The 144179-nt window shown below is 37.5% G+C and overlaps 9 protein-coding genes, 2 non-coding genes and 1 pseudogene across 16 annotated transcripts; 10 read left to right on the forward strand and 2 right to left on the reverse strand.

The window, feature by feature from the left end:
• The first annotated feature begins 27186 nt into the window (after positions 1-27186).
• Positions 27187-31176, forward strand: LOC137711051 (uncharacterized). Its single transcript, XM_068450250.1, has 5 exons — positions 27187-27419; positions 27774-30063; positions 30151-30211; positions 30297-30520; positions 30858-31176. The coding sequence occupies exons 2-5, from the start codon at positions 27797-27799 to the stop codon at positions 30910-30912; spliced, it is 2607 nt and encodes an 868-aa protein (XP_068306351.1). The 5' UTR covers positions 27187-27419; positions 27774-27796; the 3' UTR covers positions 30913-31176.
• A 3691-nt stretch (positions 31177-34867) lies between these two features.
• Positions 34868-38488, forward strand: LOC137711154 (protein trichome birefringence-like 23). Its single transcript, XM_068450362.1, has 3 exons — positions 34868-35454; positions 35829-36103; positions 37299-38488. Exons 1-3 carry the CDS (start codon positions 35112-35114, stop codon positions 38070-38072), a joined length of 1392 nt encoding a protein of 463 aa, XP_068306463.1. The 5' UTR covers positions 34868-35111; the 3' UTR covers positions 38073-38488.
• A 1201-nt stretch (positions 38489-39689) lies between these two features.
• LOC137710974 (high mobility group B protein 6-like) lies at positions 39690-42307 on the forward strand. The gene is made up of 7 exons (XM_068450155.1): positions 39690-40200; positions 40643-40750; positions 40836-41213; positions 41291-41527; positions 41629-41726; positions 41851-41935; positions 42025-42307. Exons 1-7 carry the CDS (start codon positions 39727-39729, stop codon positions 42130-42132), a joined length of 1488 nt encoding a protein of 495 aa, XP_068306256.1. The 5' UTR covers positions 39690-39726; the 3' UTR covers positions 42133-42307.
• Positions 42308-45939: 3632 nt separating this feature from the next.
• LOC137711265 (probable GABA transporter 2) lies at positions 45940-50770 on the forward strand. Its single transcript, XM_068450498.1, has 7 exons — positions 45940-46200; positions 46292-46522; positions 46892-46989; positions 48730-48916; positions 49414-49544; positions 49797-50033; positions 50136-50770. The coding sequence occupies exons 1-7, from the start codon at positions 46116-46118 to the stop codon at positions 50523-50525; spliced, it is 1359 nt and encodes a 452-aa protein (XP_068306599.1). The 5' UTR covers positions 45940-46115; the 3' UTR covers positions 50526-50770.
• LOC137711794 (small nucleolar RNA Z102/R77) lies at positions 47998-48086 on the reverse strand. The gene has a single exon (XR_011065139.1). It is a non-coding gene; the product is annotated as a small nucleolar RNA Z102/R77 (small nucleolar RNA).
• LOC137711793 (small nucleolar RNA Z102/R77) lies at positions 48230-48316 on the reverse strand. The gene has a single exon (XR_011065138.1). It is a non-coding gene; the product is annotated as a small nucleolar RNA Z102/R77 (small nucleolar RNA).
• Positions 50771-54785: 4015 nt separating the features above from the next.
• Positions 54786-55865, forward strand: LOC137711266 (uncharacterized). The gene has a single exon (XM_068450499.1). It carries the CDS (start codon positions 54886-54888, stop codon positions 55837-55839), a length of 954 nt encoding a protein of 317 aa, XP_068306600.1. The 5' UTR covers positions 54786-54885; the 3' UTR covers positions 55840-55865.
• A 22458-nt stretch (positions 55866-78323) lies between these two features.
• LOC137710543 (hydroquinone glucosyltransferase-like) lies at positions 78324-89382 on the forward strand. Of its 6 annotated transcripts, XM_068449596.1 has the most exons (17): positions 78324-78377; positions 78802-78862; positions 79593-79654; positions 79763-79846; positions 80609-80723; positions 80816-80944; positions 82164-82228; positions 82380-82424; positions 82822-82886; positions 83247-83550; positions 83696-83755; positions 83941-84077; positions 84313-84382; positions 84971-85427; positions 85521-85565; positions 85885-85964; positions 86274-89382. In XM_068449596.1, the coding sequence occupies exon 17, from the start codon at positions 87797-87799 to the stop codon at positions 89273-89275; it is 1479 nt and encodes a 492-aa protein (XP_068305697.1). In that variant the 5' UTR covers positions 78324-78377; positions 78802-78862; positions 79593-79654; positions 79763-79846; positions 80609-80723; positions 80816-80944; positions 82164-82228; positions 82380-82424; positions 82822-82886; positions 83247-83550; positions 83696-83755; positions 83941-84077; positions 84313-84382; positions 84971-85427; positions 85521-85565; positions 85885-85964; positions 86274-87796; the 3' UTR covers positions 89276-89382. The 6 variants fall into 6 exon arrangements, with proteins under 6 accessions (XP_068305697.1, XP_068305702.1, XP_068305700.1 ...); XM_068449601.1 differs by lacking the exons at positions 79593-79654; positions 80609-80723; positions 80816-80944 and having other exon boundaries at positions 84971-85070; positions 85296-85366; positions 85885-85935; XM_068449599.1 differs by lacking the exons at positions 79593-79654; positions 80609-80723; positions 80816-80944 and having other exon boundaries at positions 84971-85070; positions 85367-85427; positions 85885-85935.
• Positions 89383-94008: 4626 nt separating this feature from the next.
• On the forward strand, positions 94009-95647 carry LOC137711582 (hydroquinone glucosyltransferase-like). Its single transcript, XM_068450834.1, has one exon. The coding sequence runs from the start codon at positions 94075-94077 to the stop codon at positions 95533-95535; it is 1461 nt and encodes a 486-aa protein (XP_068306935.1). The 5' UTR covers positions 94009-94074; the 3' UTR covers positions 95536-95647.
• A 21455-nt stretch (positions 95648-117102) lies between these two features.
• On the forward strand, positions 117103-118660 carry LOC137710091 (hydroquinone glucosyltransferase-like; annotated as a pseudogene).
• A 1901-nt stretch (positions 118661-120561) lies between these two features.
• Positions 120562-123970, forward strand: LOC137711160 (protein SEH1-like). Its single transcript, XM_068450368.1, has 8 exons — positions 120562-120833; positions 120985-121099; positions 121301-121401; positions 121638-121715; positions 122150-122305; positions 122522-122634; positions 122944-123070; positions 123249-123970. The coding sequence occupies exons 1-8, from the start codon at positions 120675-120677 to the stop codon at positions 123378-123380; spliced, it is 981 nt and encodes a 326-aa protein (XP_068306469.1). The 5' UTR covers positions 120562-120674; the 3' UTR covers positions 123381-123970.
• A 362-nt stretch (positions 123971-124332) lies between these two features.
• On the forward strand, positions 124333-126099 carry LOC137711636 (NADPH HC-toxin reductase 1-like). The gene is made up of 5 exons (XM_068450890.1): positions 124333-124481; positions 124596-124765; positions 124915-125127; positions 125238-125617; positions 125723-126099. Exons 1-5 carry the CDS (start codon positions 124364-124366, stop codon positions 125874-125876), a joined length of 1035 nt encoding a protein of 344 aa, XP_068306991.1. The 5' UTR covers positions 124333-124363; the 3' UTR covers positions 125877-126099.
• The last annotated feature ends 18080 nt before the right edge of the window (positions 126100-144179 follow it).

Here is a 144179-nt window from a genome sequence, read left to right on the forward strand (position 1 = left end):
CAAAAATTGGATATAACAGCCCTAAGTGACGGATTATGCAATACACCGGTATATGGCAGAAATATTAGTTAGTTAAAAACTTAGGACATATTTTAGGACATACCTTTTTTTAGGGATGAGTAGGATATGCTTTCAGAGTTAATCATGTTAAGATAAATATAGCAGTTAGAAAGTGCATAGTAATGTCGTGATTACCTATGTGAGTGTAATAGGCTAAAATTTAAGACTTCGACTCATTTGGAACCAAAAATTGGCGTTGATAGTTTTTTCATCATTTCTTAAAAGTTGTATATTCTGATCTAATTTTATGCAGTTAATTAGAATACTAACCGTCACTTAGTACTACAATCTTTTCACTTAGCATATTTAGACTTAATCCACTCTCCTATCCCTATTTTTCCAATTCCTTAATGTAAATAATATCGTTTGTTAAAAAAAAAAATTAGAATAGTAACCGAATCGTATCGTGTTTGTGTTTGCTTTGACATGTATGGTATGCGAAATTTAAAACTTGAACAGGAAAACTCAAAAACTAACAAAAAAAAAGTAACAGAAAACTACGCGTTAAAGCACCATTGATGTTGATAGTACCACGATCATTTGGCAAATTAGAATGGGAAATGATTACGTATATATTCCTCATCTTCCTTTCACATTCCAAAAGCTATACCTCATTTGATCACATACTAGTTGATCATTATTCCCGCACACTAGATAGATTTAAAGAAAATTTTGTTTTGTTCTGAAATTGACAATATATGTGCAATAGAAAATAAAGTAAATAAGACATAATATTTACGAGGTTCGGCAAATATATCTACGTATTCGGGACAACATTAGTATTTTTCTCTTATTATAAAAAATAATAGGAGTACAAAGATAACTCTTATTATATTTCTATCTTCACTCTAGCCTTCCTTTTCTCTTTTTTTTTTTTCTTTTCTCTCCTCTCTTTCTTATCTTACTTCCGTGTTTGTTTTCTTCCGCATGTGTCTCTTTGAGAGCTATTGTGTTCCTTTATATAATTGAAAACAAGTGGGATGTGTTTCTCCATCAAGCCACTTCTTTTGAAAATTTGTGAATGTATGGGGTCATCTACTCAAATCATATAATGGAAGGAAGACACGTGGGCGTCCATATATACAACATATTTAAATTTATCTTTGTTTATTGTAATCTTATAGGTTTGTATTTTGGGGTTTTATTTCCTTTCACTTTTGGACTACTTATGATTTGCAAGTTTGCAATGCTCTTCCAATGGCGGTTTTAATGTGTTCATTTGTGTATTTACGTTGACGGCCATAATATACCTATGAATATGATCACCCTTTGAAGCAGAAGCAGCAGCAGCAGATCCAAGTTCTACGAATCTAACTTTGCCACGAGCAAAATCCAGAACGACAATATTAGAGCAATATTTGAAGTAAATGCCACGATCCCAATCACCTACAGACCCAAGATGAACACCAAGGAAACAAAAAGGAGTCTGCCATCTTCATGTCTATGCAGTTTTCTTTTTCTCGCACTAACTTATCATAACTTTTCATCACCCGTATGTCAACTATGTATCTTCAGCAAAAACTGAACCAACTTCAACAATGACCATACAACCTCTCACATTAACCAAGTGAAGATTACGACGGCTTAACTTTGGAAATTTGGAAATTAGGGTTGAGGAGTCCATTCAAACCTTTCCTTTTTCAAGTTAAGAGAAAGTATCTAGTTTTTTAATTCAATTTCAAGACTATCATCATCAGAAGAATCATGAAAGAGATCTTGTGGGAGCAAGAACTAGCATTGTAGCCCATACCATACCACTCATATTTGCAGTTTGGAGGTTCATCAAATTCACTTGGTGGGAGTTTTAAACTTCTCCTATTAGAGGATTGACTAGGACGACTTGGCCTCCTAATGATCTTGCTTTTTGAAGCAAAGCAAGCCGTAGGAAGAAAACGTGAGATTGTAGTGGCCAGTTCTAATGAAGGTTGGAAGGTCGAAGGCAAGTTCATTCTTGCCTATATGATGATCATACAACAATGGTAAGGTGATTAACGTAGACCTGGTGAGAACTATGAGCCGAGGAGGCGGTGTCAGCTTCTTTAGATCTTCATCATCAATAGTAGAAAGAGATGGGCGTGACAAGGCTACGAAAGGTCTTAGTATTAACATATGATACTATATTACTGAGAAAAGAGAATTGAGCAGAGAAGATGAGGCAAAAGGGAAACTTAGAGAGTACGAAAGCTCGTATTGTATTGATCTTTTGTTACCGTACAAATGAGAGGGAAAATCCCTTTTATACAAAGCTAAAACCGCCTAGCTTATCTTACAAGCTAATACAATGTGGACATGGCATAATGCTGACATGGCATTCCTTATTCAACATCCTCCCTCAATCTGTACTGGGATTTCCCAGTTGAAGTGGCATGGCAGAAGGCTGGAATGAAGTGGGGTGTTGTAAATTTGATACACCAAAGGCACAAGGGAAACATGTTTCATCATGTATAACACTTCTAGAAATGACAACCTTTGCACTGACCATGTTATAACAAATAGCACCTTTATAACCAAGACAATATCCCAAGAAAACACACTAAATAGACCTTGGTTGAAGTTTATGAGTATTATAAGTTCTAAGATACGGATAAATGGCAGAACCAAATACTCTCAGAGATGTAAGATTAAGTTTCAAATGGAGATTTCATCTTTAAGTTCTTAGTTGGCATTCTATTAAGAAAACAGAAGGTGCCACTGCATAATACCAAGACTTGAGAGGAAGTGTAGCAGCATTTAACAAAGTAAAAGTTGTCTCTACAACATGTTTATGCTTCCTTTTCCACTAAACCATTATGTTGGGGTGTGTAAGGACAGAGGATAAAAGGTAGAATTAGATTAATGACTTTTATCTTGGTACTAAATTGATTCTCAACATAAGCACAAAATCTCACAAATACACCAAAAACTTCTGATTTATTTATTAAAGGGTAAATCCATACAAATCTTGTGGCCTCATCTACAAATGACACATAGTATCTAAATCCATCAATTGCTACAACTAGAGAAAGACCGCAAATATCAGTATGGACCTTATAAAATGGTATATCAACTCTATCTAACTTTTCAGAAAAGGCTAGCCTTCTCATTTTTCCAGTAATACAATGAGAACAAGCATGAGTAATTACATCACTAGAACTTGACACGCTAAAGTCTTTCAACATTGCTTCCAAAATTTCATTTGAAGGGTGCCCAAATTTGTGATGCCAGAGAGAAGGCTTAACAACTTTGCCTAATAATGCAGAAGAAGAAAGTACACGTGAAGTAAGCAAAGAAGGAAACACATGCATAAGAATCCTAAACAATTCATTGTTGCTACTCTTTCCGTTGTACAGAACCACCTATGTTGCCTTGTCCTGCACAAAAAATTGTATGTCATCACATATAAACCAACTGTTATTAACCTTGCACAGTTTTTTCACAGAAAGAAGATTTACAGTTAATATAGGAACATGTAATATATTTTTAAGATGAAGAGTGTGAGAAGGAGTCTTGATAGTTCTAGTGCCAACATGTTGAACATTCAATTCTTCACCATTTTCAACTATAATCTTCTTATCACCAGTGTATGGAAATGTTGATTTTAAGAGAGTGATGTCAGGGCTCATATGGTGAGAAACCCCAATGTCAATAATCCAAGACTCACCCTCATAAGAGGTTTGATTAGTTAATGCTTGCATAGAAGAAGGCACAAAATTCCCTTGATCAGCAGAAATGTCTTGAGAACAAATTGAAGAAGTAGCTTGATTGAACACAGAAGGTGCAGGTTGAAAACCAGAATACAACTCTATAGGAAATGGAGACACTCCTTTAAGACCAAAACCACCGATAACATGACATTGGCAAAGGAATTTGGATGCTGAAATTGAGAAGAGAGGTCCTGAAAGGCATAGTGAACAGTGATAGAAGAAGGGTGAGGAGCTCCTTGATAGGCATAATTACCCATATATCTGCAATCAATAGCAATGTGTCCCCTCTTTCCACAAATTTGACATTCTTGAACAACTTGACCACCACCAGATCTGAATAGACAAGTAACAGCATTATGGCATTTCCTAGAGCAAATCTGACATTGATGAATGATTTCTTGTCTATGAAAAGTATTACCAACCCAAAATTGACCATTTATGTTACCATTAAACCGAGGTTTATAACCGCCATTACCTTTGCCCTTATAGCAATTATTATTCCCAAAAGTTCTATTACCTTGACCATTGAAATTGGTAGTATTTGATGGACCAAAATTTTTCCCATAAGATGAGTAACCAAGAAAAAGAGAATTCTGAAGAAAATCATTTGGCTGAGACACACCATTGGACTGAGAAAAACCATTAGGTGCAGATCTAGGAGCAACAAACCCATAACCAAAATTATGAGGAAATGACATAGCGCCAACCGAAGAAGTAAGAGGTCCAGGCATTGAACTGGAAATAAAAAATGACCAGGCATATAACTTGAGGAAGAAATGCTTGGATTGCCTACATTAGTGTACATAGCAGCCATACTTTGCACAAGAAAATGCATTCTATTTTTAATAGTCTTTTCTGCACCTAACAATTGTATGTAAAATTCTTTCAAGCTAATAGGTGTCTCTCTAGCAAGAATAATTGTTTTAATCATTTCAAAGTCAACTGGAAGACCACTTAATGTTGCAATCATTACATCATGATCTGAAATTGCTTCACCAGCAGTAGTGAGTTTATCTTTAAGAACTTTTAGTCTCAACAATTACTTATCAACAGTATCTCCACCCCTTTGTATTGTATGTAACATAGTTTTCAAATGATTAACATTGGCATTGGAAACGGACATATATCTATCTTGCAAAGCAATACAGATATCATGAGCTATTTTACAATCAACGACATGTTCAATTGCATCATCACTTAGTGTAGTTAAGAGAAGACTAAGTAGGTCCATATTAGTTTTAACCCACACCTTATAGGCATTATTAATCTCTTTAGTAACCCCCATGTCAGGAGTAAGAACATATTTGGGCAGACAGATAGAATCCCTAGTAACATGGTCCAAAAGATCATGACCATGAAACATCGAACAAAATTGAAAATTTCATTTGATGAAATTATGATCATTCAGTTTTATAGTCAACATTCCCAAGAGACTATCCAATTTCACAGAATCAGACATGGTTACTCAACTTAACATTGCAAGAATAGACCCAAACGAGAAAATCGAATCACAAAATAACCTAGATGCAAAATTCTTCAAGAATCACTCCAAATATCATAAGATATAACTACAAATCTCAGATCTTGACAAATATACTGGTAATTGACCTTAATTCATCAAGAAAGTGTTTGAATTGGCATTGGCCTTCTCAAAGACCACATTGAACAGAGAACAAACAATTCAACAGTTATAGACAATCTTTATGGAATCAGCCTTCATTCTATACAATCACAAGAGTCTAACAAAGTAGAAAAGCATACAGATCCCAAAAAAAAAAAAAAAAAAAAAAAAACCCCCCAAATTCCAAAATTCTTGAAGAAATTGAACTAAATACACAAATACAATCACACCTGATATGAAGCGAAGCAACAGAAATTCATGTCAAGAATCACAGTGCAAGCAAGACTGGCTCCATGATACCATATTAACATATGATCCTATACTATTGAGAAGAGAGATTGAGCAGAAGAAAGATGTGGGGAAAAGGAAACTTAGAGAGTACGAAAGCTTGTATTGTATTGATCTTTTGTTAACCGTACAAATGAGAGGGAAAATCCCTTTTATACAAAGATATTTTAAAACCGCCTAGCTTATCTTACAAGCTAATACAATGTTGACATAGCTTTCCTTATCCAACACTTAGAAACGTGATGGCAAGAAAACAATTTTCTTGTGGGCAGTCTCGAAAGGATGTTGAGGAGAATGTCAACGGGGAGGTCCATCAGCTGCGTTGTGCTCTTATTGTTGTACTGCGTCATCCTCTTGGTCTGTTGCGGCATCTCCGTAGTGCATTGCTTCACTTTTTTGGTCTGCTCTGCTGTGGCGGCATTTCTTGACTCTTGGTACCTTCTTAATCAAACAAAAACAAATATCACAATCTTCTTCCAAAATCAACTTTTGTTCAACCTTTCAATCAAAAAATAAAATAAAATTTTGAGGAAGTTGATTACATATAAGTCGATCTGTAGAAACTGAAGCTCATGTGTATGTTTGTTTTAAGTGAGATGAACGGAATTGGCCAAGTAGTTAACTACAACACCAAGAAAATAATGCAATATCCCAAGGTCCTTAATGTCAAACTCAAAGCCCAAAGTTTGTATGAAAGTAAGCAAACGTCAACATAAAGAAGTAAATCATCATATGAGACTTGTCTGGATAAATAAACATAGAAGCATCCGCTTGACTTTGAATAAAACCAGCATGTAACCGGAAGGAACTAAACATTTGAAACCATGCACGAGAAGCCTATTTAAGGCCATAGATTGCCTTGTGAAGTTTGCATACATGGTGGGGCCTGCTAGGATCAACAAAATCGGGGGGTTGCTTCATGTACTTCAGAAAGGAAACCATGCATAAAGAAAGGCATTTTTAATATCAAGTTGATGGATGGCCCAACCAAAATAGATGGATATACTAAACAGTATGAATGGTAGTCGATTTCACCACAAGATAAAAGTGTCAAAAAAGTCAATTCAGGTTGTCGGTGAAAACCTTTGGCAACCAAGTTGGACACTCAATTCTACCATCGGAGCGACGCTTCAACTTAAAATCCCAATGCATTATTAGGGGAAGCAGGTACCAAAGACCAAGTGCCTTGTTTAATAAGAGCATTGATTTCATCAAACGTCGCTTGCTTCCACTCAGGATAATGGAAAGCTGGGTATAACACGTATGTTCAACATCGCTGGAAACAATAATGGCAAACGCATGAGGAACTGGATACTGAACTGAAAAATTAGAGTGGATTTTGGGCTTGAAGATGCTTGATTTGGACCAAGTATGAACTGGGATGGTGTTTGCAGAGGGTGGCACATAAGGTAGGGTTGGAAAAAAATCCCAAAAATCCCGAACCATACCGAAAAAATCTCAATCTCGAACCAAAAAAGTTCCTCACCAAAAATCCCCAAATTTTTGGTACCAATCCTTATCGGTACGGGAATTGGTCTTACTACCTTTTTCTTTTTTTATTCTTTCTTTGTCTGCCATCTTCACTAACCATTCCTTTCCTTTTCTTTTTTTATTTCTTGATAGCATTATCATCTTCACACTCCCACTGACAGCCATCATCTCTCTCTCCCTCCAGCGACTACTTCAAATGCAGAAGCAATCCCAAGGCCTCCAAATCCTTTCTCAATCTTCAAAAACAGCCAAACCCACAGCCTGCTCTTCCCAAAACACCACACCCATCGCAGCCTTCGTATGAGGAACCCAATCGTTCTTCCAAGGCTTCAGATCCAGAAAGCTTCACGAATTTAGGACTCGGAAACAACCACACATTGATGTCATGGCATCAGAATTCTAAGAAGCAGTGTCATCGCTGCAAAGCAAAGTAACCCTTCGATGGCAATTTCGTTTGCTAAAACATGGAAAAGCTCACACATCAACGAGGATGGGTAACTGATTCTGTTCGATGCACGTCGCAAAGCTCTCAGACTTCCGAAGGCAGCAAAGACAAACCCATGAATGAGAGGGATGGAGATAGGGGTGGGGAGGTCAACGAATCTGGGACGAGGTGTGTCTGTGTGGGCTGGCAGGGGAGTGGGAGGTCGATGAATCCTTAACCATGCCAAAATCCCAAAAAAAGTCAGGAATCTCGAAATTTCGGTTTGGTTTTGGTTTTCGAAACCCTGTCATGAAAAGGATCGGTTCGGGATTTAAGATCCCATTTTCGATTCAGGATCCCATATCGAACAAGCCCTAACAAGAGGTGCAATTAGTGCTAGAGACGGGACAGGTACAACATACTTAGTGGCGACAACATCATGTGACTTGGTGACAAAACCATGTGGCTTGGTATGGGCAACATTAAGTAGGGATTCCTCAACAAGTGCAATGGGTTCAGTTGATGCTGGTGAAGACAAATTGCTAAGTGGTAGTACATGAGACAAAGGGCTAAACGGCAGGGTTGTGGCAAGTCAAGGAGAAATTGTTGTTGTTTGTTAAATCATAGGTCATGGGCAGAAAAACTGGAATGGCGTCAGCTGTACGTGATAAGCTTTTGGTAGTGGATGAGCAATGTGAAAAGAATAACTCATCTTTATGAAATACAACATGACGAGACGTGTAGAGACGACTCGTGGGAGGATGAAAGCACCAGTAGCCAAGATAGTGATCTTTGTAACCAACAAAAACACAAGCAAAGGAACGAAATTCCAATTTATTAAAAACAAAATCACCAAAAGAGGGATGACAAGTACAACCAAAGGTCTTAAGAAATGAATAATTCGGATGCTGCTGAAACAATGCATAGTAAGGAGAATTCCACTAAAGAACTAAAATAGGTAACCGATTAATAAGTAAACTGCTGTATAAAAAGCTTTAACCCATAAGTTGTGGGGAAAATTAGCCATATGAAGAAGGGTACGTCCCAAGTCAGCAATATGGCAGTGCTTGCGCTCTACCAACCCATTTTGTTGAGGTGCATGCAGACATGAAAAACGATGCATGATCGCTTTTGCTAGCACAAAATTGTTTGAATGCTAAGTTGTCATATTCTCCCCCAGATCACTTTGGAATTGTTTGATGGGTATAGAAAATTCATTAGCAACATATGCCACAAAGGTAGAAAAATGGTTAAAGACCGTGGATTTATGACGCATAGGAAAGATAAAAAAATAGCGAGTAAAATCATTAGTAAATAATACATAATAACAGAAACCAAATACAGAAAAAGCAGGAGACATCTTAACATCGGACTGAATTTAATTAAAGGGCACAAAAGTACAACTGTCACTAGAAGAAAACGGAATATGCCAAGATTTAGCTAAGGCACAATCACTATAATTATTAAGTGATAAGCTAAATTGGAGCTTAACAAAGAACAGGAGGCTAAGGTGCTAAGCACTTTATTTGATGGATGCCTGAGACGACGATGCCAAAGGGATAATGATGCAAACACAAAAGCAAAAGTTGTCATGGAATCGGAGAGAAAGGTGGACACTAAGGTAAGAAGCACAGGATATAGACCAACTTTATATTGGCCCTAAAAAAGAATAGCATTAGATTCCAACGTACAAATGACATATCCCCATGGAAAGAAGTAATGCTAACAAGATTATCACGTGTAAATTAGGCAACAGACAAAAAGTAACTGTGTAAGAATGAACACGAAGGACATCAGAAAGACGAAACACTAATGAATCAGAAGAAAATGGAAGATTACCAGAGTGAGTGATTGGAATAGAATCATCATTACCAATAACAACCCCATTTGTCGAGGTAAAAGTAGTCGTGGGAGCGAGAGATTGAGCATCATAAGTCATGTCATTAGTGGCCCTTGAATCCAAATACCAATTAGGGTCCAGAACACGCACAAGATGTAATCCAACAAAGCTAGGAGAATTTTCAATAGAGCGGGTGTGTTGAGGACAGCGAGAGACAATATGACCATATTGACACAGTTGCAACATTGAAGAGAAGGTTGATGGTTGTGCTGGTTGGGGTGAAAGTGTTGTTGTCGGACTCGTTGCTGTGGTGGCTGATTGAACCACTGCCCAGGGCCACGGGGTTGTGAAGAAGAATGAGTTGTGGAAATAGCGGTGGAAGGCAGCTGAGTAAGAGAGTAGTTGAGCGTTTGCTAAGCATCAAAGGCCAAGACACGAGAACATAACTCTAAAAATGAGGGCAGAATGGAGGATTGAAGAATGGCAATGACAAGCATCATGTAGTCAGGCTTAATATGGTGAAGTGTAAAAGTGATGAGATCAGAATTAGAGATAAGATCGTTAATTGCAGCAAGCTAATCAGCCAAGCTCTTGACATGGAAGAGGTATTCAGGAATCGTCTTCGACCTTTTTTTTTTTTTAACAGAAAGAAGGAAACTTCAACTAAGCAACACTGGCAACGGATTGTTGAGAAAAATTGGTGTGAAGACAGTCCAAATATCCTTAGAAATCTGAAGACCACGACTTAAGAAAGCACTGGTTCGGTAAAGGTACCATGTAAGAAACTAACAATGTATTTATCATGTGCAAACCAAGTGAGATAATCCAAAGCTTTAGAGGCAGTAAAGTGATGGTGAGAGCAGGGCAAAGGATATGAGAGCCATCAACAAAATGCCAGAGATTTTGGCCAACAAGGTAAGGACAGACTTGACTTTCCCACACAAGGTAATTGTTATCACTGAGCTTGGAAGAAACAAGAGTGGGAAAGTTGGAAAAGTAACCAAAAATTGACCTTATATTGGCTTATAACTACCCAATTAAATTTATGATAATTATAACAAAAGATTGATATCAAAGTACTAATATACTCCCAATAACTAAAAACATAAAATGATTAGAAAGTGAAGTTGCTCATGATTCTCTTTTGGCAGAGGATTCCTGCATTGAAGTTGTTTATAGAATGCGTTGGCTTTGCTACCACAATTATACTTAATTATAAGAAAACCCAGGTAATGTTTCAAAAAAGTAGCTTTCTGTGATGCATATATTCCAAGTTTTATGTCATTATTGAAGGGTATTACAGAAGAAATCATGTTAATTAGGTGGCTTTGGTTCACGAATTTCATACTGATTGTGGTTTCTCATATCTACTTTCCCATCTTCCTGGGCTTTTCGGTAAGCATGCTGATAAAAAGGAAAAGATGTTTCCACGATTTTATCAATACCTTCGCATATTAGCTTTCTTCACATAAATGGCAGCCTCTTCATCACCTTTAATACCTTTGCCGCCGACGTTATTTTTGCCACGGGTTCAACTCACCGAGGGAAAATTTCTAATCATTTTATATTTTTAGTCATTAAGGTATGTTAGTACTTTCATATTAATTTTTTATTATAATTATCATAAATTTAAAAGGGTGGCTATAACTTTATATGAAGTCAAAATTTTAGTTAATTTTCCAGATTTCCTAACAAGAGTAGTAGGGACCATTTCCAACCCTTGGGTTAAAACCTAAAATTTTTAACCCAAAAAATTTAGGTTTTGTTGTAGGCCTATTTGATTGAACGATCTTTAGGGTTTAGAGAAAGAGGGGGCCGGCAACAATTAGAAAGAGGAGAGAGTGATTTAATTGTGATGTGTGTTTGTATCACCCCATTGTGCCTTTATTTATAGTAGTAAGATAGGTCAAAACTTTTCCTTTTAGGATTACAACATTTAATAGGTAATCAACTCCTAATAGAAATATAAGATACTTTATCATATATACTAGGATTTACACAATCACATTCTTATTCTAAATATGACTGCAACACTCCCCCTTGAGTGTGTAAATACTCAACAAACCATTGCATTAGATCTTCAGCAGATAAGGTAGAATAGTTGATGAAGTCATTGGCATAACGGGAGAACGCGAGTCTCGAATTCAAGAAAGTATGCATTTGTAGTAAAACTCACAAAACCTTGCTATGGTAAAACCAAAGGGCATAGAGAAAACCCATAGACTAAGGAGAAAAGTGAGAAGTATGCAAAATGTCTAAAACAAACGTCAAACAGGACAAAAGTAGTGAACTCAACGGAGTATGATCATCCTAGGATGGGTGCCTCATTAAAATCTCGTTAGTTAGCAAAAACCCAGTGGGAAAAATACTCTTAATCATAGGAAAAAGTGTACATTAAGATCAAGTGAGTATGCTTCTAGATACTCCCCCTGAGTTAGACATAACTTCTAAATAAGAGAACTACAAGTGATTCAACTCAGATAATCTAAGCATACCGATTCCTTAGACGAGCTTCTAAAAAGTAAACTTGGACAATGACTTAGTGAAGAGAACGGCTAGGTTGTCCTGGGAATGGATTTGCTTGACTTCAATGTTCTAATGCTGCAGCTGCTGGTGTAAGTAAAAAAACTTTGGCGCGATGTGCTTAGTGTTGTCTCCCTTGATGTATCCCTTCTTTAACTGTTCGATACATGCTGCATTGTCTTCAAAGATCGTTACAGGAAGGTCAACGACAAGACCACTAGTGCTTCGAATATGTTCCGTAACTTCTCTCAGCCAAAAGCATTCACGCGATGCTTCATGTAGGGCGAGAATCTCATCATGGTTCGACAAAGTCGCAACTAGCGTTTGATTGGTAAACCTCCAAGATATAGCGGTGTCACCAACGATAAAGACATAGCCCATTTGAGAACGTGCCCTATGTGGGTCAGACAAATATCCAACATCTGTGTAACCAACAAGGCGAGAATTAATCTGAGGACCATAGGGGTGGCAACACTCGAAGATTCATAGGTATAAAACAAGCCCAAATTCATCGTACCGTTGAGGTAACGGAAAATGTCTTTAACATCATTCCAGTGCCTGCATGTGGGCGCATTGCTGTGTCTTGCCAAAAGATTAACAGCGAATGAGATGTCGGGTCTAGTGCATTGACCCAACTACAATAAAGCCCCAATTGCACTTAGGTAAGGAACTTCGGGTTCCAAAATCTCTTCATCATCCTCTTTTGGACGGAAGGGATCTCGTTTTGCATCTAGAGTTCGAACGACCATGGGTGTACTCAAAGGTTTTACTTTATCCTCATTAAAACATCGCAACACATTTTCGGTGTAGTTCGATTGATATACTAGATTCCATCCGAACAATGCTCGATCTCCAGGCCGAGACAATATCGAGTTTTCCCAAGATCTTTCATCTCAAATTCTGATTTCAAGTGTGCATTCCTCAAGCTTTGCGGGAGTCTCGATGAGGTTCATGTCATCGACATAAACTGCAACGATTACAAATCCATAATGTGACTTCTTTATGAATACGCATGGGCATAATTCATTATTCATATAACCCTGACTTGTCAAATATTCACTCAAACGGTTATACCAAATCCACTCAAATTGTTTCAATCCATAGAATAACCTCCACAACCTATTTGAGAGAGTGTTCCGTGGTCTAGAACTATTTGAACCAGTAAATGGAAGTCCTTCTGGAACTTTCATGTATATTTCCATATCTAGATCCCCATAAAGATACGCAGTTACCACGTCCATAAGCTGCATATTCAGTTTTTCGAAAACTACCAAACTAATTAGGTAGTAGAATGTTATAACATCTATTACGGGGGAATACATCTCCTCGTAATCTATCCCAAGACGCTAAGAGAAGCCACACTACGAGGCTTGCTTTGTATCGCACTATTTCATTCTTCACATTACGCTTCCTCACGAAAACCCACTTGTAGCCAACAGGCTTCACGCGTGGTGGTGTAGGAACAATAGGTCCACACACTTTACGTTTCGCGAGCGAATCGAGTTCGACCTGGATTGCTTGGTTCCAGTTTGACTAATCATTTCTATGTCGGCATTCATCAATGGAATGTGGTTCAATGTCATAGCTAAGCATGATGTCAATAGCTACTAAGTACGCAAACGCATCGTCGATGATCATTTTATTCCTATTCCAAACCTCATCCAATACTGCGTAATGGACCGAAATCTCACGATTCTCGGAAGGCCGGTATGTTTCATCTGAAGCATCACCGTAATCTAGAATAACCTCATACGTTGGAACAGATGAGTAAGCGATGGTTGGATCAAACTAGGGTCACTAGTTAGTGCCATTTTCCTTTTCTAGGGTTGTGAATCCTTTGAACCAAGGGGTCTACCATGCTTCAGGGTCAGAGCAGATGATTAGCTAGCTGTCAATGTACCTTGCCACGTGGAAGGTGCGGCCTCCCCACCTTCGGGGACGGTCCGGCCTTCCTAGACGGGTTGTGAACGTACGCAGGGTATCCTTGCAGGTGCATTTGCATCTAGTATATGTGATCTTTTCACCTTTACTGGATCATTAAAAGCATCCGGCATGTTTTGAGCAATGCTCTGAAGATCTATAATTCGTCGTACCTTAGTTTCAGACTGCATAGTACGGGGATGTAAATGAGACATATTGGGAGCATACCACGACAATTCGCGATGTTCTACAGGAACGTTAACATACTTATCTCCCCCTAACGACGGGAATACTGTCTCATCAAAGTGACAATCCGCAAAACGTGCGGTAAAGAGATCTCCTGTCAAGGGTTCTAAGTAGCGAACAATTGATGGCGAATCATAATCGACATAGATTCCCATTTTTCTCTGAGGACCCATTTTGGTACGTAGTGGGGGTGTTATTGGCATATAAATGGTGCACCCAAACACCCGTAAATGTGACACGTCAGGCTCATATTCAGTGACCAACTGTAACAGTGAATGTAGTTGAGTAGCGATGAGCCTCAGGTGGACCAACATAGCTGTGTGCAAGATTGCATAGCCTCAGGCAAATACCGACAGTTTGGTTCTCATAACCAAAGTCCGAACTATCAATTGAAGGCACTTTATGAAAGCCATGCCGTTTTAGGTGTGAACATGGGGTACAGAATGTTCCACATAAATCCTTACTGACATGCAATAATCGTCAAAAGTCTATGACTTAAACTTTCCAGCATTATCTAGTCGTATCGACTTAATCAGATAATCAGGGTGGTGAGCCCTTAGCTTAATGATTTGAGCTAGGAGTTTAGCAAACGCAACGTTGCATGTGGACAATAGGAAAACATGTGACCATCGTGTCGATGCATCAACCAACACCATAAAGTATCTAAATGGTCCGCATGTTGGTTGGATAAGTCCATAAATGTCCCCTTGAACCCTTTGAAGAAACTTAGAGGGGTCATGAATGATCTTTGTATGTGAGGGTTAATTATTCAACTTCCCTTAAGAATACGCTTTGCATGGCAGAAGTCCAACGTAGGGAGGTAACCAATGCCCATAAGATGATTTGAGGATACGGCACATCATGTCACGTCGAGGATGTCCCAAACGATCATGTCAAAGCAACAAAGTGTCCTGGAACTCAGGCATAGGGTCCGCCACACTGTGGGCTTCTATGCCGCGAATGGTTATGATGTCAACCCACTCGGCAGACGTTTCAACTTCTTGTGAATACGCTTCTGGCTATATTCGTATGAAGTGATACAAAGAAATTCAAAACCTTTATCTTCAGTAGTTTCAATATGATATTGATTATCTCGAATATCTCTAAAACTCAGCAACGTTCTTCCAAAACATGGAGAATAGAGTGACTCCTTAATGATTAAGATAGTACCATTGGACAACATGATACGGGCATTTTCGTATCATTTAATCAGGTTGGATGGGCCTGAGAGAGTTGTCAAATAAACTTTATTGGGTATTAAGTTAGTAAAATAGTGTCATTCACGCAAGATGGTGTGCGTGGTTGCACTATCTGCCAAACAGCTAACTTCCCCACTATACATACCTAGAAATAAATTGATTGAATTGGTCACATGCATAAATATAAGTCCATTCATTCAATTAAGCAATTCGAGAAAATAATATCCATTCAAAATAACAATCCATAATTCAAAACAAACCAAAACCAAACAAATTATTCCAAATACTTAGAAAAATTGTTCAAAATTAAACCATAAACCTAGAAAAATAGGGGGGAAGGGCATGCCACTAGGGGTAAACACCCTAAAAACATGTCTAATTTATTCATCCATAAGAGTTGAAGCCTCCTAAAAATCCGATATCTCCATTGATGTAATAGCATGTTCTAGATGATCCAAATATGTAAAGTTAGACTCACGACGGGAATGATACTAAGCAGGCTGAATGAGAGCTTTGCCCTTATTCTTGAAGTTTAGGGCCTTAAGGGTAAGTGATGGACGTTGATCGGTCACATTTCCTCTCTTAGGTGCTACACTCTATTGACCTTGGGCCCGTGGTTAGGCTTGCCGTCCATTGCCACGACCACGACGGTTCTTTCGTCATTTGTGGCTACAAGAATTGGTCGCATCCGCTTCAAAAGATGGCTCTGCTTTTTAGCGAGAAGTAAAACAGAGATCAAATTCGAAAACTTGGTGAATTTATGTGCCCTATATTATTGCTGCAGGACAATATTGGTGGCATAGAAGGTCAAATTGGTCTTTTCCAAAAGATTTGATTCGATTAGTTCCACTTTGAAGAATTTCAATGGTGAATGGATTCTACAAACTTTAGAGTTGTATTCATTCATGGATTTAAAGTCTTGGAAGCGAAGGTGTTGCTAGTCGTGTCTTTCTAGTGATCGAAGCAGTCGTCTAGAGTAAGTTGGAGGGTACGTGGGTCCTCCTTAGCAAGGTATTCGGTCTGCAGTGCATCATGGATGTGTTTTCGAATGAAGATCATTGCAGTAACCTTCTGAGCTTCTTCAACAGGTTTGTTGTCGATAGATGCCTCAATGGTGGCTCTAATACCCTTTGCAGTCAGATGGAGCTTCACATCTTGAACCCACTTTAGATAGTTTCTTCCGAAGACTTCTAGATCGGAGAAATTGAGCTTGTTCAAGTTTGACATGTCCCTAAAATGGAGTGGGGAAATGTGATTAGTCATATTGTAAGCCATAGACATATATCGTAGAACATACAGGTTCTATAGACATGTATTGGTTTAATTTATGCATGAAAACTATAGGTTTCATGTGGTATGTTTTGAATGAAAACTTCAAGTTTCAAAGGAACTAAATTTGAAACTACAGGTTCAATTTAGTTTTTATGAACAATTAGTTCATAAGCAAAGGTTCCTGCAAGAAACACAGAATGCAATATACTAATTTAAATATAGTGGGTTTAAGTTTCTTCAGGAACTTAAGTGTGAGAGCTTCGTTACTACGAAAGTATGTCAATAGATCAAAGTATAAAAATAAATTATTCAATCGTTAATGTCCAAAAGTGATCTTTAGGTAAATAATTTTGGATTCATTATCAGATTAATAGACTACAGGTCACTTTTAATTAGTTCAATAAATCGGGACCAAACAAGGTTGATCGTAGAAGCAAAATAAGACTAAAACAATAGCATTGGGTCGAAAATACCATAGCCCAAAAATTTGGGCTGAGTGCTGTAAGCAAAAGAGCTTAGGTTGGGTACAGCTACAAAAGCAACCCTCGAGGTGGTCTTTAGGCCACGACCCAAGTCTGGGAGCCCAGTAGCAACAACTACTAGCATTTGGGCCAGGGAGTTGGGCGCAGGAGTGGGCCTAGCAAAATGCTAGCCTGAGGTTTGCATGGAGAGCCTAACCGAGGTTAGGTCCAGGTTGGGGCAAACTTCAACCCAACAGACAAAGTTACGGGGAATGAGCCGGGGTGCGTGACAATTGGCTACGAGTTGCTATAGGCAGGCTCAAACCATAGGACAACGGGCCAAGAAAAGGCTGCAGGTTTTCTTGGATGGGTTTAAGGGAATTCAGGCCCTAGAGATCTAAGCAGGTCAAAGGCCTAGGTTGTCTAGGTCAGTGTGGCAAACCCAAAGGGTGCTGCCATATGGTCCACTTGTTTGGGCTTCAGGCTAGCGATGGTCCATGGTGTCACAGTGGGTGTTGTGGTGGTGGTACCGCATAATGCCCAAGAATTAAAAAAAAAAATTTCCGACATAGGTAGGGTTTTACAAACCCTAGATTTGCTTCTAATTTATTTTATATGCATTGACTCACAAATTCCACATAGTAAATATAATTGCGTAATGCATGAAACAAATATATATTGACAAATATATGAACATATACAATATATATATATATATATATATATATATATATATCGTAAGGAAAATATAAACATAGAGGGGTTCATGCATCATGGGGAATGTTTTCATGCTTCGTGGACGTTTCAAATATCTTCTTTTATTTTAAGCGTACTTAATTAGCAGAAAACAAATATAAGCCTTTGAATTTTGCGGATGATAGCCTCCTTCTACGATTCGTTAATTTCTCAACTTCTGGCAAGAGCGTGCTGATAACGTGTTGTAGGCCTATTTGATTGAACGATCTTTAGGGTTTAGAGAGAGAGAGGGGGCTAGCGGAGATTAGAGAGAGGAGAGAGTGATTTAATTTTGAGGTGTGTTTGTATCACCCCATTGTGCCTTTATTTATAGTAGTAGGATAGGTAAAAACCTTTCCCTTTAGGATTACAACATTTAATAGGTAATCAACTCCTAATAGGAATATAAGATACACTCTCATATCTACTAGAATTGACACAATCACATTCATATTCTAAATATAACTGTAACATGTTTTAACCCAGAAACAGTTTTTATTCTCGAAATGAATGAATTTAGGATAATTTTTTTTCTTAGAATAACTTAAATAAAAAAAAAAAATTATGTGGACAATCCTAATTTAATTTTATGAAAATTTTAACCCAAAAAATATTTAGATTCCGATAAATATTAAAAAAATCTCTAAATTGACACTATGAAATTCGTGAAACACTATGAAAGAATATGAAACATAAAATAAATTTTTTTAACTACTTTTGCCGTTGGATTTAAATTTGGACGGTTACTTCTTCTTTTTTTTACCATTGAATTTGGTCATATTAGATTTTAGCCGTTGGATTCAATAAATTTATAAATATAAAATTAAAAAAAAGTACATATTTATGGTGGGCCAGCTCTACTAACTCAGGGGGAATCCTGAGCTAAATTTGCCCCAAGGGTTGTAGCGTTGAGGTAAGTTTAGAACTTAAAATTTGAGTTGTACTCCAAAGGTTGAAGTAGGTGTAAGTGTGAGGAAATGAGATGAAAGAGTAGACGCGATTTGAAAAAGACAAAAGATGAAAAATTAGAATGGAAAACCTGATACTTTCATATCATTGATAACACAATTGCATGGCTATTTATACAAGTAAAGATATAACCGTTGGGCAAGCTTTTGGTTACGTAACCGAAACTATACAATGAATTACATAATTACATTCTAATAACATCATAACATCAAAGCCATTCGATCACCCGTAATTGGCATTAGAATTGGCATTAGCTCCTCTTGAATGTGGGGATTCCTCAACTACCTCGGAACGTGGGGATTAACTTCTCTTTCTTATTCATCTACTCCCCAATCTCTTGTTTATATCTCCACCCAATGCCAAGCTTCTGGTTATGATTGTGGTGGGTACGTACTCGTCCTTATTGTCATCAAATTAGCTAGGCAAGTAATTTAATACTTTGCAGAAAACTTAATTACTTGCACATGTTAAAATTATGTAACACATAACAGCAAATTCGGCTACCCAACATCGTCTTGCCACATGTACCAATCACGTATCTAACTAGTATGTACTAGCCTTGTTTAAATCTCCATAGGTTGGCCTCAAAACAGAACAACCCAAATTAAGTTTTCTATGTGATGAAGAAGAAAGAGAAACAACAAGAAGAAGGTGCTAAAGTTTGGGACTGTGGGAGTCCATTGTATGATTCTTATGAGTTGGCTTCAGTTGGTCATATTCTTGAGCGGTACACAACACCGGCGCCGGTGCTGCCATTTCTCTCTACTAGTGAATCTAGTGAGGAGGACCGCATCGTAAAGACAAAACCAAAATGGTCTAGTTTGTGGAGGTGGAAGATGATCAAGAAGGAGAACGATGGTGATCAAAAGAAAGTGAAAAAGTTGACCGGATTTTATAGTGTTTTTCGAACGTTGGGTTTACGCTCATAAGAAACGTAATATTATAGGAATGAATTTCTGTATATATTCATACGACCAGGGCTACATATTTATACACAGTTTACATCTCAAAGTCCTACTCTATTGCCTACAATTATGCATAGACAGATATAAGAAAGGAAACAAATAACTAATTTGCCAATTACAATATTTGATACTTATTCTGTGGGATTCTTTCCTCTAACACTCCCCCTCAAGTTGGAGTGTATGTTAATGACACCCAACTTGCTGAGTAGAACTTCAAATTGTGTCGAACTCAACGGCTTAGTGAATAAGTCAGCAGGCTGGTCTGTAGTTCGAATGTAGGCCGTGCGCACTAGTCCCCTTTGAACCTTTTCACGTATTAAATGACAATCGATCTCTATGTGTTTTGTTCGTTCATGGAATACGGGATTCGAAGCTATATGCATAGCTGCTTGGTTATCACAAAACAACGTAACTGCTTGCTTGTGAGCTACTCCCAAGTCCTTCAATATGTTTTTCAACCACGTAATCTCACAACAAGTAGTGGCCATAGATCGATATTCCGCTTCCGCGCTTGATCGGGACACAGTGCTTTGCTTCTTTGTCTTCCAAGAAACTGGTGCTTGACCAAGTAAAATGCAATAGCCAGTTATTGATCTCCTTGTATCTTTACATCGTGCCCAATCAGCATCACAGAATGCTTGGAGCTCTAGTGAACCTGTAGAGGGTAGGAGAATCCCTTGTCCAGGTGCTTGCTTGATATATTTGAGCACTTTGTGAGCAGCTTCAAGATGTGGCTGCCTTGGTTTGTCCATGAATTGGCTGAGCACATGCACAGCGTAGACTAGATCAGGCCTTGTAATGGTAAGATAAATCAAACGACCCACAAGTCGTCGATAAGGAGACGGGTCCGTAAGCAGCTCCCCATTCGTCTGTGTGAGTGACAAGTTGTGTTCAATGGGAAACCGTGAGGGTTTAGCACCCAGAAAACCTGCATCTTCCAAAATTTCCAAAGCATATTTTCTCTGACACAGTGTAATCCCTTTCTTTGATCGCGCCACCTCTATTCCTAGGAAGTATTTGAGTTGACCCATGTCTTTCAACTTGAAGTGATTTGCAAGGAATTGCTTGGTATCTGAGATATCATTCAAATTGTTTCCTGCCAAGATTACATCATCAACATAAACCAACAATGCCATAAAGCTACCTGGACGGTTTCGAAAGAACAGTGAGTAGTCGGACCATGATTGATGAAACCCTGCAGTTTTAAGAGCACTGGATAACTTGATAAACCATTGACGTGAAGCCTGTTTTAAGCCATAAATGGATTTATGTAACTTGCATACTCGAGTCTCCCCCTTTCGTTCGAAACCGGGAGGAATAGACATATAGACTTCCTCATAGAGATCACCATGCAGGAAGGCATTATTAACGTCAAGTTGATGTAAATGCCAGCCTTGAAGTGCAGCAACACTGAGGAGCACACGGACAGTGGTGAGCTTAGCCACCGGAGCAAAAGTTTCCCGATAATCAACCCCTTCCACTTGACTGTAACCCTTCGCAACCAAACGAGCCTTGTATCGTTCGATGGTACCATCAGATCGCAGCTTAATTTTGTAGACCCATTTGCAGCCAATAGGTCGTTTATGTGGTGGTAAAGGAACAAGACTCCATGTGCGGTTAGCCTGGAGAGCTTGAATTTCCTGATGCATGGCTGCACGCCATTTAGGATCTTGAACTGTGTGGTGGAAACTGGAGGGTTCTTTGAGAAGGGTGAGTTGGGTGGTGAATATCTTATGAGAAGAAGAAAGACGATCATAGGATAAAGAATGAGCAAGGGAGTGAACAGTACCTGACGAGGAGACCACGTTCGTTGAAGAAGCTGGGACAGTCCGTGAGGGGAGGGCTGCCTCGACATGAAAGTCCTGTAAAAATGTTGGTGGTTTGGTGGTGCGGGTAAGATGACGAGATGGAGGCGGTGGTGAGGAGAGTCCCGGCGAAGTGGTCAAGGTGAGCGTTGGAGGTGGTGGGGTGGCCTGAGATGGAGGCACTGTGGGCATGGGAGATGCGGTGGATTCGGGATTTGGGGTAAACGTAGGATTGGCATGAGAAGGTGACGGGGGAGGAGTGGTAGGGTTGGAATGGGAAAAGGTATCCATATCAAAGGTGAAGGATGAGGAAGTAGAAGGAGGAAGAAGCAAAGGTGCAGTGGATGGAGTGGTAGGTTGAATGGGAAAGTGATCCTCAAAAAAAAGAACATCACGAGAGACAAATGTCTTTTGGAGTGTGAGATCAAACACACGGTACCCTTTTTGCCCATGTGGATAGCCAAGGAAGATACAACGGGTCGCACGAGGATCAAATTTGGTAGGTCTTGTGGCATGGGTGGATGCGAAACACAAACAACCGAAGACGCGTAAATGTGAGTAGGTTGGCTCTTTGTGGAATAATGTTTCGAAGGGTGTTTTGCCATGAAGAAGAGGAGTTGGGGTGCGATTAATAAGGTAAACAGAGGTGAGTATGGCTTCCCCCCAAAAACGTTTTGGAAGACCAGCTTGGAAGAGGAGAGCACGGGCAACATTTAGTAAATGTCTATGTTTGCGTTCAACAACACCATTTTGCTGGGGTGTGTTGACACAACTGGACTGATGGAGGATCCCTTTGGTGGCAAAAAATTGGTTAAGATTGAATTCTAACCCATTATCACTACGGACAACCTTAACGTTGGTATCAAACTGATTTTCAACCATGTGAATAAAGTTAACTAGAAGTTCCCTTGTATCAGATTTATGTTTCATCAAATAAACCCAGGTGCTCCTAGAATGATCATCAACTATAGTGAGAAAATATTTTGCACCAGAAAGTGAAGGTACTTGATAACCTCCCCAAATGTCAATGTGTATCAAATCAAAACATGCATTACTTGAAATGGAACTGAGGGAAAAGGGTAATCGAGTTTGTTTGGCCAAAGGGCAAATTAAACACTTGTCTACATCACAAGACTTATTTTTGAGAAATGGAAATAGCATGGATACTTTGTTGGAAGGGTGTCCAAGACGTTGATGCCAAAGACTGGGAGGTAGGGTTCGAACAGAATTACATGTTCCTTTCTTTGCTTTGTCGAGATAGTAAAGTCCCTCCTTCTCAGTTCCTGTCCCAATCATCTTCCCCGATCGTAGGTCCTGTATCACACAAAATTGTCTGAGAAAAATGGTGATATAGAAGGAATCATATGCTAATTTACTAATGGAAATTAAATTTAATCGGAAAGGTGGTACACACAGGACATTATCAAGGGTGAAGTTGGGAGAAAAGACAACGGTGCCAATATGAGTGACTTTAGCCAATGAACCATTTGGTAACTCGACAGTATGGTTTTCAACCATCTTGGAGTGAGTAAGAAGATCAGGATCACATACAATATGGTCAGTAGCTCCACTATCCAAGATCCAAACATTTTTCCTGCCATTGTGATTAAAAGTAAAAGCTGTACCTGAAAGCTCTTCATGAGTGGAAGTATTACCCACGTGATTAGCCATAGAGACTTTGTTCTTTCGCAGCATGCTCAAAATCTGCTTGCATTCTTCTTGAGAGAAAGGAAAATTAGAGGCAGCGTCTTTCTGGTCAGGTACAGAAGAAGCAACGTGATTTCCTTTGGAGCGATGTTGTTCTCCTTCCACAGCAGCTTTCCTCTTGCGGCAAAAATCAAACGTATGCCCTTTCCAGCCACAGAAGGTACATTTGAGGTGTGCACGACAATCTTTTGTACTGTGATTTGTTTTGTGACATTTGTCACACTTGCTTCCACCGTCTCCTGGATTAGGATCACGTCGTGCGTTCTTCACAGCAAAGACAGCTGCTTCTAGTTGTGGTGAAGCCTTTCCATTCGAGACCTCTGCTTGTTTTTCATGGCGAAGAACTAGGGAATATGCCTTGTTTACAGTTGGTAGGGGATCCAACAGAAGTGTATTGCTGCGAACCGTACTGTACGACTCATTTAGACCCATGAGAAACTTCATTGTTTTCTGAGTCTCTACGTAAGAATGGATTTCTTTGGTTGTTCCACAGCTGCATGTAGGAATGGAACAAAGCACATCACGCTCATCCCAGAGACTCTTCAGTTTAGTGAAGTAGGAACTTACAGTCATGCTCCCTTGTACGCAATCATGAATTTCGTTTTCGACATGGAAGAGTTGAACAATGTTTATATGAGAAAAACGTTCTTGCAAATCTAACCACATTTGTCGTGCGTCCTTGCAATTGATGACGCTTCCAGCGATGTCTTTTGACATGGATCCCAATAACCATGTTTTGACCAAGTTGTTGCAGCGATTCCATTGTTGTAGCTTTTCGACTTGATCTTCTGGTGGTTGCGTAACTGATCCATCAACAAGACCAAATTTGTTTTTAACTGTGAGAGCCATGCACATGGTTTGAACCCATGTGTTGTAGTTGTCTTCCACCAAGGGCTGTGGCACAAGAATTGCGCCAGGTTGGTCCGAATGATGGAGGTATAGAGGATGATGAGGATTCTCCCATTTGGGATTCGAAGTCATGCCTGAGTTGGTTGACTTCTCTTCTGTGTGGTCTCCCATGGCGCTGCGTAGGCTAGGGTTTTTGGTTTGTGTTTTGTGTAGGCTAGGGCTTTAGTTTGTGTTTCGCTGATTGCCCAGGTCAATGCTCTGGTGCCATCATAAGAAACGTAATATTATAGGAATGAATTTCTGTATATATTCATACGACCAGGGCTACATATTTATACACAGTTTACATCTCAAAGTCCTACTCTATTGCCTACAATTATGCATAGACAGATATAAGAAAGGAAACAAATAACTAATTTGCCAATTACAATATTTGATACTTATTCTGTGGGATTCTTTCCTCTAACATACGCAGGAAGAGAGAGATACAGCAGTGAAGGGTAAGATACATAGAAAGAGAGGTCTCTATCTGTATAACTTCACCTTTTTAAGTTCATGTCCATTTATCTACAACATATTGAAAATTATAAATCAAATTATCGACAATATATTATCGATCACATATAGAAGACATACTTGCACTTTTTTAACTGCACTAGAGAAAAAATATACATATTCCTGAGCAATTATTATGTGTAGCCTTATTGTGAAGACTTGTTTTCTTTGATTTTATTTATAAGCGTGTATACAATATATACAGATACATATAAGATGTTTTATGAAATCAAATTAATTTTGGGATTTAAACATTCCTAACTTAAGGAGATGGGGAGATATGAGCGGGACTAAAATCTTCTCTTAACACTTATATCAATGAAGGCTAATTTGCAAGCTTGCATATCCATTTCCAGCTTGAGAAAGTTTATTGATCAAGGAATTGGTCAATTATTTTTTTAAGCTTTCATATGTCGTCGTTGTCAAATACCTAAGACGAAAATAGTTTATTGTGTAAAATGTCAAATGACAAAATTTAACAGGTATCTGAAAAGTGTGACTTGTTTTGTAATTTTTTTTACAAGATGATATTTTATTTTGAACTCTCTAACATGCGAGGAGAGAGTTACTCGAACTTATATCTAATTAGAAAAGTTAACTAGGCTAGAGCAAGCTCATTCATACCTAGCTATACAAGATCCAAAAAAGGTTGGTAAGGAGCTATTGTTCTCGTTCTACACTAGGTCATCCGAGTCGTCCAATATATGCCGACATGTGTGTGTGCTTTGCCTAGAATTTTCGAAGATGGGATGTCGCATTCTCAGGCTTTCTCAGAGAACAAGAACATAGTTACACAAAAGAAAGTGATGTCAGCACATCATTTCTTTTCTTGTACGTCTATATTTATTTTTGTCTCTTGATTCTTGTTTGATTTACTCAATCTAAACGAAATAAATATAGTTAGGTATGCAAAATAGAAAATGAATGTGTGAAAATCACTCGTCTTTCGAAAACGAGTGTGTCAACATCACTTCCATGTACACAAATACATCTGTACGTATACCGATACATGTGTACATATATTAATATGTGCACAAATAATACCAAAGTTCTCTTCTAGCGCTAGTGGTTTGCGCTTTTTGCCTTTTCATGCATGAGCTGGGGTAGTCTTGCTGTGGTTCTGCTTTACTATTGTTTAATTTTTGCAAATTTATAAACCGATTACACAGATAAATTTACACAAAAACATGCAACCCGTTTCAAACTCATAATCTTTTGAAGGTAGGAAACAATCCTTTCCACTAAAACAAACTTTTTTTTTGTTCACCAACCTAGAATATTTCAGTTTTATAGAACAAATTTGATAATTAAAAATAATAAAGAAAATACAGCATTAAAAAATAAAGGCCTCCGTCTAAATTTTACACAGGACTGACCTTGCAAAACATTGGGAGAGTTTTGTACCAATTATCTCTTATATGGAATGAAAAGGTGCAAAGGGTATGAGTAAGAATCAATATAACTAGCGATAGTATTTTTCTTTTTTGAACAAACAATATTATCTATACTAAGAGGAAGGGGGTTGAGTTTACTCTCACAATGGACTAGCAATAATATGACGAGAATCGAACTAAACAATAGTATTTTTATCCCAACGAAGAAAGATATGCTGCTAATTTTGGTTTTAAAAAAAAAAATTCTCTTTACCTACGTCTTTAGTCAACGCTGACCAATCCAAATTGGCAAATGAGGTGCTGCACATCACACTCATAGAGACTAAGAATTTATGTGGACCACATTGATGGAGACTACGAACTAACCAAAATTAAATGCTTGTAACTACTTAAGCCACAAATCAATCATAAAAATATTAGAAAGTTAAATATAACATTGTGTTCAGAATGTAAATTATGCAAGTTGTAGAATAGATATTTCGATATATGACGAATATCGTTGAACATACAATTAAATGTCTGCTAAAACAGATATTCTTCTTTAACATTAATTAATTCATTACGTATCGAAAAAAATGAAACAATTTAACGAGAACCACTTAAACTATTGGAAAGTAGATAATCCTTTTTGAAAGTTCCAGACACACAATCAAACCAAAAGTGCGGATTGACTTTTTCAAGCCAGCGTTTTTTTTAACGCGGGAGTGACGTTCTCCAACTTTTCTCCAACTATACACAAAAGTAGTACTACTACACGTACTCACTCTGACTCAGTTTCCCGGAAAACTATCGGGAATCGGGACCCAAATTTGCAAGTTTCGTATATAGTCCTCCCTACCCTTTCAAACTATTGCAGCATAAGGATATTGCTGATGAAGATCAAAGGGATTGGATTGCATCACAGCGTAGTTCGAAAATGTAAATGCATCAAAGTGTTCTTAGTTTGAATGTTTGAAACTTAAAAGCTATTTTTAATAGACGGCTAAGACTAAAACATTTAAACGATGTAGAGTGTGTCATCTGTCTAATTTGTTATGGTTTTAAGTTGTTGCGAACGTGAGCTCTCTCACACGAGTGAGGCATGTGAACTTCCGACCGTTATTTCTTGTCCTATTCGATTCACCACAGCATATGTGTGTGTGTGTGAATCCGTTTGCTTCTGTAATCGAATCCAAGAGAAATACAAACTTTACAAAGAGAGCAACGTACTCTCCAAGCTAACGCCACCGACAAAACCTCTCAATTTACAGAAAACAACACAAACTATTATCTCCAATTTTTATTTTTTTCCGAGAAAATGTCAACTGTAATTATTTTTTGAAAAGCAGGAGGAAAATGTGCAAGTTTCAGAAGCCTCCGTGTTCTCTCGAGTCCCAAAAGCCAAGTCCAAAGTCCTTGTTGATAGCTTTCGGGTAAATTAAGGTTTATGGATTCCTAAGCAAACCTGAATTGAGTTTTGTTGGTTTTCTGGTTTCTGGGTTTTCGTTTTCGATGCTTAATGATGTCTGAAAGGGCCTAAAGTTCAGTACTTGACTCTGTTTTTATCCTTTCCATGTTGTTTGGTTGCTGAGAAAATAAAATGAAAAGGAAAGAAATTTCAATTGACTTTTGGAAATCTGAATTGTTTATTGTTGTTTCAACTCTTACGTTGTTATGATACCAGGTTTTCATCTTTTTGTCTAGTTCTTGTTGGTTATGTTTATGGTCTGTGAGAATTTTAAGGTTCTAATTTTTTGTGACTGTGGGATTTGAATTATTGTTTCCAGAGGCATTGGATTTGAGGAGAGTGATGGATTTAAAGGGAGGTAGAGGAAAAGAGAGAGTTTTCGGAAAAAGAAATGATGAGTCGATTAGTGGTAGTTCATCAAGAACAGACAGCAAAAAGGTTATGGTTGATAATTATGGTAATAATGTTAGGGAAGGGGTTAAGGGTTTAAGATTTGAGCAAAGAGGTGCAGCTATAGAAACCGAGTTTGTTGAAAAACATACTCGATTTTTGCAGTTCCCTACTGATAATTGGATCTCTGGAGATGAGATTGAAATGAACGTGAGTAGGTGTATGTCTGTAGTTTCTAGTGTAGAAGATATTTCGGCCCCCTTAATGAATTTTGCTGGGTCAGTGAGATCAAGGGAAAGTATGGACCAGTTTCGAGGTGTAGAAAGAGATCGGTTTGATGGGTTTTACGTGAGCCCTATGGTCGGGGCTCAGCGTGGAAGACTGCCAACTTCTGCTTATCCTGACGAGGGGCCTTCAACCTACGAGGTAGACTCTTTTGATGGTACGAGTGAAGTTGAAAATTTAGAGCAGAGTCGAGTGGAGCTTCTGAGGACGTTGGATGAGCTGAAGGAGAAACTGAGCAGATCTTATGATGTGGCAGATAAACCAAGGGAACCGGTTCCTATGGAGAGGAGTAGAAGGCCGCCTGATCCTTATGGTGACCTGATAACTTGTACTCTTTCGATGCAGCCTTACGCTGTGGACGAGCAGATGACAAGACCCCCTTACTTCAACTATAGCCATGGACCTGTAACTTTTACGGATCATCATAATATGGTTATGCAGCAGAAGAACTTCTATCCTTCTCAAAGGCATCCATGGAATGTGATTCCAGAAAATGAGGATCCGTCTCAGCAACAAATGAAACGGAGGCCTCCCCATCATCCACTCCAATACCCAAGACCACCACCTAGCGAAAAATTTATGGGACGGCGCATGCAATTCAATGCAAATCCACATGAAAACGCTTCTCACTCACCCGCTTGCTCTTGTTCAGGCTGCTACAACCCAAATTGGGTAGCTACACCCCAAGTCCCGCTTGATGATTTTGGAAATCGAAGGGCTCCAAAAGCTCCGATTAATTTGAATTCCAACCACCATGTCAATCCTGTTATGTTTCTGCCACATGATTATAATCCACGACATGCTAGTCCTCCTCCATTGCACATAAGGTGGCAAAGTGATTCAGAACCAAGAACCGCTATGGCAATCAATAGGCGTGGACGAATCTTCCATCCTGTAGCAGGTGGTGCCCCATTCATCACATGCTTTTGGTGCTTTGAAATACTGAAACTGCCGAGAAAACTTGAGAATACGAATAAGAATCAGTCAAAACTGCAGTGTGGTTCCTGTTCAACTGTTATCTCACTTGAAATCAAGAACAAAAAGCTCTTTACTTCTAAAGATTCCAAGCAACAATCTTCTGAGGTTGGTCAAAGTTCTAATGAGGCATTAAAAGGCAGCGTTTTAAGTCTTCATGGTAGTCCGAATGCAGGTGACACCAAATCCCCCTGTGATGATTTAGATCATTCTGATCAAACCTTGCCATTCATTGACACCGAAGACAATTTACCGACAGAAGATCAGAAGCTGGACATGGATGAATCTGAGAAGAGGCGAGGTCCTACTTCGACATCTTCCATCCCTTCCAAGGAGGAGGGGGAGGAGGAGATATCAGATTGTGTGATCGCTCGGCTGGACATGGATGAATCTGTGAAAAGGCAAGGTCTTACTTTGACATCTTCCCTCCCTTCCAAGGAGGGGGAGGAGACATCAGATTGTGTGATCGCAAATACAGACGTTTCTGGCTCTGCTGAGTTGCCAACAAAAGAGTCCTTTTCTCCAAAGCGTCCAGGTTCACCTCTCTGGGAGCAGCCTGGTAGTTCTAAACATACAGTAAGCAGAGCCGAGAAGGGAAATGACAGTGACTGCAAGAACCAAGACAAGGCACTCTTTAGAAAGATCGCTTCTCGACAGAATTCTGTGAAAGATAGTTCAGTGGAAACCAATGTGGATGTTTCTTACAATGAATATCTTAATACCAACATTTCTAAAGACTCTGCAGAGGGAAGAAAAGAACAAGATCCCCCCAAAATCGGCACGGGTGCAGATTCCTTATTGGTGGGTCTCATAAAAAAGAGCTCTAAAGATGTCTCAAAATCTAACCAAGGTGTGGAGAAAACAAGGCCTACTGTTTTTATTAACGGGCAACCTATTCCGGATCATGTTGTTAGGAAAGCTGAAATGCTCGCTGGCCCGATTCGACCTGGAGATTATTGGTAAGTCTGCATGTCGCCTCCCAAGTTTTAGTGTATGACATGTAAATTCCTTCTAGCTGAAAAAGTAACTTGTTTCGTATTAACTAGGTATGATTTCAGAGCCGGATTCTGGGGTGTGATGGGCCAAGCTTGCCGCGGCATAATTCCTGTGAGAACAATAAACTTTTGATTTGTAAATATTCTTGTACACGGTTCATGTGGACTTATAATAAAGCATTCGTTTCGTTTTGCAGCCTTTTATTGAAGAATTCAATTACCCCATTCCACCAAATTGTGCTGCTGGCAATACCAGTGTCTATGTAAACGGGAGAGAGCTACATCAGAGAGATTTGGACCTGCTTGCAGGGAGAGGATTACCAACTACAAGAGAGAAATTTTATATCGTCGAAATGTCTGGGAGAGTGGTGGATGAGGACTCAGGGGAAGATTTAAAAAGCCTCGGCAAACTTGCCCCCAAGTAAGTCCTTGTGCTTATATAAGTTTGATTACAGTGGCATGTTGATTACCGTCTTCTTGTTAAGATCCTACGTAAAGAAAATTGCTCGATCGATATCAAACAACTTTGCTTGATCCTTATTTGGCTATTACCCTGCGTCTGCAAGTGTAAACTAAGATTACTGTCATTTTCTTGCTTTGCATTTGTTAATTTCTTTTCATTTATGATAACCACCATTTGGTAATATATCCACCTTCATAATTAAAGATGTTTATGTATCAGCTTGTCTGATGGCTTATCATTTATTAATTTGCATTCGTGTTGATTCATTCATGATCGTTGACGTTTTATTGGACAGAATTGAGAAGGCAAAGCGCGGATTTGGCATGAAGGTCCCCAGAATGGTTGTGTGAATATTCACTGTCGTAGTTTCGATTTTCGCGATTTAAATCTTGTATGCTTCGAGTCTTTAAAGATGATAATGACGGATCAATCACCGTTTAAATTCTTGGCGTGTTCTTGGATCCTATGTGTTTGTTAGTTGTTCATACGTTTGCATCTCTGCGAGTGTAGGTGATATGTACATTGTCTCATCCAGTTGTGTTCGAGGCTGGATAGATTTTATCATGCTGTATTTGTACAGTATAGTTCTTCTGTATTATCGACGAGCTTGTTCATACATTTGGATTTCGCTTTGTTGATCCTCGTTGTCCCGGCGAGATTCCTGCTACATCATACACTGCAAGGTACAGAACACATTGCACTGATGTGAACCAATGTTTGTCAAGCTTCTACCAAGTAGATTTCAAATTTTCATGTGTAAATAAGCCTCCGATATATGTACTGGTTTCTGATTCTGTAAAAGTAAGGGTGGCTTTTTTGTAAAAGTAAAAAAAGATTAAGAGGGAAATTTTGGATCAGATTGAAATCAAATCCTACCTTCTAGTGACTAGTTGCAATCTGATGCCCTGACATGCTAATACTCCCAAGATGTCGGCAGAAGGCACGTCATTGATATGTTATAGACTGTCTTAGTTTCATTTTTTGTTAACAACGAGGTTGTTATGACATTCTCCTTATCGTTATGTATTCGTATATTATATACGTACATATGTATTTTTTTAAACTACTTTCACTTGCTGTACACGTCGTCACAATTCATTAAATTGCACTTTTTTGTACTCCAACGTATGATCCACATGTTATAAATGTATGCATACTTTTCATTTTTAATACACGTTATTTAGTCATATTTTTAATAATACACATGAAATTCACGTATTTTATACGTATTTTTAACATATTATTGAAAAACAAAAATAAGTAAATATTAAAATTTAAGAAAAAGTTCTAATCTTTCAAAGTATCATTTTTACAAAGTTGCTAAATAATGCACGTACGTATTTTCACATAATATACCCGTTTCGTATTTTACTATGATTCTCATTAGTGTTTGTTTTATTCAAGTCAACCAAATATTAAACACATCTTAAAAATGCTATATTCTGTTGACTAAGCATGAGACCGGACAGATCTTATAAGATGATCGTAAGATAATCATAATAATAGTTATAAAAAAGGGAAGATGAATAATAATTGCTATTTAAACTTTTTTAAACAAATGATACTATCTACACTAAAAGGATGGGTTTAGCCTCAAAATGGGCTAACATTAATATGATTCAAATTCGCCTTTGGTGAGAATTGAGCCTAAAAACTCTCACTTATATCATCTCCATCCCTTGGGAATAAAACTTAAAAATTTAAGCCACAAAATTTTAAGCAATAACTTAGAAACGGCTTTTCTCCTCCAATGGTTATTGTCACATCCCGGCCCGGGCCCCCACCACATCCCGGGTCCGCTCCACCACTGTAGCACGATATTGTCCGCTTTGGGCTTACCATTCCCTCACGGTTTTGTTTTTGGGAACTCACGAGCAACTTCCCAGTGGGTCACCCATCATGGGATTGCTCTAGCCCCCTTCTCACTTAACTTCGGAGTTCCTACGGAACCCGAAGCCAGTGAGCTCCCAAAAGGCCTCGTGCTAGGTAGGGATGAGAATATACATTTAAGGATCACCCCCTGGGCGATGTGGGATGTCACAATCCACCCCCCTTAGGGGCCCGACGTCCTCGTCGGCACACCACGGCCAGGGTTAGGCTCTGATACCAAATTGTCACATCCTGGTCCGGGCCCGCTCCACCACCGTAGCACGATATTGTCCGCTTTGGGCTTACCATTCCCTCACGGTTTTGTTTTTGGGAACTCACGAGCAACTTCCCAGTGGGTCACCCATCATGGGATTGCTCTAGCCCCCTTCTCGCTTAACTTCAGAGTTCCTATGGAACCCGAAGTCAGTGAGCTCCCAAAAGGCCTCATGCTAGGTAGAGATGAGAATATACATTTAAGGATCACCCCCTGGGCGATGTGGGATATCACAGTTATGGCTTAAAATTTTAGTCTGAGATTACTAAATAATGATTTTAGCTTTTTTTTAATAACTTTTTTGAAAAATAAAATTTATGTAGATTATTCTAATTTTATTTTTATGAACAATTTTACTTAAAAATATTTAAATTCTAATAAATAATTAAAAATCATACAAATACATAGGTATTTATAAAGTTTTAAGTGGAATTTGATTTAAATCATTTCTTTAAATTATTTTAGACGTTAGATTTAATTTTAGGCCGTCAAATCTTTTATTTTACTGTTACATTTTATTTCATTTGATCACAAATGTTGGATTATAAGTAAAAAAAAACAAAAAATGGTTTTGAAATATGACAGTTTATGGGTCCAGAATAATTTAAGCCAAACTTAATTTCTGAGGAGAATTTAGCCCAAAGATATATTTTTTCCCAAATGCTTATTTTAGCCCTATGATTGGAGATGTTTGGAGGAGGTTTAAAGTTTATATTTTAAGCTTTATTCTATGGCTCGGAGATGGTCTTACAAATGAAGAGAAAAATCATTAAATCGTAATATTAAGTGACCATGCTACTTGAACTAGATATTCTATTTAAAAACCCTAAGTAATTGAGGGAAGCAAACGTATCATATGCTATTTTGTGGTCGAATCCAAATCGAAGTGGCATTACTCACCAGTACATGAATTTGACAAATATGCTGAATCTTTATTCGGTTGGTAAGGTGAATATAAATCGAAAAATATATTAAGTTAGGTTGGTTGATCAAAATAATATACTCTTTTTTTATATTCAAGTTTTAATATCTTTAATAAAAATTGGAGCAATTTAAAAATCGTCATATAAAATAAACTATAGTTCAAATTTAATAAACATAACAATGCAATTTCAACCCTTCATCTTCTAAAATGTTTCTTTAATAAAAGCTTGTATTACTATTACCTAATTAGTTGATCAAGTAAGCCTTAAATAGGATCAAAGAGGTTGGTGGAGTGATTCTTTCAAATACATGATTTTTGAAGATTTAATGATATTAAACAACAATTCAAAATCAATATTATCAAAAAAGAAAACAACTATTAACACACACACATTCTCCTTTGCGAGAGATTTTTTACCGTGTTGGGTGCACAACCTGGTTAACAAGTGTAATATATAATTGGTTGGAAATTTGAAAAAAAAAACATTTCAATTAGGATAAACATTTCAATATCAACATTTAATGGAAAATTTAACAGATTAACTAAGATTGTACAAAATTGAAATGAAATAATAAGTAATGTATGAGCTTGAAATATTTTAAAAATTTTGTATAAGGTTGCAATTGACAACAAACTTGAGCATGCAAAATGTAATTTACCCTACCAGTTAATTGTATTATAAAATTAATGTACCAAACCGTGTTATTGGCACATTAAAAAATTTCTCGAACTCTAAATCACTGGAATTGTAATTGGGACAGTTGTCGGTGAGTAACTCTCTGCTATTAATGTGTAAATTACAAACTGACGATGGATCAGCTTTTTTCTATTGTGAAATATATTAAAGTGATTTATTCTTCTGGAAAGAAGAATCTAATCAGTTTCTTCATAATTTTTAGCACAAGTATTGTCTGACCTCTCGTATCCTCTTGTTTGTGTAATTACGGTTAAACCAAGTTAATATTTTATATTTCTATTCATTTTTATCTTATTATCTTTATAAAAAATAATATTAAATATTGACGTAGCTTAACCATGACCACACAAAAGGTACCAGAAGTAGAAAGACAGATAATCCTTGTCCTAATTTTTAATCTTCTTTTTAATGAAAATTAAACTTGTAATTACCAGCCACTTTTCGTGCTCTCCAGTCTCCAATCATGAATCACTTTATTAAATTCATTAAAAATAATTAATTACTGGCTTTACTCACTTTATCTTCAATCCCATTGCTGCATTCTACGATTAACTTGTGCATGATTAACAACTAACAGGCATCCACAGCAGCCAAAAGCCAAAAAACACACCAGAAGAAAACCCTCTTCGATCCAAAATCCAATCTAACATCTCAAAAGTTTTGATCTTTTTATATAATCCCAATCAAACAAGTAATTATTTTTCTGGGTTTTAATCCTTTTAGCTCAACATCCACTACATTCAGAGATCTAGAGGGAGAGAGCAAGAAGCAAGCAGTGAAGGCAATGAAGCTGAAATGGATGCACTGGTTTAATCACAAGCACAAGCATTTGGTGGTGAAGTTTGGAGTTGCAATCCTTCTGATGGGTCTAGCTTTTCGTCTCTTTCTCTCCACCTCCAATGAGTTTTTGCCTAAAACAGAAGCCCCTTTTCCTGAGGAAACTGAGGATTTAGAACAGCCAATCTCTGTGGAATTTCCACAAAACGAAGATCAGGATGAGATGCCTTTTCCCAGAAAAGAAGCCCAGAAAGAAACCCATTTTCCCGAGAATACTGTGGATTCAGAGCAGCCAATTTCGAGGCAAGTTCCAGGAGATGGAGATCAGGACCAGATACCTCCACCAAATGGTATTACTTAATTCTCTTTAATGGGCTGTTGTTGTTTTCCTATTTTTGTATTGTATGTATGAGAAATTTAGTTTGGAGTGAACTGCTGTTGTTGGAAAGTCTTGCTCTGTGATTGATAGTTTAGGTTACTAAGATCTGCAGTTGGGAAATTGGACTTATGCTCCAATATGTTGGGAATTGTGGATGATTTTCGGTATAGTTTATGGCTTTCCATATCATTTCAATGTTTTGTTGTACTGCTGGTTGTTCTGATACTATTAGTTGAAAGATCCTTTTACTCTTCGTGGAATCTCTCATTTCAGATAGTAAATTCGATTGCAATTGCATTAAGTGAGTTAGTTTTCAATGGAGATAAAGTTTGTGCGCTTGTGCAGGAAAGTGCGATCTTTTCTCTGGGGATTGGATTCCGAGTACTTCGGGTTCAGCTTACAATGAGAGCTGCCCCACAATTGAAAATCCTCAAAATTGCATAAGAAATGGGCGGCCTGATACAGGGTTTCTATACTGGAAGTGGAAGCCACGATATTGTGAAATCCCAAAATTTGATCCAGGGAGATTTCTTGAAATGATGAGGAACAAAGCATGGGCGTTGATTGGTGATTCGATATCTCGCAACCATGTCCAGTCGCTGCTGTGCATGCTCTCCAAGGTATGTATTTGAATTCATAACTCACATATAAATGTTGGCTTTGCACAAATGAACAGAATATTTAGTATTAAAACATAAAAAAGAAAATAATCCTTCATATGCTTCGGTTGGATAGATGCGTTGGAGTTGAGTTCCTTAGATACGTAATAACTAATTTTTTTCATTGATGGATGAGAAGGTGTTTAAAAGAGGAAAGGTAAAAGTGCTTATGGGGCATCCTGCCTCCCGAGAAGGTTGAAGGGATAGAGGAGGAACCTTTCTTTTGAGGAATAGGTTGGAAAGGCTCTACCACCCTGGCCAGAAACTAAGAAAGAGGTCGGTCAGAAAGGGCCCTTAGGTACTCGATATTTAGGATATCCTAATTGCTAAAGTCTCCATTTGTCCTAGAAGCTTAACATGTTAGGATGTGGAGAATGTGTTTAATTCTCAGTCAGATACTTCCCTAGCCACCCTTCCTATTTTCGAGTGATACATTTTCATGGTTCGTCTGCCTCTTCTACTGAACTTGAATCAGTTTTCATCTTTGAACTGTAAAGTCAGTTAGTTTATCACAGATCAAGATAAATAACTTTTGATGATAACAAACCTTTTAGTTTCCAGTAATGTGATCCCCTTGAGAACTTTTTGGACTAATTGTAGAAAGTTTCAATAACTTGTGAATAACTTCTTTAAGCATTTTTGCTAGTGTTTGCTCTTGTCTGTTGTTCTTAGTTCGCTAGAGCTTCCGTAATATTTTGGTTTTGCACCTTTCCCAGCTTACCCACTTTATAGCTGCACCAGTCATTGTGCCTTAATTTGGTTTGAGCAACCCCACAACATGAAGCATAGAAGGAAATATAACTATATACAGATATAGGGTCATGGTATACAAATATATGCCGTGAAATTGTTTTATCTAGAAAAGTTAATTGAGGTGGTATAAAGTTGTTTCCCCATCGTCTATCCATGTCTGTACGCGCACACCTGCACATATAAAGTTACCACTATAGCTGTAAAATGACAAGTGTGGATTTGTTTTTTACTTTTGTCTCTGGAATTTTGGTCCATAGTTCATCTGTTTACAACATGCCATCTTTAATATTTGAGATTCTGGGTCGATGGAACAAATGATTGATTATTAGACTGTTTGTTTAAGCCTAGAACTTGACTTCTTTGAAGAGGTTGTTTAAAATTTGATTGAAACGTTGTCCTTCAGGTTGAACGAGCCGTTCAAGTGTACCATGACAAGGATTACAGGTCCAGAAGATGGCACTTCCCCTCTTACAATTTTAGTGTCTCAGTTATTTGGTCCCCATTCCTTGTCCAAGCTGCTATTTTTGAAGACTTTGATGGTGTGGCATCATCGGAAGTTGAGCTGCATCTTGACAAGCTTGATAAGAAGTGGGTGGATCAGTACCACGGTTGGGACTACATGATAATTTCAACAGGGAAATGGTTTCTCAAAAGTGCTATCTACTACGAGGGCAATGAAGTTCTGGGATGCCATTACTGTCCTAAAAGGAATCTGACAGAGTTGGGGTTTGATTTCTCTTATCGCAAAGCCTTAAGATTTGTGATGAACTTTATAGTAAAGTCAGATTACAAGGGCACAATATTTTTCAGAACGTCCACGCCTGATCATTTTGAGGGTGGGGAGTGGAATACTGGGGGAAACTGCAAGAAAACGGCCCCAGCTAAAGAAGGTGAGGTTGAAGTGAAGGAGGTAAATAAGATTCTGCGTGGCATTGAACTAGAAGAATTTCCGAAGGCAGCTGCAGAAGCTTCTAAACATGGGGTGAATCTCAAACTCCTTGACCTATTCCAACTTTCTTTGTTGAGACCTGATGGACATCCAGGTCCATATAGACAGTATCATCCATTTGAACAAGGCAGAAACGCGAAGGTTCAGACTGATTGTTTGCATTGGTGCTTACCAGGACCTATGGAATCTTGGAACGATATATTAATGGAGATGATAGTAAATGGATGAGAAAATCAGCCTACTTCGCTGCTGGAATTCTTTTTTTTTTTTTTTTCCCCTTCTAGATTATGAGAGAGCATATAATGGATCCTGGTAAAGTTTCTTGCAGAAGTTTCTGATGAATCGTAAATTCCTTCTCTGCCTTGTCTATACAACAAATTTTCATTCGTCTCTGGTGAACCGGTTCATCTTCGCCACAACTGAATCTTTACCGGCGTCTACTGGCCTGTGATTTAGATCCTTATCTGTAGTTGCAAAGAAAAGAACACTGCAAAATGATCATGATGTTGTGTTAACCGCACTGTCAACAAGAATTCGACTCTCGCGGCATCGCCTTCCCATCCATCGAGCAGAACTGCAACTGTGTCATTATTGTATGCTATAAGCTTATAACTTTGTAATCTTGACTCAAAATCTGTTTTTTATTTTATTTTATTTTTTTTCCGAATTTCATTTAATTTGTTATTTCCCAAAAATAAATAAAATCATGTTACTTTATGTGCTGTTAAGTGTGAAAAATGATACAAATTTTTTTATGCAAAGCTTGCATAATATCCAAATTGATTTGTTCCCATCGATCCAAATACGTTCCTCAGCGGGAACAATTACAAACATTGTTCAATACTACTCCTGTGGAGATGTCAAATTTTACGTGAATTTGATGGTAGGAAGGAGGTTCAACCTATATGCTAATTCTATGTGAATTGGCATATGAATTTTTTGCGGTCAAATTTGATATGTGAAAACGGGCATTAAGGATTGGAGGAAGAGAAAATCAAAATATTGAAATTTTATTTTGGTTGATTTCTTTTTAAAAATGAATCCTACATATAATTTTATTTTTATTTATTTATTTTTTATTTTTTTGGTCAAAGAGATCAATAATGAATCCTAAATATATCATTTATAACAATAAAAACATATGGGTTGGAGGAAGAAAAAAATCTAATATTGTCATGTTAGTCATCAAATTAATATTAGTGCAATATTATATGCCCTAATCTAAATTCACTTGTATGTTGCATTAAGGTGTAATGTTTTTTATGATACTTGCATATTATATTCGTGAATTGTGAATTTGACACTGCTGCCTACATTAAAGCATAATCTTTTTAGATTGACAATATGTCATTTAAATAATTTTATTCTAAAACTAAAACTAATACATTGAAGGGTAATATTTTCGATTTGATACTTGCATATTATATTAATGGACTGTGAATTTGACACCGTATGCTACACAAGTTCTTCTAACCAATAATTCGGATTGACATTCTGTCGTTCAAAGAATTACCGTGAAACTAAAACCAATACAATCACGAATGCATATAGTAGACTTATCCAAAAAAATCATTTGAAAACCTTATTGAAGAAGTAAATTTGAACAAAAACAATCCAAAATTGAAAAGTAAAATCCATCTATGGTAAAGAAAACAAATTGTAATCTCTATATGGTAAGGGCTTGTACCCATCTTCTACCAACGGTCAAGGCTCATTACCGGACGTCAAACAATAATTCAATCTCGAAAGTTAATTTGAATTTGAAAAAACTTACCGTTGGGCCGCCCCCTCTTTATATACAACCTCTCTCTCCCCCCATACAACCACTAAATTTCAAATTCAAAATCCTCCGGCCTCCTCTCTCTCTCTCTCTCTCTGTGCCATGGCTGACACTGCAATCGCCGAAATGCCCAACAGGAAGCCAAGGGCCAGCCGAAGGGCACTCAAGGACAAAAACCCATCTGGAAATGCAGCCAATATCCTCGCAGGAAAGGTCTCGGACGCCGCTCCGAGCCCGATCCAAACACCATCGGACTCCAACCCAGTGAAGGAGAACCACGAGAGCCTCTCTCAGACTCGCACCTCCCCCAAGAAGTCGGGCAAAGCTACGGCTTCTAAGAAACAGGCCAATCAGAAGAAGACCCAACCGTCGTCATTCGAGAAAGAACTCGAAGAAATGCAAGAGAAGCTGCACGCGATGAAGCTCGAAAAGGAGAAAACCGAGGAGCTCCTGAAGGAGAAGGATGAGATGTTGAAGACCAAGGAGGAAGATCTTGCTATGAAGGGCCGAGAGCAAGACAAGCTTCAGATGGAGTTGAAGAAGCTGCAGAAGCTCAAGGAGTTCAAACCCACCATGGTCTGTTTCCTTGATCCCTTTTATTTTCTTCATTTGCGTCCTTATTTCTGCATGCGTATTATCCTCTGTTTGGATGCTGAGAAAATACATTATGGATCTGAAGTTTGGTTGGGTGATTATTAATTTTGGGTTCTTAAATTTGTTTGGTTACTTGTTAATTGTAAAAAAAAAAAATAAAGGAAAAAATCCCTGAGCGTTCTTGACTTATATGTTCTTAGGGTTTCTGTTCTCGATCGCCTTTCCTGGAATTTGTTTTGTTGCATTGGCTTGATGATTAGGGTTCACATGAAATTTGGTTGATGATTTGGGATTTTTATGCTTTTTGGTTACTGGTAAATTGCCCAAAAACGGGTTTGTAATTTTTTATTTCTTGGGTGTTTGATCGAAGCGATTCGATGATTTTGAAATGGGGTTGACATAATGGTTACTTATTTTTCATCAGGCATTCCCAATTGCTCAATCAGTGCAAGACAAGAAAAAGAAGGGTTGCCCTGAGAAGAAAATGCCAGCTCCTGCTTACATCTTATGGTGCAAAGATCAATGGGCTGAGGTAAGTTACAGATTAGAACGCTACGGTTGTTCGGAGATATACGTGAGAAACAATTTCTGACTCTGCTTTTGTGGTTTTGATGCAGATCAAGAAGGAGAACCCTGAAGCAGATTTTAAGGAAGTCTCGAACATTTTGGGGGCCAAGTGGAAGAACGTCAGTGCTGAAGAGAAGAAGCCTTACGAAGAGAGGTACCAGGCCGAGAAGGAAGCTTACCTGAAAGTGACTACGAAAGAGAAGCGCGAGGTGGAAGCAATGCATCTCTTGGAGGAGGAGAACAAGCAGAAGACAGCTATGGAGTTGCTTGAACAATACCTACAGTTCAAGCAAGAAGCTGAAATGGAGAACAAGAAAACCAAGAAGGAAAAGGATCCATTGAAACCCAAGCATCCAATGTCGGCATTTTTTCTGTTCACAAACGACAGGCGACCAGCTCTGGCTGCAGAGAACAAAACTGTCACTGAGGTATTTGAAAATCACCATCCCCACATGAAAAGCCTCATAGCATATTTTAATTTGTCAATTTTGGGACTATTTCGTAGGTTGCAAAGATCACGGGTGAAGAATGGAAAAACATGACGGAGGAACAAAAATTGCCTTATGAGGAGATGGCTAGGAAGAACAAGGAGAAGTATATGCAAGAGATGGAGGTTTACAAGCAGAATAAGGAAGAGGAAGCTTCCAATCTCAAAAAGGAAGAGGAAGAGCTGATGAAACTGCAAAAGCATGAAGCCCTGCAGCTTCTCAAGAAGAAGGAGAAGACTGAAAACATAATCAAGGTTTGCTTACTACTAAGCAAGCTGTGGTCTCCATTATTTTACTGATTTTGTTGCTGTTGTATTATTAGTTGGTTGCTAATCAAGTTGTAACGGATTAACAGAAAACGAAGGAGGAGCAGAAGAAGAAGAAGAAGGAAGAAATGAAGAATGTTGACCCCAACAAGCCCAAGAAGCCTGCATCCTCTTACCTCTTGTTCAGGTAACGTTCCTCGTTAAATGCTGTAGTCTTGTAATGTCTTATACATGAAACCCTGTAAAGGGCAAAATCGGGGTCACGCGATGAGAAATAAAAACTGATTTCGGTTTTGTTTTGAATAATGCAGCAAGGAAGCAAGAAAGGCTCTGTTGGAGGAGAGACCAGGGACTAACAGCACCACCATTACTGCAATGATTTCACTGAAATGGAAGGTACGGGATTGAATTTGGGTTCGGAAGTCGCGTTTGGTAAATTAATTAAAACTGATCCTATTTTTTGTTTCACTTGTTGGGTTATATAGGAAATGAAGGAAGAAGAGAAAAAGGTTTGGAATGAGAAGGCAGCTGAAGCAATGGAAGCATACAAGAAGGAGGTAGAGGAATATAACAAAAGTGCCTCTGTTAATTGATGATGATCAGACGGTGTTCAAATGTTGGTGAACCATTTGTAGGAGTTTCATGCCCATCACTTTGATGGCTAATTTGACTTTTTTCTTTCTTTCTTTTTAGTGTCAACTTTGATGTCAGCCTTAGCATTTGCTAACTATGAATGAAAGATTTGAATGATTCAAATTCAAGAGTAAACCTGATCTGATTATTGAACAAATGTTTTCCTTGACTTCACTAAACTTCATATAATCACTTCAAACAATGCCCTACAAATCAGTTGGATTGTAGGTACCGATCACATCCAAGTCTTTGCTTGCTTGCTGTGCACAACTTCATACAATCAATTCTCTGGTGGCGGCAGAAATTGGTCACCAGTTGCATAACCACCGCAGACATTACATGGCTCTAAAACTTGATATGAGCAAGGCCTACTACCGAGTGGAATGGGGTTTTCTCCGGTGAATGATGGAAAAAACATGGCTTTGCCCAGGTTTGAATTAATTTGGTGATGAACTGCGTCATGTTGGTCTCCTATTCCTTTTTAATTAATGGTGCACAGACGGCCATAGGCCTAATATTTTGCCTCCATTTCCAACCGAGAGCCCTGTCACATGGCTCGTTTTAGCCCTGTCACAAAAAACCGTCTTCAACTGAGGGCTAAAGAGCCATAGGGCCAATATTTTACCTCCATTTCCAACCGAGAGCCCTGTCACATGGCTCGTTTTAGCCCTGTCACAAAAAACCGTCTCCAACTGAGGGCTAAAGAGTCATAGGGCCAAACATATTATTATTTAAAAACTACAACTTAAATTCAAATCCAACGGCTAAGTAACGTCAGCTATGGATTTGAATTTTTTTTTTTGGGCTATAAATAGGGCGGAATTGTTGTAGGAATGGCTTAGGTATTGCTTAAAAATAATTTTTTTTTTTTTTAATTTCATAAACCAGGGCATAATTTAAAATTTTTAATGATTTAGGAATGGCTTAGGTGTTTATGAAAGGCTTAGGAAAAATAAAAATAAAAATAAGGGAATTTTTAAATTTCATAAACAAAAATTTGGCCAAAAAGATTAAAAAAAACAAAAAACATTTGAATCCAACGGTAACTAGCTGTTGAATTTCAAATTTTGGCAATCATTCCTGTCGGTTATACCTGACAGGAATAAGTACTATTACTGTCAGTTATATCCGACAGGTTTAATCAAAATTTTGGCCTAGCTAGGGGCTGGCTGGCTAGTTGGATGGACCAGCTGATTGGCCCTTTGGCCTTTTCAGATTTTGTGGGACCCACAAGCCCTTTGGCCTAGTCCTCGATTGGAGACGATTTCCGGACAATTTTCAGCCCCTGAACCCTTCGGTTGGAGATGGCCTAAGTTTGTAGATTTTTGTAAAGTAAATGACATAGAAGTTGATGATTGGATTATTGCTTAAGTGTTAATAAACATGCTTATTCCTATTGGTGACACATCATTTAGTTTGCAAAATTTGTTTCCAAATTTAGTTTCTCTGGCATTACCCCACTTTATTTCTTATGAACTAGATGAGGGTAATTTATGATTGGTTGTCTCAACTAATAGGATTGAAGGACATATTTGCCATCAAATCTTAACATAGATTTAACGGAAGGAAATTACAATTGAATCATATTGCTAACGGAAATTACAATTGAATCTGTATTGCTAACGGACTGGACCATAAGGTCATGAATAACAATTTTTTCAACCACATGGACCGGATTAAAACCAGGGTCACACCACAGCGATCATGAAAATGATTTGGCCTTAATTTTTAGGCATAAAAGATTATTCTAGTTTAAATTGATTTGTTTCATAATTTGTCTTTTTATCTACATGGACAAATTTAATTGCCACATAGCAAAAATGTAGGCTGAATTTACCACATCATCCTATAATGGAAAATTTAACGTATTTTTAAAATTGATGTATGACATTGGTATAAAATCTTGAGCCCTTGTATAAAATTGACAAAAATTAAAAGACATGTATGACTTTGAAATTAGACGAAAATTTGAGGGGGCAAAATGAAGTTTACCAAGATTTGGTCCTCGACTATGTTGCAAACTAATTGGAAAGACCAAAACACCCCTTAAGAGCATCCCAATGGAGGTTTTATATTTCATGAGGCTACTACGTTTTAAGCTCTCCTGAGAAATTTCATGTCCAATGAGTTGGAAAATGGGGCTAGATCCACCACTTGGACTAGCAACTTCATTTCTTAAGTAGCATAAAATTAGGCTACATCTAGCCCCAAAAAACTGTGGGTCTCACGAGAAAAGTAGCAACTCATGTGAACTAAATTCTATCACTCTCATTCCACTTGCAAATACACTTATACTCTCATTTAATTCTTTTTCCTTACATATTTTTGTTCCAAAGATCCTGCTACATTTTGTTTGTATATTCTATCACTCTCATTCCTTACACTTATACTCTCATTTAATTCTATCACTCTCATTCCACTTCAAATACACTTATACTCTCATTTAATTCTTTTTCCTTACATATTTTTGTTCCAAAGATCCTGCTACATTTTGTTTGTATATTTAATGCTTAAGACATAAAATGATATAAGCTATTCTACTAAAAGGCTCACTTTTATTAATAAAAAAAAATTAGATTTCCCCTTTAAAACTCATTTTTCTTTGCCTTTAACAAACCATATATATTTTTTCCTGACTTAAACCTGTTTATTGGGTTTTAACAAAAAAAAAAAAAAAAATTATTTTGATTTATGACTCAGATTATAAAATTTTATCGTCCTAAAATGCCCCTTATTATGTGATAAAACATTTGGTTGTGTTTGTTTGTAATTTACTGCAATTAGGCCAATTAATGATTGATTTAAATTCCATGAGAATTAAATTTTCAAATTGATTTAACGTTCATGGGCATTCGTGTGTGAAATTTTTAAATAATTTTTTTTTCAAAATTGTAAGATACTAATTTACCAATTGGTATGCTAGGTAAATTGTTGTGTTGCAAGTGAAAATCAAATTATTTCAGAAGTCAAAGTAGGGGTTTGTATCTTTCAACGGATGACATTGAGATAAGAGAATATAATTTGGGGTGTGCTATCCACACACCCCTTTTTACATCTCACACACCCTTGTTAATTTATGTCTGTTGATATTCTTCAATTCATCCGATCCGAGGGTTAAAAACCAAAAAGGTGTGGAAGAAGTAAAAAGGGATGTGTGGATATCACACTCCTATAATTTAATGAACGGTTCATAAGTGATAAAATTTAATTTTGTCATAATTTGAACTTTTTTAGATTTAAAGGTTCATAAAAAAATTAAGATAACATGTTTAAAAATCAACTTAAAAAAAGGTAACACAAAAAAAAATTATTACGTAATCAAATTACTACATAAATAGCCCCATATAGAGCCCGAAAGAAATAGCCTCTTATTGTGAGATTTTTTTTTTTTTTTTTTGAATAAACGATTCTATGTATACTAAGGGAGAGATGAGAGTTTAGCCTCACAATGATCTAGTAATAATGTGGTTCAAATTTATCTTTGGCAGGAATCGAATCGACATCTCACTTACAAATGAAGAAAAATATCATCTATAGAGATTCTTTTATAAAGCCCTAAAGATTTCTGGGAACTCTAAAATGGACTATATCGACTACTTTTTTCAGCCCTATATAGAGCCTCCCATTGGAAATGCTCTAACAATACCTCGGCTGAAGGAGAAACAAGGGGCAATTCTGTAAAATAACCGGTGAGGGGTTTCAGTTTGACTGTTTGAGAATAACTTAATAAGTTAAAGACAGCGTCAAGGTTTCCCTCGGGTGGCAAAAGGTCTCCCCCGCGCATTTTAGCGTAGTGGATACGCGCAACCAGCTACTTCCAAGTTCCAACAACTCCGCTAGCCTACGCCGCCCCTGCCCACATTAAATCGTCCCTTAACCTGCACACCCCCTGCCGCATCTCCTCCTCCTCCTCCTCCTCTCTCTGCGGTTCTCGAATCAAACGATGACGGGGCCTCCCGATCCCGAACCCCTCCTCGGAGCCCGCCGCGAAAACGACGCCGGCGCTGTCTTCGTCCTCCAATCCAAAGGTCAAACGCCAGCCCTCCCCACCACCCGTTTAATCAACTGTATTTTTGAAATTCCGATTTGTATATTTACTTGGTGTGTATGCAAATACAGGGCAGTGGTGGCATGCGGGGTTCCATCTGACGACGTCGATAGTGGGACCCACAATACTGACGCTGCCGTACGCGTTCAGAGGGCTGGGGTGGGGGCCGGGGTTCCTGTGCCTGACCATCATGGGCCTGGTCACCTTCTACTCTTACTACCTCATGTCGAAGGTGCTCGACTACTGCGAGAAGGAGGGTCGCCGCCACATCCGATTCCGTGAACTCGCCGCCGACGTCTTAGGTAACTACTCTACTTATGCGTCAAGACGACGTCGTAGCTTGTTATTTACATTTTGCTTCCCTGACGAGGCAGCAGAGTCGTGTTCACATCGCTGAGATCGTTTTTCGTGATTTGGGAATGTTAGCTTTGATTTTTGCATGCACATAGTGTCTCAGACTAATAATACAGTGTCGCGTGGAAACTTACACATGGTTTGTTAGGGATGCCACAGTGACGATGTATCTATGGCATGTAGGTATTTGTTGGGTTTGCTAATTTTTAGTCCTAGTGCTAAACAAGTTGCATTTTATTAAGCACTTGTATATAAGGAGTCTTGGATTATGAACTAATTAAGTGTGGGATTTTGGCTTTTTGCTTTTTTTCTTATAGGGTCAGGATGGATGTATTATTTCGTCATATTCATTCAAACGGCTATAAACACTGGGGTTGGAATAGGAGCAATTTTGCTTTCTGGGGAATGCCTTAAGGTATATATTGCATCATCATTATCATCACTTCACTTCAACGCATGCAATAATGTGTTGGCTTATCACCGAAATATATTAGTTTATCTATAAGAGAAGTGATTTCTGCACACTCGTTTTCTCCCTTTGCACAACTTTGGATCGAATAAATCAGAAGGGAATCAAGGGACTAAAATAAACTTGGTCTACAGAAGGAGAAAAAACAGTGCGTCGAAATCATTTCCCTGTCTTAAAGGGTAATGCTGTTTTTTTGTTTCTTTGTTTTGTTTTTTGATTTTATGTTTAGTGGGGTGTATGATGACTGATGAGTACGGCATGCATTTTTGCTCATGTATTAAAAAGAATGATATTAATAGGTGAATTACTCAACTTTTAGACATTTGTTCAGTGGAAGCTATTAGCTTCCCACATGCTTCAGCTGCCTTTGGTTTGTAAAGAGTTGTGGCAGTTGCTTCACAAATTATAATTGGTAAAATTTATAGGCAACAAATTAGTCATCTCTTAATTCCCAAAATCTTATCTCTACGCTGACATTTCTTTTTTTCGTTGAACATCCATATCTGCGTAGGAGATTAAGATTAGTAAACTCTTCAGCGACCAAGATTTTCATAATCTTCATTCTTCACCCACAGTTAGGAAGGTCTAAAAATGCATTCACAAGACCCACATTCAATTAGCTTCACAGCAATCAATTGGTCACATTCCTTAATATCTATGCACACCTAGCTGCATTGATCAAATCAGTACCTTGACCTTGATTTGAAATCGGGCGAAAATTTGTATTTAGATTCATTTGGATGTGCCCAATTAAGAACATAGCTGAAGCATTTTTTGGATCATGACTTTGGTTGTGACCGAAAGATCACAGGTTCGAGTCATGGAAATAGTCTCATTGCAAAGCAAGGGTAAGGCTGCGTACAATAGACGTCCCCCTCTGATCCTCGAAAAGTAGGGAGCCTTGTTGGCTTGCGGTCATCCTTTACCTTTTGTCAATATGAATTTATGTTCAGAGAATGATCAGAAAGAGCTAGTGCATGGATATGCCATCACAACGGCTACCAAACCATTAGGGAAGCATAATCCAAATCATCAACTTATTCTTAATCCTATAGTTCTTTTCAATTCTCATACAGTTGGAAAGGAAAGTAGTTGGGTTTGAAAGAACAAAAGTATAAGGGTAATTGAAAATTTGGATAAAACTTAATTTGATCAAGCAAATAGCACATTGTTGTGTTTTTCGGCAGAATGATCAGATAGAGCTAATACATAATTTTGCCATCATCACCACTTTCAAACCAATAGGGATACGAATCTAAGTCTCATCTCAATCTCCCAGTTTCACATCAAAACCACACACAACATAAAAACGAAAAACGATTAACAGAAAAGCACTTGCTTGTTGTAGCCTTAAGGAAGCTGAAGCAGTCTTCTGTAGGCGCAAAGCAAGTTGATCACATTTGCATGTTGAGCTGGTTCAGCACCAACAAACCAGTTACTACTGACATTTTCTAAACCAAAAAGAAAAGAATTTTCATATTGAACTTCGATGGAACAATGTCATATGGATCAATGAATATTTGCATGCTTTCATTGTAAGTGCTAATAAAAAACTTAAATTACGTTTTATTCAGAAACTGTTTTCTATGGTAGATGTGTTGGTTTTACTCTTTTTCAGCATTACAGTGCAGTAGTTAGATTCTATTAACCTTGCAATGTCTTATTGTCAACTTGTTTTATTGTAAGATTATGTATTCAGAGCTTTCTCCGAATGGATCTCTGAAATTGTACCACTTCATAGCCATGGTTACCGTGGTAATGATAGTCATCTCTCAGCTTCCAACTTTCCACTCCCTCAGGCACATCAACTTTGTTTCGCTGCTTCTCAGCTTGGGCTACTCATTCCTGGTGGTCGGTGCTTGTATTTATGCAGGTACTTCATCCTTCAACATCTCTTCAACGTACTCATTTATATTTTGCTTTCATGCGTTACTTATACAAAGAAATTGTATAAATGTATCTTTCTGGCCATCTTTCATGCAGCTTGTGCTTTTTCCCTAGTTCAAAATTTCATTATGTTCGCTAGGAAAAAAAAAGGAGTTAATAACTTGATTCTTCTGGAGGAGTTAAGAGCAACAATTTTTTTCTCTGCACCAAAACTTGCATTGGTCATTAACAATTCTCATCCCTCATGAGTCCTAATTTGGCATGCAGTGTGGATTTGTATGACATGCATGTGCATAAGTGGACTTTTATTGTTAAAATGGAATTATAACAATCAAGATGTTTAATCTTCAGTAAGCAATGACGGATTTTTGTCAACAAGGGGCCACATAACCTATTCAGTTATTCGATCTATCATGAAATTTGTTTATCTATTATAGAAAAGAAAGTTCTAATTGTGTGGTAAACGTCTCTTTTTTCCTCTAGGTACCTCTAAGAACGCTCCTGCACGGGACTATTCCTTAGAATCTTCCACTTCAACAAGGCTCTTCAATGCCTTCACTTCCATCTCCATATTTGCTGCTATTTTCGGGAATGGAATACTACCTGAAATACAAGTAAATACTGCATCTTTAGATCTTTTTATCGGTTTTAGAATTCCAAGCTTCAAATGCTAGTTTGCACAACTGTGATGTCATCTGGTAGCCTCCTTGGAAACACGGATGTGAATTTCTAGTTTTGTTTTGCGAATATCAATTTCCACCTAGTTTCAGTGTCAAAATGTGAACATAAATGACAATGCCGAACAATCTCTTGCTTGGCTTATGCTTCTTCGTAAAATTTTATCGTATGCCAATGGATCGATGCAGGCAACCTTGGCGCCACCAGCTACCGGAAAGATGGTGAAGGGTCTTGTGATGTGTTACACAGTAATTTTCATTACTTTCTATTCGACAGCAGTGTCCGGATACTGGGTGTTTGGGAACAAATCTAGTTCAAATATTCTCAATAGCCTAATGCCTGATGAGGGACCTTCTCTCGCTCCTACTTGGGTTCTTGGACTTACTGTGATCTTTGTACTCCTTCAGCTTCTTGCCATTGGCCTGGTAAGCTCACAGCTTACTCTTGCCCTTTTAAGAAAATTGAGATTTTAATTTCCTAGGCTGTATAAATTTGTATTGAGTTTGTCTTTCTCTGATATGGTGCAGGTTTATTCTCAAGTTGCTTATGAGATCATGGAACAGAAATCAGCAGATGTCAAACAAGGAATGTTCTCAAAAAGGAATCTCATTCCCCGAATAATTCTTCGGTCGCTGTACATGGTACTCTGCGGATTTTTCGCAGCAATGCTTCCATTTTTCGGCGACATAAGCGGCGTGGTTGGAGCTGTCGGCTTCATCCCATTAGATTTCATCCTCCCAATGCTTCTCTACAACAAAACCTACAAGCCTGCAAAATCATCATTCAATTACTGGATGAACATATCCATAATCATCGTCTTCACAGGTGCAGGACTTTTGGGCACATTCTCCTCTGTAAGGAAACTGGTTCTTGATGCCAGCAAATTTAAGCTGTTTAGTGATGATGTGGTTGATTAAGCTCTCAAATCAAACCGCCATTGCCCGGCCCCGGCCCTGAAGAAGCTGTATCATTAATAGAATTATGATAGGCTCATCGTTTGATTTTTATGATAGTCTTCACGTGATTGTAGTATTAGAGCATAAATCATTATTACACCTAGTTTTGTTCATATTAGAATATCTCTACATGAACTCGTGTATCAACATATGTTGATGAGCACTTGATGTGATATGTTTATTTATGCGAGATTATGTGATATCAATCATTATGTGTTTATTTACGCAATATTGAAACATATGGCATTCTTGGAATATTGCATGTTACGGTAAGTATTTTCATACTGTACATAATATGTAACTGTATTTGTTTTACGATGATGGGTTATTACGTTTTCAAAAAGGTTTATATATTTAGTCCCACTTACCTTGTTTTTCATCCTTCCAGGTTTTAGTAGCAAAGCTTTTGTGTCGACGAAGATTCTTGGCAAAAGTTGGTATAGGAGAGTACCTTCAGTGGTATAATTCTCATTCTAGTTTTACTGTACTTTACTTATACTCTGACATCACGTGTGAAATGAGTTCATTCTCGCTCACAAGCGCACTCTTACATTTAGGCATTTTTAGATATAAATTTACTCACATTTCTACATAACTACATTTTATGGCTTTGTCACCTTTCTGGTGTTAGCTAGCACAGCTCAATTTGGAATCCAAGTGGACATTCCGGGTCGGGATGTGTTAACTTGAAGACGAGAGGGAATAGGGAGACACCGGTCTTCCCATATTTTCACACAATCGCCCCTACCAATTTGCCAACAGGATCCCCTGTTTATGATAGTCCTGCCTCTATACACACTCTTCCCAAAAAAAGGAGTTCCCATCTTTTGTAACCACATCCAGGAAAGAACATTGGCGATGGTACTTGGCTTTTAGGACCCGTGCGACAATGGATGATAACAACCTGACTTGTTAATGGTTTGATTTGAAATTTGTTATTTTTGTGCCGGGTTAACGAGTCGCCTAATGTATAAACCTAGCAAATAGGTCGTGCTCTCATCGTTTTTATGTCAAATCCGTTATCTTAATGGGATGACTCGATAATGATTCGACTCGTAACAGATTATTAATAGATGATCCGATAACGACCCAACGTGTTAATAAGTTAACCCAAAACCTATTACTTTCATATCTTTTATCGTCGAGTTAATACATCGTGCTAACAATTATTTGATATTATGTGCATATATATGTTGCATAAAATTAAATTACATATTTTTGTCATAAATATGTCTTTTTTGATTTTTGCTTTCTAAGGATCTTCCCCGTTAGGGTTTGTCATTTATGTTCTATTTCAGACATGATTTTTTTTTTTTTTTTTTTTTTTTTTTTTTGGAATCTTCAAATATGATTTATTTGTCCCATTTGTTCTGCAATGAAAATTGGTTTATATTGGAAAAGATATGGTACTAAACTTCCACTTTTAAATTATACTAAATTCTTGGAGTATCTCCAAGCTTTCTCTCCCTTCATTTCCCCAATTATCTTTTTTTTTTCCGTCACTATATCATCTCCCTTGATATTTTTTTTCTTCCGATTCTCTCCTCCTGTCTCATTCTCTCTCTCTCTCTCTCTCTCTCTCTTTCTCTCTTTCTCTCTCTCTCTCTCTCAGGATAATCTCATTGCTTCGTCACTTCACCCTTTTCTGTTCGGCAGTGTCAAAACATTTGGTAAATTTTTATTTAAAAGTACTTTAAATGTGTATAATGACCAAAAAGATATGATGCTAAACTTCCACTTAAAATTATATATGCTAAATTTTAGAGCATCTCCAAACTCTCTCTCTTCAATTCCCAAATTTTCTTTGTTTTTTTCCGTCACTCTATCATCTCTCCCTTTATTTTTTCCATCCGATTCTCTCATCCTTTCTCATTCTCTCTCTCTCCCTCTCCCTCTCTCTCTCTCTCTCTCTCTCTCTCTCTCTCTCTCTCTCTCAGAGTCGAGAGAATCTCTTGCTCCGTTACTTCACCTTTTTTCGTCTGCCACTCCGCCCTCCGTCGTTTGTCACTCTACCACTGCGCCCTTCGCCATCTGCCACTTTGCTACTCCGCCGTTAGATCCACCACCACCGGTCCACCATGGTATCATATCGACCTTCACACAAGTCCATTGTATAGCATACAAAACCTACCATCATCGTTTCATCATTGAAATCTACAGTAGATAAACAGTGGGACAATGTCTTCGAATAATAGATGAATAGTTGGGGCTGGCCGTGGTTGGGGGGTCAGGCGTGGTCGCTAAAGTGTGGTCGGGGGTGGAAGACGGTTTCGTTTGATATGGTGGACTAGTGGAGGTGGCGGGCATTGGACAACGTAGTGAGGGTAAAGATTGTCTTTTTATTTAAAAAAAATTGCGGGTATTATTGAATTTTAGAAAGTTGTTTAAATGGTATATTATTCACTCCGCTTCTGATAAAAACATTGATTTGAGAAGCATGGTATGCCTTGCTTATACTTTTTTATTGATAACTAGTGATTGGCCCCGTAGGGCAGTGTCTTCGAATAATGGATGAATGGTTGGGGGTGGCCGTGGTTTGGTGGCTGGAGGTTACGTGTGGTCGCTAAAGTGTTGTCGGGGGTGGAGGACGGTTGCGTTTGATATAGTGGACTAGTGGAGGTGGAGGACATTGGACAATGTAGTGAAGGTAAAGATTGTTTTTATATTTGTAAAAATGTGAGGGTATTATTGAATTTTAGAAAGTTTTATTAAATGATACTATTCATTCCGTCTTTTTTACGGAAAAAAAAAAAAAAAACTATTTTGAAAAGTATGGTAGACTTTGCTTTTTATTTTCTATTGCTAGAGGGAACGCAGTTTTTGACAAAGAAAAAAAAAACTATTTTTTTGGATGCCTAAATTAAAAAGTTTTTAAATAAGAGTAATGCTATGTAGATTAAATTTGTAAATTTAATTTAATTTTGGCAACTCCAAACTTGACCTTCCAGATACATTCCCCAATCGATTAATTTAAGACTTTATGCATCAACTGTATGGGAAATATCTATACTGATATTAAAAATGGCATATGATGCACAATCGATTAGTTTAAGACTTTATGGATCAACCGTATGGGAAATATCTGTACTGATATTAAAAATGGGATATGATGCACAATGTGATCACGTCATGGGTACATAATTTTCTTGCTGTAATTTTGTAGTTGGTCAAACTTTATGTTGTAATTAAAAAATATTAATGCGCATAAGTGTTTGCACGCAAAAGTATTCATCTCGATGTTCCAAGCTTGATTTTTCCCTCGCTCACCATCACTTGTATCCAATACATGTATATTTTTTTTGTTTTTAACATGTAACCCAATTTACCAACAACAAATATCCCTCTTTCTTCATTTTTCTTTTTTTCTTTTTAGATTGGACAAACATATCGTGTTTGTGTCATACTCGTTATTTTAACAGATCATGTTGTATCAAATCAATTATCTTAACAAGTTCTTAATAATAACCAGACTCATTAACAGGTTGTCATGGAACCTGTTATTTGCGTGTAGAGTTAATGTGTCATGCAAGAAATTGTCATGCATAATGTCTAAACCTAACAAACAGATCACGTTCGTGTTGTTCTTGTTTCATATCCATGATTTTAATGGGTAATTCTGTAACAACTTGACTCATTAACGAGTTCTTAATAAGTGATTCGATAACGAACTAACTCATTAACGAGTTGATCCGAAGCCTATCATATATAGTCTCTCTGTTTTGCTTGCTTTCTAAGAATCCTTCCCCGTTAAGGTTTTGTGTTCTAATTGGTTTATATTGGAAAAAATAAACAGCGGTACATGCATCGGCTTTTACTTTAAGCAAGTCGAAACAACTTTTTTTTTTTTTTTTAATTATCTTTAATTTCCCTTCGTTTTCTGTTTCTTGTTTCCCACATTTTGGTCATGAATGATAATTAATATAATCACGATCATAATACTAATGATATCATAAAGACTGCAATTATGAAATACAGAAAAGTCAAAGGCCAACTCAGTCTCTCCATTTCAATGATCCGAGGGCTGAATAAATTGGAAGCTTAATTGGAAAGGTTGCACACGGCAAAGGCAGAAAAGTAATGGTCCATGTGTTAAGACCGTGAAGATTGCAATTTGCAAGCAGCTACCCTCCTCTCCCTCTTACTTACATGTCACCATAAAACTCATAACCAACGCGTTTGATCCTTCACCAACCATTTTCAAAACCCCAAATAATTACACATATAAAACCCATCTCTCAAACCTTCTCCAACTTACCACCACCACCTCTTGCTTCTCTCTACTTTTCTCTCTAGATCTGTCTTTGTGATCGATTACGAAGTTATGGAGGTCGGCGCGTGTAGCTCAAGCGGTAAAGAGCATTTATCATCAACCCCACGTCAAAAATCAGATCAAGAGTTCGGCTCTTGTTATGCCCTTCTAAAGAGAGCTGATGAAGAGCACAAAGTAACAATTCAATCTGAAGCAACGGAAGTTGGAGGAGCTTATAGCGTGAGTGCTAAACAGAATTTGTCCTCAAACCGGCACCGTCGCTCACAACAAGAGTTTGGCTCTCGTCCTGCCCCTCAACTGAATCAAAAGAGAGTTGATGATCAAGGGCATAAAGCAATAAACCAATCTAAAGTAATGGACGGAGGAGGAGCTTATAGCATTGGTGCTAAAGAGCACTTATCCTCCAACCCACGTCGACGCTCACAGCAAGAGTTTGACTTTCGTCCTGCTCTTCATTTAAATCAGAAGAAAGTTCAAGACCCCAAAGCAAATGAATCCAAAGTTGTAGCAGCGAATAAGCCTAAGCTTGTGTGGGATTGTGGAAGCTCACTATACGACTCGTTCGAGCTCGACTCGTTCAAACGCCAACTCGACTCGGCCATATCATGCAGAACCATGTCAATGCCTCATCTGTCCGACCGCCGAGCTCCTCCTCCTCCGCCACAACCAGCCACCACAGCCTACACCAAGAAACCCTCATCAAATAAGCTCTCCCGTTCGATTCAAAAGCTCCTGCGCTCTGTGTTCAAGCCTAATAATAAACCAAGTAATAATAACAATTCTGGTGTCGTTCTTAGAATCCAAGATCATCAGCAAGCAAATATCAAGGATGGATTTTACGCTGTCTACGATACAACAGGTGCACTTACGACAATTCCAGAAGTGGTTCCTCACGAGTTTGATTTCGGTGGCCTCTCCCCCGAGATTGGGACGTTGATCAGAAGAACTGGATCGGAGCGATTTACAGCTTCAAGTACTGCTAGTATTGGTATTTCATATGCTTAATTAATTTATATTTTTATTAAATATAGCTGTAGAATATGAATTAGAATATGAATAATACGAATTTTTACACACACACACACACACACACACACACATATATATATATATATATATAGGGAAGTGTTATTGGTACTTCAAAAATTTCATTCTACACTCCTCACAAGTGTATTTTTCTTTCCTAATATAGAAAATTTGGAGTATAAAATGAGATTTTTGGAGTACTAATAATAATTCTTATATATATATATATATCCTATGTGTGTGTCGGTATGTAATACGTTTTTACCTTTTTATGTATATAGTATGTTATAGACTATTTTTTAAATTAATTTTACAAATCATGTGATGTATCGCTAGGAAATAAGCACCTTAATTAATACTTAAATCCAATCATCAACAATCACGTCATATGTTTGCAAAATTTGATCTAAATAATTGGTTTCCCTAACATTACTCTTTTTGATATAATATAGTAATTTTTTTTCATGGATATGTATGCATGTATGTGTGTGTGTATATATATATATATAGTATATTGGTTCATTAGTTTGGTTCATTAATTTGGTTCTCATGTTAATATATAGTGTGCTTAGATCCATGCTATTATTTATCATATCGCTTAGGGGTTTAGCAACTTTGACGATTTCATTAATGGTTACCATAATCTGGTCAACATGTGTGGCTTGGTCAATTAACTCTCTCAAACTTTTATTTGAGTGTTATAATTAGCCTGTTTCGTGATAAAATTAATTGAAAGAATATCCTCTTTGAATCTATTTTGTGAGGATCTTTTAGCCGTTCATCGTATATCGTGCGATTAGTTTTCATCTGGTATTATTTATGTTTAATTTTAAATAAAAAAATCAAATGATTTATGACCGCACAATGCGTAATAAATAGTTAAGATGTGAGAATCCTAGAATCCCACAATTTGGATTCGGATGGAATCCAAATCCAAATTAATTTACATCTTATAATATATAAGAGTGACAACACGGTAGATATTACTGAAAGCAAATATATATATATGTGTGTGTGTGTGAATTCATGAATTAGTTGGTGATACCCCATAAATATTTGTTCAACTTTTAGATTTTTGTTCAACCTAAACCCTAAACTTTTAGGTTGCGCATTCTTAACTTTGGAGGAGGATTCTCTACCCTCCTATTCTCATCCCCTTCCATTCTCTCATCTCACACGTTACTTTTTGTTTTATTAGCTATATAAAAAAAATCAATATAAGATGTTAATGTGGCTTAACCGTGACCGTTCAAATTGGAAGACAATCTTTCTATTCGTTTGTAATAAATTTAGCCTTCGAAAAGAAAAAACAAAAAAAAAAAATCCTCCTCCCTTAACTTTTGCTTTTGTACAGTAGCTATTTTCTTAAATTGATGACACAACTTCGAATAATCCGGGTTTGGTCTGCTTGTTAATTTAGTAACGTTCATATTTTAACAATATAACATACTTTAGCTTGTTAATTTAGTCCGGCTTTGGTTTCTAAGATCCTGCAATGAAGCTGCTTAATTAGGGTATTGCTTCTACATCTAGAAACTGAATGTGCCATTATTCTTGGGTCAAAAGGGCTGTACATTCTAGTTTAAAATAATGCTCATTATTGCTAATCTAGCATTAGTGCAAGGGAACTTTGACGAAAAGCTTCCGATACTGTTTACTTTAACGAAAAATCATATTTTTACACTAAAAAGTCAATCATGGTACTATTCACTTTACTCTTTATTTTGTCCTTATTGTTAAAACTTAAAGTTTTCAAGTTTTTTTTTTTATTAGTTTTCATTTAGTACAATGGAGAATGAATTGTATAAAATGGGTTCACTCTCATCATAATGTCTTGATCTAATAATTAAATTATGTATAAATTTCTCTATGTGTAGCATTGCATTATAATCAAAGACTTCACAACACATAGAACTATTTCATGCAAGTTGCTTCCCACTTCCATGACACCACAAGGATGCATGGTTTGAAAAGGACAAAAATGGTATACGCACATAATCCATGAGACTAGGTATATTGGAAATTGACGATATAGAGATTAGAGATGGGCAACGTTTAAGGTGTGAGGGTAACTGTAGTTATTTACTCATAATCATTTAAATTTTTACCCATATAATCATTCACGCGTTGGGTAATTGAATAAATGGGTATAAGATAACCGTTTATAAATGGTTAACCGTACCCATAACCGCTTACTCATTTAATCGTAACCGCATAGCCATTTATTCATTTACCTGTTTTTAACCCATTTACCCATTTTTTACCATTTACCCTTTTTTTTCATCCGTTTACTCTTTTTTTAATAAGTTGAATAAAAAATAAATTTGTCATAATTTTCTTTTTCTGACAGTTAAACGCTGTTACAGAAACATTGAACATGCATTTCTGTATTTCAATTTTTAAGTACTCATACCATTCCAAAAATTAAAATAATAATTTACCGAAGATACTTTTAGCTGTTATCAATGAAAGTAATATAATATAATATTTTCATCATGTCTAACAGACCAATCACTAGTTAAACCTGGTTCTTTTTCTTTGTCGTTAATAGAGGATATGTTCCAAAATGTGAACATAAAGATGAAGCACCAATACTGGAGCCCGATGCTAGCCTAGTTTTCCAATGGTTAGGGACAGCTTTCACCTCCCGACAAAATTTTTTTTTTCCTTTAACTACTACCAGACAACTGAGGTTCATTTTCTCTTCCTACCACGGTCATCATCCAAGCTTGATTCACTTTGGTCCAAATCCGGATCAAGATTAATTGGTTCATTATTTTGGTTCTTGCTTTGAGTCTCTATCTTTTTTTTTTTTTTTTGAACAAACAATATTACTGCATTAAGGAGGGTAAGTTTAATTTCACAATTAGCTAGTAATAATGTGGTTCAAATTCGTTTTCGAATCTCTATCTTACTAACTACTGCAAACAACCACACATTAACCAAACGATATAAGCAAATCATATTTGGTCACAATGTGTATTATGGGGAGGATTTCGGAAGAAACTTGTCCAAATGTTGGCTGAGTAAAAACCTCAGTTTTTCAGATTTCCAGGTAAATCTGGAATTACAACTTATTTTTGACTGCTGCTAAACTTGAGCTTTCCACATATAACTCTCGGTTGAAATATATGGAAGCTGAAATATGCGAGCCCTCACAGTTTTTTATAAAAAAAAACTTTTGTATATTTACTTATTTTGTGAACCGATTGTTCTTGAAGAGATGAGAATAGATAGGGTAATCGAGGAGAGAGAGCGGCGATGGGACTCTGGAAGAGGAAAAAAAGTTTTTAAAGTTTTTCGTTTTTATTTTTTTAATTTTTTAAATATTAAAATAAACTGTTAAATGGATAATTGTTTGTAACGGTGGGTAATACTAGGTCTGGCAAACGGATCTTATCTGTTGTGTTCGTGTCGTTTTCGTGTAACATATGTTATCTTAACGGATCGTGTGGGTAAAGTGACCCAACCCGTTATGACCCGTTAAGAAAAATATATTTGTTTTCTTAAATTTGCACATACTACACATTGCCACATAAATATTACTTCAAAACATTAAAACACATTTGTCGTTTAAGTACTATATCTACACTCGAAAATAAGAGCCTAATAAACAAATATTCATACACTACAAGTCTATTCCAAAATATTAAATGTGCAAGGATATGCAAAATGAAAAAGTTTTTGTTTTCAAGGTTGTGAAGCCTTTCTCAAAAGTTTAAACCTTGCAAATGGAACTCAAAGCTTGCATATTATTCCTTTTACAAAATCCTTAATTTTTACCGATCATCATGACACAAGATTTTGTGGTATCCACTAATGTAAATATTTTAAAGTGAAGATCGAATTCATTCATTGTATTCATATAGGGTCAAGGAGTGTAGCTGTAAAAAAATCATCAAAATCGAAGTTAAAATAATCAAGGTCATGGTCAAACAACTGATGGCTGCTAAACTTGGAAAAACTACTTAAAGAAGCTCATGAAAGAAGGCAAAGTTGACAGATACTTGGATAAGTTAACTGCGCAGCCTAGAAAGAACGCAAACGCCGACGAAGAGCCGCTAACTAAGACGATTCATATTAATGGCATATTCGTCGAATCCGAGCACTTAGGAGCCACCAATAATTCTAAGAAGAGGAAAATCTAGCATGCCCTACTGGTCTCACAAGTTCAAGCAGTTAACACCCAATCCTAGACCCATCATTGGTTTCACCGAGTAGGATGCTGAAGGTGTCGTTTTCCCACATGGCGACGCACTGGTGGTATCTGTCCAATTAGCCCATGTCATAGTCAGCAAAATGATGGTTGACAATGGAAGTGTAGTCAACCTGCTTCAGCTCTCAGTAGTTCAGAAGATGAGCCGGAAAGCATAATAGTACGTCGAGCAGAGGTACTCACCAGATTCAACGAACAAACCTCGACTATCATCGGCAACATCACACTTGATGTGAGAACACCGCCAGTTGTCTCAAAGTAGACGTTCACGATAGTAAGCGACCCGTCTCCCTACAATGGGATTCTAAGGCGACCTTGGTTGATAAAGCTGGATGTTGTCACCTTCGTCAAGTGTCAAAAATTCGATTCCACATCCTTGGAAGAGGAGTCGGAGAAATCAAGTCCAACCAGGCCACATCTCGACAATGTACTGTGTAAGTACTGAAGGAATCAAGGAAGAAGACCTTTACCCCTGTAGAGGCCACCAAGGTCCAAAGGGACGACGAAGTTGCCAAATAGCAATTATAGCAAACGGATCAAGAAGATGGGGTCCAAATCAACATGCCAGCAGACAAGATAAGATGGAAACTTGAAGAGTACGCCGAAGACATCATTCTTGATCCCCAGCAGCTGGAGAAAACTGCTAGAATAGGTTCATGTTTGAGCCCGAAGGAAAATGAGAAACTTATGGTTTTGACCCCAAGATAGCTTGCCACAAACTGCACGTCAACCTCGCTGCCAAACCGATAATCCAAAAGAGAAGACATTTCGCACCCGAGCGAGTGGTAATCATTGAAGTGAAAATTGACAAGTTGTTGGAGGCCGGATTCATAGAAAAGGTAGCACACTCAACATGGCTCACCAACGTTATGCTAGTAATAAAGAAAGAGAAGAGCAAATGAAAGGTTTACGTATATTACACCGACTTCAACAAAGCATGCCCGAAAGATCCTTATCCAGTTCCATGAATCGATCTACTAGTAGATTCAACTTCTGGGAACTAGCTACTCAGTTTCTTGGACGCATACTCCAGTTACAACTAAATAGCCATGTATGAGCCCGATAAGAAGAAAACCGCATTCGTGATCGAGTGAGGCATCTACTACAACAAGGTCATGCCCTTTGGCCTCAAGAATGCGAGAGCCACTTACCAAAGTTTGGTAAACATGATGTTCAAAAAGCAAATTAGAGTAACCATGGAGGTCTATGTCAATGACATCATAGTGAAGGGCAAACAGCGATCATACCACATTGACAACTTGGCGGAAACTTTCGACATCCTTAAAAAGTAAAAGATGAAGCTCAATCCCGCCAAATGCACATTTGGAACATCTTCAGGCAGATTTTTAGGGTACCTAGTAACCCAACGAGGAATCGAAGCACATCCCAAGCAAATTCGAGCAATCCTAAAAATGAAATCTCTAACTACCTTGAATGAAATTCAAAGCTTGATCGGACGAGCAGCCGCCATTAACCATTTTTTCTCGAGGTCTACTGGTTGATGCAAGCTTTTCTCATAGCAATCAAGAGGGTACAATGAGACAAATGGGATGACGAGTGCGGAAGAGCATTCCAAGACCTGAAGAAGTATCTCACATCGCCTTCCTTACTATCCAAAGCAGCGGAAGACTTATACATCTACTTGGTAGTCTTAGAAGTAGCAGTGAGCTTTGCCCTCACACAAAAAGAGTTGGGGGCCTAATTACCGGTATTCTACACTTCTAAAGCTCTTCTTGATTCGAAAACTAAATATCCGAAGATCGAGAAATTAATTTTGGCGCTAGTTGTTGCGGCTCAGAAGCTCTGACTGTATTTTCAAGCTCATAAAGTCGTCGTCATGACTCAGTATCATCTACGATCAATCCTACATGGTCCAGACGCTTCTCAATAAGTGATGAAGTAGGCATTAGAACTTGGCCAATACGATTTAGTTTTTTCACCTTGCACGACAATAAAGGCCCAAGCCTTGGTAGACTTCATAGCAGAATTCACGCTTAGCCTAAGCGACGTAATAGAACGGCCCAATGATGCCCCGGAGGCAACCGAGCCCACCCTAGTCGTGCCTGCTCTGCACAATGGAGACTTCTGGCATTTGCATGTCGATAGCGCATCTAACTACAAGAGCTCAGGAGCAAGCGTGATCCTTGTCACCTCATATGGTTCAATGCTTGAGTAGGCGATCACTCTAGGTTTCAAAGTATCCAACAATGAAACAAAGTATGAGGCCCTACTAGCAGGCCTCTGAATGGCGAAAAACTTGGCAGTGAAAAAGCTTGCAATTCATTATGATTCCCAGCTAAATCACCAGCTAGACTACTAAGGAGTACACGGTAAAACATCCAAAGATGGCGCAATACCTAGAGAAGGTAGAAAAACAACTTGAAGCATTTCAGACTTACACCCTTACTTAAGTTTCGCGGGCAGATAACATTCACGCAAACGCATTAGTCGGCTTAGGCTCCGCTATTGATCACCGACTCAAACGCTCTATTCCTGTGGAGTATCTAGACAAGCCAAGCATAGAGGTAGAGCCACCAAGCGAGGTGTCATAGGTTAATACAACTCCAAAATGGCAAAGTCTTATTATAGACTACCTAGTCAATGGCACACTCCTTATGGAAATATTAGATTCTGGAAAGCTTTAAACAAAGGCAGCACGCTACTACATGTGGAGCGGCATTCTCGTCTGAAGATCCTTCACTGGACCACATCTCTGCTGCCTAACGCCTTCTGACAACCTCAAGGTTCTGAGTTCAATCCACGAAAGTGTTTGTGGAAATCACTCCGGAGGCCAATACTTAGCACAAAAGGCTCTTAACGCAGGCTATTATTGGTCTACCATGCATCAAAACGCTAAGGAATTAGTACAAAAGTGTAACAGCTACCAACGCTATAAGTCGGTACCAGCACTGCCTGTCAGCGAACTACACCCGCAGACGAGGTCTTGGCCGTTCATGCAGTAGGCAATCGACTTGGTAGGGCCAATGTCGTCCGCTACTAAGGTTAGAGGCATAATGATCATGGCAACTAACTATTTCACCAAGTATATGGAAGTGGAGCCTATGACAACCACAATACAGACAAACATATAGCTCTTCATATGGAGGAACATCATTTGTCGATTTGGCATTCCTCAATTTATCGTCACCGACAATGGTCCGCAATTCATGGGCAAAGATTTGACAAAGTTCTTCCAAAAATATGGCATCAAGCAACACATGTACACGCCAAGGTATCTCCAAGGTAATAGACAAGCCGAAGCATCCAACAACACGATCTTCGGTTACCTCAAAAAGTCCCTCTCCGACAAGAAGGGAAAATAGCCAGACAAACTTCTTGGATGTCTATAGGCGTATCGTACAACCAAATGACGAGTAACCGATGAGACTCTTTTCTCTTTGGCATTTGGTTCGGAAGCAATCATTCTTCCCAATGTCATCATGCCAAGTATCAGCACTTTACTACTAAGCATCGACAAGAATGGAAAAGAGATGACCACAAGCTTAGATCTAACAAATGAGAAACGCGAGAAGGTCACCACCCGCATCGCAGCCTACTTGTAGCAGCTCTTCTCCAGCTACAACAAAAGGGCTAAGATCCAGCAGTTCCAGCCTGGATATCTAGTCCTAAGGAAAGCCTTCATCACTTCCTAGAGAGAAGGCTCCATAAAAATGGAGCCCATCTGGGAAGGTTCGTACAAGATCAGCAGAGTAGGCGGCAAGGGTAGCTACACTCTTGCCACCATGAACTACAAAGAAATTGAAAAACAGTGAAATGTCTACAATCTAAGAAAGTACCACGCATGACATCCCGCTACATTAGAGCCCGAAGACTAAAGCGGCTAAATGGGCACTACCTCGCGAGCCAAGGACTATCCACTTATTATTTAGTTTTTATTTTACAGCTAAGTTTTCGTTCATTTCACTCGTTTTTCAATGAGCAATTCAGAAGTAATTTGCAACTTGGCTCAACTGCATGCTTACAACAACTTATCACTCTTGCACTTTAAAAGAAGATTGTGCACTTCTTAGAAACTCATCGCAGGAACTACTCCCTCATAGGGACCAACCATGCTCTCTAGTGCAATAGGGTAAACTAATTCCCCGACACCCACATGGGTCTGCTCTCCAATACGGGAGGATAAACTTTACACTCCAAATATCTAGACGTGGATGAGTCAGGCTGCTTTAGTATAACTAGGTGCACGATGGCTTGCGCAGGGATTCCTAGAAGTAACCATAATGGCCTTTTTCAAGGCATAGCTAACTAAAGGATTTTGAATCTCTTAGCTTAATCCATGGGGAACCTGGCCTCAGAGACGGAGAATGCACATTATGCAGCATGCCCTATGGACGACTGTTCTGGAACCCTAAAGCTGATACAGAGTGAACTAAGGTAGCCTAAGGTTTCCAGAAGATTGCCTACGGCTTGCCCTTCGAGCAATAAGCCGCGCTAAACTTATACAACCGCAAGTTTCTATGAAAGGTTAAACAAGTTAACGCGCACATACGAAGCTTCATCCATTGCCGACATGTTACACAGTCAATAAACTTCATTTTGCCAAAGTGCGGAATGATCTATACTAATTCCTAAAGTGTTGTGATACTTGCTATGCAACCCATGTAATTGGTTACATAAAGTAAGTTGTGATGATGGCCACACAACTCAAAGGAATGAAGAAAGCCAAGGTTAATAGCCAAGTGGTCACACATACTCGTCTGCTTCTGTAAGTAAGGCGTTCGGCTATCGACCCTATGGCTAACAACTTTGCAAAAGTTCTACACTAACACTCACAGCCGCATAAGCTACGTGGGCCTGTTTGCTTATAAACAAGTAGCACACCTACCGTTGGTCTAGAAGTCAAAGGTTGGTCATGAACAAAAGAAGTGAAAGAAGTTAATTAAATTTTCTAGCAAATTTGATAAACAACTAGCAAAGGCTGAAAGAGTTCAAGCAAAACAAAAAACAACAAGGAAAACAAAGAAAATCCTAAAGACTACCTAGAAAACTACTCTTCAGCAGCTTTGACATCCCACGACTACTCAACCGCCACACTTTCAGTAGCCGAGAGGCTCTCAGTAGCGGCATCATCCGGCGCTTCACCTTCTACTGGCCTTGCCACGGCACCAATTTCTCCGACTACGTCACCAATGAAAGCCTCGAAAGTAAAGGCGAGCAAGTCTTCCAGAGAAATGTAGAAGGTCTCGAAGTTTTTCCTAGCAAACTCAAAGTCATACGGCCTCCTAATGAGATAGTTTACAAGCCCAGCTTATAGAAATCGGCTTGACTCTGAACAAGCGAAGTCTCGAGCCCAGCCATCTCACCTTTCAGCTGTTTGTTCTCCTTGAGCAGGCCAACACGGACGCGCTGCAGCTTATCCACTTCTTTCTTCAGAGTATCGTTGATCTTCAGTGCACCATGTAGTTTCAACACTTGAGGTTCAAGCCTATCAATGACCTTGTTGAAGTGGATCACTTGGTTATAAGCAACAATTAGCTCTTCATCCTTTACAGAAGCAACGAAACGAAGCTTAGAGACAACACGTTCAAGATCTTGAATCTGAGGTATGTAACATCAAATCTCATTCTCTACACTTTCATACTTAACTTGGATCGCATTAAACCTAGTCTTCAAATCAACAATCTCTTGGCGAGCAGTCTCAAGCTGTAGAGAAGTGGTGGCAAAGATGTTAAACCCTTCAAAGCAATAAGCTCAGACTCTAACCTCTTGATCTTCTCAGCCAAAGAGTAAGCTTCGGCTGCCATAGTCATTGCCACCCCTTTGGCAGCCTTGATATCTTCTTGGTCAATGAGCATAGACTTGGGTGCCAGAATCATCGTTTTTTGCATCATAGCAAGTAGAGCAGTCATCCTATATTTAGTCGTATGCTTCGCGCAGACAACCCCTTTAACGCTACCTACAAACTTAGCACACACGTCCGTGTCTTCAAGCAGATTTGGTTTCAAAAGTGCACAAATCTCAGTAGCCTCCCCAAAAACAGGCTTGGTGGATTTCTCACAACTGTCAACACAAGCAGTCCCTTCTTTCTCAGCAAGTGAATCAGTTTCAGCAGCTAGAGAAGTAGTTTTTGGCGCCGCTCTAGCAGCAAAGTCCACCTTATCACTTTTCATAGTAGCAAGTCTCTCCAAAAGTGAACCAGACTTAACCCATGACGGACGTTTTGGCATAAATTTCAGCACTGGGGCACAACGGATCCTCTACGATGAGCAATCTTGTCAGCAATTGTACTAGCCACCTTTGTCACTGCAGGCATCATTGTTTCAGATCTAGCAGCCTTAATCTTTCTTCCCCTTGGAAGAAGTCAAGTCAATCACATGCTTTTCTGTAGCAGACGGATCCTCACGAGTAGCGAAAGAAGTCTTCGGTTTTTTTTCAACCGACATCTCTTGAGCAGGTTGGGAAGATCATTTTTTTACACCTTCATTCGCAGCAGGTTCCATAATGGCAATCGGACGAGCCAACATCTCTGCCTTGATTCGCTTTATCTCTTCTTTCAGGGCAGCCCACCTTTTTCTCGGTGAAGAGGACTAAGCAACCAACACCACTCAAGATACTCATAAGGGATACTTAGTGCAACATGCTCCTTCTTCATATCTAGAGAAGTCTTGGGAGTTGAATTGAATTCCAAATCTACAAGAGCAGAGGAGGACAATCAATAAATCAGAAAGCAGCTCAGCAAAAGTATAAAGCAGCCTACTTATCGGAGATGAAAACCCTCGAAACACGCAGCTTGAAGGAAGAATCAGACTCTCACTCTCCACTTATCTCCAAAGTCTCCTTAGCCCAGTCATGATCTCCCTCACTAGAATGATCAAAGAGCCTATGACGGGATCACAGCTGCCCGACTCCCTCGATATGGCCAATGTCAAAGAGGTACCAGAATTCGTTGACAATTAGATCCAGTCAAAGATTGAGAAACCCCACCATCACACGGGTCGCATTTGGAGAACATTGAGCGGGGGCACACTTCATGAAACAAAGCACTTCTTGGAAGAAACATGGCATGGGAAAAGTAAATCCCAACACAAAGTAGTAAGGGTGAAATTTGATAGCTCGCTGAGCCCTACTACATGGCTCATGACAGCTACCTTCCTTGATACGCTTCACGCGCATCCTTGACGAAATGGCATGCTTATATACCTTAAGGAAGTCTCTAAACGAGTCATCGGAGCTAATCTTGAAATGAGCAGCTTAGAAGTAGCCCACCTTACTCAACGACCTGCATTGACGATACAATGGCTGCACACCATAGTCACTCTTATGGCTTGAGGAAGACATTCTTAATGAAATTTTACAAAGATGCGAGGAAAAATTTGTTAGATGGCTGCACAAAAAAAATAAAAAAAAAAGTTGGTGTGCCAGGCCCCACGACCCAAGCCGCAGAAGCCCAGCAACCGCGCCAGGCTCCATAGCTTGGCCTAATTCCCTCTCGGCCCGCAGGCCTCAAGACCCAAATCGACTGGAGAGAACTGGCGCCCTCACGCCTCCCTCTCTCTGACACTCTTTCGCATGGGCCGAAGCCCAAGTCCATCTCACCAACTTGGCCCATGCCAGGTCTGGCCTAGCACTCAAGCGCTTATCAGCTCGGCCCGAGCCGAGCCGCACCTGGCCCAACTAGCCACCGCCGCACCAAGCCAACAGCAGCCATGTCGTGGCCCTCTCCAACCAATTTTTCACACATCCTCGACCCTCATCGAGCTAAATTTCAAGCTCTGTTGCTCCCAAAAATTACGAAGATGAGGAAAAATTAATTTTTTCTTACCTTGGTGTGGCATGAAGATGAAGAAAGCAATGAAAGATGGTCCTTTGCATGGGCAAGTGTAAAAGATTGCTAGGGAAGGGGAAACAAATATCATCTAGCTTTCTCTCTCTTGTAGAGTAGAATAAATTCCTCTCTGAAGTTGATTTAATAATCTACTTAAGGTAGACTTACATAGACTTTAGAAGTAATTTATTTCTTTTTCCTAGAATGATCTAATTTCCAATTAAAGAGGGAATCTACATCAAAATAGGAAACAATCATATGTTTCCTAAAACAAGAAGATCTCTACACCTGCTGCCTTTTCCTACGAGCAGCCCAACAGGTGTGGGGGCATTTGTGGAGGCAAAAATAATAAAGAAAATTATGGAGGCGACACATGGATTTTTGGGTTAAAATGACAAAATTACCCTTAAGGCACACCGGGATTCCCACACGCATGCAACGAACAATAATAGCTCAATCAAGGTCAAAGGTGATCAAAATTGTATTTATTCAAAACCTTCTCATCACTCCTCGTCAAATCATCACCCACAAGCTAACTCCCGATTATTCTTTTCAAATTAATTGATTAATTACCAAATTGATTGCAAGATATTATTTGACATAATATCTTGCAATCAAGGTCAAAATTCTACTATAAGTGGCCGGTCCCTATTTCTCCAAATAGGGCCGGCCACACCCTATATATAGCCTTTCATTTCTCCAAAAACTTAAGTCTAATTCTGTCCCAAAAATTCTGTAAATTCTTTCTCTCAAATTCTAACTTTGGCATTAGAGATTCTTCGGCCAAAGCCCCTCCCATTCATCTTGGGCACGTGAAGCTCTTAACCTTAATCTTAGATGTTATTATTTTGCAGGTGCATTTTCATCAAAGAAGAAGAATGTGAAAATTTGCATCTACACATGTCATTCAATTTATGATTGTCTAAAACAATACCGTTATAAACCTACTAGATGATACGAGATATAGGTATTAATGAGTGAGTGATACTTGTAATGTTGTTTCCAGGCGGCCGGATTAACATTGCTAGCTCGGTCAATTATGATACAAACAACTATGTATGATTGTAGCCTACTAGAATCAAAACTCAAAAATAAGACTCGACCTAGTCTAATTTTTTTTCACAATATTAATGATTTATAATTGATTGGTCACGGGTGATGGACCCCAAAATAAAGAAAGATAATGCAAGCAATTTAGTGAGTTTAATGGAGTGGGCCTAGCGGGCTTCCATGTTTTTAAAAATGTCGATTTTATGTACAAGGTCATTCGTGACACCACCTCTATGGTCGTGGATGTTGTGGCCCTTTGGCAGATTAATTTTGCATAACACTTTCAAATTTAATTTTGATTTGGGTGCACTTTTTAGTTTGGAGCAATGTTTTTCTTTGAAGAGGATGCGGTGGAGGTGGAGGTTTGCTTTTTGCTGCTTGAGATTAGAGTTCATTTATTTATTTTTTAGAATTGTTGCCTATCGGCCTAAGTTTCTGTCGGTCTCCCTTTATGTATTGGGTTGTAGATATGATTTTGCTTAAGTTTGTCTACTCTATTATGTTTTGCTTTGTTTATGTAAGATTTTTTTGTTTTGTTTGAATTTAGTCCCACCTATCACAAATTGTAATATTCCATTCCATTAATGATATTTTACTTTCAACAAAAAATAATAATAATCAAATCTTGTGACCAGGTGAATAAATAAGCTATAATTTGCCCAAGTACTCACTTACAAAATTTCAAATTTTGGTCTATTCTTTTATAAGAAACATTTGAATTCATGACATACCCTATTAGGGTAAAAGTTTTAACTAGTTAAAAAATTGAGCTATAAGTTTTGTGCCAAGACTACAAATGGTTTATGGGTTTTGGTTTTAGTTTTCATTATGTGTGCATTTACTTATATATTTTTTCTACATCTCTCCGACGATCATTCGTTCACTTTTTTTTCATCCTTCATTTTTTGTACATATTTTTCTCTACGATCAGGACCGGCCCAAGCCCATTGCAGCTAGATGACCGGCCCAAAAAAATTGGGAGAACCAAAATTGTCAGAATGGTATATTCATATATGTTTTTATTAAAGTATAAACTTTTATTTGAATATTATATTCAACGTGTTACGTGATAAAATTAATTTACCTCTTATAATATATAAGAGTGACAACACGGTAGATATTACTGAAATCAAATATATATATATATGAATGCATACACGCGAATAAGTTGGTGAAACCACACAAATATTTGTTCAACTTCTAGATTTTTGTTCAACCTAAACCCTAAGCTTTTAGGTTGCGCACTCTTAACTTTTGCTTTTGTACAATAGCTATTTTCTTAAATTGATGACATAACTTCGAATAATACGGGTTTGGTCTGCTTGTTAATTTAGTAACGTTCATATTTTAACAATATAATATACTTTAGCTTGTTAATTTAGTCCGGCTTTGGTTTCTAAGATCCTGCAATGAAGCTGCTTAATTAAGGTATTGCTTCTACATCTAGAAACTGAATGTGACGCCACTTAGTACTATGGTCTAGTGGTATTCCTCTTCATTTGTAAGTGAGATGTCTTAGATGCGATTCTTGCCAAAGGAAAATTTGAACCACATAATTGTTAGCCCATTGTGAGGCTAAGCCCACCCCTCTCCCCCCTTAGAGTAGATAATATCGTTTACTAAAAAAAAAGAAACTAAATGTGCCATTATTCTTGGTCAAAAGGGCTGTACATTCTGGTTTAAAATAATACTCATTGTTGCTAAACTAGCATCAGGACCATGAAGAATGAATTGTATAGAACGGATTCATTGTCATCATAACGTCTTGATCTAGTAATCAAATTATGTATAAATTTTTCTATGTAGCATTGCATTATAATCCAAAACGTCACAAGACGGAGAACTGATTTCATGCAAGTTGCTCCCCACGTCCATGACACCACTAGAATGCATGGTTTTAAAAGGACAAAAAAGGGTATGCGTACATAATCCATGAGATTTTACAGATAGGACTAATATAATATTGGAAATTGACGTAATAGAGGTTAGGAATGGACAACGGTTATGGCAGACGGGTAACTGCAGTTATTTATCCATAATTGTTTAAGTTTTTACCCGCATAATCGTTTACTTATTAGGTAATTGCATAAACGGGTATGGAATAGCCCTTTGTAAATGGTTAACTGTACCCATAACGCTTACCCGTTTAACCATAGCCGTATACCCGTTTATCCATTTACATGTTGTTAACTGTTTACCCGTTTACCGGTTTTTACAAGTTGAAAATTAAAAAATAAACCTTTTCGTAATTTTTTTTTCTGACAATTAAATGCCGTTATAAGAACATTTAATACGCATTTCCGTATTTCAATCTTTTAATCTCATACCATTCTGAAAATTAAAATAACAAATCACTAAAGATATTTTTAACTGTTATCAATAAACGTAATATAATATAATATTTGTATTTAACAGACTCATCACTGTTATACTTGGACTCTTCTTCTTTGTCGTCATTAGAGGACATGTTCTAAAATGTGAACATAAAGATGACGTTTTATAGTGGAGCTCAAGGCCAACCTAGTTTTCCAATGGTGTTACAGACAACTTTCTCCTCCCCACAAAACTTTTTTTTTCCTTCAAATACTGCCAGACAATTGAGGTTATTTTTCTCTTTCTACCAGAGTCATCATCCAAGCTTGATTCACATTGGTCCAAATCTTGATCAAGATTAATTGGTTCATTATTTTGGTTCTTGCTTTGAGTTTCTATCTTTTTTTATTTTTATTTTTATTTTTTAAATAAACGATACTATCTACACTAAAAGGAAGGAGAGTGAGTTTAGCCTCACAATTGGTTAGCAATAGTGAGGTTCAAATTCATGTTTGAGTCTCCATCTTACTAACTACTACAAACAACCAGACATTAACCAAACGATATAAGCAAATCATCGTTGGTCACAGTGTGTATTATGGGGGGGATTGGGGAAGAACCTTGTCCAAATGTTGGCTGATTTAAAACCTCAGTTTTTCAGATTTCCAGGTAAATCTGGAATTACAACTTAGTGTTTAACATCTCACAGTTGAAATACGTGGAAGCTGAAATATGCAAGGCGGGTGCGGCCATCTTGCCCTCACAGTTTTGGATTAAATAATAATAATAATAAATAAAATTGTATATTTACTTATTTTGTGTTTCTGTGTGGGTTAATATTTCTACTTTTAGTTGATAAATATCAATTCATAATTTACTGTTGATATATGATTTAGTAGTGAATTTTCAAGGTTGGAAAGGATTACGATCTGAAGAAATAAACATGATGTATTTATTAGCTTATTACTTCGAAGTTGGAAATTAGTTACAATCATACTAAGAGAGGACGTACTTTCTATGAATAACGTGAAGAAAACAAGTATCTGTGTGTGATCGTAAAGTTACTCCGCAACACTTGTAACGTATTCTTTCATCGAAATTTATATGTCTATACATATTCTTATTAAGCTAACGAAGGTCAATGATTTTGGTGAGAGGTGCCATCGTCAACGATTAAGAGTGGGTAATGAACTGATTGTTTTATGGAGATGAGAGATATGTGGATCCAAATTTTCATCACCTCTTCCTTTGACGAAAATGCACCTGCAAAATAATAACAAATTCAATTAAGGTCAAAAGCCTCACGCGCCAATTATGAATGGGGGGGGTGGTTTGGCCGAAGAATCTTTGATGCCAAAGTTAGAATTATGAAAAGAATATATTTAAGAATTTGTGGGTAGCAAAATGGCTTAGTAGTGGGATAAGAGGAGTATTTATAGGAGGGTGACAAGCCCTTAGGGTGAGGAGTGGCCGGCCTTTTATGGTGTATTTGGGTGTTAATAGCAAGATATTATGTGAAATAATATCTTGCAATTAACATGTCAATTATTCCTAATTTAAATAGGAAGTTTTGGGAGTTACCTCTTGAATAAAATCAATAAAGGATTGATGAGGAGTGATGAGAGGAATATGAAATAAATTCCATATTGATCACCTTTGACTCTTCCTTGATTGAGCCGTTATTGTCCGTTGCATGCGCATGAGAATTCTGGTGTGCCTTGAGGGTAATCTCTTCCTTCTTGTCCAAAAATCCACTTGTCACCTCCACGATTTTTGGCATTATTGTTTGCTCCAAAAATGCCCCCACACCTGCTGGGTTGCTCAAAGGAAAGGGTAGTAGGTGTAGAGATCTCCAACTTTAGTGCAGATTCCCGCTAGGACTTGAAATTAGATCTTCTAGGAAAATAAAATAAATCGCCACCAAAACCTACTTAAGTCTACCTTAAGTAGGAGATTAAATCAACTTCGGAAGACAATTATTTATCCTTACAAGAAAGAGAGAAAGCTAGATGATATTTGTTCCCCTCCCCTAGCATTCTTCTTCGTTTGCATGTGCAAAAAACTGTCTTGTGTTGACTTCGTCCTACCTTGTCCTACCTACACACTAGCCGTCCTACAACCGTCAAGCCGTCCTACAACCGTCCTACCTTGTCCTACCTACACACTAGGACGGCTACCTTGTCCTACCTACACACTTGTATCATGTATATATATCCTTGTAATCTTGTAGAGAAACATAATGAGAAAAAAAGCATTCTCTTCCATTTTTCCACATTCACGTATCAATAACAAATATATTTTTTAGCCTACATACCTTTTTCTACATGGTATACAGAGCAGGTTTATAACCCTAGCCCTAATTTTTTTTCGGCAGCTTTCTCTGCCATTCCCATGGCTGACTCTTCTTCTTCCGATGCTGTTTTTTCCCTTCATCATTCCGACCACCCGAATCTTGTCCTTGTATCCAAGAAGTTGAATGGTGATAACTACACATCCTGGGCCCGTGGCATGCAGCTTTCCTTGAGTGCCAAGAATAAACTTGGTTTCATCACTGGCGATATCCAAGAACCTTCTTCCTCCGACGACCCTGATGCTCACGCGGCTTGGCGTCGTTGCAATGACATGATTCTCTCTTGGCTTCTGCATTCCTTGGAACCTGACCTTCAAGAATCTGTGTTTTTTTCCACCTCTGTCCAAGATGTATGGGATGATCTTCGCGAACGCTTCTCTCAGAGTAATGCTCCACGCATCTTCCAACTCAACCGGGAACTTGCTACAATTTCTCAAGGTTCTTCTTCTATCTCCGCCTATTTTACTCGCCTGAAAGCTCTCTGGGATGAGCTTGCTTCTTATAATGATGGCTGCACGTGCTCTTGCACCGCCAAGCATGACCGTCAACAACTCATGCAATTTTTAATGGGCCTCAACGAATCCTTTACTGCTGTTCGTGACCAGATTCTTTTAATGAATCCCCTTCCCATTGTTCGTCAGGCCTGTTCCTCGATGTCTCAAGCTGAAAAACAACGCTCCCTGGGCGTCCTCCGCTCTGTCGATCAACCTGCTGCCATGGCTGTTCGTGGCCCGTCCCGTCCCTCCTCTGCTCGTCCTCCCCTCCACTGCACCTACTGCAATTTTGATTATCATACTCGAGACACCTGCCATAAACTTCATGGCTATCCCGTTGGCCATCCCCTCCATGGCCAACCGTGGCGACCACCGCGTCGTGCCACTACTTCCAGTTCTTCCCGCAGCCATGCACCTTCCAGTCCTCCCCGGCAGCCACGGTTTTCTGCTTCCCGGCCCCATAATTTCACCTAGGCCCATCACGTGCAAGGCACCCAGGCCCCCGCCTCCTCTTCTACTCCAGCGACCCACCAAATGCACGGGGCCCAGCCCACTTTGCATGACTTGCAGCTTGCCATGCCTGACCTCTCTGCCGAGCAGCACTCCCGTGTTCTAGCTGCTCTACGTGACACCACCACCCCTCCTCAGGCCAATGCCCTGCTCACTGCTGATTTTGCCCAAGGTTTGTTACCTGTCACCTCTCGTCATGGTCAATGGATTCTTGACAGTGGTGCTACGGATCATATTACTTCTTCCGCTTCATGTTTGGTTAATCGTTCTCCTTCACATTTGCCGCCTGTTTCTTTGCCTAGTGGTGCTTCCACTCCCATTACTTTTACCGGCACTCTTCCTTTAAATTCATCAGTTACTTTGAAGGATGTTTTATGTGTCCCTAATTTCCGAGTGGACCTTGTATCGGTTGGTAAACTTACAGATGGATTATCATGTTCCATAACCTTCTTTCCTTCTTGGTGTGTTTTGCAGGACTTGGTTTCGAAGGCGATGATTGGTGTGGGTAAGCGACGTGGCGATCTGTATTACCTTGTGGCCCTTACCTCTTCTCTCCCCACCCGTCAACCTCTCTGCAACATCATTACCATCCCCTCCTCCCTCTGGCATAGGCGTCTTGGTCACCCATCCTCCACTCGTTTGCAAGCTTTAGCATCTAGCTCTCTTAATTGTACTTTTGATTCTAGTCATATTTGTGATGTTTGTCCGTTGGCAAAACAAACTCGTCAACCTTTTCTTTTGAGTTCAATTTCATCAACTTTCCTTTTTGCTTTAATTCATTGTGATATTTGGGGCCCGAATCGTCAATCTTCTCTTTCTGGTGCTCATTATTTCTTAACCATTGTGGATGATTTTTCTCGCTTTACGTGGGTCTTCCTCATGAAACATAAATCCGACACTCAACAATTAATTAAGGATTTTTTTGCTTATGTCACTACCCAATTCCGCACTACCATCCAATGCATTCGTACTGACAATGGTGGTGAATTTTTATCTCTTCGTAGTTTTTTCTCTGATCATGGGGTGCTTTTACAAACTTCTTGTGTTTATACCCCCCAACAAAATGGCGTTGTTGAAAGAAAACATCGTCATCTTCTTGAAACCGCTCGCGCCCTTCGTTTTCAATCCCATCTTCCTATCAAGTTTTGGGGGGAATGTGTTCTTACCGCTACTTATCTCATCAATCGTCTCCCTACCCGTCTTCTCCATCATAAATCCCCATTTGAGGTTCTCTTTTCGAAAACTCCATCTTATGACCACTTCCGCGTCTTTGGTTCTCTGGCATATGCCATCTCTGTCACTCCCATCACCAAATTTTCCCCTCGGGCTCATCGTTGCATTTTTCTCGGTTATCCTCATGGACAAAAGGCCTATACCCTTTACGATCTCGACAATCATCGCATTTTCACTAATCGAGACGTCATCTTTCACGAAACTACTTTCCCTTATGCCGTTTCTCACCCTCCTATCCCATCCTCTTCGCCTACCCTACCCATCCCACCCCTCTGGACTTTACATATAACCCACCCCTTCCTGCCCCGACGCCTCACCCTCCTCCACCTTTGACCCTTTTACCCACGGACATCCCTACCCCCCCCCCCCCCCCACTACCTACCAATCCTCCCCTTCCCCGCACCTTTTCCCGTGCCCATAAACCTCCATCCTATTTAAAAGACTACGTTTGCTCGCAGGTGATTCTGCCATCCCACCCATCTTCGACTTCGCAACCCGGTTCTACACAAGGTATGCGATATCCACTTTGTAATTTTCTCTCTTATCACCGTTACTCTCCCAGGCATTTTTCTTACATTAACTCTGTCAGTCGGACTGTGGAGCCTTCCTCCTTTGCCGAGGTTGCCACTGACCCCAATTGGCAACGTGCTATGATTGAGGAGCTTCAAGCTTTACATGCTAATGGTACTTGGACTTTAACTTCCTTGCCCCCTGGCAAAATTCCCATTAGTTGTAAGTGGGTGTACAAACTCAAGCACAATTCCGACGGCTCTATTGACCGCTACAAAGCTCGTTTGGTTGCTAAAGGCTTCACTCAGGCTGAAGGTATTGATTATCATGACACTTTTTCTCCTACTGCTAAGATGATTACGGTGCGTTGTCTTCTTGTTCTTGCTGCTAGTCAGTCTTGGTCTCTTCATCAGCTTGATGTTAATAATGCTTTCTTACATGAAGAAATCTATATGTCTTCTCCTCCTGGTCTTCGGCGACAAGGGGAGAATCTTGTGTGTCACCTTCACAAGTCACTTTATGGTCTTAAGCAGGCTTCTCGCCAATGGTTTGCCAAATTCACTAGTGCCATCAATTCTGCCGGTTTTCAACAATCCAAAGCTGACTATTCATTGTTCACTAAAAAGTTTGGTATTTCTTTCACAGCTTTGCTCATTTATATGGATGATATTGTGATTACAGGCAATGATGCTAGTGCCATTAATTCTCTGAAGTCTTTTCTCCGTAATCATTTTCGGATAAAAGACCTTGGTGATTTAAAATATTTTTTGGGTATTGAGGTTTCTCGTTCCAAACAAGGGATTTATATTTCTCAACGCAAGTATGCATTAGAGATTCTCAAGGACTATGGTTTTTTGGGAGCACGACCCATTGCTTTTCCTATGGATGACACAAAATTATCTGATAAAGGAGAACTTCTCAAGGATCCTGAAAAGTATTGACGATTAGTAGGTCGGTTAATATATCTCACTATCACTCGGCCGGATATCACCTATTCTGTGCATGTTCTAAGCCGTTTTATGCACGAGCCAAGGATATCTCATATGGATGCTGCGCTTCGTATTGTTCGTTATTTGAAGGCTACTCCAGGTCAAGGTTTATTATTTCGTTCTGACAACCAGACCAAGTTAACTGCGTTTTGTGATTCTGATTGGGCAGGTTGCCCTATCACTCGCCGTTCGACTACTGGGTATTGTGTATTCTTGGACGGTTCTTTGATTTCTTGGCGGACGAAACGACAGAAAACCGTTTCGCTCTCTTCAGCAGAGGCGAAATATAGGGCCATGGCAGGTGCTTGTTGCGAGATAGTTTGGCTTCGTTTTTTGTTGAAGGATTTGAACATTCCTTTGGATAGTCCTTCCATTTTATTTTGTGATAATCAAGCAGCGTTACATATAGCTGCCAATCCTGTTTTTCATGAACGAACTCGTCACATTGAGATGGATTGTCACTTTATACGAGATAAGATTGTAGATGGCACAATAGAGACCAAGCATGTGGGTACGGCACAACAGTTGGCAGACTTGTTTACCAAACCTCTTGGGAAAGAAAAGTTTTCGGGTATGTTACGCAAGTTGGGAGTTCTTGACATCCACTCTCCAACTTGAGGGGGAGTGTTAGACAAATAAGGAATATGGTTGGAGTCCTTGTGTAATTGTATATAATATTATTATTGGAAGAATAAGCCGTCCTACAGCCGTCAAGCCGTCCTACAGCCGTCCTACCTTGTCCTACCTACACACTAGCCGTCCTACAGCCGTCAAGCCGTCCTACCTTGTCCTACCTACACACTAGGACGGCTACCTTGTCCTCTACAGCCGTCCTACCTTGTCCTACCTACACACTAGGACGGCTACCTTGTCCTACCTACACACTTGTATCATGTATATATATCCTTGTAATCTTGTAGAGAAACATAATGAGAAAAAAAGCATTCTCTTCCATTTTTCCACATTCACGTATCAATAACAAATATATTTTTTAGCCTACATACTTTTTTCTACACGAATTCTGTCCCGATTTGAAGAAAATTCTTCAAGCAGCTTTGAATTCACGGTAAGTCCTCTCGCCCTCTCTAGAATTTTGTTTGCGATTCTCCATTATTAACACCCGGTTTCTTGCTTGAAATCAATCCTGTGACTTTATTAGCTTTTTTACCCTATTTTGTATCTTTAGGCTGATTTTGTGGGTCTTGGTCGGTGCTTTGGGTCTTGGTGAATTTCTAGCATGTTTATGCACGCAGTTTTTGTTATAATGTATGGATTGTGTTTTGTTCAGTTTTAAATGTCAGAAGCTTTAAATTTTTTTGGGTTCAATTTTAAATGGGTTGTTATCAACCATTGAATTGCTTTCGGAGTTCTCATTTGATAAGAGAGATTTTTTGGTGGGGGGGGGGGGTAGGTTCTTTTAGGTTAAACTTTTGATCCATGGGATTTTTAGTTAGGTTGTGTCCACCCTAATTCAAGCTTTCTATCTTCAGATCACCAGCAATAATCTCATCAAGGTCCCAGGACGAATCACGAGAATTCACTGCCGAATTGGTACGTACTTATGCTTTTGCAAAAAGCCCTTTTCTTGCCATTTTTCTGTTTTAGAATTGGGACCAAAATGATTATGAGTGATTTTGAAAAACACTGAGATAGAAAAAATGGGTATTCAAACATATAATTTTCAGTCAAATGAAATAGTTGGTACCACAAGCTTTTAAGTAGGGAGGGATGTTTGATTATATAATATTGCATAAGAAAACGATCCAAGTTGAAGTTAACCAAATATATGGTGCAACAAGTGTTTGTTTCATCAGTCTTCATCACACTAATCAAATGAGCCTGAGGTGTTGATTTTCACAGTAACTACTGACTTTTTAGTATGTTCCGGATTATTTTATAGTGTTAATTACTTTTTACATTTTTGAGGTTCGGAGTGATTTTAAAGTGTTAATTACTTTTTTGTTAATGTGTATGAAACAATATTTATCCTATTTGTTTGCCATGTAAATATCTCTCTAGTTTGAACTTCGTATTCTTTTTTGCCTGTACATAGACCAGCACTTCAATTTTTTGTATCCAAATGCTGGTTGCGCTTGAAGGATGGTTCCAAGTTTTAAAATCCAACACATGTCTGTAATATTTTTCGTCTGTATGTAAATAAACAATTTTTAGCCTTTTGTATCTGCATTCTACAACTTAAAGATTTTGTTTTAAGCCTTTTGCAACCTCTCTATTCTCCATGCTGTTAATATTTGATCGTGCCATTTCTACATCCTATCAGCATGGTGTTAAGTATAGTTTCCCAGCTGCAATTGTTTTGAATTGGCGTTTAACGAAGCTGTTGTAAGGCCTCTTTTCTTGATGTGTCTCTTTTTTCCTTTATTATTCTTTTTTTGATTTCTGATTTACAGATAAATTTTATGTCTAAATTCTCATTTTGCCATGCCACAGATCTTGTCTTCGTAATCAAATGTTTCATATTACTGCCTGATTTTGTTCTTCTTCACTTTCAAGAACCACCGCTGTTTATTGAAGGTATATAATCCGTTCAACCATTTAGTATTCAATGTATCAAATATTTTGCGTTGTTAATTTTCTGTTACTTTCGTTGGTATCTCTCCTTTCTTCCTAATTTTTTTCCCTTTTTTATCCGCTTCTTTTTTGCTTTTGTTCAACCCATTGTCCTCAATTTGTAATCTTTCATTGGATAAATTTGATCAACCCATCTATTCTCAAGTGATATCTTTCATTTTAAACTATGTTAACCACTTTGATCTTAAAGGTGTTTAGTGATAACCTGAACATATTATTTTTGTTTTCTTCACATTGGAACCAAACTCAATTGGTGGTAAAAACGTATAAAACCTTGAACTACACCATGAATCCAATGTTAGTCATTAATTAATTACAAAAGTAACTTCACCGTGGGCTACAATCATATCCAGCATTGTTCCGTGATTGTTACCAGCCTTTAGAACCAAATTTAGCATCAATATGTTTTACTTCTCCGTCTCAATCTTAACCATTAGCAGTTACAATTTTGTATTAATCACCGTCATCTTTTGCCTACCTTATTGTATGTGAAACGATTATATTTATGCTCATTATTATTCATTGGAAACTGTTTTTGTATCTGTCCATATCCAATCATTAGTCTTTTTTTAATGGAATTTGTTGTTTGGTCATTGCTCTAATTCGTTTTGATGATTTTGGTTTCCAAAATAGCTACTTGGATTGCCCGTGATTTGTTTTCATCGCGTAATCCCCCCATTTCGTCCATATTATGGATTGCGATAGGTATTTATCAGAGAAGTGTGTGGAGGATAACAGCTGAGCTACCAGATCCTTATCCCTATAAATCTCCCTCAATAGGCTTTGCCAATAAGACTTACTACCCAAATGTTGATAAAATGTCAGTACTCACTATCATAAACTCCTACTATTCTAAATTGTGTGGCACTATTAATTGAACCAAATTCTAATTACATCACCCTGTGTTTCCAGATCTTACAAGCATATTTAAAGTGTTCTTGCCACAAGTTCTGCTATATCCCAATCCCTTTGACCCTTTAAACAGAGAGGTTACAACTTTAGTGATGAGTTACCGAGTTGTTTATCAACAAAGAGTTAAGGGTATTGATTGTTTTTTACATTTGTGTCTCCCTGTCATCATACATCTGTTTTCCGTTGTTTTTCGCTGAACTTTGAACTTTAGTGTATTCATGTCAGGATTAGTGCTAATTAGAACATAGATTGTTCAACTACAATCTTTTGAGTAGTCTTAACCCTTTTGTTGCATTATATTGCTACTCTTACTCCTGCACATGTTGACTTAAGTATGTTTGAGTTGAAAACCTTTGCATTCTGTTACATTTAAGAAGTTAACTTAAGTTGATAAAAACACAATGGTTATCAAACGAGACCTTAATTTCTGCATAAATGAGTTTTAATATGGTCTTGGGATTTTCAAAGTAATATTAACTAGAATTAAACAGGGTGCTAAATGGTCGAGAACACATTAAACCACTATGAGAAAGTGAGGTGCCATGTGTTATAGATACTAGCTTAGTTTTCTCCATTTGGTTAATCATACTCTCACAATCCTGCTCCATTCAGTCTGTTAATTGGAATGGTGGTAGTATCTAAGTCATTTTTGACAAATTACTACAACTATCATGCTCCATATGATTAAAAGAAGGCACCAAAGGTGTATTTTGATGCTGGCAACAACTGTTTTACCAAAAATTGCACTCTCTATTACAATTCTTACTTTGTTAGTCTATCAAAAGCTTATAAAAATCGCTGTCAAGTATCTTCATTAATATGTAGTCTAAACACGCATTTCTACTGCAATTAATTAAGTTGGCACTACCTTATGATAATCCTGCTTCACTGAACTCAGCTGTTATTTAATGATTTCTTTATTTCCAAACGGCATCTGATGAGGTACTTTCACTGAAATTCTTTCCAGTGAAGTCATATTCAGGAAATGGGTCTACCTACTGAACCGTATGAGTGGTACATTGACTTGCTGCACTTTGGGACCATCAAACATTGTGGTTTTGGTTTAGGATTCGAACGGATGATTTTATTTGCTACCAGCATTGACCACATTAGAGATGTTATTCCTTTCCCTAGACATCCAGGAAGAACAGATCTTTGAATTAGTCCATAGATAGCTACTAGGAAAGACAAATAGGAAAAAATCACAATCGTTACTTTATAGATATACAGAGATTTTAATCATTCAATTTATGCTATTTTTTTTTTTAATTTCAATTTATATCAGCTTTTTAACTTTTATTAGGAGCTTATATGGTTATTCCTGTGTTTTTTTTTTTTTTTTTTGCAGAATTACAAAGAAGGATTACAAAAAATCACCTAATGCTTTGGAAAATCCCTTGGTGATTCTATTTGGTAAGCTTTAAAAAGCCTCCTTTTCTATTCTTGGTTATTTTCCCCTTAATATGCATTTGTCATGTATGTACGTTTGATACAAATCTGTCTTCTTATTAGTTTACTGTCATCTGTGAGGATTGTTTTTTACTACTTCCGTAATGTTTTGCAGTTACATAGATGACAGATTTCATATCACCTACCTGCCTCCAACTATGTAAGCCAATGTTCTTCTTTTCATTTAAAATGACCTACAACGACTTCAATTGTTTTTCTTCTTTGTTGTCATAAAGATTCAATTCAATGTCTTTCATTCAATTGATCGTTTCACTTTCTATACTTTCATCTGTTTAGTTGCTGGAAAAATCTTGGCAAACAAAAGAACTCAATTTCAGTGCTATTGTTGTGATGAATACTTATTTTAACAAACTTATCAAATTTTGGATACTTTATGAATTTAAGATCTTCAGTTTTAGTATTTTTTATGAAATTGTAATGAATTTGCAAATTTGTCAACTATATCTTACATTCATGGTTCCATATTCACCTTTACCCATAACTATTGAATTTTGTCTCTTGACCGGATGAATTTTTATAGTTTCCACAATCTACAGTTGCAATGCTTTTGATGGATAAAGCACAGAGGACCCAGCTACTCTTATACAGCTTCTTTAGCATCGTAAGTTAAAATTCCATATCATTTTTTGGCTTCACAGATTTCATTATGTTAATAGCATACCACTTATGTGATACCAATTGTTATCTTAGCAGTTTTTAACAATTGGTAAAATACGCATAAATGTGTGCATGTTTGAATTATACATACGAAACTTTCACATATTACAGTATTTTATTATAGCTTTGAAACATATTTTTCCATATTGTTTCTAATCCCGCAGCAATGCACGGGCACTATTTCTAGTATATACTAAAAGAGAAAAACAACTGAAATACTGTTCATAGGCAGTGTATTTCCGAAAATGCCCTCACTTTAATGGTGTAATTTCAATGTTGTCTTGACCATCCACTTTGAATCTAGGTCGTCCATTTTTTTAGACACTCTGCTCGGTCCGTCCATTAAAGGACTGAAAAAGCCGGGCCTTTCCATTTGCTTCCAGTACGTTCCATTTGCTTCCGGTACGTTCTTCTGTCCCAACCGCTCCCAAGTCCCAACACGTTGCCTCTACGCACCCGTCCCGCTGCTGCTCTCTTCCTTTTGCTTCCAATACGTTCTTCCAACCCAGCCCCAATTCTCTCTCGACAGTTTTCCAGGAAGCACAACGTGAATCCCATCCCGGTTCTCCCGATTCGAAGAAAAATCTTCAACTAGCTTTGATTTCAGGGTAACTCCTCTCTCTTTAGAATTTTGTTTGGGATAATCTTTTTCTCTCTGTTCCGCTGAATCTCTATGGCCTCTGATTGAATCTTTTTTGTTAATCATCTTCCAAAATGCCACCGCTACTCCCGTGCACGTGTTGACCATCGCAGAAAGGGTGTCCCATCGGTCTAAATAAGAGTGGGTTGAGGGCAGTTTGCAGAGTGACAGAGGTGTGTCTAGGGTTTCTCTCCCCTTCCTCTTCTTCTTTTCCATCAAAACCCTAATATTTCCATCATCACCGCCTACACCACCGACACACCGTCCCTCCACCGCCTCTGCGCCCAAACCAATGTCCAAATGCACTCTCTTGCTTTGTTTTTGGAATTCGTTTTTAAATTTGATATTTTTTTTGCAGCTGTTGGACAGAGGTCGCATGAAAAGTTCTCTTCTGGGAGTTTTGGAGGAGTTGGGGAGGAAGTACAAAGTCTTCAGTAGCTGAGATTCAAAGCTGCTTCGCTTTCTTTCTCAAGTGTTTCGTCAAGGAAGAAGATGGTCAGTGAGTTCTTGATTTAATCATCAACTGGAGTATTGTGGTCTGAATTCTTTCTTATTAAATTCAGCTGGTATTTTACCCATATTAAGATCTGTATGTGCATCATTTGTTTTTGAGGTCTCTAATCCCAAAGTCTTTTTGGTCAAATCCTTTCAGTGAATTAGCATGTCAAATCACGTTTGTTGATCTTTTTTCAAAAGCATATTCACTGAGTACACTACCTGCATAATACAGGCTTATATAATACAAGCTTAGGAAGATATCAGTATTTATGTTTGGGAATGAGCTTCCTGCCAAAACAGAGGTAATTGTCTTATATCTTCTTCTCTCTTTGTGTTTATATTTATTTTTCCTGAGTTGTGTTCAAATATGACAAACAAGAACCACAAAGTTAGCAATGAATATTCAGCGATCCATTAGTGGTTGAAGAATTAATTGGCCGTATATCTTGGATTTGTAGCGTTTTCGTTTCGGAAACATGTGAGACTCTATGCTTTATGTATATCTATGTAATTTTATATCCCTTATATATTTATGGTACAAAATATTAGGTCACTTACAATTTAATTCTATTCATCGTTGTCGTGTCTTTTCAGGGTAAACGGTTAATATTGAAGTCTATTAATGCTGCAATTTAATTCTATTCAATAACACTTCTAGTTATTTCTGCTCAAATTTTGGTATCTGGAAACGCTTTTAGCCTTGCCGAAGCATTCCCAGACACTCTTTTAAGTTGATCAATCATTTGTTTTGTTCAACATGGCACGTTACTCTTTAATATTTATGTGTATTTATTATAAATTGAATCAATTGATTAGGATGAGAACTTCAGTTTTGAGTTTTGTTCTACAAGGACCCTGGTTGGTCATTTATATGTGTGTGAATTTTGTAGTGAAATTAAGGAGAGGATTAAGAAGACCAAGTAAAGAAGAGGCGTGGTTATGCAATCTATGACTGCAGCTGTGACAAAGCTTTTCATAATGGTCAGGATGGTAAAGGTTTAAAAATGTCTTATTTTATTCACATGTGTATTCTTTTTCATGTGCGTAAGCAAATGTACATGCATATGCATGGTGTGTGTGTGTGTTTCTTCTTTGCTTTACTTTTATTTTTATTGATATTTGGTCAGTATTAAATTGAAATTGATATTTTAGACTTCACTCATTTTCGTAACCCAACATGTGAAGGGTTAATTCTATTTTTAATTCTATTTTTAGGTTGAAGGAAAATACGGTGTATAATCTTGGGAGTGCTTTCGATTCTACTCTCATCTCTAATATGAATATAGGTTACAACCGTGCCCTGTGATCCAAAAGCTAAAATCACACCCTCTCAATCTGAACTTCATCGTAAATTTACTCTCTTTCCCTCTTAAATGTTTCTTAGGGATTCTCTGTTTTGATTTTTATCATCCAATTTGTTTAATTTATTGTTAATTTCAGGGTACTACCAGTTTTGTGCTGACTTTGATTCCACACTTCAGAAAGGTATACCTCTAATTTATGATAAATTTTGCCAATTTGCTTCTCTTGATTTGGAAGGGTGTGACTCCAATTACTTTGTTTTCCAAAGCCATCTTAGCATCCCCAATTGTCGAACAAAAGCTAATCCAATTGCTAATCTTAGCATCTGCATCACCAATTCACCATTATCTTTTGATTTTGAGTGCCTTTATCGAATAGAGGGCAACTACACAGTTTTATATCTTCGATATACAAATATCAACGCTGATTTCTTTTGTTTACTAAATACATGCATAATCTGTCGTTCGTTTGAACTTTGATTTAAGTCAAACTTGTAATACAGGTACTGGGACGTTGTTTGGAACAAAGTTGGAGGTGACGATGTGGTGGAAAAGTAAGTCCTCTTACTTTCCTCTCTACCTAGCATACTACATAATCTTTCCAACTTTGTCTAGAATTATATCCACAACTCAATTACTGGCTCTACAAGGACTGAATATAGAGTAATGGTTTAATAATGATTTTAGAATGGTAAATGATTGCAGAAGCAACATGGAATTCAATAGTTGATATTTTGGCTATAATTACTTGATTGAGAGCTTAATCTTCTTTTGGTATTTGTTTGATTTTCTTTTGTTGGCTGTGTTTTGTAGCTCATCAGAAACGGTAAGCAAATGAAAGCTATAACCAAAGACTTATTTATTTTTTCCAAATGGTTTTCATTTGTTATAGGTAAACGTAAATGAAAGTTGAAGTAAGCGTAAATGGCAAGGGTTTTGGCCTCAACTGGAACTTGTAACGAGTGTAACTATACTGGGACATGTAATGAGAAGAAATGTTTTAAGTAGTTGTGGGGAAGCTTATAAACATGTTTACTTCTGGCCTATGCTTACTCTTAAGGTAATTGACAAACTGGTTAATTACACACGAAGCTAAAAGCTTTTGGCCAACTAACCTTATCTTAATGCTTTAATACGCCTGCTTTGTTTCCAATCCTGCTTAAAATTGACGAATGACTATTCTTGAAGAGTTGTATTGGACAGAACAGCTATTCTTGAAGAGTTTTATTTCTCATGGACATTTTTTTTTCCGTGATAACATAGTTCACAAGGCTTTTAACCTGTTATTATGATTACTATTAACAATTATTCTTAGAGAGAGACGACTAAACCAACCAGTGCATTTTCAAGGAGTACTAGAACATCATTTTTGGAATTAGATAACAATGTTTGCTGTAATTTTGGTAAGGAATCAGTTGACAATGTGGGGATCATGGATTTTGGATTTGACGTTCTCTGAAATTAGCCAAGGAGTGGAAATTTTGATTGGTTTGATTGGTAATTTAGTAATGTTCTTTAAATTCTATAATTATGAGAGAAACATAGATCATTGTATTATATATTTTGAACTATCTTTGTATGTTTATCAATTTATTTTTTATGGTTTTCAGTTTCCTAAATGAAGTTTGATATGTATGAAATTTGACAATTTATCTTCTTTTGCATTTGAACTGCAAGTTAGTTTATGCTAAATGCTGTTTAATAATTTAGAGAAAAGGTTTCAATTGATTGTCATACAATGCAGTTGCAAATTTGATGATTTAGAATTAGCTTATCCATCTTCCATATGATTTCTAATCCCGCTGCAACTCACGGACAACAATTTCTAGTATCTAACTAAAATAACACAGAAAATTTGCGCGATGGGGGCACTATTTTCTCTTCCATAGGCCCCTCAGAATTAGAATAATGGACATGCCAACAACAATGAGTTTATGAGGGTATAATAGCTATGCAGCCTATGTCTGTAGGACTAGTAGTGATAGAAGTCACAAAAATGACTTTTCCCAGTTCCCATCTTTTCAAAAGAAGTTTAAAAGTCACTTTACCAAACAAAAAATATATAAAGCACAAAAGAAACGCACAAATTAAAAAAAAATTTAAACGTAAGTAGACAAAAATAAAAGTAAAATTTTTTGCAAAGCTCTCTGTTGTTGGACTTGTGACACTTACCTGCAAGTCTGCAACACAACAAAAATCTCACCTCACGGTCCACAATTTACTTCCAATTCATTTTTCATCACACCAAAACCTTTGCCTTGCGCACCTACTACTATGGCATTAGACACCCGAGGCCACTTGTGACACTTCCCTGCAAGTCTGCAACACAAAACAAAAATCTCACCTCACGGTCCACAATTTACTTCCAATTAATTTTTCATCACACCAAAACCTTTGCCTTGCGCACCTACTACTATGGCATTAGACACCCGAGGCCATAGCAGCGGCAGCAGCCACCACCACCCCCACAAATTGCTCAAGCCACCCCATGTAGCCATTGTCCCAACCCCGGGCATAGGTCACCTCACTCCCCTCATCGAGTTAGCCAAACGACTCGTTGTCCATCACAACTTCTCCATCACGTTCATCATCCCCAACGACGGGTCGCTTTTGACACCCCAAAAGAAGGTCCTGGAAGTCCTCAGTTCTCTTTCCATTTCTTACGTCTTCCTCCCTCCGGTGAGCTTCGATGATCTCCCTGATGACACCATGATCGAGACCAAGATGGGTCTCACCTTGACTCGGTCCCTCTCGGCTCTCCGGGACTCAGTAAGGGTACTAAATGAGTCAACTCGGCTAGTGTCACTTATTGTTGATGTTTTTGGTGTGGACGCTTTTGATGTCGCCGTTGAATTCCAAGTGTCTCCTTATATGTTTTTCCTCAATAGTGCTATGGGGTTGTTGCTTGTATTTCATATGCCACACCTTCATGAGACAACTTCTTGTGAGTATAGGGACATGCCTGAACCGGTCCAATTCCCTGGTTGTGTGCCACTTCATGGTCGAGATTTCCCGGATCCGCTTCAAGATAGGACCAACCCGGGCTACAAAGCTGTGATTCACATGTGCAAGAAGTATGGTTCGGTTGCCGGGATCATGGTCAATAGTTTTGTGGATTTGGAACCGGGTGCTTTTAAGGCTCTCAAGGATCAAGGGAGAGGTATTCCATCGGTTTATCCGGTTGGACCGATGATAAAAACCGGTTCAATAGATGGGATCGATGGGAATGAGTGTTTGAGGTGGCTTGATAAGCAGCCCAATGGGTCAGTTTTATTTGTTTCATTTGGGAGCGGTGGGACTTTCTCACAAGAGCAACTGAATGAGTTGGCCTTGGGTCTTGAATTGAGTGGGCATAGATTTATTTGGGTAGTCAAGAGTCCAAACGAGACGGTTAAAAATGCTTCTTATTTTAGTGTCAAAGGCGAAGAAAACCCGCTTGGGTTTCTACCAAACGGGTTTTTGGAGAGAACCAAAGATGTGGGTCTAGTTGTGCCGACATGGGCCCCACAGGTCGAAGTGCTGAATCACAGGTCAACGGGCGGGTTTTTGACCCATTGCGGGTGGAACTCGATACTAGAGAGCATCGTGCATGGTGTGCCTCTGATTGCCTGGCCGCTCTATGCAGAGCAAAAGATGAATAAGGTGATACTAGTTGATGGTTTGAAAGTTGCATTGGGGATCAAAGAGAATAAGAAGGGCATAGTGGAGAGCCAAGATGTTGCTAATTATGTTAGGGACCTAATTGAAGGAGATGAAGGAAAATTGCTAAGGGAGAAGATGAAAGAGTACAAAGAGGCAGCCAAATTGGTTTTGGCAGAAACAGGGTCCTCTACCAAATCACTTGCTGAGGTTGCTCAAATATGGAAGGGATTCAACTCAACAACTAATTTGTAAACTAATTTATCAATTACTGCTTCCTAAGTGATCAGTGACAATAATATATATTTGTGTGTGTGTTGTTTCCTTGGCTTTTATCTTGAATGATATCTTCTTTTAATTTGTTAACGTTACTTATGATTTTTTTGGTTGAGTATGATTTTAATTTGAAATCACTAACTATTTTTAGCTTTTGACTGTGTGTTGATTTCAGCTGGATCAAATCGAAAATACATAGTTCTAGTTCCAACCGAAAAATTTTTGGAAATGAATATTGATAGGGATTTTGCCACCTGTAAAAGTAGGGATAAAAACACTTAAAAATACTTGCAAGAGAACAAGGTAGTTGTAGTGTAAACGGCTCAAGCAAGGTCGTTTTCAACAGGGATTGAATGAATAATTTATGTTTAAAACCAACTCTTAATTAATTATTGAAAACAAAGTTTAGAAAATGTTGATTTTATGACCTAAAATATTAAAAACGAATTTAATTAAAAATAATTAAATAAATTGGGAAAGTAAAGAAAACAAAAGAAAATAGTTTTGAAAATAAATTTGAGCACTAGGGTTCTACCGTCACCTTAACAATTTTACATAGTTCTTTCAATTACTTATGCATTACACATCCATATTTTGAAGGTTAGGTTTTCCTAAAGTATGCCCTACTTGGAACCTCCAACATAGAACATATATCTAACATGTAATCCGTCTGTGATGTCTAGATCGAATGTGAACATGCAAGACTCATTAAGTTTTGTGAAAACCTTTTGAAAAACTATAAACCCTTAAGACGTGTCGTCCATCCTAAGAAGTTACACATTAACCACAAGAAGCCTTAGTCAATTTCAGGGACAGCCCTCCGCCAAAATTGCATCAAATTACTTTTCTAAATATTCTAATGGTGGCCAATCATTAAGACAAATAGATAGTTTAAAGCACAGTGATTAACAATCCAAAACTTGCATGCATAAATTCATAAAAAAATGAAAAAAAACTACATATTCTTGCTAAGGCTTGTAGCCTCGCCCTAGCAAACGAAATTAGTTACTAACAACCATAAAACAAAATATTATTAAGAACATAGATAGAAAACACCTTGAAAATAAACTTGAATTGTCAAAGCTCTCTAAAGCCAAAGTATTGCGTTCTCCCCCCAATGTTGCGTAATGAACCCTAATGGCTAACAAGCCTTATTTGCACTAATACAAAATAAAACCCTAAAAAGTCTTAGAGTAAAACCAGGAAACATAGTTAAATAATAAAATAGAAAATAAAAGGTTTCCTATTTGAACTAGAATTCGGAGTTCTCAGAAAATCACACTTTTGACTGACCAAATCAACTCCGATTTGGTCCCAAAAGGTCTCTTTTGAAATCTGAAGACGTCCCCTACAAATCCTCAGGAGGAATATTTCTCAAAATATGTCATCTTGACCTCGAAAATACCCAAAACGTCTAGAAACGTCAATCTGGAAAAGTTGCGTGCTGGGCCTTAATTTCATCGCCACGGTCAAACGACTTGGTAGAAAAATCTGGAATTTCGACACAACCATCTTGAAAGGTACATGAACATCCTCCAATTGGAATCATTCAAAATTCATCTGTTTGATCACTTTTTGCTGCAGAGGAAGTCGAATGTCTTACATTGAAAATATATAACAAAGTATCAAAATTCTACCAAAATAACCAATAAATTAATACTAAGATTAGGGTAAAATATATGGTATAATATGGACTCATCAAATATGAGTACGTAACTTAAGAGGAAAGTCAACTTTGTAACATTTACTAAACAATAGTTATGGAAGAATTTGAAGAAAGGTATATATACCAAAGAAATGAAGTTTTTAACCCAAAAAAAAAAAGTACATAAAAAGATACAGTATTCTCCAAAACAGGAAATTATTTGGATATTTTTCAAATTTGTACTTAATTAAGTTATGCATATATATAATTAAAAGTTGGGGCCCCCTGGAGATGGGGCTCATTTGGCACTCCTCCAAAGTAGGCACTGGCATGGTGGGAACATTTACTGAGTTATAATATGATTTAAAAAAGAGTGTTGATAGATCCACTCCGTTGTTTTATTTTCCCACCCACGTTATAATCTCACCCACTATAAAAGTTTAAAATTTTGAAATCCTATTTTTCCACCCACCATGATTCCTAAAATAATCTTCACCATAGTTCCATTGTTCTGTTTTCACAACCAAGAGGACAAAATAGATGATTGGATGGAACCTAATCTAATAAAACAAATTTTTTGCAAAAATTTTCTATATCCAAATTCCAAAAATTTCTGAAAATTTCCGAATGCACTACAATGAGATGCCTTGAAAATTGGATGGGACCTAATCTATAAAACAAACCCAAAATTTGCAATCACCATGATCGTACTCCAATATTAGACGATATCATTTGCATAGAATAATATGCAGAGTAATCAAACCCTAATTAGGTAAATTCAAGCTTATTTGAATTGTTTTTGGGGGAAAAATGGCCACCATAGTCGGGATTTCAAATTCAAAGAATAAAGGAATTTCAATTTAGAGAGTGCAAAATTTCAATTCCTCTACATTTCAGTTCATTTGCAGAAGATAGCCAGAATTTATGAGGGCAGGTGCGAACGAACTCCAAAGAAAAATTCTAGATTCGAAGAGAGTGAGATGGGATGCGCTAGATTCAAAGAGAGAGAGATTCACGGCGTTGGTCAAATGCCATAAAAAACAATTCTATGACGCCTAAAAAGTGTCATCATGTGCATGGCGTTTATTAGGGACAAAGAGAGAGAACTTATGTACTAAAATGTTAAACATGGGACGAGAGAGAGAGACGGCGACGGTTGGTGGAGAAGCCATAGCAGTCGATGTAGAAGGCGATAAGGGATAAACCAAAGAGAGAAGCACGAAGGAGAGAGAAACATAATAGGGGTTGAAAATTCTTTTTCTAGAAGATTAAACATGTTATTATTTTTATTTTATTAAAAGGTGGGTGGGAAAATAGGACAATGAGGTGGGATTAGTAGCACTCTTTAAAAAATTATATGGATTTTATAGTGAGGGAATACTATATTACGGAAAGCAATATTGTAACATCCCACATCGCCCAGGGGAGTGATCCTTAAATGTATATTCACATCCCTACCTAGCACGAGGCCTTTTGGGAGCTCACTGGCTTCGGGTTCCGTAGGAACTCCGAAGTTAAGCGAGAAGGGGGCTAGAGCAATCCCATGATGGGTGACCCACTGGGAAGTTGCTCGTGAGTTCCCAAAAACAAAACCGTGAGGGAATGGTAAGCCCAAAGCTGACAATATCGTGCTATGGTGGTGGAGCGAGCCCGGGAAGTGATCTGTCCCGGGCAGGGATGTGACAAATATTTTAGTATATCCTTTTGTTTTACTTACATTTTTTGTTTTGTGTTCCTTCAAAATTTAGTAGTTGAATTCTATCATGACGAGGGATCATTGGCGGATTTTGACACCTACTTCTGACAATGTAGATAGTTTATTTCTTGTTAATTGTGTAATATCCATCCTACCCAGGATGAGATTATTCTTACTTTTGTTGCACTTTTTTTCACGCTCTAACATTGCTTGATTTTGTAGTAAGGGTTCTTTCTACACTGTGCACTCTTACTCCTAGATTGAATTGGTTTTAATTTACTAGTACTTTTTACACTAGTTGCATATTATGACCTTTAACTTTCAGGTGTTAACTAACATACTCATCATATGTTGATATATGTTAATATCCGTATGTCATGACTTGTTACGAAACGACATGCGCACAAAATTCTCCACGAAATATCTAACTAAAATAACTGAGAAAATTTGCGCGATGGGGGCGCTATTTTCTCTTCCATAGGCCCCTCAGAGTTAGAATAATGGACATGCCAACAACTGAGTTTATGAGGATATAATAACCATGTAGCCTCCGTCTGTACGACTAGTAGTGATGTCGAACTAGAGAGGGAAGAAACTTCGGATTTGGATCCTCGCTGAATCCTTTCACTGAGGATCTTAGGGATCAACGCATGTAGACTGTTGATAAAATATCGTGTGGCCATAATTTTTTTCCTTTTTTATATTTTCACGCAAAACGATATTATTTTACTTTTAAAAATATAAAAAATATTTAATTATGGTCGTACGATTTTTAATCAACGGTCTACGTACGTTAATCCTTAAAATCTTTACGGAGGAGATCCGGTGAGATCCAAATCCAGAAACTCCAAGCACGTAGTTGTCAAAAGAAGAAAATTAAAGTCACAAAAATGACTTTTCCCAGTTCCCATCTTTTCAAAAGAAGTTTAATAGTCAGTTTGCCAAACAAAAAATATATAAAAAAACAAAACAAACGCCCAAATTAAAAAAATTTAAACGCAAATAGACAAAAATAAAAGTAAAAATTTTTGCAAAACTCTCTGTTGTTGGACCTGTGACACTTACCTGCAAGTCTGCAACACAAAACAAAAATCTCACCTCACGGTCCACATTTTATTTTTTTATTTTAAAAAACGATTTCATTTTCTTTGGTAGTGCGGGAAATTGGATTATATCTTACAATAAACTAGTAATGATATATTTTAAATTTTTTTTTTATCGATAATCAAACTTATAACTCTTCAATTACAAATAAATAAGAAAATACCACTACAGTATTAAGTTGCCACAGTTCACACTCCATTGAAAATTCTACACCACAAAACCAACTCACAGCAGCGATGTCGTTTATTTTCTATTCTCTTCTTTAAATACCCTTTCTTTGCTTCCAATTCATTTTTCATCACACCAAAACCTTTGACTTGCGCACCTACTACAATGGCATTAGACACCCAAGGCCATAGCGGCGGCAGCAGCCACCACCACAAACTGCTCACGCCACCCCATGTAGCCATTGTCCCAACCCCGGGCATAGGTCACCTCACTCCCCTCATCGAGTTAGCCAAACGATTCGTCGTCCATCACAACTTCTCCGTCACGTTCATCATCCCGAACGACGGGTCGCTTTTGACACCCCAAAGGAAGGTCCTCGAAGCCCTCAGTTCTCTTTCCATTTCTTACGTCTTCCTCCCTCCGGTGAGCTTCGACGACCTCCCTGATGACGCCATGATCGAGACCAAGATCGGTCTCACCTTGACTCGGTCCCTCTCGGCTCTCCGGGACTCAGTAAGGGTACTAAACGAGTCAACTCGGCTAGTGTCACTTATTGTTGATATTTTTGGTGTGGACGCTTTTGATGTCGCCGTTGAATTCCAAGTGTCCCCTTATATGTTTTTCCCCAGTAGCGCTATGGGGTTGTTGCTTATATTGCATATGCCACACCTTCATGAGACCACTTCTTGTGAGTATAGGGACATGCCTGAACCGGTCCAACTCCCTGGCTGTGTGCCACTTCATGGTCGAGATTTCTCGGATCCACTTCAGGATAGGACCAACCCGGCCTACAAAGCTGTGATTCACATGTGCAAGAAGTATGGTTCGGCTGCCGGGATCATGGTCAATAGCTTTGTGGATTTGGAACCGGGTGCTTTTAAGGCTCTCAAGGATCAAGGGAGAGGTATTCCACCGGTTTATCCGGTTGGACCGGTGGTAAAAACCGGTTCAATAGATGGGATCGATGGGAATGAGTGTTTGAGGTGGCTTGATAAGCAGCCCAATGGGTCAGTTTTATTTGTTTCATTTGGGAGCGGTGGGACTTTCTCACAAGAGCAACTGAATGAGTTGGCCTTGGGTCTTGAATTGAGTGGGCATAGATTTATTTGGGTAGTCAAGAGTCCAAACGAGACGGTTAAAAATGCTTCTTTTTTTAGTGTCGAAGGCGAAGAAAACCAACTTGGGTTTCTACCAAACGGGTTTTTGGAGAGAACCAAAGATGTGGGTCTAGTTGTGCCGACGTGGGCCCCACAGGTCGAAGTGTTGAATCACAGGTCAACAGGCGGGTTTTTGACCCATTGCGGGTGGAACTCGACACTCGAGAGCATCATGCATGGTGTGCCTTTGATTGCTTGGCCGCTCTATGCAGAGCAAAAGATGAATAAGTTGCTACTAGTTGATGGTTTGAAAGTTGCAATGGGGGTCAAAGAGAATAAGAAGGGCATAGTGGAGAGCCAAGATGTTGCTAATTATATTAGGGACCTAATTGAAGGAGATGAAGGAAAATTGCTAAGGAAGAAGATGGAAGAGTATAAAGAGGCAGCCAAATTGGTTTTGGCAAAAGAAGGGTCGTCTACCAAGTCACTTGCTGAGGTTGCTCAAATATGGAAGGGACTGAAGAACTAATTAATAACCTAATTTGTCAATTATTGCTGTCTAATTGACCAGTAATATTGTGTTATTTCTTTTGCTTATATCTTAAATGATATCTTTTTTACTGTATTCATGTTACTTATGATTTTTCTGGTCGAGTATGATTTTAATTTGAAGACCCTACTAGTTTTCGCTCATGAATAAGTCTGATTTTCGGTTGAATCAAATCGAAAATACATGTTTCTAGTTCCATCCAAAAAGTTTTGGAATTAATAAAAATTCCAATTCAAAATTATAGGAGTTGTATAGCTCAAATTATTCCAAGATAACAAGTATTATATCTCCTCTCTGTACATAAGAGTTATACTAGTAGGTAGGGTTTAGGGCTTACGTAACACAGAATTGTCCACTCGTGAAGAAAAACTTGCGAGAGAGAATCTCCACTAACTAGATTCATCAATGGTTAAATACAAGCCACCATGGGTTTGAAATATCTCAACACAGTATGTCTAATAAATTTTTCAAATTAAATTTGCAAACTAAATAATATGATTGTAAATGATTAAATTATTAATTAAATATCGATTAACATGCTTGTTTCTTATCTAATAACACCAGTAGAATGCATGTATTCAATAAGGGACATGAAAGTTAAAATTACCAAATAAAATTATACAAAACTCGTGAAATTTTATGCAAGGGTGGTGATGTTGGAACTTTGAAAAAGTCTGCATGCTTGGAAGAGCACAAGATAAGATTTTTTTTAGTATCATTAATATATAGTTTTCTTTAGTCTTTATAGAATTGTAGTTTAATAGTCACGATATGAGATACACGTCGAAATGCATCCATCAAATGTATTTCTAGAAGGTCAAAGATGCACATGATGGTAATTGGCAAACCCATTTCATGCAGGTTGTTCTCCTCTAGAACACTATTCGTGGCACATCTAGCTCTCTAGGACCATTTCCAACCTATGGGCTAAAACTTAAAATTTTTAGCCCATAAAATTTAGGTTTTAACCCATAAATAGTTTTTCTGCTTCAACCCTTCTGGTCTAAATTTTTTAACCTGAGATTATTAAAGAATAAATTTAGGCTAATTTTTTTATTTTAAAGTAATTTAAAAAAAAAATTTATGTACACTATCATAATTTAATTTTATGAACATTTTAACTTAAAAATATTTAAATTCCAATAATATTGAAAAATCACTAAATTTTGAGTTAAATAATTTTTTTAATTATTTTAGCCGTTAGATTTAAATTTGGGCCGTTAGATCTTTGTTTTACCATTAGATTTGATTATATTTGATCTTAACCGTTGGATTCAATAAATCATGGGAGACATGCCTATGTGGATGAGATCTCGCTGATGGTGACCACACATGGGCTAAATCCTGGGAGAAATTTGACTTTTATTTGACTTTTAGCTTTTATTCCACACATTTAGGTAAGCCTTTTATATTTTTGACGATGACCTGTTATTATATGCACCATACGAGTTACTCTCCCACTTCCCATTACACCCATGACAAAATGAGTAAATGAGCTGTAACTGTAGTTGGGTAGCTTAAGTAATGAATACATCAAACAAAATTACAGCTTTGCATTATTAATTTGTTAGTTGAAGTCTTTACTTAGATGCTTAAACGTTCATTGGATTGAGGCTGGCAGATGCTTTACATTTTCTGTGTGTGTGTGTGTGTGTGTATCCTCACTTCTCCTTCTGTATATGTTCTTGTAGCTTGCAATTTTTTATTTCTGGTCGGTTCGTAAGCTTTCCAGCTGTGAATAAACATTTTTTTTCCGTCTCTTTTCTAGTGATCTGTTGTTCTTCTAATTAGTTCTTTCTCTGTAACTAAACAAGCCTCCCTCTATTTGAAAGCTCATCTCTCTCTCTCTCTCTCTCTCTCTCTCTCTCTCTCTCTCTCTCTCTCTCTCTCTCACACACACACACACACACACACACAGAGGCTATTCTTCGCTGAATCTCTCTTCCTCATCACCCACTATCCTGTTAGCATAAACATTAACCAAAATAATGTAATATGAATCTCAGCAATTAAAACACAAAGCAGAATTCATAATTGTTTGCACGGAGAAGAAAACCTACATGTAGATAAGGTTCTAAAAAACGCTAGACGCTAGTCGGGCGGTGGGTTGGGCCTAACGCCTAGGTAGCTAGGCGGGGGCCTAGGTGGACTAGGCGGATTTAAGTAAATCTATTGTATTTCGTGTAAATAAGTGTCAATTTATACTTAAAATATATATAATTTCATCATAAACTAAAAAATAGAATGACATATATTATGAAGTATTGAACAATAATAAAGATATGGGAAGCAAACATATAATATGTGCTTATTTAAGTGTTAAACAAGTTTCTTATTGACTTGTTTAAACACTAGTGAAGGTTCTTGAAATATAGTTAAAGTTTTGATCTCTATATATAAATCTTCCAAATAATTACACAATATATTATTTAATAGTGGAGTGGGTAATTGTTTTTATTATAATTTATAACTTATAAGCCCAAGTAGTAATTATATAATATATTATTTAATAGTGAAGTGGTAATTGTTATTATTATAATTTATAACTTGTGGAAATTAATCAGATAAGATAAGGGGAGTTGGTAGTGGAAATCAATCAGATAAGGGGAGTTTGGTTTTGAAGCCTTGGAAATCGGGAGGCTTTTACTTTGAGGTGTCCAGTTTCCTCTTCCAGTCTTCCTCCACTCCTTCGATTGCTTCGCCTATTTCTCCATCGTCTTCTCCGCCTAATTCCCCATTTTCTTGCCCTGCAAAGTTTCCCAAAACCTAGTATAGCACATCAATGATCCTCGAAAACGTTACTGGCTCCGGCGAAGAAATCCGAAGAGTCCAGGTCAAGTGTTTTTTTTTTTTTTTTTTCCAGCAATTGCACCGTTATTCCTTTTACTGGTCTCTCTCTCACTTTCTCTTCCCTTATGCTCTCTCGCTATCTTTCTCTCTCTTTCAGATTTTATGTTGTCGCCCTCCTCTTCTACGCTGTGTAGTGAAACACTGATGTGTAATTTTTTGACAGAACCACCTAGTTCGCCGCCGAGACCGCCTAGCCTGCCTAGTCGGCTGCCTAGACACCGTCTAATACCCTTGCCAATTTATTGAACGTTTTTGGAAAAATCGAAGCGGCGGTCTGACGCCCAGCGCCTAGACGACCGCCTTGACAGCATTATAGAACACTGCCTGCAGATGAACTCGAAGAAGCAGCCATGTCCAAAGTTTGTAGCAAACAACTAGTGAACTTTATCCTCTCTCCACTAATCAATTTGCTCCAACTACAATAGGCCTTAGTTCAATTATAGAGCGTAAACTGTGAGAGTAGAGAGCGTAAACTGTGAGAGTAGAGGCCACTATATATAACATAATCCTAGCCAAGTTCTAAGGATTTCCCTATTAAAATCTACACAGAAAACTGATTCTCTTCAAATAGTAGTTTAATTCCTTTGTTCTTTAACCATTTTAGAACAATATGGATTACAAATCCATTCCTAACAAGACTTCCTATTCAATCTTGAACCCAATAACTAAATTCTCATACTCATCCTCATGCTCATATTCTTACGTTCTCTCTCTTGAGCAAGTATGAAACCTATAAGTCAGTTCAATCAAGTTTACAATAGGGTGGGTCACTAAGTGTTTTGAGTACTCACCATCAACAATCTACCCATGCATTTCAAAACACAGGACCAAAGAGGTTTCAATTACAACCATTATGTAATTGCTACCCTTAGATCACACATGTTCAATTTGCACTCATAAAATTATGATCAAACTGACATAAGTAGACCTCAAACTATCCATTCCCATTTCCAACTTAATTCAAAAACGTTATGTTTAAAACAGATAGAAAAACTATCAAACTTGAAATTCATTCCAATATAATGAATAACACACCTTTTATTCAAAGCACCAAACTGAATAAAAAACTCATCTTCAAGATCAATCAATCAAAACAGTTTGGAAAGACTAATATTATGAAGATATTAAAACTAGCTAACAATTATGCTAGCTAAAAGTTGAATAAAACTTAACTTAGATAGATCATCACAAAGGTTTTTGTATTGATCTCACAAAATTTAATTCTGCCACAAAATTCTTCAGCTAAACTAGCTGCTTCATACCTTCAAAACATTCCATGAATTATGCTTCCATAGTAGAAGTTGCAATTATGGTTTGCTTGGCACTCTTTCCAAGACACTGCACCTCTACCAAACAAAAAAGCCACCAGTTGATTTTCTCTCATCTAAGCCTTTTGCTAGATCAGAATCAGTGTATCCTATAACTTCAAGCTCTTCTTTTCTGTCATACACAAGCATGCGACTCTTAGTCTGTTATAGGTCCCTTATAACTAGGCCTAACAATTCCTAACACGACCCAATAACCCGACACGACACGACACGAAATGAACAGGTGTTCGGGTTGACACGATAACAAATCGGGTCGTTATCGGATAACCCGATAAGCACCTGTTAAGATAACGGGTTGGTTTGGGTATACACGTGGGTAACACAATACACGATAAGAAAAATATTAATTTTATAATTTTATAACCCTAAACAAATACTATAATAATTATATATTTTTTATACCCCTAAAAACTATAATAATTATATTAAATTAAATATTAAAAATTGGTGACCATTGGATCGGCTTAAATATACATACCATTCAATTTCTTAATTGTTATACTTACAAAATAAATAAATTTAAATCTACTTAATAAATATATATATATATATACCATTGAACTTGATGGGATACGAATTATACAAAACTAATTTCAACGATCCAACCGTCAAACTTGTTTGTATATGCTTCGAGATCGCATCAGCAAAAAATCACAAAAAAAAAAAACATTCAGAGATCAAGTAACGGGATAAAACTTTTCAATGGTTATCAGCAAAAAATCACGATTTAACGGTTATTTTAACTCCGATTTTGATGATTTTTTACAACTACATTCCTTGACCTTATATGGATACAATGAATGAACTCGATCTTTAATTTAAAATATTTACACTAGTGGATACCACAAAATCTTATGTTATACTTAATGAAAGTATGAATAAACTCTTAAGTGTTAGTGTATCTACTGTTTTGATGGGATACGCATTCTACGAAACTAGTTTCAATGATCCAACTGTCAAATATATTTGTATATACTTCAAGATCGCATACGCCAAAAATTAAAAAAAACAAACATTCAGAGATCAAGTAACATGACAAAACTTTTCGACGATTATAAACGAAAAATCACAATTTAACGGTTATTTTAACTTTGATTATGATGATTTTTTTACAGTTACACTCCTTGAACCTATATGAATACAATGAATGAATTCGATCTTTAATTTAAAATATTTACACTAGTGGATACCACAAAATCTTACGTTATACTTCATGAAAGTATAAATAAACTCTAAGTGTTAGTGAATCTATCGTTTTGATGGGATACGCATTCTACGGAACTAATTTCAATGATACAACCATCAAACTTGTTTGTATATGCTTCAAGATCGCATACGCCAAAAATCGCAAAAAACAAACATTTAGAGATCAAGTAACGGGACAAAACTTTTCGATGGTTATTAACGAAAAATCACGATTTAACAGTTATTTTAACTCTGATTTTGATGTTCTTTTACAGCTACACTCCTTAACCCTATATGAATACAATGAATGAATTCAATCTTCACTTTAAAATATTTACACTAGTGGATACCACAAAATCTTATGTCATGATGATCTATGAAAATTGAGGATTTTGTAAAAGGAATAACATGCAAACTTTGAGTTCCATTGACAAGGTTTAAACTTTTGAGAAATGCTTCACAACCTTGAAAACAAAAACTTTTTCATTTTGCATATCCTTGCACATTTAATATTTTGTAATAGGCTAGTAATGTATAGACGTTTGTTTATTAGACTCTTATTTTCGAGTGTAGATGTAGTACTTAAACGACAAATGTGTTTTAATGTTTTGAAGTAATATTTATGTGGCAATGTGTGGTATGTGCAAATTTAAGAAAAAATTTTTGTTTTTTTCTTAATGGGTCATAATGGGTCAGGTCACTTTACCCGTTGGGTAAAGTGACCCAACCTGTTAAGGACCCGTTAAGATAACGGGTGTGACACGACATGACCCGTTAAGATAACATGTGTTACACAAAAACGACATGAACACGACATACATGATCCATTTGCCAGGCCTACTTATAAGTTTCTTAGCAGCATTCTAGTGAGCTTCATTAGGACTTTATTGAAACCTACCCAAAATTTCTACAACGTAGGCAATATCATGCTTTGTGTAGATATTTGCATACATTAAGCTTCTAACTAGAGATGCATAAAGCTTTTTAGCCATCTTTTGTACTTCAAGATCAGTTTGAGGACTATGTTCCTTTGACAATGGATGCCCTTTATTTACTGGTACGTGGCAGCCATTGCAACTTCTTGTGTAGAATTCTTTCAAAGTAGCCCTTCTATGACAGCTAATAACTTTCTGTTTCTATCTCTTGCAATCTCAACTCCCAAAACAAAGTGCGCTTTACCAAGATCTTTCATTTTGAAATTTGCACTGATCATTGACTTTGTCTGTTTTAGCAACTGAGTGCAGGAACTAGCAAGCAGGATATCTCAACATGCAACACTAGTATAATAAACTTTGTTACATGAACTTGAGCTAGATGTAATCATCTAACTTATTTTCAACAAAACCATGTGTTGTAACCACTTGATCAAACTTTAGGTACCAATGTCATGAAGCTTGCTTGAGGCCATAGATTGACTTATTCAATTTGCAACCATATGCTCTTTCCCCCTTTCAATAAATTCAGTAGGCTTCACCATATAAATATCCGCTTGGAGATCACTATCCAAGAAAGTTGTCTTTCCATCCATTTGTTGTAAATCTAGATAAAAATGTGCAATTATGGCCATAATCATTCTCATTGAATAATTTGAAGACACATGTGAGAAAGTATCATTATAATTAATACCTTATGTGCAATCCTATTCTTGGATTTTACTATTGCAAGCTACGTATTTGTATTACATTTTATATTATTTTTGGGAATTTATATTAAATTTAGATTTTAAATAAACTAATTACGAAATTTGAATTTTGGTTAGTGATTAAAAATTCGTGGACTTTACGGGGTCACACTAAGTATAAATGGATAGACCTCGACCCTACGAAAGCGTAGGCGAAAACCGTTTGTGAATTGAAGAAATTAGAGCTTAAGATAAAAAAAAATTTTAAAAAAAAAAAAAAAAAAAAGAAGAAGAAAAATGACTGGATGCTGCCAGGTGGTAGCGGAAGAGAGGGGGAAAATGAGAGTTGCGGGAGATAAGAAGGGGGGAGGTGACCAATCAGAAAAAAAGAAAAGAATGAGGGAACCGGACTCCCTCTTCGACCTGCCGACTCGACCTAGCCATATCTCTCTATTCCGGCCACCGTTGACGATGGGGCTGGTGCCATAATGTTCCTCACTTCGACCCAATCGAGCCCTTACCTTAATTCCACCTATGGATTACTATAATTGACTAACAGAGCACGAGAAGCTCGCAGCTTGCCGAAAACCCTAGAGCAATTAGCTCATTTTCCAACATCAATCACGGTGGCACACCACTTGGGGTTGGTAGCCTTCCCTTGCAGGAGTAAAACCTGACAACAATCATTGTCATCAGACCTTCGACGGAGGAGCGGTAAGGTTCGAAAATTTCCAGCCACCCGGCGGATTGAGGCGTTTTCACGCCATTTCCCGGCCGAATTGGACTTCGGCCTAGGTATGAAAATGATTCCCCTTTATTTGCTTTACATTTTTGTAAAATTTGGTAATTTTTGGAGTTCGTCAGAAAATTGGGTTTTCGTTCACTGGAAACCACCACATGCGGCGGTGCGTGGCTAGTGGGCCAACTCTATCTTTCTAGGCTAAATTCGATACCCCAAATCCATGTGTGACATTCGATTGACGAAATTCCATCGTTTGAACCTAGTTCCACTAAAGTTCGTCACTTGAATAGTGTAGTAAACGACGATCCGACCGTTATATCATTACCAAACTTTAATGCATTATAGTACGTAATATTCAAGGACCGTAGGAATTTACAGAGCAGGAATCTGATATAGGGATCTTCCTGAATTGAGTTTCTAAGTTTGTAAAACCAAACGTTGATAGGAACCTAATTCTAGCAATCGGCGAAGATCCAACCATTGGATAGTTCCGAAATTTTAGAATATTGTTCTATAAGATAAATGAGATACTTGGGAAGTTACTGATTGGAAATCCATGGGCGGATGTTCCAAATTGACTTGTATAGGGTTGTGGACCCCATTGTAGACAGAGACTTGACTCTTGATCAATATGTTACGAATGGATCTTTAATATTAAAATCAGTATCACTAAAGACTATGTAGGGCTCAGTGGGCCTATATTGGTTAGTAAGTTATCCCAAATATTATGTTATACATGCGTTTATTTATCTTCTTGATAAAATGAATGATATGTATGATAACCGTTATGACATTGTGAGCCTAAAATCCTATTAGAAGTGTTCTATAGAACATATAGGCTTGTGTGACATGGTAGTTAGTGATCATGAGGAATTGATAGTGCAAGTGATTACGATGTAAATCATAGAGGTTGAGATAAGGGTAAGTGGATTGTGTATTGATCTAACTGCACCATGTAGCAGAGGTACATGGATGGTCTTGCTTGGTATATCCACGATGGGGGACCATACATATTTCAGGGGTGATCATGCTTAATATGTCCGCGATGGGTGATCACCGCCTGCACGAATAGACTATGCTTATGGTTCTACTTGATATATCCGCGATGAAGGACCATATGCATTCTAGGAGTGATCATGCTTGGTATATCCGCAATGGGTGATCACAACCTAGAGCTATAGGATACAATCTTACTTGGTATATCCACGATGAGTGATCATTGCCTACGTTATTAGACTATGCCTATAGTTCTGCTTGGTTTATTCGTGATGGGGGACCATACGCATTCTAAGAGTGATCATGCTTGGTATATCTGTGATGGGTGATCACTACCTAGAGTTAGGATGTGGTCCTGCTTGGTATATCCGTGATGGGGGACCATACGTATTCAGGGGTGATAATGCTTGGTATATTCGCAATGGGTAATCACTACCTACACGATGAGATTATGCCTATGGTTCTGCTTGATATATCCATGATGGGGGACCATACGCATTCTAGGGTGATTAGTTGTACTCAGTACATTTCGATAGACGGTCATATTTTGGTTGGATTCCGTTGAGTGGTATGAAATCCCTACTCTGGCTCATTTTCATGATGTTAGTCTGACCCTAGATTCGAGTGAGTAGGTATTGCTCACAGTAGATGTTATGTTTATAAATTATAATTATCATGTTATTACTTGGAATCCAGGTAGGGAATTATGTATAATTCCTTTATTAAATTTCGTGTACTGAAATGCGATCTTACTAATCGATTAATGTAGTTAAATGTTAATATAGTGCATCTCTGATTCTTAGGACTGATTAATTGGAGTGATTGTGGAATGATGTTGGATATAATTCTTATTATTATGATTAGACTCATTGACTAATGTGGCTAGAGAATAACATTGTGCTTCGTTGATTGTTCTTTGTGATGTTGCATACTATGAATTGCGATATTATGTGAAACATAGTGATTTATATGATGGATAAATTGGAAATCTTGTTTGTCATGTGGGTTTGTTATATAGTCCTGAGTCTAGTAAGTTCATGCTTGTCAAGTTCTAATGATTGATTGAGGAATGTTATGCCTTTTGGCTTGAATGGACTGTGATACATGTCGAATTGTAGTGCATGGTGAACTACGAATGACTTGATCCCTTTTTAGGATATGTAGACAGTCTAATAAGGAGGTTAGATGCAGCCATAAAGTATATGAAAAATTACTAGGTAAATCTGAATCTTGAGTTGTGCTTTGTCCATATCCTAGAGGCGGGGTATGTGAGATATATGGGTAATTGGTGACGTCACATGTCGATCCTAGACGTATGTCGGGATGCTGGCTTGACACCTTCTCTCCGAGTAAATCCCTTGGTTGCCAACTGAGCTTTGTATGTCAATCTATTCATGTGCATTCCTCTTGGTTTTGTACACTTATTTACACCCTATAAGCTTTATGTGAGACTTTTGTTCCACTAATAACTAAACCTGATTCTTGAACATTGATTCCAGTTCCTCATTCGTTACATTATACCACAAAGATAACTAGGAAGTCTTTATAGCTTTTGAATAGGTAGCCAAATCATTAATAGCTCCAATGTTATAATCAGTCTCTTGAAGATAATAGAGGAAATCACTTGAAATTGCAGGCTTCCTTGTTCTGGTGTGTTTCTTGGTTTTAGGTTGAACTTGCACATCATCTATTTAATCTATGGGACCTAAAGGTGGGTTCAAAAAATGAAAAACCAAAAAAAGGGGACCGAACACCGAACCGAAATTGAAAAATCGAAACCCGAAAAAAAATCGAATTGATAAAGAAAAAACCGAATCGAACCGAACATTATTGGTTCGGTATTGGTTTTGGAGGTTCGGAAACCGAACTGAATTGAACTGAATTGAATCCTTTTACACTTTGTGAATGTATGCCAATTTTTGTGAAACTTTGTTGCCAAGTTTGAAACTATGCCTAGGGCTTTTTCAAGGAGCATATTTGGTTCAATTAGGGAGGATATTTTATTGGTTATAGATGAAAGTTTTGGAAGGCTTTGGAAATTGGAAGAGTTTCTCTATTTGTTTACTTTTTGAATAGATACGGTGATCATTTTCCCTTGCAATTGTGGTTGTTGATAACGTAGGATTGGTTTATATCATCTTGTATATGTACAACTACCTTTCCACTTTCCCACTTTCCCACTTTCGCCATTTTCTTATTATTAGTCTACCAATACAAGCCTTTTTTTCTAAATTCCACTTTAAAAAATGATAAAGTTTTATAAAATAAAATAAAATCGAAACCAAACCGAAAAAACAAAAGAAAATTGAACCAAACTAAATCGAACCGAAGTTTCGGTTCTGTTTTGATTTTGGAAAAAAAACCAAAATGAATGAAATTGAACCCACCCCTAATGAGATATGTGACTTGCAGACTTGGTTCAGTTTCCAGTTCATTTTCTCCTTGTTGCTTTTCCACTTGATCAGGTTATTCAAGTTGATCATATGGTTCAACTTCTTGATCCTTGGATTGAGAGAACACTAAAACTGGATAAAATACATTTGGAGGTACTGCTGTCTGTGGCTGTTCAGTTTGTTAAAAAACAAAATTTTCAATGGTTAAGTCTGATATATCTTGATCTTAAAAAAATCTTGCATTGTGAATCTCCTTTATTCTAGTGTGAGCCTATAAACAATAGAATTTTAACACTTTTGATTTTTTTGAGTAACCAACGAAATAACAAGATTTTATCCTTGGATCCAACTTCCTTTCTTCTGGGCTGAGCCTAACCTCTGCTTGCCGTCCCCAAATATGAAAACTTTCAAAACTAGGCATTCTTCCATACCAAATCTCAAAAGCAGTTGTTGAAACCGACTTGCTGGCCACCATGTTAAGTATGTAATTGGCAGTTTTAAGTGTTTCACCCCATAGGAATATGGGCAGCTTGGATCTTGACATCGTACTCATCACCTTTCCAATTAGGGTCCTATTCATTCCTTCTAGTACTCCATTTTGCTAAGGTGTAGCAAGAGTTGTGTATTGAGTCACAATTCCTTACTCCTCAGGATAAAATGCAAAGGAATCCTTTTGTTGTCCAGGCTCTGTGTACCTACCAAAATATTCTCCTCTCTTATCTAATCTTACAATCTTAAGGGTTTTATTCAATTGTTTTTCTACCTCAGTCTTAAATATTGTGAAACATTTAAGGTCAAATGATTTTTCACTTATGAGAAAAGTGTAAACAAACTTGGAACAATCATCAATAAAGTTGACAACATAATTGTTTCCACAAATTGTTTTAATTGAAAAAGGACCATAAATGTCTGTAGGAATAATTTCTAAAAAATTTTGACTCCTTTTTGGCCTCAAAATTTTGAAAATTTGTTAACTTTCCTTTAAAACTGTCTACACAGTCAGTTGCAATAGGAAAGTCAAGTTGTGGATTAAATTTACTTTTGAAAGTTTTGAAATTCCATCCTTTGAAATGTCACCAAGTCTATTGAGCCAAAGAATGTAAGAAGTCTCAGTGTTTAGCATTCTTTTGGTACTTACTTTTAAACTATGATGTTCATTAGAAACTACATTGCACTCCAATTGCCATAAACTTTCAACCAAGGTAGCACTCCCTAAAATGGAATCAAAACAGTTCTTTGCAAAAGTTATTTCCATATCACCCAAAAAAGGAAAAAGCATTCTTCACAAGTTTAGAGGATGAAATCAAATTTATTCTCATCTTTGGCACATAAAGTACATCATTCAATTGCAAAAATACAATTTCAACTTGACTATCCCAACAGCCTTAACTACAACTTTTGTCTCTTCTCCCACAAAAACATTAAGACAGTTAAAAACAACTTCCTTTTGTTTTTCAAAACCATGCAATGAATTATTTATGTGTACTATGAAACCAATATCAAACCATCAAGAATTAAAAAGAACTTCAATTAAGTTTGACTCCACATAGATATTAACAATTTATTTCCTATTAGCTCTCAAATAATCATTAAATAGTTCACATTCCTTTCATAAATGACCTCGAATTTTTTAGAAGAAAAAAAAAAAACCTTGAGCTTAGCAACATTTTTAGTTTTAGGTTTAAGATTGCTAGATTATTTAGATGATTCAAATATATTAGTAGATGCACTAGTCTTATTCTTGGAGTTTTTTACCTAAGTTGTTTCCAGCATTGGTGAATTTCTTCCCTTTTCCTCCTTGTACAAAGTTCACAACCTCAACATCTTTGCCTTTTTCGTGCCTCTCCCGAGTCTCTTCTTAAGCACATTGTACAATAAGCTCATCTACATCCCAACTCTTGTCCTATGTGTTCTAGGATACCTTCAGCTGGGAGTATTTGCTTGGGAAGGCTTGAAGAATCATGAAGACCAACTGTTTTTCACCAATGTTGACATCTATTAAGTTCAGCTTTTTAGCAGCATCAGTCATCTTCATAATGTGATCCTAAATTGAACCAACATTATCTATGACGTAAGTTGTCAATAGAGAAATGTACTGGCTGATTTTATCTTTCTGTGACTTCCTAAATTTCTGCTCAGTTGCCTTCAAGTAATCAGAAGCTAACTCATGTCTTTTAATACCTATACGAACTTTATCAGTGTCATAGAAAGTGCCACTTTATTGGTTCTCAACCACCTATCATCATGTCGCTTTCCAAGATAGAAAGTGTCACTTTATTGGCTCTCAACCAACTTTCATGATTAACTTTCTTAACTCTAGTACTCTGATATGTGGTCACTGGCCTTGCAGTATCATTGGCTATATCATACTAGTTGATAGTTAACAACAAACTAATCTCTCACCTCCATTTCTTGTAGTTACTCCCTGCAGTGAGAATTAGAATATTGGTCAGTCTAAAGTCTATGATATTGCCGAGGTGTGAAAAAACTTTCAAACATTACAAATTGAAGGGAGTTTCTAGCTTTAATAGGAACGAGGGTTTACTCTTTGGACTGGATCAATCAAATTTCATCCTCTTTCCACCTTGAAAGTTCTAGGATGGGTCTAAATTTAACCTAGAGGGGGGGTGAATAGGTTCTAACTTAATAATCCAATTCAAATTTAATTTTCAATTTAATTTCCACATCCACATCACGTATCAAACTATCCAACACATATGCAATTATAAAGATAAATAAAATGTGCATATAAGATGTAGGATTTAACGAGGCAAACCCACCACTGGGAAAATTCTTGGGCTCCCAAGGCAGAACAAACACTAAGAGAAATGAGTACAAAAAGACTTACAAAACTCATCAAGGAGACACACATACTAGTAAGCAGTTTTGCCTCCGCTTTGCTACTCAATCTCTTTTCAGTCTTCGAGTGGAAGTGGCACAACACTAATGTGGTCGTCAATCACCTTCTCCTCAAACTTTGCAGGATACTAACGCGATCATGCAGAATGAATGAAATAAAATGATTTTGAAAATCAACCAATTACGAAAATCACAAGTCACATTTTCATAATTAATTTCAAATTAAAGCACATGAAAATTCAGTTATCAAATGAAGTTTACGGCAAAAGACACTAATGTAAAAACTAAATTATTCTGTAACAAGAAACTTTCTACTCTCAGGCTGCACAAAGATAAACTCTGTTCTCAAAACAGTTCTCTCATGTATCAACGACAAAAGAACAAATGAGTTCAAAAAGGATTAACCTATATTGCCATAAAAGCTTAATGCAAAAGAAAATTTTCAAAGACTAATCTCGTATAGCTGTAGCCCTCCAGTTTTTCTTTTCCCCTCTTAAAACATAGACAAAAATAGCAGCCACCAAAAACAGACAGTCGATTATAATGTATGCATCATTTGGTCTTTAAATGAATAATGAAGAAAATATATTTTTCCATTCTTCCTAATACATGGCATTTAAGAAAGATGTAAGAATGTCCTTTTTGTTAACATATATCATAGTATGCAGCAATGGAGAAATTGTAGCAAAACAAAGAGAATATGGAAAAGAGGAATTGAGAGAATTGAGCCTTGGATATTACTTAGTAACTAACTTGATAGTTGATGTTGCATTCCTTAACTGTTAGTAATGATGATGTGGCAATACTAGTATAGTCAAAATCACACCTCAATCTCAGCTAGGATTTTGCAGCTTGAGATTATAACAATGCTTGACAAATGTAGGACTATGTAGACCTTTAGTTAACACATTTGCAGTTTTCTCTTCAGTTGGTATATACTAGATTTGTAAATCACCTTATTGCACTATCTCTTATAAAATGATAGTTTGTGTTTACCCTTGAATAAAACACTGGATTTGTACTTAATGCAATAGCAGACATATTATCACAATGAATAACAGGTGGACTAAGAATAAACACCTTCAAATCCTTCAGTACATTCCTTATCCAGGCTATATCTACTGCAGTGTGTGCCAAGTCCTTGTATTATGCTTTAGTTGAACTTCTAGAAACTGAGTTTTGCTTATTCGATTGCCATGAGATTGGATTATTCCCTAAGTAAACCACATATCCTGTTATTGACCTTCGAGTATTCAAATCTGTAGCCCAATCGAAATTTGAAAATGCATTTACCATAGTAACTGTATCTACAGAAAAACTTAGGCTAGTATTGATTGTCCCTTGGAGATACCTTATAATCTTTTTAACAGCTCCAAAATGCATATTAGTTGGTATAGTTATGCATTGACATATAGTATTCACTGCAAATGCAATATCTAGCCTAGTGAACCAACTAAGCTTCCATATATTGATGGATTTGATAGTAACTCTCCATTTGCTTGCAACATTTAATGATATGGCTTACATGAGGTGTTTGCAGGTTTACAAGAGTCCATTCCGGCCTTGTGTATTAAATCCTTGGCATATTTAGACTGCTTAACAAACATATTTTCATTACCTTGGTATTGAACTTGCAATCCCAAAAAGTAAGTTGTCCCATATCCTTTAACTCAAAGACTTATGATAATCCTTGCACCACCTTTTGAACTTTTATAGAATTAGAACCAGTCAAGATAATGTCATCCACATATAATAACAAGATGACAATGTCTTATTCATCTTGTTTAACAAAAATACTAGTATATGAGGCTAAAGCCTTGAAACCCAAAACTGTCAAATAACTAGTAAATTTCGAACTTCAGGCTCTTGGTGCCTGTTTCAATCCATATAAGAATTTAATCAACTTACATACATGAGAAGAATATGATGAATGAACAAATCCTTGAGGCTGCTTCATGTATACCTCTTCTTGCAAATCTCCATGCAGAAATGCATGTTTGGTATCCAATTGCCTGAGATTCAAATGATTGGTTGTAGCTAAAGCTAAAATGATTCTCACGGTGGTGTGCCTTACAACTGGACTAAAGTTATCCAAATAGTCAATACCATGTTCTTGAGAGAAACCCTGAGCTACCAACCTTGCTTTATACCTTGATACACTACCATTTGGTTTTTCTTAACCTTGTATACCTCTTTACTCCCTACAATTGCCCTACTTCAGGTGGTGGAACTAAAACTCATGTCCCTTGAGCTCTAAGAGAGTCATTTCTTTTTGCACTGTTGTTTGCCATTGTGGTATAACTGCTGCTTTTTGAAATGTTGTAGGTTTTAGTACATCAAAAATCTTAGAGATAAAGGAATAACCTTCAACGAATGGTTCTTCATTAGTGATTTGCAAAGATTGTAACTCAAGACAAAAAGCTACTAATGCAGCATAATTTCTCCTTTCAATTGCTGCATTATTTAATTTAGTGAACATTTAATGAGTTGAAGATTCATTTTGTTGAATTATCTCAGATGGAGATAAGTTTGGAAGACATCTTAAGTTGAGATTCTGAATGGACATGCAACATAGATATTGTACCAGAGTGATGATGTGATGGGGAATGATGCTATGAAGATGCTGATGAACTCTCATGACTGTCACTCACTTTGTGTGATCTCATTGATGTTATTTAACACTCCAAAACTGTCAACTCATTCATCATTTCGAATTGCTTCATGAAAATTAGGACTACTAGAGCCTGAACCTGTATCACTAGTTGTTATAGACACTGAAATGATGTCCTGAGAACTGTTTTGTATTTGTGCATAAATATGAGATCTAATACTTGGAACTTGTAACTAAATCAAAATTGGAGATTGTAATGACCCTTGAAGGCCCCCATACATTTGTATGTATTTTCTCAATAATAACAGTGAACCTATCTTGCTTTACATGAAATGGCAGCTTACTTATTTTCCCTTAGATACAAAAAGTACACACTGATTGACATGAATCTATACTACTTGACAACTCATTATTGTTCATCATTATACTAAGAACTTCTTCAGATGGGTGTCCTAACCTTTTATGCCAAATTGCAGCTTTAATCTTCTTACCAACAAATGCAACACACTTTCCCATTCTTGTAGCACCAGACTTTAAGAACATTGTAACTGGTATTTTGAGCAGCTCCCCATCGTCACTCTTTCCTTGGTACAATATCATTCAAGTTGCCTTGTCCTATATAAAAAATATCAGATCATCACATACAAACCATCAACCATTATCTCTGCATAATTTCTTGACAGATAGCAGATTCATAGTAATTCTTGGTACATGTAACACATTATGAAGAATTAATGAATTCCTTGAAGTTTTAATGAAAGATAAACCAATATTTTTAACATGCAAACTTTTCCATTACCAATAGTGATTTTGGCATCACCATTATAATGAGTAAATTGACTTAGAACATCAAGATTTGATGTCAAATGATGAGTGGCACCTGTGTCAACCATCCAGGTATCTGCATTTGAAAAACCATGCACATTTGAATCTATATTTGCATCATTTGAACCTTGAGCAGCCATACCAGCAAGAGAAGTAGGAGGTGCAATATGAAAAATTGTTTCTATGAAAGCATTCTAATGCTATGTGTCCTATTTTCCCACAAATTTGGCATACGAAGAAATCACCAGTGTTTTGAGAATTATCAGCTTTATAGAAGCAAATTAGTGTTGTGTGACCTCTTTGAACAAATTTACATTCTGGAGACATAGCAGCCTTGTAGTTAGTATTTCCATTCCATGTTCTACCTCGCTTGCCTCCATTTGCAGAAAAAGAATTTTGAGAACCTCTATTTTGAGGACTTTTACCATTATCAGAGAAGGAATTGGACCTGTTCCCAAAATTAGAATAGGATCTTGAATTGTTATTTCCATCAAAATACCTTATGTTATTGTTGAAATATCTTATGTTGTTATTTCCTCCATTAAAACCATTTCCACCTTAAGCCCCCTTTGTGAGTTGGAATTCTCTTCTTACTCATATCCACCCTAAGATCTTTGTGAATTTGATGAATTTCCTTGAACATACATGGCAGCCATTGAGTTAGATAGACTAGTAACCCTTGATTCACTATTTTCCTCAGGACCTATAAGATGTGCCCTGAAATCCTTCATGGATATTGGTGTTTCTCTAGCAAGAACAACAATTTTGATCATTTTAAACTCTGGAGGTAAACCAGATAAGGCAGCAATTACAAGATCATTCTCTGTAATTTCTCCCCTGTAACAACCAATTGATCTTTAATTCTTTTCAATCTTAACAAATACTTTTCTACATAATCTGTCCCTTTCTATGCAGTATGAAACTCAGTTTTGAGTTGATTAACTCTAACAATTGACACAAAAACATACCTTTCTTGCAAACATTTCCAAGCCTCTTGAGATGTTTTACAACCAATGACATAGTCCATAGCATCATCTGAAAGTGTAGCTATGAGTAAACTGAGTAAAGAAAAATCAGTTTTCACCCATTCTTTATATGCAGTTTTTATTTCTTTTGTTACTCCAGTATCAATATTTGTCACATACTTTGGAGGACATTGAGATTCTCCATTAAAGTAATTAAAGAAATCATACCCCTTAAGAACTGATTGAAATTGATAATCTTATTTTACAAAATTATCTTCTTGGAGTTTCACAGTGATCATTCCCAAAAGACTTTCAACTTTAACACTATTGAATGCCATATCTCCTTTGCAGCAAATCTTTGAATACAAACTTAACAGAAAAATTCTTGGGTTCTTGAAGAAGCAATTAATTTGCACTTCAAAACAATCAACTTCACACCTTCTCAACACACTACTAGCTTCGGCCTTTTCGTGTGGATTTCAATCAAACACTTTTACTCACAAGAAGTAATGACTATTGGCCTTCATACTTCATGAGAGATTTCATTCAAGAATGGCTACCAGCCTTTTTCACAAGTATAGTAACTCAAACAAACAATCAAATACTAAGAGTGCATAAGAAGACACCTTAATTCTGTTAAACTCGACCCCAAGAGTCCAATTCGACCCCAAGAATCCAGAAAGCTTCAATTGCAAGAACCCAGAAAAACTACAAGACTCCAGCTCCAAAAAACTCTGAGAAATCGCCTAGAAAAACTTCAAGAATCTAGTTGCAAGACTCTGAGAAATCGTCACTATCGAACACAAGAACCCAGAAAAACTTAAAGACTCCAGCTTTCTTCACCAGAATTGCAGCACAGTGGAAAAATTTACCCCAAAGAATGAAACCTAAGGTGATGATACCATGATAACAGATAACATATTATGCAGAAATGAAGAAATTGCATAAAAGCAAAGGGGATATGGAAATGAGGAATTGAGAGAATTGAGCCTTTGATATTACTTAGTCAATCAAGATTGTTACACACTGAATCAATACAAGCTATATATAGCTGAGTAGTAGTAGCAGTTTAGCATGCAAGCTAGCATTGTAACAACCTAACTAATTTGATAGCTGATGTGGCATTCCTTAACTGTCAGTAATGATGATGTGGCAATACTAGTATAGTCAACACTTTTTGCAGTGCTTGCATATGACGGCAAATAAAAGTAGAATGAGTATTTTCAATGTAGGAGGCAACAGCGGCAAAAACCCTAATCTAATCCCATATATATATATAGGCTGCAATAGAAGACTTCTAATGAACTCAAAACTCTAAAAGATTGAGCCTACAAATGATCAGATTAAGACAAAAGTATTTGAAAAATATCAAACATGATAAATCATGCATAGCTAGCATGAAGTTGTTGAGATAAAGCAAGACCAACTAAATTATCAAATTACTAACCAAAGGATAAGGTGTTTTTTACCTATAGGATTCCACGGCACTATCCCTATAAAGATTATATGAATATAACCCTTCACCTAAATCAACAACTATTATGCCCATGTAATAAAGTTTAAGCTCAAACCAATTTAACATATAGCCACACAAACAAATAGATTCCGAAAGGATTTTAAACCCAAATTCAAAACAGCCCGTTAAAATCAATAAGCTGAATCGACATGAACCTAGATTATATGTATATGTATTCCAATCATACTTGAGTGGATGTCTCTAAAAACTTGCCATTTTTGTGATCGAGAGTACGAGAGACAAATTTAGATTAAAATAAGTACAATAGAAAACATATACTAGTCTAAGACATTACATACTCAAGCATTTTGTTTAGGAATAACCAATTTACCCTAACGCACCTTTCTCCATTTTTCATTCTCAATAACTGAATGAAATTATTAGAGTTTTTCAAACTTGAAACTTGCAACATGCATGCAGATATGAAGGTCGTATTTTGGATGCATAGCTTAGCTTATCTTGTTGCTGAATTTTGGATCGACAACTATAACGCTCAATGTTTAAGATGTTGACTTCATCCAATTATTAATTAGCTTGTAGTTTGTATTTTGACATAATGTAAAGGAAAATAAATGCTACGCCCCTTTTATCTTCCTCTCTCCTCTTTTTTCTCTAGCAATTGAATTAAACAACTTATATAGTGACAAGATGTGAAGTGATATACAGATAATGAGAATAGTAGAATAATGTGCGATGACAAGATATGAAGTGACATACATATACTGAGAATCGTAGAACAGTGTGCGATGAGTTGTAAAGTAGGAAATAATGTGTGATGATCTAATGTAAAGAAAAGTTGCGTTTGACAATAAGGAAGATTCCTTCTTGACTCCTTCAGTTCGGCCATGGGAAGCATGTGAATCATAACGTACGAGAAAGGAAGTCAGTTTTCAATGCAAAAAAAGAGGAAACTAGTTCTGTTTGTTAGTCAACGTATAAATGTTTCTAGCTCTGACATAAATTTCAACATTGTGAAACTTGTGGCACACATGAAAATAGCAAAATTATATTAATCAATTGGCTCAGCCAAGTCACTTACTATCATGACTTAAGTCACCCAATCAAATTAGCTTGTCCCCATCGGTCTCCAAAATTTTCATCGTCGCTGTAATATATGAATGGACTTCTGCATTATATTATTCATTAGAAATGCTCAACACCCCCATCCAGTCAACAAAATGTTCCTAACTCACACAATGTGTGTCGTGGAGCAAGCTCATTATCACACTAGGAATGGAACAACTCTAGAAGCCTCACACCCTTGGAGTGGAACACTTGCTATTGAATCTTTGGTTGATCCTTGCTTCTCACTTGGTTTGTATCACTACAACATTCCAATTTATAGGTGATGTTTCCCGACCTTCCAACAACGCCCCACCGAATAGCCACACAAGCTTACAAGCTTCTAGTCTATTCCTCAAACATATGTGATATTAATTGCTAGATATTTCTAGCACGACCGACTTAACATTGCCATAATTGTCTAGCATTTGCATGAATCATCCCTTGATATTTCATCATAGGCTCGACCCGTACACCAACAATCTCTCCATCTAAACAATCAACAGAATGTTCCCAAAATACTATATAAGCAAACCCTAAACTTATACGCTTATTCATTCCATATGCTTTCATCCATCATTATTCAAAACACGATGAAGTTGGACTTAGACACCCAGCAGCAGCAGCAGCAGAAACTAAAGCCACCTTATGTAGGACTTGTTCCATCTCCAGGATTGGGCCATCTTATCCCCCTCGTTGAGTTGGCCAACCGACTCATCGTCCACCACAACTTTACTGTCACCTTCATCATTCCAAACGATGGGTCGTGCATGAAACCCCATAAGAAAGTTCTCCAAGCCCTTGATCCTCTATCCGTATCTGCCACCCTTCTCCTTCCTGTAAACTTCAACGACCTTCCAGAAGGTTCTCAGTTGAAACTAGAATCGCCCTCACCATGGCTCGTTCCCTCTCTGCCCTACGAGACTTAGTTAAGGTCCTACTGAGTCAACTTGGCTAGTCACAATTGTTTTTGATGTTTTCGGTTCAGACGCATTTGATATGGCCAAAGAATTCCACGTGGCACCCTACTTGTTATGGTCTACAACGGCCATGATGTTGAGTTTTGCATTTCATTTGCCAAGGCTTGACGAGACTACTTCTTGCGAGTACAGGGACATGCCTGAATCGGTCCAATTCCCAGGTTGTGTACCTCTCCATGGTAGGGATTTTCTTGAACCTGTTCAAGATAGGAGCAATGAGGGCTATGTAGCCGTACTACGTACATCCAAAAAGTTTGTTTTGGCTGCTGGGGTCTTGGTGAACAGTAGTTTGGATTTGGAACCAGATGTTTTCAAGGCTTTGAAGAAAAGAAGAGCACAAGGGTTTCCACCAGTTTATCCAATCCGACTGATAATTAATCTCAATCCGACCGATGGTGGAATAAATGGATAACATGAGTGCTTGAGCTGGCAAGACAAGCAGCTACGTGGGTCGGTTTTATTTGTTGCATTTGGAAGCAGTGAGACCCTCTCACTGGAGTAGATATAAGAGTTGGCATTAGGGCTTGAAATAAGTGGGCAGAGATTTCTTTGGGTTGTGAAGAAGCCAAATGAGACAGCTAAAAATGGTACTTACTTTGCTCCTAATGGCCAAGGCATACTGGAGGATCCATTAGGTTTTCTACCAAATGAGTTTTTGGAAAGGACTAAACATGTGGGTCTTGTTGTGCCATCGTGGGTTCCTCAGGTTCAAGTGCTGAGTCACGCGTCACTGGGCGGGTTTATAACCCACTGTGGTTGGAACTCAGTTTTGGAGAGTGTCGTGAATGGTGTGCCTTTAATTGCTTGGCCTCTCTACGCAGAGCAAAGAAGTAATGCAGTATTGCTCGCTGATGATATAAAGATTGCATGGAGAGTGAAAGTGAAAGTGAGTGAAAAATGGATAATGGAGAGCCAAGACATTGCCAAGTATGCAAGGGGTTTAATTGAAGGAGATGAAGGGAAATTGCTAAGGAAGAAGGTGAAGGAGTTGCAAGAGGCTTCCAAAGTTGCTTTGAGCCCAGAAGCGTCGCTAACAAAGTCACTTGCTGAGGTGGCTCAGATATGAAAACGCAACAACTGATCTGGGCCATCCATGCTTCATATCCGTACATGCATTTTTAACTATGAACAATTTGTTTTCGTTTTTTTTATTTTATTTTATTTTTTTCACAAGGACTAGGATGTTTGTTGTTAAATTGCAGGGTTCTGTATCATTATTTGCTTATAAATCATCTGTTGAAAATTGTTATTAACACTCCAAACTTTTTTTAATTAGAAAGAAAAATACAATAGTGACCAATAATTTTTCTGCCCCAAATTAATTTCAATACGGACAAAACCTACCCCCAATTCTTTTTTTCTAACAAAATATTCATTAAAGGGAAAAACCACAAGAACACCCGTTTCCAATACAGTCAAAATTAAAAGCATTAAGAGCAATAGAGGGTAAGCAATGATCCTAAATGTGAGGAGTCTCGATTGAAAAACCTAGGTGAGCTAAGGCATCCGTGACAAAATTTGTCTTCGTGTAGATATTTTAGAATTATCAAAGAGACGGACCCTTGGCCCATGTACAACAACACCGATACTATCCCCAACTTGGTAATTATCACATGCACAATCTGTCAGGTGTGAGATTTTATCACAAAAGGCCTTGATTTTAGTTGGAGTGAGGTTAAGATATTTAAACTCTTTTTTTCTCATTGATACAGTCGATGTGGGACATTTCAACATGCCCCCTCATGTGAGACCCAATTAGTGGGTTACATGTGAGAGATCCACACATTGACAACCACATGGAGCCAAGGAGACTCACCCTACACTTGGGGCCAAGGGACCATCATGTGGGGCCAAGGTGACCCACCCATCATGTGGCAGTATTGTGGGACATTTCAACATGCCCCCTCATGTGAGACCCAATTAGTGGGTTACATGTGAGAGATCCACACATTGACAACCACATGGAGCCAAGGAGACTCACCCTACACGTGGGGCCAAGGGACCATCGTGTGGGGCCAAGGTGACCCACCCATCATGTGGCAGTATAGTACGGGCCTGCTTCTTGGCTCTGATACCATGTAGAATTATCAGAGAGACGGGCCCTTGACCCACTTCTAACAACATTGATATTATCACCAACTTGGTAATTACCACCTGCATAATCCGTCAGGTGTCGAGTTTTATCACAAAAGGCCTCGGTATTAGTTGGAGTGGGGTTAGGATATTTAAACTCTTCTTTTCTCATTGATACGATCGATGTGGGACATTTCAACAAATATGGTACCACGCCACCTGACTGAAGGAGCAAGCAATACAACAAGCATGCTCAATGGTAGTTTTAACCTTCCAAGGGACCTCCCAATTTCCTTGAAACAAATTAAATAGTGACCCCATCAAGACTGAAGGCACCTGCACCCATAACTTGGCCATCATAAATAATATAGTGAATATTAACTGCTCTTAGTCTCAACTACATATTAATAGAACTCCTTTTGTCAACAAAAAAATCAATGAAATTACAATTACAACATTTAATACATAACTGAAAAGAAAATATCAGAAAAGGAAAAAAATGTGGCATTAAAGTAATTTAACACAAGTTTTTGTTGTTTTTTTTTTTTTAACCTCACAACCATATCACCCTATCACTATCCTCTAAACTCATTCTATCTTTCCTCTTCTCCTTAATTGCCAACACTTTTTTTTTTTTTTTCTTAGATGCCTACCAACCCTGTTAAAAAAAAAATAACTCCTCCCATCAAAAAAATTAAAAAACAATTTTTAAGGTTTTGCACTAAAGAACTTGTGAAAAAGGTCAAAAATTTGAAATAACCTTGTAGACAAATCATATGCGAGATACATGATTTATTTTAGATGAAAAACTTAATAGTATTAGGACAAAATGACAATTTAATGATTTTAGAAAGTTAATATGATAAATCACTTAAAATTTTAGTTGTTACGAATAGAAAACATGTGTATAAGTTATAGTTCATATAACATTTCAAAATATTTATCATAAATTAATCATACCATAAAGGGGTCGACCCGTTTTAAACTTTAAAACATAAACGACCCAGAAACTGTCCCAACGTTCTACCAAAAACCCTGTAAAAAAGAGGTTTTAGCTCCTTCCGCCCCCGACTGTCGTGGGTATAGATCGGAGCTCCAGTGACTGCGCGGTTATGGAGAAACCGTTGGTGGCGCTTGATAAAGGCACCATCTGCTCGTCGTGGAACTACTCCGGCCAGAGATTAGCCAGTGGTTCCGTCGACGGAACCCTCGCCATCTTCGACTCACGCGACTCTTGTTCTTCGTCCTTCTCCTGCACCTCAAAATCCAAGGTCCTTAACTCCCTTCTTTTTTGAATTGACTTCTCATTTCAGGAATTGGCCGATTAATTTTTAATTTTCTCCTGTTGGAATTTGCAATTCCGCTTGAAAAGGTTGCGGTTTTTTTTTTTTTCCTGAAATGTTGTGATGGTTTTTTCTTTAGGTGCACGAGACTGCTGGAATTGTGAAAATTGCTTGGGTTCCACCGGAATTCGGCGATGCAGTGGCGTGTGTATGTGCAGATGGGACTTTATCATTGTGGGAGGAAGTTGCTGAAGGTATTTTCATTGAATTTATAATCTTTTCCAACTGAAGCAGTTTAATTTAGTAATGGAATAGTGAGGATAGTGATTTTTATAATAAGTTTGAGGCGCATTGTGTTTCCCGATGCATATTGAATCACCCATTACCAAGAATTGGGTGTAGGAATTTTACTGAGCATCATATCTAATGAAAGTTTAGGGTTTGTTATTACCTAGATGCACAACCTCTTCAATGGAAGCTGTGCACAAGCTTTAATAGCGGTTCAGCTCAACTGCTAGATACCCAATTTGGAGTCTCACCGGCAGGTTTAAAAATGGTTAGCTTTTGTTGCTGCAACTAATTTTCTTTAATTTTGGCATTGCGGTACAGTTTCTGAAATCAAGTTTGTAAGTGAAAATTTATGCTTGGGATTACTGATTTTTTTTTTTCCTTCGTTTCATCTAATACGATTTAGGTTCTCGTTTATGTTCTATTTGCACCCTGTGCAACATGCTCAATGGACACTCTGTGAGAGTGAAATGTGATAAACTTTAATTTGTTTCGTTTTTATAGGTTACTGCATATTCAGATGCCCGTGTCAAGGTCTATGAGCTACTGGATCCCTTGGAACTGAAGAATTGGCAGCTTCAGGTGGATCATTTGATCTGGTTCAATCTGATAATGTTACTTAGACCATGTAGTTTTGTTATAATGTTATAATGTTATAATGCAGCTCAAATTGATACAGAATTTTCTGATTGTGATTTTTTTTTGCACAAACCCGAAACATTATATGTAAGTTCTAGTTGTATAGAATGATGCATTGCTCTCATGAATGTATAAGGGAAGACTGGCAATTTCTTCCCCCAATCCTTAACCTGTTTTTATGAATGAGAATGGACCATGAGCTTCTGTTTCTGTTGCTCTTTCTGTCTTATTTTTGGGGCTCTTTCTTTTGTGTGCTTTTCTTGAAATGGTTACACCCTTTTACTTTTAAAGATTTCTTCCTTCTGTTGAAAATGATTCCTTAAAGAATTTTATAGTCTGCAACTACTCTCTGACCTTTTCTCATGTCTTTTGTCCAGGCTGAATTTCAGAATGTTATTGATTCGGTGTCTACAGTTGGCCATGCCATATGCTTATCTGCATCTATATCTTGGAATCCACAAAGAGGAGAAAGCCAGGAATCAAGTTTTGTTTTGGGTTTCAATTCAAACACACCACAACTTAATTCCGCCAAGGTATGATAAAATCTTCTTTGTCCTGTTTCCTATTTAATTATCATTCATTTGATTACATCCGCAGGCCACATAAATGTTGCGGGTGTTGCTTGGCTCCTTAAATACAGGACTCTATTTTCTTTGTCTTTCACAGTTATGGTAACATTTGGAGGTCGAAAGCCTAGGTTAACTTGACAAAAGTGATATTGTACAAAATTTTATGATTGTACTTTACAGGTATGGGAATTTGATCAGGCTCATCAAAGATGGCTCCCAGTTGCAGAGTTGGCTTCGCCTGGTGACAATGGTGATCAGGTCTATGCAGTTGCATGGGCACCAAACATTGGAAGGTAGGGAATTGTCTCATTGCTCATCAACGCACTGTTGGGTAATGATTAGGAATTGGAGCTTTTCTGGTATATGTCTTCATAAATTGGGAAAAAATGGCCTTGTTCTATTTTACGACAGAGAGATAAATTGGATAAATTTTAGGGAACTTTAACGAAAAACTCTTGGTACTGTTCACTTTAACGAAAAACCACATTTTTATACTAAAAAATCAATCCTGGTACTATTCACTTTACCCTTTATTTTGTCCTTATCGTTAAAACTCAAAGTTTTCAGGCTCTTTTCATTAGTTTTCCTTAAATTTTATTCAGGCCATATGAGGTAATCGCTGTTGCCACTCACAAGGGAATATCAATATGGCATCTTGGGTTAAACCCTGACTTGGATGGAAGGCTCTCATTGGAGAAGATTGCACAACTTTCAGGTCACAAAGGCGAGGTATGAATAAAACTATCGAGAAAGTTATCAATCAATGAATTTGGAACGCAAAGTGATATTGTGTATGTAGGGGAGGGGGTATATAATTGTACGGGCTTAAGAGGGCAAGATGTGTTTTCCCTCAGAGAGCAAGGCTATGAACATTCCTAATTGATTGATTTCTTCATGTTGTGATCAGGTCTGGCAGATGGAATGGGACATGAGTGGAATGACGTTGGCAACCACCGGAAATGATGGGGCTGTACGGTTGTGGCAGTCTAGTTTGAACGGAGTTTGGCATGAAGAGGCTACTTTTGAACCCACTTGGTAGTCCCTCTGGTTTTGCATGTTACCGAGCCAAGTAACTGTTTGAGACATCATTGATTGTAGCTATACATTTTGGTTCAGATTATTCAGAATTGAAATTCGATGTGGGAATCATTTTCGCTTCGGGCTGCCCCTTTTATATGGCTGCTTGTTTCTTTAGAAACGTAAAAGCGAAACAAATTGGAACTACGGTTTAGTGGTCATGTTTGGTCTCAAAAGAAAGTGTTGCTGGGTAATAACACACGAACAAGGCGGTGTAACGTTGGTATTGTTTTCTGAACAATCGTACTTAGGTTATGAAATTATGTGACTGGTTTCAAAATGAAGCTCCATCGGTCGTAGTTTTTGTCTTGTCACGACAACTTGCATGGTTTTATTGCCACGTGGCGTTCTGGTCCATGATTTGCTATGCTGGCCATGAGAATCAAGTGTTGACAAGTTGCATTGGGTGGGAGACATTCAATTCAAGCACAACTTTTCCATATGAGGGGCAACAAATCGTGCTCACACATGTATTCCTTCTTTTGGTCCTTCGGCGAATCTGAAATAAATTCATTAACTATTTAAAGACGAAATTATTATTAATATTGTTAATATTAATTGCCTTATCATGATCAACTTCAAAAATATTGTTAATATTGTTATGTTTTTTATTATTGGACGTGGCTATTTAATGACAAAATTAGTATTTATTAAATTATAATGTGTTAATTAGATGAATATAATTTTTTGTTTTTGATGAAGATGGATATAGTCATTGCCCAATGGAAAATCCGTTACCCGGTGGGTATGATTATGGATAATTCCCTGTGGTTAATTTACAGTTATGAATATGATGAATTTTCGTGTTTATGAGGATGAATATAGCATTTCTATCCCTAAACTGAACTGTTACCATCCCGAGTTGGTTATAAGGAGGGCAACAAATCCTGCTCACACGTTTATTAGACGACAACTTCTGCTCTTATCTTTTTGTGGAACAAAATCATGGAGAACAAAAACTCTAGAGTTTGTGTTACAGGTGCTTCTGGATTCATTGCCTCTTCACTCGTTAACAAGCTCCTACAGCAGGGCCACACAGTCCACGCCACCCTCAGGAACTTGGGTCTCTCTCCCTCCCTCTCTCTCTCTCTCTCTCTCTCTCTCTCTCTCTCTCTCTCTCTCTCTCTCTCTCTCTCTCTGTGATGCAACCCTCTTATGGTTACTCCGTATGTTACAGATGATGAGTCGAAAGTTGGGCTTCTCAAGTCCCTTCCTAATGCGGACACCAAATTGTTGCTGTTCCAAGCTGATCTATATGACCCTCAAGGGTTTGAGCCTGCCATTGAAGGGTGTGAGTTTGTTTTCCACGTTGCCACTCCAATGCAGCATAACAACCTAAGCACTCAGGTCAGACACTAGTGCTGTTTTAGGTAGATAGCAAATAGGATTGAACTATTTCGTCCAATCCATTCTAGTCTCATCATGAACAATAATTTGATTCAATCCTGCGCAACAAACGAAGGGTTAGTTATAATTTGAGGATTTTGATTATGCAGTACAAGGACACAGATGAAGCTGCTGTTGCTGGGGTGAGAATCATTGCTGATTCCTGCATTCGTTCGCAGACCGTCAAGCGACTCATCTACACTGCAAGCATACTAGCTGCGTCGCCTCGGACAGAAGATGGGGCTGGATTCAAACCCTACGTTGATGAATCATGTTGGACACCCCTTGATGTCTCATTTCCCCATGGCACTGATTTCTCAATGGTACCTCTTCTACTTGTTCTTATATTATTCGTTCTACGATATATCAAATTCGCTACAATAATTAACATCGAATAATTACGTTTGAACTTTAATCTGGAAATGTGCTATAGGGGTATATCGTATCAAAGACATTAGCAGAGAAAGCAGTGCTGAGCTATAACGACATTGATGGTGGTAAATTAGAAGCAGTAACTCTTCCTTGTGGCCTAGTAGGAGGAGAAACTCTTCTCCCAAATTCGCCTCTAAGTGTGGGAGTAATTATATCACAACTTACCGGGGACTTGAACGGTTACAATGCATTAAAATTAATGCAAGAAGTTATCGGTTCTGTTCCTCTTGTACACATTGAAGATGTTTGCCGAGCACATATCTTCTGCATGGAACAACCATCGATGAGAGGCAGATTCTGCTGTGCAGTTGCCAGTCCGAGTATCAAAGAAATCGCTGCCTGCTTCCAAGAAAACTACCCGGAATACAAGATAGCAAAAGAGTAAGGATCCAACTTAACTTTAATCGTTCTGAAACTTCTACCTACTTTTGAACATTGAACGCCACGAATATTATCCATTTTCATTCACGACTGAATTTATTTCAGATTCGCCGAAGGACCAGAGGAAGGAATCAAATGTGACTTTACTAAGCTGGTGAAGATCGGTTTTGAGTACAAGTATGGTATGAAGAACGTACTTGATGACAGTGTTGCAAGCGGAAGGAGGTTATCAAAGAGCTCTCTTTCTCAACTGATTTAATTTTCAGACTGCAGAAACAAAACCATCATATTACAAACGCTGGTGTAATCGTGTTTTCGTTTTTAGGCTCCGCATATTCTAGTATTGTGAGAGATCCTCACTTATTGAATAAACAAATCTTGCATACTCATAAGCATAACTATTTCAGAATTGTATGTGTTAAGACAAATTCATTCAGTCTAGTGTAAATTTAAAAAACAATTCAATCCACCTCACCCGTTTTCTCGGTTTTTCATACATTGAATGAGAAGATTCTCTTTCAAAAATATATTTGCCTTTTGCAGCTGCAAAAGTGTAAAAAAACACACTGATGACTACAAGCAGAAGAAGCAAGCAAATTTTGGAGACGAAACACTTTGGTTTCCCGTTGTTGGAGTAAAGGTTCGGTTTCGAGGTCTTTTAATGGTGAAGAACACAAAGTTAAGGGACTATAAATAACCAGTTTGAAACAAGATTCTCAACCAAGAAGAACTCAGTGAAGACACAACTACACGACACTGGTTTACTGACCTTAACCTACTCCCTGTGTTTTAAGGACAGTCCGTGCAGAAATGTGAAAGGCTGCCATAAGGACGCTTTTATTTCTAAGTTTTGCTTCAAACTTGTTCATATAGTTTTATTTCTAAGTTTTGCTTCAAAAATTAAGGGTCAATGAATCCTAAAAACTAGCGACTTCGCATGCATCCTAAAAATTAAGTGAGTGGAGATAAAATAAAGCAACGTGAATCAGCCACTACTAAGGAACATGGAGTGAGATAAAGAGACTTGGAGCCCAAGTTTTTTATATAAAAGGCCTAAAATCCCATTAGAACGGGGGATGAAAAAGAGGAAGAAAAAGGGAAGTATCAGATCGCTTTACAGTTTCCTGCAATTATTTTGACCAAAGACTGACTTGAGCGCCGTAGTGTTTTCTTAGAGGATTGGAGGATCTAAATTATTCCACTCCAGTAGAAATGTTTGTAAACATAACTCACATCAATGCATGGTAACAAACAAAAAAATGAGTCTTAACGAAACACTCATGGTATCAATGCATGATAACAAACAAAAAAAGGAGTCTTAACAAAACACCCATGGTACTGTTCATTCTTAACGTTAAGGACATTTTTACTCTAAAATGTCACTCCTAGTACCATTCACTTACAACATCTTTTTGACCTTTTGATTAAAACTTAAAGTTTTCAAGCCTCTTTTAATTAGTTTTCCTGCAAAAAAACCCATCATCAAGTAATCAGGCCACGAACTTATGTCAATTAATTGAAACGCAAAGTCATATTAAACGCATATTTATATATACTAAAACCCAAACTCAAGTGTTACTGTTCTATAACAGTAAAATGGCAAAAATGCCCTCTAAAATTTTATCTGGCTGTGCTTTATTTCAGCTTTTCTACAGTGAAAATGCGGTTATGCCCTTCCCGTTCCACCTGTCGACCATCGCTGCGTCTTCTAGCTTCTTCCCTTTGATTTTTACTCTTTTTGCTTCTGTTGCTTTTCACTCTTTCTCCACTGATTTTCGTTCGATTGTTCTGCGTTTTGTGCTTTGGTGAGATATTTTATTAGCCTATGTTATGTGTTCTGATCAAGGATTGAATTGGGTTTCTTAGTTAAGTGAAATTGGGCTCTTCCGTTTGCTTCCAATACGTTCTGCCAACCCACCCCCAATTCTTTCTCAACAGTTTTCCAGGAAGCATCGTCCCGGTTTTCCCGATTCGAAGAAAATTCTTCAACTGACTTTGATTTCAAGGTAACTCTTTTCTCTCTAGAATTTCGTTTGGGATTATCTTTTTCTCTCTGTTCCGCTGAATCTCTATGGCCTCTAATTGAATCTTTTCTGAAATGGGTGTTCTAAAGCAGCTGTCATCTTTGCATACAACTTCCTTGCTGTTGCGTTGGGGCGACGATCTAAAGTGAAAGGCCTCAAATTTACAACTAATACAAATAGCAAGTATTGCTTATCGCATTTTATCTTCGAGCTTAATCCATCATTTGATATGTAGTACTAACTCAGTTGTTCATCAATTTGTTTCACTTTTAGGTTTTATTATGGTAAGTAATTCCTTTGTTTCGAGTATTATGTATCTGTTCTTGATTTACACTGAATGCATATATTTGTGTTAAAGTATTAATTTTCGGTTTTTACAGTTTCGTAATGCATTCTTTTGTCGTGTCATTAATGATCATATGTTTGCTAAGCATGATCATGTGCAATAAAATGCATCTGGTGACTTCATTAATCCTCTATCTAATATTTGTATGATTGAGAATTAGAGTTACGTGATTTCCCAATAATGCATCGAATCGAAGGTTTTTCTTGGAATTTTTCGTTTTCTGTAATGATAGTTGCAATAGACTTGGATTGTATTTTTGCTAAATACTATGATATGCTAGCTGGGGAACTTCGATTAGTATGCTAAATTCTTAAAACTGGGACGTCTAGATGTTTACAGACAGTTCTTCCATCATCATCAACTATATCAGTTCTGCACCAAGTCCCAGAAGGTCATGTTGGGGTATATTGGAGAGGATGCGCTCTTCTGAAGACAATTACAGATCCAGGTGATGTGCATTGAGAAGTTGATTGCATAGGGCCTTAACTTTGCCTACTTCTCATTATTTCAAATTTTAGGTTTGCATCTCAAGCTGCCTCTGGTCACCCATTTTGAACCCATTCAAGTGACCCTGCAGACTGATCAGGTAACTTTGGTAATCCATGTTTGGAAGATTGAGGATTCTGTCTTTCCATTCATTATAGTTTTGAAAGCTTCTGTTAGCAACATTGTAGGTAAGGGATATTCCATGTGGTACAAAGGGTGTGTCATGATCAATTTTGAGAAGATTGAGGTAAGGCTATACGATATTATTCTTTAGTATTTGTATATTAGTTTCACTTAGTTGAAGGTCTTGAAAAACTCCATTTAATAAATCCAGAATGTGTAATCCTTTAGGAGTTGTTTGATAATCATTTGGTTTTTAGTTCCAAGTTTTTGTTTAGATTTATTTTTGGGCATTTACGATAACTTTACTTTAGTATATGTAGATTTAATATTACAATTTAGTATAAATTTATATATTATCTTCTTCTTAGGTTCTTCAAGCATTTAGCTTCCTAGAATATCATTTTTGAAAAAAGCTGGAGTAATGCATTTTATAGTGTGGCCTAACTTCCTTTTCATTGAAGTGGGATTTTTGAGAGGGACTGGTGGATCTCTGAAAAGGAACTTGGTGGAAATTCCTTATTACACTGTTCTATCTCAGACGTTGTGAATTATATGCAGGTATGGATGTTGTCTTAGCTAGATCGTTGTTTTAAACAACCGACTCATTTTTTGCTATTACTTTTCAGATTTTACTTATGTAGATACTCTCTCTTCATTTTTCAGATGGTTGACAAATTGGATGATGAAACCATGGCAATAGAACTTGGTCCACCTGATTCTAAAGAGGCCCTATAAGGTAATATGCTCTACCTCAATTTTACAGAGCTCTTACATTACTTTTTTCTTGCTCCCTTATAACTCTTGACATGATTTTAGGATGTTGAAAGAGTCTTCTTCCGAGTACATGTCGAGGGTCAACTAAAGGTTAACATATTTGTATATTTATTATTAGCTAACTCTTAATTATGATGTCATTAAAAAAAATGTCAAGGATAAGTTGAAGGGTTTGAAAGAAACTAAAGTGGAATTAATTGGAACCGAACCATTTACTAGAAATCAATATATTTTTAGGTGTATTCGGAATACAAAGTAGTATAATAAGTGGTATATGTGGTTTATATTTTCTATACTTTTTCTTATAATCTCTTATGCATTGGTCTAATTACTTTCTTGAATTCGATCTGTTTTGTAGAAACTTGGTTGCAAGGCAAGTTGGAAATGCACAAAAGTTTGATCGCATCCTATAGAATTGCCAGAGAAGGTCATCTCCATTTCATGCAAAATCAGACTTCTTTCTGCACACAAAAACACTAGTTAAACACTCATTATCCTTATTTTGTTCATGATATAATTCTATTGTCTATAAATTTATTTCAATTTTTTTTCCCTTGCTTGGGATGCTTGCTTAATGACCAACATAGCAGAGGACAACTTTTAGTGTTGCAATAAACAACATTTTTAATAAACGAATAGGTTTCTCTTTTGATATTTAAATTTGTTTCATTCATGATGAGGTTGTGTATAATTTGCATTGGCATTGGTAACTCAGTTTTTGACTCAAACATTGTTTATGAAGATTGAAATTACATAATCATTCATATAGTTTTCAATCCCGCAACAACGGGCGGGTACAAATTCTAGTCAAGTTCTAAACTTGTAATTTCCTACAATTGAGAGCTTCTTATCACCAAGACAAAGAGGCCAAGACTTCCCCCAACAAGGGCCAACAAAAGTACTTCTGACTACTTTAAAGTTTTTCTCTTCCGAAGTTGTCTGACAACAGGAAACACACCACCCAAAAAAGGACAAGTTAGCAACTTACCAGTACCTTATAGTAACCCATCAACTTTTAAAGTTTTAAAACACACAATTCATATCAAGGGAATATCAATATGGCATATTGGGTTAAACCCTGACTCGGATGGAAGGCTCTCATTGGAGAAGATTGCACTACTTTCGGGTCACAAAGCCGAGGTATGAATAAAACTATCGAAAATGTTTTCAATCAATTAGTTTGGAACGCAAATTGATATTGTGTATGTAGGGGGTATACGACTGTAGAGGCTTAAAAGGGCAAGTTGTGTTTTCCCTCAGAGCGAAAGGCTATGAACATTGAACTCCACCTCCCACCCTCTCTCTCTCTCTCTCTCTCTGTGATGCAACCCTCTTATGGTTACTCCGTATGTTACAGATGATGCGTCGAAAGTTGGGCTTCTCAAGTCCCTTCCTAATGCGAACACCAAATTGTTGCTATTCCAAGCTGACCTATATGACGCTCAAGAGTCTGAGCCTGCCATTGAAGGCTGTGAGTTTGTTTTCTATGTTGCCACTCCGATGCAGCATAACAACCCAAGCTCTCAGGTCAGACACTCATGCTGTTTTAGGTAGATAGCAAATAGGATTGGACTATTTTGTCCAATCCATTCTAGTCTCATCATGAACAATAATTTGATTCAATCGTGCGCGACAAACGAATGGATAGTAATAATTTGAGGATTTTGATTATGCAGTACAAGGACACAGGTGAAGCTGCTGTTGCTGGGGTGAGAATCATTGCTGATTCCTGCATTCGTTCACAGACTGTCAAGCGACTCATCTACACTGCAAGCATACTAGCTGCGTTGCCTCAGACAGAAGATGGGGCTAGATTCAAACCCTACTTTGATGAATCATGTTGGACACCCCTTGATGTCTCATTTCCTCATGGCACTGATTTCACAATGGTACCTCTTCTACTTGCTCTTACGTTTTTGTTCTACGATACATCAATTTCGCTACAATAATGAGCAGAGCATCGAATAATTACGTTTGATCTTTAATCTGGAAATGTGTTATAGGGGTATATCGTATCAAAGACATTAGCAGAGAAAGCAGTGTTGACGGTGGTAAATTAGAAGCGGTAACTCTTCCTTGTGGCCTAGTAGGAGGATAAACTCTTCTCCCAAGTTCGCCTCCAAGTGTGGGAGTAGTTATATCACAACCGACCGGGGACTTGTGTAAAGATATATTAGTTGTTCCAGATGATGACAAGTGTATGTAGATTAGGTTGCTAAGTGGTTAAGTTTGTTATATGATAGTTAGCTTACTTAGTGACTAAGGAAATCTTGTCTATATATATATATGAGTAACTGCTGTAAGTATTAAGGAAGTCAATATACAAGATACAATTCTTTCTCTCTCTAAAACTGGTATTCTTTCGAGTGTCTCTCTCTCTATATCAAGAACTCATATAAATATCAAGCATTCTTCTGCATTCTTCTGCAATCTGATATGGTATCCTTGCCGGTAATAGAGGTTTCTCGATCTTGAGCCATGTCTTGCTTCTGCGTTCATGATCTGTATGTTTTGGTGTGATTACTTCTGCTCTTCTTTCTTTCTCCACACCTCTGTGAATTCTTGTTTCTGCGATGTTGCTCTGTGAAGTATATACAAGGTTGTGCACACCAAGTGTTTGATCAATTGCGTGACTATAAGTTTTTCGATTAACATCGGTTTTTCCTCTCCTGAATCTGTCTACAAGTTGAGTTCTTGGTGTACTTCTGTACGGTTTCTCTTCTGAAACCCTAATTCTTCACGAATTCTCAAATTCTTGCATACTTTGTCTTTGCAATTATGGTGACTGCTGCACAGTTACAAATTGTATAGTCTCCTATCACGAATCTTATTCCAAATGTCTCTAATTATGTTACTGTGAAACTTGATGATGCAAATTATCTTGTTTGGAACTATCAAATTTGTTTGCTTCTTGAAAGTCATGGCATCTTTGACTTTGTTACTGGGACTCGTCCATGTCCTACAAGATTCAAGGATGATTCCGATGTTGAAGGTGTTGAAACTAAGGAGTTTCAGATCTGGAAAATGCATGATCGTGCTCTCATACAGCTGATCATTGCTACACTCTCTCCCACAACTATGTCTTGTATCATTGGTTGTCTTACTTCTCATGCTATGTGGACTAATCTGAAGGATAGGTTTTCTACGGTTACAAAAGCCAGTATTTTTCAATTGAAAACTGAGCTCCAAAATATAAAGAAAGGTTCTGACTCCGTTTCTCTGTATCTTCAAAGGATCAAGGATGTCAAGGATCATCTCTCTGCAGCAGGAGTACTCTTTGATGATGACGACATTGTGATTTTGGCACTTAAAGGCTTACCTGTTGAATATAATACCTTTCGAACTGTTATAAGAGGAAGAGACAATGTAATTTCCCTCAAGGATTTCAGGTCTCAACTCTTGGCAGAAGAAGCTGTTGTTGACAATAATTCTGTGAGTGAAACCTTTGTGCCTGCCATGATGGCACCTGATAGGCAAAACAAAGGAAAGGCTTTGATGCTTGGCGATGGGTCTACTTCATCTCTTTCACAAACTTACACTGCTGGTGGATTCACCAACACTGGTACTTACAATGGTGGTTTTTCTAACTGCACTGGAGGATATAGCTTTAATTACAGAGGTAGAGGAAGAGGTAGAACCAACTATCATTCTAATAATAGAAACAAGTCTGGTTTCTCCAATTCTAGTGCAGGGATTCTTGGTCCAGGAAAACCTCATGTTTCTACATGTCCTGATCATGGTTATGACATTCCAACTTGTCAAATTTGTAACAAAAAATTACACATTGCTGCTGACTGCTTTCAGAGACACTTATCTTCCTCTACTACATCTTCCAAGCCACAATGTCAAATTTGCTGGAAATTTGGACACATTGCCTTGCAATGTTATCACAGAACTGATTTTTCATATCAAGGTAGGGCTCCACTTCCAACTCTATCTGCCATGCATACAGCCTTTCAACCCTCTGCACCTCAGGATCCATTTTGGGTGGCTGATACAAGAGCCATTTCTCACATGACTTATGATTTGGCAAATCTTAATCTAGCCATTCCATTTTTGGGCACAAATACTGTCACCACAGCTAGTGGTTCAGGTTTGCCCATTTCTCACATTGGTTTCAGTACTTTGAGGACACCTCAGTATGCATTTGAATTGAAAAAAATTCTGCATGTTCCTCATATATCTCAGCATTTATTATCCATATATAGATTTTGTAAAGATAACAAATGCAAATTTATATGTGATGAGTTTCATTATTGGATCCAGGACAAGGTCACAGGGAGAATTCTTCTGTAGGGGCTGTGTAGAGCTGGCTTATACCCTATTCCTTTTCATATTCCACAACATTTCATCAATCAAGCACACCAAGCATCTGCATTCACTACCCAACAGTCATGCTTTCTTGGACATCAAATCAAAATAACTTTGTGACACCACAGGCTAGGACACCCTTCTAACATTGTGACCTCTGCAATGTTAAAGCAATCCAACATACCTATGTCTGTTTCTCATGTGTCTTCAGTTTGTAAATCATGTTTAGAGGGTAAGTTTACCAAACTTCCTTTTGTTTTCCTGCAAATAAAACTGTACACCCATTGGAGGTGATCCATAGTGATGTTTGGGGGCCTTCCTCTACTGTTTCAATTGAAGGTTACAAATACTATGTTTCATTTGTGGATGAATGTACCAGGTTTACTTGGATTTTTCACATTGATAAATAAAAGTGAAGTATTCAACATTTTTGTTCAGTTTTATCAGTTTCTAAATACTTAATTTTTTGCACATGTCAAAGTTTTTCAAAGTGATGGGGGAGGTGAATACTCACAGTCACAAATTTAAACAATTCTTGCTTGTCAAGGGTATGATTCATCAGAAATCATGTCCCTATACTCCTGAGCAAAATGGTCTTGCAGAACGAAAACAGACACATTTTAGAAACAATTATTACCCTTTTACAAAATGCTTCCATGCCCTCTAAATATTGGTTTCATGCATGTGCTGCTTCTGTTTATCTTATAAATAGAATGCCATATCAAACCTTGCATATGTCTTCCCCATACAAATGCTTGTTTGGTCACCTTCCTCAAATTTCTTACCTTAAAATTTTTGGTTGTGCATGCTATCCACTTCTAAAACCTTACAATACCACTAAGCTGCAACCAAAAACAACTCAGTGTGTATTTATAGGATATGCAGGTCAATATAAAGGGTATTTGTGTCTCAATCTTCATTCTGGCAAGATCATGGTTTCCAGACATGTATTGTTTGATGAATTTGTTTTTCCATTCACAAATTTTCACCATTCATCCATTTCATCTCATAACATTTTATCTCAGTCACAAAAATCTATCAATACATCACATATGTTCCAACCATTAGTTACTCTACAAAACACAATCATTCCTTCTCACCCATCTCATTCACTTTCTCTAACCTCTATAGCCTCAAAGTCTTCGAACTCCTTTCTCACTAGAGCCACAGAGTTGTTGCCCGCTCTTCCTTCTAGTGCCTCAGAGTCTTTGGATTCCTCTCACCCAATTTTACCCTATGAGCTAGCATCTCAAAGTTCTACACAGTCTCTAATCGCTGTTGATCTAGATTTCCAAACAGAAAATCTACCGGTTGTCCTTCCCATACCTTCAGTTAGTTTGCATCCTATGCAAACTAGATCCAAGAGTGGATTATCAAAAAGGAAAGTTTTCTCAGCCATTGTTAACTCACCTGCAACTACTATTGAACCTACTTCTTACAAGTCTGCTAGTAAAATTCCTGAGTGGCAATTGGCCATGCAAGAAGAGATTGATGCTCTTAATGCTCAGAAGATTTGGAGTTTAGTTCCTTTACCTTTTGGGAAGAATTTGGTTGGCTGCAAATGGGTATATAGGATCAAAAGAAATTCTAATGGTTCTATAGCTAGACATAAAGCTAGATTGGTTGCCAAAGGGTATAATCAAGAGGAAGGGATTAATTACAGCGAGACCTTTAGTCTTGTAGTTAATCCCACCACTGTGAGGTTAGCAGCCCAATTCAATTGGTATTTGAGACAATTAGATGTCAAGAATGCATTTGTGCATGGTGAGTTAAATGAAGAAGTATATATGGCTCAACCTCCAAGATTTCAAAGTTCAAATCATTCCTCTCAGTATGTTTGCAAGCTTAATAAGTCCTTATATGGTTTGAAGCAAGCTCCCAGAGCTTGGAATGAGAAATTTACAAGTTATATGCCTGGTTTGGGTTTCAAGTCTTCTCTTGCAGATCCATCTTTATTTGTCAAACATAATGCTGTTGGTACTATTGTGTTGTTACTCTATGTGGATGATATCATTCTTACAGGGAGTTCTTCTCAGTTGATCAGTGATGTTGTCTTGGAATTAACCAAAGAGTTTGAAATGAAGGATTTGGGGCAGTTCAATTACTTTCTGGGGTTGCAGATCACTTATCAGTCTGGTGGATTGTTTGTTTCTCAGTCCAAATACATTAAAGATTTGCTAACCAAAGTTGATTTACAAGATTCCAAGTCTTGTCCTACACCTTGTCTGCCATATCACAGACTACTTAAGGATGATGGCATTTCATATCATAGTCCAGAGCAATATCGAAGTATTGTTGGTGCCTTGCAATATTTAACTTTTACAAGGCCCAACATAGCTTTTTCAGTAAATCAATGCTGTCAATTTATGCATAATTCTATGAATTCTCATGTTGTTGCAGTAAAGAGGATTCTTAGATATCTTGGTGGCACAATTGATTATGGTTTCAGTTTTAAACCTGGCAAACTTCATCTCCAAGCCTATAGTGATGTAGATTGGATCAACCTCTGGTCATATTGTGTATTTTGGTTCCAGTCCAATCTCTTGGGCTTCAAAGAAGCAACACATAGTGTCCAGGTCTTCCACTAAGGCAGAATATAGAGTATTAGCTATTCCAGCTGCAGAATTGGCCTGGATTAGGCAATTGTTATGTGATCTTCATGTTTCTGTGTTCACTGCACCAGTGATTTACTGTGATAACATTTCAGCCATAGCATTGTCTTCCAATCCTGTCTTTCACCCTCGGGTAAAACACATTGAAATAGATTACCATTTTGTCCGGGAAAGAGTGATCTGAGGAGATTTGAATGTTTGTCATGTGTCTTCAAAAGAGCAGTTTGCAAATATACTCACTAAAGGTCTTGCTGCACTTTTATTTCAATTTCATTGTTCCAATCTGATGCTTAGATCATCCAAGCATGAGATTGCGGGGGGATGTAAAGATATATTAGTTGTTCCAGATGATGACAAGTGTATGTAGATTAGGTTGCTAAGTGGTTAAGTTTGTTATATGATAGTTAGCTTACTTAGCGACTAAGGAAATTAATATATATGAGTAACTGCTGTAACTGCTGTAAGTATTAAGGAAGTTAATATACAAGATACAATTCTTTCTCTCTCTAAAACTGTTATTCTTTCGAGTGTCTCTCTCTTTCTATCAAGAACTCATATGAACATCAAGCATTCTTCTGCAATCTGATAACTTGAACAGTTACAATGCATTAAAATTCACGCAAGAAGTTATCGGTTATGTTCCTCCTGTACACATTGAAGATGTTTGCCGAACACATATCCAACTTTTAACTTTAATTATTCTGGAAGTTCTCCCTCCTTTTGAACATTGAACTCCATGAATATTATCCATTTTCATATTCTTGACTGAATTCATTTCAGAATCGCCGAAGGATCGGAAGAAGGAATCAAATGTGACTTCAGTTAGCTGGTGAAGATCGGTTTTTGAGTATAAGTATGGCAAGAAGAACATACTTGATGGCAGTGTAGCAAGTGGAAGGAGGTTATGTTAGAATATGAGCATGAGTATGAATATGTGGATTAAGTTATTTGATTCAAGTTTGGATAAGAAGTCTTATTGAGAATGGATTTGTAATCCATGTTATGCTGAAACACAATGTTGGTTGTCTATAAGGATTCTAGTAGGGGAATCCTTATGGGATTTGGTGATGATTATGTTGTGTATATATATTGGCCTCTGCTCTCACAGTTTATACGCTCTATCATTGAACTAAGACTTATTATTAGTTAGAGCAAACCGATTACTGGAGAGACGAGAAGGTGCACTACAACCTTACAATGAAACTTGGACGTAGCTGTTTCTTCAAGTTCATCTGCAGGTATGATCTTCTCCGTACATTAGTTTAATGAACATCAGTTTGTGTTTTGATCACAATAATTCATATTACTTGTTCTTGGTTTATGTTTCGTCTAACATGTGGTATCAGAGCCTTAATCACAAGTTTATGAATTCTGTTATTAAAATGAATGGGTTCTGCAGGTTAAATAAATTTGCCTTATGTTTCAACCTAGAGGAATCGAACTCGAGTTCCGGTATGTGGTTTTTATGAATAACGACAAAACGTGTTATTAAAATATTACCGTTAAAACTTTTCCAAAAGTTTTTCTTTTCCGTTGGACTTCCTGCAAAATCATTGGTCTGGGTTCTCTCCCCAATTTGGGGTTTTTCGATTACAGAAATCACAAACATGAGCCATAAATCTCTAAACTACTGTTTTCAATTTGGATGATTATTTCCGCTACGCTATTTCAAATTGAAACTCATCTGTAGGAGGTATGTTTGATGACTTATGGTGAATTATCAGTATTGGCATACCTATTTTGATGCATAGTTTGAATCGATGTTTTCTGTTTGAGTTTTGAAATACCGATATCGAAATCAAAGAAAAATCCAAACTAATTAAAACTGCCAGTTAGGAATTCTTAAGCAATGGATGACCAATCATATATAAGGATATAATTTTCCAATATCTTGCAAAGTCATGATCTTCTGATTCTGATGATCGTTTTATTTTGATATTGCATCATTATGCATGAGACATCTATTGGTTGTCTATTGTTGCATATTTCTCCGCTGAATCTGCAGGATCTGCAATATCATTAAGGACTATGAACTTAGCCAATATTCCCTTTCTCACTTTGGGGGGGAGGGGGGGGGGGGAGAAGCAACTAGAAGAAGTGGAGACAAGAGATTGGACTGTTGTTGACACTTAATGAGTTTGATGTTGCATTGGATACTCCCAAACCAATTCTGACTGATCAATGTACACGGGCTGAGAAAGCAGATGCAGAGAGATGGGTCAGAGCCAACAAAGTGGCACTTTCTATCCTTGAAAGTGCCATGACCGATACTATTCGAGGTGGAATAAAGAAGCATGAATTAGCAGTTGATTATTTGAATGCAATTGAGAAAAAGTCCAAGGAGTCTCAAAAGGCAGAAATTAGTCAATACATGGCAATGCTCACCACATACAAGATTGAAGGCACTGGTTTTATAAGAGATCACATCATGACAATGACTGATGCTGCTGAAAAGTTGAATACACTGGATGTCAATATTGGTGAAAAGCAACTGGTATTCATGATCTTCCAAGCTAGCAAGTACTCTCAGTTGAAGGTGTCTTATAATACACAAGACAACAGTTGGGATATAGATGAGCTCATCGCACAATGTGTTCAAGAGGAGACTCGGCAACAACAAGAAAGAGGCAAGGATGTTAAGAATGTGAATTTTGTGCAAGGAGGAAAGGGGAAGAAATTCAACAATGCTGGAAATAATTCAAGATTATCTGAGAGCTAATGGCAAAGAGGTAGTTAATGTCTGTGAAGAGTCTTTCGATCAGTGGGAGTAGTTTGTTATTCTGTTTTACAAAAAGCAATTGCTGCATTAAAGACAGTTGCAAAATAAAGTTTGAGAAGTGCTGCTACTGTGAAGTTCGAAGAGCTGGTGTGGCAATAATGTTCTTCTCTAAAGTTAAGTTTATGTTTAGCTAGTTTAATTATCAATTAGTATACTTGTTAGCTAGGTTTATTGCATTCAGAGATTCAATTTTTGTAATTGATTGGTCTGATATATATATATATATATATATATATATATATATATATATATATATAAGTGTTTTGGATTTAGTTTTATGCTTTGAGAATCTTTGTGATTTGACTTAAGCAGTTGGTTGAATTCATATATTGGTAATTTGTTATATTGGAATGAATTACTAGTTGATAGTTTTACTATCTGTTAGACTTAATTGTTTCGAATTAAGTTGGAAAATAGTGGGAGTAGACAATTTTAAGGTCTGCTTGTATCAGTTTGGTCATAATATTATAAGTGCAAATTGAACATATGTGATTTGAAGTTAGCATTTACATAATGGTTGTAATTTGGTCCTGTGTTTTGAAATGCACGGGTAGATTGTTTATGATGAAACTCAAAAGACTTAGTGATCACCCTGTTGTAAACTTGATAGAACTAATTTACTTTTTCATACTTGCTCAAGTGGGAGAATGTTAGAATAGGAGCATGAGTATGAATACGTGGATTAAGTTATTTGATTCAAGTTTGGATAGGAAGTCATATTGAGAATGGACTACAAATCCATGTTATGCTGAAACACTATGTTGGTTGTCTATAAGGATTCTAATAGGGGAATCCTTATGGGATTTGGCGAGGATTATGTTGTGTATATATAGTGGCCTCTGCTCTCACAGTTTATACGCTCTATCATTGAACTAAGACCTATTATTAGTTAGAGCGAACCGATTATTGGAGAGGGGAGAAGGTGCACTGCAACCTTACAGTGAAACTTGGACGTGGCTGCTTCTTCGAGTTCATCTGCAGGTATGATCTTCTCCGTACATTAGTTTAATGAACATCAGTTTGTGTTTTGATCACAGGAATTCATATTACTTGTTCTTGGTTTGTGTTTCGTCTACCAGGTTATCAAAGAACTCTCTCTCTCTCAACTGATTTAATTTTCTGACTGCAGAAACAAAAACATCATATTACAAACGCTGGTGTAATAATGTTTTCGTTTTTAGGCTCTGCATATTCTAGTATTGTGAGAGATACTACTTACTGAATAAACCAAATCTTGCAGATTCATTAGCATAACTATTTCAGGATTGTATGTGTTGAGCTTAGTCCAATCTGTCCAAGCAAAAAGGATGGGATAACTTAATCTAAGACAAATTCATTCTGTCTAGTGTAAATTTGAAAAAAAGTTCAATCCCATCTCACCGTTTTTCTCGGTTTTTCATACATTGAAGGAGATCCGGTTTCGACCTTAGTCTTATTGATGCTGCATGGTTTAGAGAAGTAGAATTTGATGGATGGAAGCATTTCCACACGAGGAGGCAGCCTTGTGTATAGACTGCCATTGACATGGGAGAGCTGCGCTGCGCCCCCTGAAAAGAGCGCCTTTTATGTAGCACTTCCATCCCCTGTAGGCATATGATTCACAACGGCAATCCTCCGCGCGGAGGTTTTTGCAGTAGTGAATGGAAGTGGATTCATTATACGCGAGATCAAATCCATAGAAATCTACACGCTTAATCAGCATGAATTTCTGAGAGCATGTAAGCTTGAACTTAGGCTTGCAACCCTCGTACTCATTCATTATTTGTAAAGAAATGCCAAAAGGAGAACCAGTAGGCATTTTTACCCAAACCATAGAACCCACATGTGAAAGGCTTATCCGGTGAAGTTAGCAAGTCAGAATCGTCTTCCACTGGAAGAGAAGATCCTCTTTCAAAAATATATTTGCCTTTTGCCGCTGCGAAAGTGTAAAAAAACACAGTGATGACTACAAGCATAAGAAGCAAGCAAATTTGGAGACGAAACGCTTTGGTTTCCCGTTGTTGGAGTAAAGGTTCGGTTTCCAGGTCTTTTAACGTGAATAACAGAAAGTTAAGGGACTATACATAACCAGTTTGAAACAAGGTTCTCAAGCAAGAAGAACTCAGTGAAGACACAACAACTCTTCACTGGTTGACTGACTTTAACCTACTCCCTATGTTTAAAGGACAATCCGGACAGTAGTGTATAAGGGTGCCATAAAGACTAATTTATTTCAGAACCGGTCCTCAGAATTTGAGGGATCCTAAAGGTCTTTGACCTCTGACCTTTTGTATATATATGGATATGATATGTATATAAAAAGAATTCGCTAAATGCATGAAACAGTTTATTCTACATCAAATATCATTCGAAATTAATATCAAAAAAAAAATATATATACACATATCACTTCAATATTATACTTCTTGCAAATGTGCTAATTAAGTTTATATAATTTAATTTTTCAACGAATTCTTTTTCAATTGATGGAATAGTTTATCCATTCAATCTTTCTTGTGACATAGTTGATCGAAGATAATATTTGATGACCTTTAATTTTGAAAAACATTTTTCTGCATAGGCAACTGTAACTTGTATGGTATAAGCAAACCATGCATTCGGGAAACAACCATCCATTTGTCTCAAATATTTCCACACTTTTGTTGCCCAATTTATTTCCTTCGGTAAAATTTCTCTCAAAATTCTTAACTCTAGAAAGAAGTTTTTCCCATTAATATTAGGATACTCATCATGTGAAGACCGAGAGAGAAAAGCGATAGTTTTTGCGAAAACAAAGAGAGAGCAATTGGGGCTGTATCGAGAAAAAAACTGACGTTTTGATTTTTAAACTTTCAATTAGATTTCAAAGAATAAAACTATAGTAACAACTTACATTTGGGTGAGAAAGAAGAAGAAAACAATAAAATATTTTTTTTTATAATTATATTATTACCTATGAATTTAGTTTCGATATTTTTATTGAAGGCCCTAGGTGGGCGCCTACTTTGACTATCCTCATGACTGGCCCTAAGTTTATTTTTAAGTTTTGCTTTCAAACTTGATCATATGGGTTTTTTTTTTTTTTTAAACAAATAATAGTATCTACACTAAGGAGAGGGCGTGGGCATAGCCTCACAATATGCTGGTAATAATATGGTTCAAATTCGCCTTTGGCGAGAGTCGAACCTAAGACATTTCACTTACAAGTGAAGACGAATACCGCTAGACGTAGTACTAAGTGACAACTTGTTCATATGGTTTTATTATCAAGGAAATGTTTGCATCCAAAACTCACATCAATGCGACAAAAAAACCCATCATCAAGTAATCAGGGCACGAAACTTTTGTCAATTAACTGAAACGCAAAGTCATATTAAACGCATAACTATGAAGTTCCAAACTTCTAATTTCTAACAATTGAGAGCTTCTTATCACCAAGACAAAGACCAAGACTTTCCCCATAAACGCCCAAAACTTTTAACACCTTTAAAGTTTGAATAATGTTAAAGAAATCAAATTTTTAACCAAAACTCAAAATCATAGTAAACAGTCGAAATAGAAAACCAATATCAAGTTAACTTCCGATTTCTAATAATTGACAGCTTATTGTCAACAAAACCCAGTAATTGTCTGCAATTACAATCTGGTTACCTGCTCACATTGTACTAAATTCAATAATTCATTGAGAAAAAACATCAAAAACTACCTCAGAAGAGCTCAACAAAAGTACTTTGACACCTCCAAGCTTTTATTTTGCAAGTTGTCTGGTAATAAGACAACACACAACATAAGACTCACAGCGTAACTCATCTATTTCTTGCCCTAAGCACACTGCCCAATGTCATTGAGACATTCCATTTAACACTTAAAAAGAGCACATTTCGGAAAATAACTTATTTATAACGAGTTCAAGGACATGTGATGTTCCAATCAAATGATGCATGTTAAATAAAATTTTTATCTACATGCTAATGTATTGTTAAATTAGAATGTCAAGTCACAGTTAACTCATTTCATGTCCTTCTTCACATTTCAAAGGGAATTCAGAGTTTTAACGGGTCAAAACCAGACGTTTAAAGGGAGGGGGTTTTCTTCAAATATAAAAGACCAAGGCCCTATTATTATTAAACGGTCCAGATAAAACCATCTGCTCCACATTCCCGGAAGTAAGGAAATTGAACGGTCTAGATCTGGCCACTTACTCTGACTTTGATGACAACAAAAACGGCTCCAACCAATACCCGCTCTGAACACTCACTCCACCTCTCTCTCCTCAATGACTATCACCTGCATTCAATCTCTGTAAATCCCCCACCTTTTTTCCTCCTCCAACTTTTCTGGGTTCTCCATGTTTCTCGCGGATCCCCGACCCGAACCCACTTTCCAGAAACAGAGAATCCAAGTTTTACACAGAGAGAAGAATCGGCAGTAAAAGCAGAAGAGGTTCGGGTGGGATTGTGTCTGGTGTGGTGTTCCCGATTGATCCATGGGCGCCCAGCATTGACTCACAGAGCATAGCTTCACAGCTGTTTGCAGCTTCTCTGTTTCCCTACCTGGGTTTCTTGTACTTCATCACCAAGTCAAAATCTGCCCCAAAGCTCACCCTTTTTGGGTTCTACTTCTTGCTTGCTTTTGTGGGGGCCACCAGTGAGTTTTTCCCAGCTTTTCCTTTTCTAGTACCTTTTTTAAAAAAATTTCCTGGCTTCCTGGGTTTTTGATAATTTATCCTTTTTTGGGTTGGTTAGTTTAGCATTTGTTAAGGCCTCCAATTGGATTGCAAATTCCGAAATTTGAGAAACATAAGAACAAAGTATTGCATGTTCATGTGTACTTGGATACTGTTTATTGTTTTATGATAGTCTTTTGGCCAGAAGAGAACTTATATGCAACGGGGACACTAAAGTCACAATATCTCAAACTAATCATGTGAAGCTATGTGGGCAAGTTCAAACTCGTGGTGGTGCATTATAGGCTTGAGATACCACCATCTTTGTGTCACAAATGCATGTCACTTCTCTCGAACCGAAAGACAACGGTTGTGTTTCTGCTGAGCAAATTGTCACATAGTCATGTTGAATTGCCCCGTCAAACATTCACTACACTCTAGTTGGATTGTTTTGTTTGATGT

This window comes from Pyrus communis, chromosome 12, assembly GCF_963583255.1.
Source record: "Pyrus communis chromosome 12, drPyrComm1.1, whole genome shotgun sequence".
NCBI lineage: Eukaryota > Viridiplantae > Streptophyta > Magnoliopsida > Rosales > Rosaceae > Pyrus > Pyrus communis.

What these genes read in the sequence shown, in the direction of transcription:
- LOC137711051 (XM_068450250.1), top strand. Translation starts at nt 27,797, where the DNA reads ATGGATTTAAAGGGAGGTAGAGGAAAAGAGAGAGTTTTCGGAAAAAGA. An exon ending in CTTGCCGCGGCATAATTCCT is followed by an intron (nt 30,212 to 30,296) that starts GTGAGAACAATA and finishes TTCGTTTTGCAG; the next exon opens with CCTTTTATTGAAGAATTCAA. An exon ending in CTCGGCAAACTTGCCCCCAA is followed by an intron (nt 30,521 to 30,857) that starts GTAAGTCCTTGT and finishes TTTATTGGACAG; the next exon opens with AATTGAGAAGGCAAAGCGCG.
- LOC137711154 (XM_068450362.1), top strand. Translation starts at nt 35,112, where the DNA reads ATGAAGCTGAAATGGATGCACTGGTTTAATCACAAGCACAAGCATTTG. An exon ending in CCAGATACCTCCACCAAATG is followed by an intron (nt 35,455 to 35,828) that starts GTATTACTTAAT and finishes GCGCTTGTGCAG; the next exon opens with GAAAGTGCGATCTTTTCTCT. An exon ending in TGCTGTGCATGCTCTCCAAG is followed by an intron (nt 36,104 to 37,298) that starts GTATGTATTTGA and finishes GTTGTCCTTCAG; the next exon opens with GTTGAACGAGCCGTTCAAGT.
- LOC137710974 (XM_068450155.1), top strand. Translation starts at nt 39,727, where the DNA reads ATGGCTGACACTGCAATCGCCGAAATGCCCAACAGGAAGCCAAGGGCC. An exon ending in TCCTCTTACCTCTTGTTCAG is followed by an intron (nt 41,727 to 41,850) that starts GTAACGTTCCTC and finishes TGAATAATGCAG; the next exon opens with CAAGGAAGCAAGAAAGGCTC. An exon ending in TGATTTCACTGAAATGGAAG is followed by an intron (nt 41,936 to 42,024) that starts GTACGGGATTGA and finishes TGGGTTATATAG; the next exon opens with GAAATGAAGGAAGAAGAGAA.
- LOC137711265 (XM_068450498.1), top strand. Translation starts at nt 46,116, where the DNA reads ATGACGGGGCCTCCCGATCCCGAACCCCTCCTCGGAGCCCGCCGCGAA. An exon ending in CTTCGTCCTCCAATCCAAAG is followed by an intron (nt 46,201 to 46,291) that starts GTCAAACGCCAG and finishes ATGCAAATACAG; the next exon opens with GGCAGTGGTGGCATGCGGGG. An exon ending in ACTCGCCGCCGACGTCTTAG is followed by an intron (nt 46,523 to 46,891) that starts GTAACTACTCTA and finishes TTTTTCTTATAG; the next exon opens with GGTCAGGATGGATGTATTAT.
- LOC137711266 (XM_068450499.1), top strand. Translation starts at nt 54,886, where the DNA reads ATGGAGGTCGGCGCGTGTAGCTCAAGCGGTAAAGAGCATTTATCATCA.
- LOC137710543 (XM_068449596.1), top strand. Translation starts at nt 87,797, where the DNA reads ATGGCATTAGACACCCGAGGCCATAGCAGCGGCAGCAGCCACCACCAC.
- LOC137711582 (XM_068450834.1), top strand. Translation starts at nt 94,075, where the DNA reads ATGGCATTAGACACCCAAGGCCATAGCGGCGGCAGCAGCCACCACCAC.
- LOC137711160 (XM_068450368.1), top strand. Translation starts at nt 120,675, where the DNA reads ATGGAGAAACCGTTGGTGGCGCTTGATAAAGGCACCATCTGCTCGTCG. An exon ending in CACCGGCAGGTTTAAAAATG is followed by an intron (nt 121,402 to 121,637) that starts GTTAGCTTTTGT and finishes TCGTTTTTATAG; the next exon opens with GTTACTGCATATTCAGATGC. An exon ending in TGAAGAATTGGCAGCTTCAG is followed by an intron (nt 121,716 to 122,149) that starts GTGGATCATTTG and finishes TCTTTTGTCCAG; the next exon opens with GCTGAATTTCAGAATGTTAT.
- LOC137711636 (XM_068450890.1), top strand. Translation starts at nt 124,364, where the DNA reads ATGGAGAACAAAAACTCTAGAGTTTGTGTTACAGGTGCTTCTGGATTC. An exon ending in CGCCACCCTCAGGAACTTGG is followed by an intron (nt 124,482 to 124,595) that starts GTCTCTCTCCCT and finishes CGTATGTTACAG; the next exon opens with ATGATGAGTCGAAAGTTGGG. An exon ending in ATAACAACCTAAGCACTCAG is followed by an intron (nt 124,766 to 124,914) that starts GTCAGACACTAG and finishes TTGATTATGCAG; the next exon opens with TACAAGGACACAGATGAAGC.